At 39.9% G+C, this 117,332-nt stretch overlaps 8 protein-coding genes across 17 annotated transcripts; 4 read left to right on the forward strand and 4 right to left on the reverse strand.

The window, feature by feature from the left end:
• Positions 1-37,248: 37,248 nt before the first annotated feature.
• LOC149932932 (uncharacterized) lies at positions 37,249-39,171 on the reverse strand. The gene is made up of 4 exons (XM_090157202.1): positions 39,157-39,171; positions 38,964-39,068; positions 37,612-38,889; positions 37,249-37,543 (listed from the first exon to the last, which is right to left on the reverse strand). Exons 1-4 carry the CDS (start codon positions 39,169-39,171, stop codon positions 37,304-37,306), a joined length of 1,638 nt encoding a protein of 545 aa, XP_090013328.1. The 3' UTR covers positions 37,249-37,303.
• Positions 39,172-41,721: 2,550 nt separating this feature from the next.
• Positions 41,722-55,086, forward strand: LOC149932933 (uncharacterized). 3 transcript variants are annotated; one of them, XM_090155312.1, is made up of 6 exons: positions 41,722-41,869; positions 47,891-48,184; positions 48,687-49,339; positions 51,161-51,300; positions 52,058-52,540; positions 52,610-55,086. In XM_090155312.1, exons 2-6 carry the CDS (start codon positions 48,074-48,076, stop codon positions 54,013-54,015), a joined length of 2,793 nt encoding a protein of 930 aa, XP_090011438.1. In that variant the 5' UTR covers positions 41,722-41,869; positions 47,891-48,073; the 3' UTR covers positions 54,016-55,086. The 3 variants fall into 3 exon arrangements, with proteins under 3 accessions (XP_090011438.1, XP_090011437.1, XP_090011439.1); XM_090155311.1 differs by lacking the exon at positions 41,722-41,869 and adding an exon at positions 44,643-45,005; XM_090155313.1 differs by lacking the exon at positions 41,722-41,869 and adding an exon at positions 46,911-47,076.
• A 2,523-nt stretch (positions 55,087-57,609) lies between these two features.
• On the forward strand, positions 57,610-71,859 carry LOC149932934 (rhodopsin, GQ-coupled). Of its 4 annotated transcripts, none has more exons than XM_090155726.1 (8): positions 57,610-58,155; positions 59,503-59,828; positions 68,973-69,158; positions 69,228-69,584; positions 69,656-69,890; positions 70,385-70,430; positions 71,078-71,436; positions 71,509-71,859. In XM_090155726.1, exons 1-8 carry the CDS (start codon positions 57,783-57,785, stop codon positions 71,769-71,771), a joined length of 2,145 nt encoding a protein of 714 aa, XP_090011852.1. In that variant the 5' UTR covers positions 57,610-57,782; the 3' UTR covers positions 71,772-71,859. The 4 variants fall into 4 exon arrangements, with proteins under 4 accessions (XP_090011852.1, XP_090011853.1, XP_090011854.1 ...); XM_090155727.1 differs by having other exon boundaries at positions 70,391-70,430; XM_090155728.1 differs by lacking the exon at positions 70,385-70,430 and having other exon boundaries at positions 69,656-69,905; positions 71,509-71,717.
• Positions 71,860-71,958: 99 nt separating this feature from the next.
• On the reverse strand, positions 71,959-73,622 carry LOC149932935 (putative serine/threonine-protein kinase DDB_G0280133). 2 transcript variants are annotated; one of them, XM_090157530.1, is made up of 4 exons: positions 73,408-73,622; positions 73,287-73,336; positions 72,968-73,180; positions 71,959-72,904 (listed from the first exon to the last, which is right to left on the reverse strand). In XM_090157530.1, exons 3-4 carry the CDS (start codon positions 73,174-73,176, stop codon positions 72,139-72,141), a joined length of 975 nt encoding a protein of 324 aa, XP_090013656.1. In that variant the 5' UTR covers positions 73,177-73,180; positions 73,287-73,336; positions 73,408-73,622; the 3' UTR covers positions 71,959-72,138. The 2 variants fall into 2 exon arrangements, with proteins under 2 accessions (XP_090013656.1, XP_090013655.1); XM_090157529.1 differs by having other exon boundaries at positions 73,287-73,621.
• A 32-nt stretch (positions 73,623-73,654) lies between these two features.
• LOC149932936 (NADP-dependent malic enzyme-like) lies at positions 73,655-78,525 on the forward strand. 2 transcript variants are annotated; one of them, XM_090157528.1, is made up of 13 exons: positions 73,655-73,775; positions 74,893-75,011; positions 75,174-75,305; positions 76,008-76,166; positions 76,226-76,426; positions 76,488-76,753; positions 76,809-76,918; positions 76,986-77,083; positions 77,151-77,264; positions 77,331-77,442; positions 77,515-77,657; positions 77,723-77,893; positions 77,951-78,525. In XM_090157528.1, the coding sequence occupies exons 2-13, from the start codon at positions 74,901-74,903 to the stop codon at positions 78,143-78,145; spliced, it is 1,812 nt and encodes a 603-aa protein (XP_090013654.1). In that variant the 5' UTR covers positions 73,655-73,775; positions 74,893-74,900; the 3' UTR covers positions 78,146-78,525. The 2 variants fall into 2 exon arrangements, with proteins under 2 accessions (XP_090013654.1, XP_090013653.1); XM_090157527.1 differs by having other exon boundaries at positions 73,656-73,775; positions 74,893-75,305.
• Positions 78,526-88,628: 10,103 nt separating this feature from the next.
• On the forward strand, positions 88,629-97,464 carry Gapvd1 (GTPase activating protein and VPS9 domains 1). Of its 3 annotated transcripts, none has more exons than XM_090155284.1 (26): positions 88,629-88,760; positions 89,009-89,108; positions 89,175-89,325; positions 89,389-90,177; positions 90,231-90,455; positions 90,647-90,778; positions 90,842-91,082; positions 91,145-91,495; positions 91,574-91,706; positions 91,775-91,941; positions 92,005-92,105; positions 92,169-92,409; positions 92,476-92,745; positions 92,819-92,942; positions 93,012-93,166; positions 93,252-93,946; positions 94,010-94,226; positions 94,301-94,446; positions 94,513-94,808; positions 94,872-95,006; positions 95,077-95,200; positions 95,270-95,336; positions 95,407-95,521; positions 95,583-95,655; positions 95,720-95,785; positions 96,430-97,464. In XM_090155284.1, the coding sequence occupies exons 3-26, from the start codon at positions 89,185-89,187 to the stop codon at positions 96,694-96,696; spliced, it is 5,271 nt and encodes a 1,756-aa protein (XP_090011410.1). In that variant the 5' UTR covers positions 88,629-88,760; positions 89,009-89,108; positions 89,175-89,184; the 3' UTR covers positions 96,697-97,464. The 3 variants fall into 3 exon arrangements, with proteins under 3 accessions (XP_090011410.1, XP_090011411.1, XP_090011412.1); XM_090155285.1 differs by having other exon boundaries at positions 89,197-89,325; XM_090155286.1 differs by lacking the exon at positions 88,629-88,760 and having other exon boundaries at positions 88,915-89,108; positions 89,197-89,325.
• A 163-nt stretch (positions 97,465-97,627) lies between these two features.
• sdk (sidekick cell adhesion molecule) lies at positions 97,628-108,661 on the reverse strand. The gene is made up of 24 exons (XM_090155283.1): positions 108,081-108,661; positions 107,735-108,007; positions 107,270-107,660; positions 106,716-107,200; positions 106,369-106,644; positions 106,025-106,306; positions 105,813-105,956; positions 105,514-105,744; positions 105,143-105,448; positions 104,749-105,075; positions 104,375-104,665; positions 103,932-104,308; positions 103,605-103,866; positions 103,241-103,540; positions 102,725-103,015; positions 102,354-102,656; positions 101,850-102,289; positions 101,603-101,786; positions 100,968-101,105; positions 100,610-100,888; positions 100,374-100,544; positions 100,171-100,314; positions 99,047-99,318; positions 97,628-98,687 (listed from the first exon to the last, which is right to left on the reverse strand). The coding sequence occupies exons 1-24, from the start codon at positions 108,523-108,525 to the stop codon at positions 98,442-98,444; spliced, it is 6,858 nt and encodes a 2,285-aa protein (XP_090011409.1). The 5' UTR covers positions 108,526-108,661; the 3' UTR covers positions 97,628-98,441.
• A 664-nt stretch (positions 108,662-109,325) lies between these two features.
• On the reverse strand, positions 109,326-111,362 carry LOC149932939 (transmembrane protein 130). The gene is made up of 7 exons (XM_090155287.1): positions 111,108-111,362; positions 110,749-111,042; positions 110,387-110,680; positions 110,242-110,326; positions 109,970-110,178; positions 109,762-109,883; positions 109,326-109,702 (listed from the first exon to the last, which is right to left on the reverse strand). The coding sequence occupies exons 1-7, from the start codon at positions 111,211-111,213 to the stop codon at positions 109,472-109,474; spliced, it is 1,341 nt and encodes a 446-aa protein (XP_090011413.1). The 5' UTR covers positions 111,214-111,362; the 3' UTR covers positions 109,326-109,471.
• Between the last annotated feature and the right edge of the window lie 5,970 nt (positions 111,363-117,332).

Below are 117,332 nucleotides of genomic sequence, written 5' to 3' on the forward strand. Positions count from 1 at the left end.
TTTTTAAATGTAATCTCTGGACTCGTTTTTTCACGTTTTAATAGATTAAATAGGATATACTAAATATCAGTTGATGGTTTTTATTGAATTAAAAAAACAAAATTAACAGGATGGCAAGCTTGCCAAAATATACCTCTCCTCGGAAGAATTTGCCTCAAATAAATAAAACCAACGTAACCACATTAATGAAAATGTATCACACAGGCCCAGACTGGCCCCGATCTGACCGGCGATTGGGAAGAAAAAATTTGGGAAAAATTTGGCATTAATGGGAAATGAGGCCAACACGATTGCATAGCCGGTGGGGCCAACTACTAGCCAGTCCGGCCCTGGTATCACACATTTAAAGCCGATAAGAAAACACGTAAAATAAATTACGAAGTCACGAGTTAAGTAAGCTAAACAAAACAAGAAGCAAAAATCTTACCTAAACGACAGCTCGTATATCAATAAACGTTAAACCAACGCCACCACATTAATACAACTATGAGGCTCTTTCCATGAGCGCACCCAGAGCGACCTTTCGGTGTCGACGCATCTGAACGGTCATGGAAACGGGTTAGTGCGATAAAAGTGGTCGACATTCTTGGCACGACAAAAGAGGTGTTCCGGGGAGGAAATATCGCTCCTTTTTGTTTCTTGGAAACGGTCATCGCATCGTTCTCACTACAATTTGGGTGTTTCTCTCCTTAATCCTTCTATACTCGGTGTGCCTCTTAGCCAATTTCCGAATTGAAAAACAACTGGTAAATCTAGTGCTTCTAATTTCTATCGAACAGATCAATCCGTTATCTTTTTCTCACATGATCAGGTACAATCTGAATTATATATCCAAACTGCTTCACTAATTTCACCGTCAAATTTACATTTATATGAACGTATAAATTTGTGGCGTAAGCGTAAGTCAAATTAGTTTGGGTGAAAGTCGAGTTTCACTTAATCCACCGCATTGGGCTAGAAAGAAGATATCAGGATAAATGCTTCAAAGTGCCAGTTAGTAGCACTACAAATGGAGCGATCTACTCATCAGTGGGGGTTCGATTCGACAATGAAAACCCGCGGTGATATCGCGTCGCGTAATTTTCATGACCGTTCAGATGCGTCGACACCGAAAGGTCACTCTGGGTGCGCTCATGGAAAGAGCCTCTTAGTCTTCATAATTTCATTCTATTCGTAAAAAAACCACATTAGGCCTTCATAATTTCATTCGTAAAAAAACCAGATTAGGCCTTCATAATTTCATTCGTAAAAAAATTCAAGACTTTATTAACTATTATGCTTACGATGAGTGTCTTATTTGCAGTATAGCTAAGGAGTTATCGTTGGTTCTGTGGTAGAGCGCTCAACTGCCTAACTGAACGGCCCGGGTTCAAAACCTGGGTGGCGCATTTGTTTTTAATCAATAGAGAAATCGCTAAATTATAATTTCTTCGATGCAATAATTTAAATCTTACACGAAATCTGGTTCTATATCAATTAAACCAAAATTTCATACTCTATTTAATACGCTTCCGATAAAGCTGAAGGTCTAATTTTCGATGAAGCGTAAAGCCGCGTTCGCAAAGACATTTTATTGAGCAGATTTCTAAAGTAAAAGGGGGAAGAGCATTGCGCTTTCGCCGGGGTGATCCGACTTCAGCCTTTCTCTTTCTCCTCCTGCACAAGGTCCGCAGTTCACAAATACTTCCTTTAGTCGGGATAACACAGTTTTATTTGTGGCAGCCATGGCGCACCTAAACCACGAGGTAAACAAAGTATTTCGTTCCATCGAACCTCGGACTTCACTCTCTCTCGAGACAACCGGTGTTGGTGTATCACATGACCGACACGACGTCATAACCGCTTCTCTATTTGCTAAAACTGGCCAGTGATTTTCAGCCGAAGGTCGAAATATCAAACTGGAGAAGATACGGGTTGACCGCCGATTTCCCTCTCGTCTTGAGAAGTTTTATCTCCCCTTTCGACTTTCGGCGGGTTTGTGAACCGCCGATTTCTAACTTCGTCTTCTACCATTCGCTTTCAACTTCAGCTATTTACCATTTTTAACGTCTTTGTGAACGCGTCTTAATGAGTGTCGGTGGTTCTGTGGTAGAACGTCCGCCTGTCAAGCATGCGGTCTCGGGTTCGAAACCCGCCCGATGCGATCGCAAATTGATACTAAGACGAATACCGTGAACAATTGGTGGAAACCCTGCCATTGGACGTTGAGAGGTTGCCATAACACTCAGCACTCGGTCCGTCCCAAAAGTCAATAAGAAGGAGTTGGAAAAAACACACACATGACAACCGGCGAGAAAAAAAACCAACCAACCAAACTCAACGCAATCGCAAGTTTATCTGTTAACGCTTACCGTCCTTTAAACTGCTAAAACGGTTATTCGACTGCGTACGCAGTGAGCTAAGAAACTGCGTACGTAGTAGTGATTACCCTTTGCCCCGAAAATGCGAACGCGTTCGCAGGCCTGACAGACAGACCCACAGACAGACACACAGACGCGGTGGTTGTATAACCCCTCCTAGGGTACAAAGTCCCCTCGGAGAGGAAAAAATTACTAAAATATAAAGCGCAAAAACTTACGTAACAGTATCAACCGCGTTAGATTGCCATTTTGAAATTTTAAGATCACGTGGTACAAACGACCTTGCAAGACTCCCTCGGAGTCTCTCGAGCTGATTGATACGCGGGGAGAAATAAAATGCACTGTGGAAGGGTATCGAAAACCTGTCCTCTTAATTTACTGCCCATGGTGAAACTCATCATCCACAAACATTCTTAACTAAAGATATTAATTTTCACTCTTTGGTATGGAAATATCTGATAAACACTAATCGTGAGGTTGTTTATTGTAATGGTTTTTGGTGATAATATGAGGTGTTACTTTTCTTACTAAACGTTGTAATTAAATTATCTGTGTGATTGTTATATTGCGGTTATTACATTAATAACAGCGCTAATGGCTTTCACCATTTAAGCCTAGGACATCATTTCAAACCGAACTCAATAATTATAATTACCAAACAGTTATGAGCCAGATGTGCATTACATTTTTAAATATTTTTATTAATATTTACTTTATTTATTAACATACATTTTCTTCACTTAAAAACCCATCTTAATTTGTAAACGAGTGGCACCCGACTGGACCCACGCCATTATGGCCCAAAGAGAGAAAAGCAATGCGCAAGAGGCAGCCGACGTAGCTCTGGCCTAAGGATTCTGTATTTAATACCACCACGGCCAACTTTGATCTCGCGCTATACACTCTTTTTCGTGGTCTTTTCGGCCCATCTTTTTGGCCGCCCGCTAGTCGGCCATTACCTGGAACCACCGGTGGGGGGTCTTGGCTCGGGTCTTTGGTCCCAGGATATGGGGGTAAACTCAAGATGAACGCGCCCAGCAAAATTCCCAAAAAAAAAGAGTGTATAGCGCCCCACCCATTCGCCCAAATTCCGCGAATTTTTTATATGGGCTTCAATGCAAAAACTATTCTAAAAATAATATTCCGCTAGGGGCGCTCAACTCATACAGATATCTTTTGCTCGTAGGTTAACGTAGAAACTTCAACGAATGGGTTGGCCGCTATAGCGCGAGATCAAAGTTGGCCGGGATACCACAGAGCAGACGCCAGAAGATGTTAGACCGGCGCTCGTTTACCGGGCAGTCGCGGGTTTTATTCCCGCCGCTTAAACCACGGCCAACTTTGATCACGGGCTGTTCGCGCTACAGCGGCCAACACATTCGCCGAAATTCCGCGAGCAAGGATTTTCCCCCTATAAACTGTACTATAACGTGTAGGAGTTCAGCGCCACGCTCGGTTTTTATATTGGCTTCAATGTAAAAACTATTCTAAAAATAATAATCCGCTAGGGGCGCTCACGTCATACACATCATTTGCTCATAGGTTAACACAGAAACGTCAACGAATGAGATGACCGCTGTAGCGCGAGAGATGCGCGAGAGATCAAAGCTGGCCGTGCTTAAACCAGGTCACTTTCTATTCTTTTAATATATAGATTCCTGGGCGCAGCATGGAGTTCAAATAGCTAGACTGGTGTAGAAATAGCTACTTAAGTTCATTTTAAAATAAAAGGACTGAAAATAAGTAGCAAAAACCAAATGTCATTAATAGAAATTAGGTAGTCAAAATTTTGCATAAGAATAAATAAATAAAATTTAGCTGAAAGCGAAACGAAACTGAAACGTGGATTACTGACTAAAAATCAACCGTTGGAAAAAGTTAAGAAAAATTACATTAATTTCCAATGAATATTTATAGTCAAATCGACTATTGAAAACTGGTGAATGTTTTCATTAAATAGCAACGTTGAAGGAGGCTGAATAAAAAAAGATTTTAGTTGCTAAGAGCCCACGATAGGATTAAAGGTACGTGACAGAGAAAGTAACCATTTGCTAGATTGGAAACGACAAAGCCAAATAAAGAAAAATAACAAAATAATCTCCATAAACCACCAAAATTCCGAGTCGAAAATATAAAATCCCATTTAGTTGGCCACTATAAAAGTACACAAAACGTGCCTCGCCTACTCTTAAAAATTTTTAAAGAGAGGAAAAAAATCCATAATAGTAAATAAAAGAAGACTCGTAGGAGACTTAAAATGAAAATTCTTAGGAACCCAAAAAAAGAAGGAAGGTTCGATCAACTTGTTTTCTTAGGAGACGTTTTTATCTCAATGGAGAAGCCGATAAAGATTGACGCTAGACGTACCGCGAAGTTCCTTAACCTTAGCCATTCGTGACGATCCTTTCGCGAGATAGAAAGTTCGAGCCCCCTAATGTAAAGCGAACGCGGAGGCTTCGTAATTGCAGTTTATAGTATCCGTATACGTAACCCTTAATGCTTTTTCGGAGCCATCTTTTATTTTACGAGATACATCGGATATAGAGGGTCGATGCGAAGGCCGCTAGCTCTATCCCACTTTAAATTACCCGATTTTAGAATAATACCAGTATACCCCTTCCATATAATTCGACGAAATTTCATTAAGGAAAAAGAAAAATAAAACCGACGAAACTTAATTAAAAGTTTGGTAGCGTCGATAGGAAAATAGAGACTGGCGGGGTTCGAAAGCGTAGCGGGCCGCAATGCGTCGTCGGTCAGCGCTCTGGGAGAGGCGCTTTGGATTTGTTTTTGAAATACGCGAGAAGAATGGGAGATATAGCGCGGCACCCGGTGATTGCCGATACACGCGGGAGGGCTATAGTCGGCCTTCTCAATCTTCTCGGGCTTGTCTTCTTTAATATAGACTCCAAAGCCGGCGGCGGCGGCTATAAAAGCGGCAGAAAGGATTGTTTGGGATTGCGGGGGAAAGACGATAACGCTGATCCGCGGATTAAGCGCGAAAGGGAGGCTAAAGCGACGGCCATTCGGTCGGACGTAAAAGTCGGACGAGGGATTCGGACCGAGAATAAATACGAAGCGCGGCAGCGTAGCCAACGTGCGGGGGCGCCGCGACTCTCGGGTTTTCTCGGCAATTTCCCGCACGTCGCCCTGTTTTGACAAATTGAGTCGAGCGAACGAACCGCTCGAATCTAACGAGTAAACAAAGATCGAATGATGAGCCATTCCCGCGCTAAGCTTACCGAGTGCTAAGGCCCGAGACGAGGAATTAGGTGCGGTCTGTTTTGGGAAGAGCCCTTTGGTTCTCCATCTCAATCTCCCTGGCCTAGCTCCGATCCGATTCTTTCTCTCGGAGAAGCTCTCTCTCTCTATCCCTCTATCCGCTCCAAGAAGGAACTTGATGAGCTGAAATAAAACGGTCCAAACCCTTTTCGATGACTCTCCATACGATCATCATTGTGTTACTCCGATCTCCCGGGCCACCCCGCCGTACCACCAAAAGAAAGAAATGAGATTAAGGGCGAATGGGAATTTACTTCCGCGGCAGTTACCTTAGCCGTTGGCAGCGTAGCGGGGTTGGATGGCGTCATTTGGACCATCGGGTTTGGTAAGCGGAATAAAGGAGATGCTGCCAAGAAAATTGAGCGATACGCCCGCGGGACATACTTTTAGGGTATATAGTCTGCTATCGTACCCATACTCTGTTAGTCTTAAAATGACTGTGGTGGCCTGTAAGTAAATTGTAACAATTTCCAGACAGACGTACAATCTGTTAACCGTACACTGTATGTACAATTCAAACACGACTAATTTTCAAGTTATTGCTTTATTTTTTTTAAACTATTTGGTTTAGTTCCCCCTAGGAGCAAGAAACACAAGGATAACGCAGCTATAGCCTTTAAATACGCTAACGCGGTGCTGTGTACAAATTTCATTAGACGAACCTTTAAGCTGCACGTTTTACGGAAAGGGGGAAGACAATTTCCGAATTTTCCCCTTCCGCCGGCAGCAGGTGCTAAAGCGTCTAACCAATGAAAAATGTACACGAGAAAATCCACGACTTTTGACGGGTTGCGTTCTCCTTGTGTGGGGTGCTGGGTTTGTTGCTCCTAGCTTCCACTGACCAGGAAGAAACCGTCGTTAAACGAAATAACGCGATCCAAAAAATAGTCATTAAGAGCTAATATTTAATTAACGTTAAATTAGATTACAATTGGCTTTGGCCTTCGATGCTTCCAAAAAGGAAATAAAAAAAACAATTTTTAGGTCTGTCAAATAATTTCGGATTAAGTGCAAGATTGATACTGGTAGCGGGGAGGAAGGAACGAGAATAATTAGGGTCGTGGGTGGGCTATTTCGGAATCGAGCTGGAATACTCTCTGGACGGGGTCCGATATAAGAAAAGGGCAAATGGGGGGAGCAAAGGGGGAGGACGAGTATTAATTCTTGCTATAACGCGACCCTGGGGACGCGTCTCTCCGAAAACACGATTAAAATAATATTAACGGAAACAAACTTTTTCCGGAGAACGCAACGCGAGACAAACCGAGAGAAGAACAGCCGGAGAAAAAAGAGAGTTTGGGAGAGTTAACGAAAGAGGGAGACACCAAATTAACAGGGGACTCATTAACCCAAAAAGAATAGAGACGGTGGACCACAGGGAGAGAAACACACTGAGAGGCAATTAAAACTTATTCGCATTAAGGAGATAAGTAGTTGCTAACGGGTTTTAATAAAGCCTACGAAATTAGCCCTCACACTAAACGCGGCCTTCGCGTAAGACGGACGAAAACCGTTTCGTCGAAACGTCAATATTTGGAAGAAAATATCTTTGGTTAAAGGCGAGATTAATCGCAAAAATAAAACTATCTTGGCAATGTAAATATTGTAAGGCTACTGTCGAAGGTAAGGTCTGCTTTAAAGGGACGTTAACCCTTTTCCGCGTATATTCGGAAGCGGAAAACAAGAGCGCGATTGTTATAGAATGAACAAGTGTCGGGAATGGAAGGGAGTCCGAACCAGCGAAACGAACACGCGGAGAAAGAGAGGATGAGAAGCTATGAATTTAAAGAGGTCTTTTGTAAAACAAAACCTAACAAATGGAAATGAGTGGGGCTGCAATACTTGCGGTAAAGAGTGAAGGGGACGTCCTTTTTAAAAGCCGCGGCTAAGGATCGCTCCAATGGCTTAAAATAAAGCCCTTCCCTTTAGCTTCACCCCCACCCTGGTCGTAAAGCGCATTGTACGTGGACCCCCTCCTCAGTACGCGATCCCTTTCATTTTTATTGCGGAGTCGTTAACCCCTTTGGTTTCGGCTTTCCCGTTGAGCTCGTTATGGTGGTCCGACACGAAGTGTGTATGGTTTCCCGCGGACATACGGACGTATGTCGTACGTACGAGCCAACGCTAAGTCCAGCGGCGTCATCGGCTACCGGGTGACGACTAAAAGGGATACAGCCCGATCGACGCGTTATTCCAACAAACATCGCCGTCCATTGCCATTTTAAAACTCTCCTTTTCGTACGCACGCTTACCAGTAAGAAAGGCTGGACGGATAAGTTAAGTAGATGAGGAATTAGGGAACGGCTGGCTGGAAAGGTGTAGTTTGACTCAAACGTAACTTAACACGGTTGGTATTATCAGCGGCGGCCAGTCAAGGGCCAAGGGGGCGAGGGAGGAAACCCGGCCTGTACTTTTATTTCGCGTTCTTTTGGAAGACTCTTTAGCGGCCTCTCGCGCTTCGGACCCTCGTTGCCGCTCTCTCCAGTCCAATCAATTTGAATAATTCCATTAGAATTGCAAATCCCTCTTTCTGCGAGAGCGACCAGAGCGCGATACGTACGTACAAGCTTAGCGGCTCATTCTCGCTATTTTTAGAAAGGGTGGCGAAAGTGGCTTTACCCCCGATAGAGGGTGCGCCCGGTTCGACCCAACGTAGAAGGGAAGACTTTTAACTGAAGGGTGTTCGTTCAGTTAACAAACTCTTTAAAAATTTAAATATTTAGCGTGAACTTATTTTACGGGTTAAAAATGGCCAACTGGATTTCGCGTCCTAGTTCCAGAAGCGCGTAAGAACGGATGTTAAGTCGGGTAATGTAGCCAACGACTAAAACGAAGGATTGAAGTTTTAAGCTTGGTTTCCACTAGCGCACGTCATAAAGTAATTTTCCTTACGCGCGTCAAAACGTTTGTACGTACCAAAGTTGACTAACGCGCCGTTTCGCGGCCTAGTGCAAACCAAGCTTAACAATAATCTAACGCGTACAATCTAAACAAAGGCTATTAAAATTCCCTCCGCGCTTCCGCACTTGGCGGATTTTCTTACGACGCGACAAGCCGTACAAAGGTCGCGTTCGTAACATTTCGCCTGATTTTGATTTGGGTCGCGAGAGCGCTCCGCGGCACTCCCCCGCTAGGAGAGAGAGCCCGCGCTAATACGGGCTATTTAAACCTTCGCGAAGGCATAAGGCAATATATTTGAAACACGTCCGACCTCGCTGTAGTAAATACGAGAAAACAGCTTTACAAACGGGGAGGAGCGTTGCCGGGGTAATCCTCGAGAATACTTGTAAGTGTACCAGTTTCCAACGACACGAATACGCGATTAAACATAGATCAAGTTAGTTTTAAATCTCTCCAAAATAGCTCCTCGGCGTACCTATTAATACGACGCCGGGACGAGACAAACTAAAACGAATAAAATAATGTTAAAAGGCGCGTTTGCTCGTAACAGAGCGCGGGGGGTGGGACTTTTATATTAAACGTGACACCGTGATCCGCCCTGCTGGACAAAGAGTACAAAAGTTTAACGTTACGTAACGCCCTCCGTCGGCGAAGAACCGCGATAAATCTTGAATACCCCCGAAAAGGCGAAAAAAGAGAGCGATTTCATTTTTCTTTTGAAGCAAAACTCGATTCCGCGGACACGCGTTATTGGTCAAACGGTCCGAACACGCGTACACCTTCTAGATTCGCCTCCGACACGTACGGAGGGGGAATTCATATCGCTTAAAAGGTTCTAATTTTTACACGTACCGCCTTTAATTCGAACACTTTCTGGTGTTAGAAGGCTCCGTCTAACATTAAAGACGAAGCCAAAGGAGCCGGGTGAAGGCTGCTCGGCGATATAGCGAAGCCAGTCGCCATGGTAGGATATACGGCGTAAAACGGGCAGGCAATATTCATTAAAAACCCGCGGCGTTTTAATAGCATTACGAAAATTACCCCTTTGTATTGTAAGTTAAAACACGCCAGTTACTATTAAAGGCGATAAATTGGGGCCATTTTCGTCCGTGGCCATCGCTTATAAGGGTCATTACGGCTTGTTTAAAAAGGGGGATGAACTCAACCCGAAAAACACCCCCCTCCCTTTTTAGAAAATAAACCGCGTAAACAAATTTGAGTATAAAGGGCGACCGCGCGCCGTCTAAACTAATATTTTCTCCGGACGTTTCTCCCTTTTTCCCTCCTTCTCGTCGCAAAGAGAATAGCAGGGGCGAAGTTAGTCGCGCCGCCGAAGCCGCCGTCTCCGAGATTAATAGACTTAATATGATGTATTATACAAAATGGCCTCGCTCGTTTATCACCCGTTCAAAACTCGGAGCAAAAGTTGTATGATAGACTCGAGGGAGCCGAATTGTAAGAGAGAAAGAGCGCCAGAGGTAAAGCCCGCTGATTTTTCTTAGAAAGGCCGCCAGAGGTCGCCGCGTTGACGGCACTTTCCTCCTTCACTCGGAATTGCTACGCCGCTATTAACGGCTAAAGGGAACTCGCGCGAAAATAATATAATCTTACCGACATTTCAATCAAACGGCTGTCAACGCAGACTTGACCCGAACAGCCACCTTTGACTACAACAGCGGGTAATTTGTATCACAAATCCAGACGCTTTGCACTTCGGAGCGGATGACGATATACAACAATAACACGGAAAGAATATCTCACTGAGTCGATGTTGTTCTTTCATTATCACCGCTCATTTTCTTTCCCTTTGTTCTCTATCTCTCTTTCTCCTGGTTTTTCCATTGTTGTCCTACAACTCTTCCCCCCCTCCCTCTTTTAACGACAAAACGTCTCGAGAAAAGCCAACCTTTAAGTCATTTTACGACTACTTGGTTCGCCGGTTGCATTCCTAAACTCTATCTGATAATATAAAAGTTTTGGATAACAACTCGTAAAAAGTTTCTTTTTATTCGGACCCCATTATTTTTAAAGCCTTCGTCGTAGAAGCTCACTTTTATCGCGTATAAGGGATACGTTTGGAATGTTAAGAATTACTTTCGACTAGATTCGAAAAGGCTAAATCGCTTAATGTTAAAAACGAATAACCGATCCGGCCTATTTTTGGTCTACTAGCGCCTGTAGAAGTGTTCCGTCCGTCTAGCTTCGAAGTTTTGCCAAGTCAGCCGACTTCCAGTTGGATAAGATTTTACCCGATTGTTTAGCCGATACACGGAAAAAGGTACAGTTTGTTTATTTTACCAATAGGTCACGTTTTACGAAGATATTAGGTAAAAGTCTCCTATAATAAAAGACGGGCAGCCGTCTACTTAAAATAGCTTTTTAATCAAAAGGACCCCCGAGTAAAGAGCGCTCGCGCGAAACATCTTTTCAACCTTTTTTTCCCGAAAGGCGTATTTGCCGCGAAAACTTTATTAAAGCTCGAATTTTCGCCGAAACTTACATAGTTAAAGGTATAAAGCCGGGTTCACACGGAAACAATTTTCTCGCGCTATAAAAGGCGTAGTGAAAATCGGGGAAATGGCTTCCTTCTGAACAAGGCTTAAAGAAGGATTCGAGTATTGGCGAACGCTTAACGACACGCGCGAATACAAAATGAAAGACGTCCGAATTCATTTTCGAGGTTGCGCGGGAATTCTGGAAAAAAGCAATTAACCGCAAAAAAAAGAAGGTTCGCTTTTTGATTACGGAGCGTGGAGGAAGAGACGAGCGATAGGATTGAGCATTTCACGTCGATTCAATTTAGCCAAACGGTTCGAACGGAAAATGATACCGCGGATCGGGCTTTTTTTGGAACCCTTTTTGGTCAAAGGGACACGCATCGCGTTGGCGGGGGGTAGAACGGGTGTCGGGGGTTGAAGAGGGGTAACTTGGTAACTTCATAAACCTAGATAAAAGATAGCTGACTGGCGGAGGAGAAGAAAGAGATGGAAAGCTCGCTTCGCGGATTACGAGGGGATTAAGTTGCGCTGCAGCGACAAGTCCGCCTCGTCGGGATTAAAAAGGACAATCGCGCTACATTGGCCGCATTAGGGAAGAACATGAAGGACTTCATCAAGCCCCCCACTGCCTATCCTGCCCTCCCCTTCCCTCTACTTTATACTCTCGACCGATGAGTCACGACAATCTATCGCCGCCTTTCGCGACTTATTAACGTCTCTCTCTTTACCTTCCGTATCGGTTTGTTCCCGGTATAAAGGCGGGTTTTCACTTGGGCAAAAACGCGACAGAGGTGAATGTCGACGCAAAAAATACCCGTTAGGTCTAATACAAATTTTACGCGTCGAAATTCGCCGTCGTGCCATTTTGGTCCTAGTGAAAACCAGCCTTTAAGCGTAATACTGCGGCTGTAAAGTAATGGATTTGCAGCGGGAGACAATATAGGTTAACGCGACTTCATTTTCCCGTATAACGCCCCCCCCCCCCTAACCTTGACTCTCAGCCCCGCAGGTTTCTCTCCTCCAATCTTTTATTCCGAGCGATTCCGACACGTTCCACTCTCTCCCTCCCGCGAACGGGGAACGTCCTATCGACGAAAATAGACAAGGCCAATTGCATTTGCCTGATTTGTCCAAGTGCGGAGAGATTTAACGCGCTCCCTTCAAGCGAAGCTGCCTCGAAAAAAATAATAATTTTCCCCCGCCACGGTGACACACGCGGACTGGAGTACATCTCGGAGCGAAAGAGAGTGGCCAGCGGCGATACTTTTTATACTCTTCAATCTCTCTGACAATATATTTAGCAGACCGTTCACAGACTTCGCGAAGAGAAGCTACGTCCCCGAAGAGTCTGTTGGCCTCAGGCCTCACGCCAAAAAAATTGTCATGTCTGATGCTCACTTTTTTTCGAAAAAGAACAGACGGAATTAGACGATATTTTCCGTGGTTGAACTATAATAATTTGATTCGGTTGACAAAAAATAATAATACCACTTCTAAACATTATTTTAATTTATTTAAAAAGAGACCACGAAGCCATTTGAGCCAGATATTTGATAATGGAAAGAATTAAAATTAATAACAAATTAAAGCATAATAAGAAAGATGTACTAGTGGTTATATACAGGGTGTTTCAAAAGGTTATGCAAAAATTTTAAGGAGTTGTAGGGGGTGAGTTGAAAAGTATGCCTGTTTTTTTCCTATTTTTCTACGATGAGTTAAAAGAGTGCCAGTGAGCTTCAAAGTGTGGCCTACTAACCCCGGGAAGTAGGCTGCAACAAGCGCAAAAAAAGCAGCAAGGACTTTAAATACTGTTTAAGTTTACTTTTTACGCTGGTTACCTCGATTTGTTTACAAAGTCAATTTTTACCTATCACACAAACCCAAACCTTAATGTTCGTGTTTCCCTGCTGCTTGGTTTTCCGCTTGTCACATCCTACTTCCAGGGGCTAGTAGGCCATACTTTGAAGCTCTCTGGCGCTCTTTTAACACCTTCAAATTTGTGCATAAACCTTTGAAACACCCTGTATAAATTATCTAGCTTACAAAAAATAATAACACAAATATTATTTTAATTTACTTAAATCAAAAATCACGAACTATTTTAGGCTTTTTCGTCGTCAGATATTGACTATAGGAAAGGATAAGAATTAATAACATATTAACAACAAATTAGTACGTTAGAAAAAAGACGCGTTAATATATATTGTACAAATTACCGCTAACAGAAATCTTCCCAGACGAACATACTGGGATGTGGATAATTGAAAATGGCTCTTGTCGTGACATTCGATCCGCGTTGAATCTATGACTAACAATTTTCATCCCTACCAGACTGGGCTCAGTCCATCAAAATCGACGAGTTCATCGGAGGGCATAAAAAATTACTCATACCCTCAAAGTGCCTTAGTCAATTCGGTACATTTGGATGGTCACCACTCGATACGATACACTGTATATCCCCGGGGGCGTTTAATAATCAGTTAGTCTTCGAGATAAGAGAAGAATTGTGGAGGGGGTCCCCGGAGAGGGATGGAACGGTACACGTTGACGCGAGATTATTTCGGCGTTCTTTCAATTTGCGCCTGGTCTTTGATCCGTACTTCGAGCCTAATTACGGGCCCCGGTCCCTTAAGTAATTTTGACGCTTTTGACCTTTTTCCCTCTCTTCATCAAAAACTTTTTAGTTCCTCGCTAAATAGCGAGAGCGGCCGCGTGTTGTTTCGGCGATAAAGGCGCCCCCCTCCCCTAGATGGCGCTGCTCGGACCGGCCATTCTCCACCCACTCCCCTCATCACGGTTTCCAGCTTCCGTAAAAATCCTTTTTCAACAATTAACGCTCAACGCGCGGAGGGGGGCTGTAGCGGAAAAGAAGCCGAGATGATACGGAGCGCGCCATTTACGCATCCCCGCGTCATCTCTTCGCTCCTTTCATCCCTTATTTCGCCTCTAATGGCGATAAAGAACTCCCCCCCAACTGAGCTAACGCGCAAAAATTAGGCCCGTGATAGTAAAGAACCAACCGTGGCGGATAGAAACAAAGGAGAAGAAACGATCCACGGATTTGACCGTTTCGGCTACCCTTCTTCCCGGCTAATAATAGAGACAACCGTAACGACGGATTTTCACCGGATAATCATTCGTAACGTTTCGTAGTCGCGTTCCATACGGTGGCGCCCTAATGGACTAAAACTAGTTATGGCAAATATAAAAGGAAACTTTGACGACGTTAGTTCCGTGCGAACGAAACCCATTATCCAAGTGGAAATAAATAAAATCGATACGCGGCCTCGCTTTAAAAAGGCAAAGGCCGCCAAATCGTATTGTAGAAATGGGAGTCGCCTCCGCTACCTTAAATGAAGAAACAACAACGTTATCCGTTATTACACGAAGGCCTATCTCCGTCTTGTATTTCATTTCCTGACCACCAGGGGTATTTGAGGCGGGGCGGGCCGATATTGAAGACATCATGCCACGAAGAGCGAGGGAGGGCCGACCCCGGAAAAAAGATATCGGCGGAAGGACATGCCACCGCGAGGAAGAGGAGCGGGATGATGTTGCGGAGAACTTAACGGCGTAAAAGAGTCCCACGAACGGGCGCAGTTAGTGCGCGGTATCTTTACCGGGGAGGAGAGAGGGCGGAGGACGGCGGAAAATCTCGTAATTGAGTCTTCGGAAGCAATGGAGCGATCCCCTGGCGGCCAAAATCCGAAATAGAAAAGAGGGAGAAACTGGGCAAAGAGGCTTTCGTCTAATAGAATTCGACTCTCTCTCATCCTCCTCTCGCACCTCCATCAGTCTTCCTCTTTTAGCAGCAGCCACGGATTAACTTTTTAATCCCCTGCCTACCCGCAATCCTGAGGCCAGCCCTACACCCACTTTCTACGGAACTTAGGGTGTCTATGTACACTGGGACTGTATATAAAACCGGAGTCTTCTCTGGTTTAAATCTTTAAAAAATATCGTATCGCCATGGCGATATAGTGCACGCCCTTCAGACGAGTTAAGCGGACATATTACTCCACGCGTACGAACGGAGACTTTACCCCCGCTAACGGGCGATAGAAGAGAAACTGTGCTTTAATTCCGTCGGTATATACGGGGAAGTATCCGCGATACAGGGGCAGTCCGTCACGCGTTTTTTCAGCCGAGCTAAAAGGATTTAACAAGAGTAAAGCCATCTTCGGCACTGGCTCCCTTTATTTTCCGTAGCTGGAGGCCAATAAATATCTCCATACACGAAACGTGGGTATCACTCGTTTCAATTATCTCTGAGCTTCTTTACAGGCAAGAATCTGTACCGAGTTCATACGCGTACTGCAGAGAGAAAAAAATTGCGGAAGAAAACGGATTATTTTTATCAATCTCGTTAGGCCTCTATAGAATATAAGCGTAGGTATATTATAAGCCATTGGATTTGCCATAATCTTTACGGCCGCGCGAATTTACAAGTATCGCGTTTGTGATATTTCCAACGACTTATCCTACAGCGTCGTACGGACAAACTCATCTTTCTTGCCGCGGATGCTGGGCTTAGGAGGATCAGGCGAAAGTATAGAGTATTTAAGTAGATTTTAGGGACATATATCTACGGGTGTAATCCGGTCCAAGGCTTAAGGCTTTCGTTGGATAGTAAATTTGAAATATACTGAATATTAAATAAAAAAATAATAATTTAGAAATTACCTAACACTTTAAAACTTTATATACAATTTTTAAAATTCAGCGTTTAAATATTTTAGACATTGTCTAAAATATTATTAAATATTGCTTAAAGATAATTCAACTTTACGATCAAACATTTATACGTTATTATCTATCGAGAAATCGTACAAATAGACTGCCGATAATACTCTCTAAAGCGTATTTAAATTAGAAATGGTAACTGACAGCTTTAAGCAAAAATCCGAGTCAAAAAATAGCAATTTTGAAAATGACAGAAAAACATCCTAATCCGCGATCATGAAAAATTCAAAACAGAACTATCAAATTAAACTACGTATTCCTTCGCGAAGAAAATAATAATCTAGATCTGGGAGTGGGAGCGTATTAAACAGACTCTCCAGACGAGAAGGAGAAAAGCAATTTGCCCGCTATTTGCTATTCACGAAACTAGAAAGAAAAAAATGAAGAGAACGAGAGAGAGAAATTGCTTTCTTTCGAGCGTCCTCCTCCTCGTCTCTCTCACTTGGAAAAGTCGACATTCAACAACAAAATTTGAAAAGATTAAAAAACAGTTGAGGGCTCGCTCTCACTCTTCTTCACTGGAGAGTATTTGTCCACCCGCGCTTTCGACAATTTCCCCCCACGCCGTCCCCCCTGTTCCCCCTTCGATGGCGTACCCCCTTTCAATGGCGGGCCCGGGCGACGAACGAAGCGAACGAAGAGTAGCGTGAGGGCCGTCATTTTTCGGTCGGTCGGTAATCGAATTCTTCGGTGGACCGAACCGATTCAAGATGCGGAGAAGATAGGAACCGGAGTCCCGGAGTCGAGTGTAGCAACGGGCCAGGGTCTATCTTCGCGTTGCGATCGGAAGAGGGGGGGGGGGCAAAAACGAATGGCAAAACAGAAGAGCGGCTCTGATGGGGAGAGAAAACTTAGCGGCAGATGAAAATGAATTTGGAACTTCCATCGCTAATCGGATTGCATTTAATGTCGAGTGCTGGATAACCGAGTAGTACAGTCGAACGCGTGCCGTCTGGGTTTGGTCTATTCGCGGATCATCTAGCCCATCTCTAGTCCGTACTGGCCACCCTCCGAGCCTTCCACGCCGCTAACAAAGTACTCCGAAACGGTTTCGTTTGTTTCTAAGAGTGGAAAGCCTAGCCGTCCCAACTAGAGTTTATAGCGACGGATTTCGGATAAAAACGGCCCGAGCCTCTCTCTCTCTCTCCCGATTCACTCTCTCCTATATCCTCCTCCTTCTTTCCATTAAATCCCTTACAATACAAATTAGGAACGTTTGGAAGCATGAGGTCGCAGCTAGGCTTTCTGGCGACCGAGCCTCCATTGGCGTTTCAAGTCCCTCTCTTCGCTCTCTCTCTCTCTCTCTCTCTCTCTCTCTCTCTCTCTCTCTCTCTCTCTCTCTCTCTCTCTCTCTCTCTCTCTCTCTCTCTCTCTCTCTCTCTCTCTATTCTGCTCTTCACTCGCTCTCTCTCTCTCTCTTGGCTCCTCGTGTGCAAGCTCCTTTCCCATACTGCCAACGCACGCGCCTCTTTCCACATGAATACCAAGCGGGGATCCGCTCTAAAGATCACCCCTGTAGAAGTGTTCCAACAGCGAAACACCAGTGAGCAGGGATAAGTTCCCTACCAGGGGCTAGTCTCTTTTTGACCAACGAAGTATAACCGCGAAAATATAGTGAAAAATCCGAGGCAAAATCAAGAATACCGTCTGTGATTTGGCAGATAAAACCAAAAATGACTCTATGTAATTTTCAAAATTGGATTCAACTGGAATCTAATTTTAAGACAATTTTGTTTGGGATCGGCCCAATTTTGGAATCAAAATTTATTTAATAATTTTCGTAAGGAGAGTGAGTTACTACATCACGTTATACTGTCTAGCTTACGTTGGTTTTCGTATGGTACGGGTTATTTACATAAATTTCATCGCATGAACAGCAGACAAAACACCCTATTAAAAAAGCTTACCAATTTAACTAGAAAATATCTCCGTTTTCAACAGAAAGCTTAAACATTATAGAATACAAAATACGAGGATAATAACAATATGTAAGAAAACCTAAATTCAACCGCTTAAAACTGCAAAAAAAGAACATTTTAACCTTATTCCAAAAACGCTTTATATCACCAACTAAAATGAGTATATTATACGACCCATAAAGTTGGTATATAGAGGTCAGACTAGCCACTATTGCAATGTTCAAAGAATTGTACACGCCGTTGTCCAGGAAGAAACTCGCTTCCAGGGTAATAGTTTTTAGTTTACCAAGTTTGCAGCAAAATCGCGAATAAATTGAGGGATCAAAATGTCGCATTTAGAACGAGGGGGGGGGGATAAAATAGGCTTGGCCGTAAAATAAGGCCGATATAAAGGATTTGAGAAGAAATTGCGCAATATAAATTTCTGAGAGAACGACCCCCCTCCTCCATTTTCTTTTTTTATATCTCATTCCCTTTATAAAGGTTTTTCCCAAAGCTAACGTATTTTCCCGTTCGGATGGTTTTCCTTCAATTCTCTCTCCCTTTCGGCGTTCGCTCTTTCGGGCAGTCGCCGGAACCCCTCCCAATCCACCACCGCGCCCTCCTAACGCAACCGTACATTCTTTTTTTCCCTTAGCTCCAGCCGATCCCACAATTCGTTGCGAATATACAAAAGGCGCGCTGACGTTGGCAAATATGAAGTCGAGCAAAAGCTGCATAATCGCCCGTTCGTCAATTAGAAACCCATTTTCGATTGCGGCCGACGAAGAGGGCCAGGCTCGGTTGAGAGAATGTTGGATCCAGTAATTATACGCTCTCCCGTCTCGACCCCACCGAAAGAAACTACCCTAGCTCTTCGCGCTCCTCCCGTATAATGGTACGAACGAAGATTAGCGGATATTAGGGTAGAACGAAGGGAACGGGGTAAAGACTACGCCTGCTAGATAATTGGAAAGAATTTGATAACGTAGTATACCCAAACATTCCCCTTCCCTCTTTTAATGTAAAAAAATCACGTAATCCTATGAACTGCCCCCGCTCTGTCTTATAGCCAGTGGAGGGGTTTTCATTTCACGGTAATATAGACATTTTTGTCAAGATGAAATTAAAAGAACGACCGCACCGATCAATTCCGAACTGACTGGCTTTATGCTAAACAGCCTAATTGAAATTTAATGGCAATTTCTTAAACCCGAACAATAACCCGTCTGGAAAAACTACCGGATTCCGTCAACCCCGACGGAGTACGGTTAGCGTAGTTGTATAAGGATGGAGTCGCCATCTAGTGGACAGGCGTGGAAATTAAAATAAAAAATAATAGTCTTATTCGCAAACCCTTTAAAATTTAGCGCGCTACTCGCGAGGCCGTGCGGAGGCCCTGGGGCAAATTACTGAAATTTCCAAGGGAAGAGGTGCTGGTAAAGGTCAAGGTGCCGGGCCCCTAAAAATAATGCTTCCGGGCCCTTTTTCCGTCGGGCCCCGGGGATTTTGACCCCGCGTCGAAATGAAAATAAAAATAATAGTCTTATTAGCAAACCTCCTGGTCAAAGGGTTTTCCCCGAGCTCTTCGGTTTACCCTTACCATAAAAATCTGTCGGGGTTAACGGTAATAGTGAATGTAGGGAGCTGTTGACTCGCGTGGCATGAAGGGCCTGCCACCACCCTCCTACGCATTGTAACCCGGCCGCCTGTTTAAGGCATTAAAAGTCGCTAGATGACTTGGGCCTAAGGTGGTGCCTAGCTGATTATTATTATTATTAACTTTTGGGGCGCTACCGGTTTGAAAATCCTAAATAACAGAAAACTTCTGTACTTTATGGACTACAAAAGAGATCAGCGTCAGCTAAATAGCCCGTAGGGTTGCGGAAATATCAGATTTTGGCGTCTCGCTGTTGTATCGGTATCATTATTCATTATTACCGAACGGCCAAAAAGATACAGCCACACTTTTGGCTCTCTTTTTTGTTTTGGAAATAAATAAGAGCGAAAAGAGGCGCGCGGAGGAAAAAGAGAAGATTCCGTTACCCAATCTATATCCATTTCTCTTTTTTGGATAGTGAAGAAAAACTGCATTAAGCCAATTACCGAGAAAGGGGTTATCTATCGTAATGAGTACACGTCCCGATTCGAGCGGAAAAGCGCCAGCCAAGAAAGAAGAGAAACTACCGCGCTTTGGAAGCCCCCTTTCCTTTATCCGCGGGTTTCCAGCCCAAAATAGCCGATTGAATCAGTGAAGCGAAACCGATTCATCTTCGTCGATTCCCATAGATGGCGCCAACTTCGCATCTTTTCCCGTTTCTTATAACTCAAAGACGATTTACGTGAAAAATGCGACGACCTTAAAAATGGGCTCGAGGTTGAAACTAGCGAGTATAGGGGGCGCTATACGCCAGTTATTACGATACGAGGAAACGGTAAAAACTAAATTGACAAAAATAGGCGCGAAAATAGGTGAGCTTAAGGGGAAGAATACGGTAAAAGCCTCTTTTTCGTTCAAGCTGAACGTTTCTGTTTTAACAATTACATAATAGAATTATCTTTTTCTTATTAGGCTGAACCTTCCTCTAGTGCTTAAAATAATTTTGATAATTATAATATTAATAGTTAACTTGTTTAGCTCCGGGGGTCCGAATTGAAACGTAATAACTTAATTATTTTTAAATTTAAAATTGTCAAAATTATTAATTATTATTATTTTCTACACTTAAATATTAATTTTATATGTTAAAATACAAAATTACAAGAGTTCAGCTTGAAATAGAGCGAAAGTAGACAATGGCCACTGTAGCCTTCCCCCTTAACCGAAACGCGAATCAAAAATATCCCTAATGATCGCGATTCTAAGAAACCAAAATCTGTTCCATATTTCCTATTAAATTCGGTTTCAAAGGAGGCGTTAAAAAAAGTCGAAAAAGATCTAAAAAAAGAAACGCGGTATAGCGTTTTATTTTTAGTCTAAAAACCGGGGTGGGAACATTAGGATAGAAATCTCTGGAGAAAATGATAAAAAAGCGCTTACCTTTCTTCGGAGGCCGATCCCGGATGCATCCATCGATTCGCTTTTCCCTAGATTCCGCCTTTTTACTTCTCCTTTTTCGCGACTAGCGTGGCAACGGCCGCTTTTCCGGAGGCAAGTGTCGCTATATTAAGAATGCTTCATTTGCTTCTGAGTCGACTTCCATTAAGGACGCGCCCACCAACGGATCACCATTCGCGACAGCCTATTTAAAACGAACATAAATTAATTTAACTTTTCCCCTCTCGAACTCGAAAGTTTTCTTTTTCATCTACAATGGGATTGTCTAATTTGCTGAATTTCTGGACGTCTGGACCGCTGAATTTTGAAGGATTCCTCCTACATAGAAGCTCGAGGGGTCGGACATTTACCAAAATCCCGTACACTTTTCTAAAATCGCAAAATCTTTTAACTCTCTCTATGGTAAATTAACATTGAAATCCCAAAATCACTTCAAAAAGTAATGATAAAATCGCCAAAATCTCTACGAAATCCCGGAATCCCGTACAAAATTATGGCAAGTGTCCGAGCCCTCGTAGAAGCTACTATCTTATAAACCGTCTGGACCAAATTGACTAATTTGCGTGCTGAATTTCTGGGCCGGAAATTCAGCACTTCAGAGAATTAGTAAATTTTGTCCAGACGGTTTGAAAATAAAGTAAAATATTCGGGTCCAGAAATTCAGCACTTCAGCAAATTAGTCAATTTGGTCTAGACGGTTTCAAAATTAAAGAAACTATTCGACAATAAAGTAAAATTTTCCGGTCCAGAAATTCAGCACTTCAGCAAATTAGTCAATTTGGTCCAGACGGTTTATAAGATAGTAGCTTCTATGTAGGAGGAATCCTTCAAAATTCAGCGGTCCAGACGTCCAGAAATTCCGCAAATTATACAATCCCGATATAAAGGACACTTGTTAAAACTCACGATAAAAAAATCAGTGATTTAAAGTTATCATATCTTAAGGAAATATAATAATATATAATCATAATAATCAGCTAAGCTAATACCCAAGGCACCAGCTTTAGGCCCAAGTTATCTAGTGACTTTTAATGCCAATTAATTCAGGTGGCCGGGTTATATCACGTATGAGGGTGATGATAAGCCCTTAATGTCACGCGAGCCCCCAGCTCCCTGCACTCGCTATCAAGTTTAAAAACGCGAAACTAAAGAACTCGGGGGAAAATTCCTTTAAAGGCCTAGGTTTTTTCTCCCCGTCCCCCTTTAAATTAACTTAGTGGAGCACAAATACCCTGGTGGTAGGCCAACCGCTGAACATGTTGGCCTAATTTAAATGGGGACAGGCAGAAGAAAACCTAGAAAATGATAAAATTGGCGAATAAGTAGATAAGTCCATAATGAAAAGGTATAATAAAGCTAAGCCCTAAATAAATTTGAAGAAATTTAAAAACTTACTAATAGCTCGTACCGGTAGTACTTCGAGCTAACAAAAAACGCGAAACTCGGACCAAATAGATCTGGCTATTTTATTTAATTTAATTTAATTATTCAATCGAAGATCTATTTGGTCCGAGTTTCGCGTTTTTTGTTAGCTCGAAGTACTATCGGTACGAGCTATTAGTAAGTTTTTTAATTTCTTCAAATTTATTTAGGGCTTAGCTTTATTATACCTTTTCATTATGGACTTAACTACTTATTCGCCAATTTTATAATTTTTTACTATGCAGTCCATAGGTGGTTCCTTTTAACTGAAGAAAACCTAGGCCTTTAACCAGTGCAAACTCAACGCGGAGTATTTTAGCGAAGTAAAATTTTATATAGAAAATAATAAAAGTTAATTAGATAAGGGTTAGATTCCAAAGTATAAAATTGTGGAAGAGTATCTCTAGTATCTTAAAATTATCAGCAATCTTTCCGAATTTTATAGAGAAGTCAAAATGTTTCGTAGAAGAAATTTTTAAATGTTAAAATTTATTAATTGAATTTAGGTAATATTATTAAAAATTATTTAATATTAACAGTAATTTGTAATAAATTTTTTGTCCGAGCAAGCGAAGAGTGTGTGGCTACTACTCGAAATATTTTCCACTATAAGACTGCTTAACAGGGTACCTGATGTAAATTCTTTGAAAATTTAAACATTGTTAAAGAAGCTTATTTGCAGTGAAGATGATTACATTTTGGTGGCAATTGTTGCTAATTTTGTTGTATTTTTAAGTTAATCCCTATATTCTTTGGGCAGTAAAAGAACCTAATAAAATGTAGAAATATTATATTATATGGTTTTCGATTCTGCGTCACTTATTAGTCACAATTAAGTGCTAAAAAGTCCAAAATTACACACAACAAATTACCAAAATTTGCGAAACAATCTCCAAAATTGCAAAAGTCTATAAAATCGCCCAAAAAAACCAAAATCACATACATATTCCAAAAACGCCCAAGCTACCCAAAATTCCACTAAAATCCAAAATTACCTAAAAAAACCACCCAATATCCCAAAAACACCAAATTTAAAAAGTTTACCAAAACTGCACATAATTAAAAAAGAAGGTAAAACCTAGAGGTGTGCAAATACCATTTTTTAGGGATCAAATCGAATATCAAATATTTTTTTTCAAGGCACGTCAAATACCAAATCGAATATTTATAACGTCAAATAATTGGGTAGAATATTTTTAGAGCAAAATTTTAAGCCAGTTAACTGATCAAATACCAAATAGTATTTCGAATACCAAATAATTCGACGTATTTGGTTTTGAAATTACCAAATAGTTTGCATATTTGTCAAAAAAATAAAAAAGTAATTGAAATCACTGTTAATTTTACTTACAATAGTAAAATACTAAACCAAATGTATAATTTATATTTGATTTTATTTAATAAATTTAAACTATAATACTAAACTTTTTCAAAGAAAACTTTTACAAAACAAAATTTAAAATACACATTTTTAAAGTTAAACTATCCCAGGTCCAAGTCAGCTAGCAACTTTTATTTTTTAGTAACTACTAACTACAATTAAAATCAAAGGATCTGCTATATTTTTCATGCTTTGCAAACACTTCATTAAAATCTCGAGTTTTTAAAACACGAAGGAGCAAATCTTTTATTACAAATAAAAAATAATATTTATTTTAATTTATAATAATTTTAAACCAATAATATATTGAACTCCAAAATTCAAAACCGAAAAATCCAAAAAGTTACTTAATTACTTCAACCTTTCTCCCAGTTATTAGTTTTGTTTTGAACTTGGTTTACGTTTTAGTTTTACTTTGCTATTCTAGAAAATTCCATAACAAAGAACACGCGAATAATCTAGCCAATAGGCGCTAGAATAAACAGCTTCGCCTTTCGCTAAGACGTTTTAATACACACGGTATGAATAATGGACGTGCAAGTTACTCTTTATATGGTCCTTGCCGCTGTGGCCTAAAGAGAGGTGCCAGAAATAAGCACTAGTTCGGAAATTTCACAGCTTTCTCCTCTGATGGCCTTGAAACTCAACAAATTAGAAAAAGACCCGCGGTTATTCGATCAGTTTGCAAACTATTTGAAAATACCAAATACTGTTTTCCTATCTTTTCGAATATTCGACAATTTGATCAAGAAAAACGAATATTCGCGAACTTTCCAAGTGCTATTCGATTCGACGAATCGAATATTCGATTTGGTATTCGATCGAATTATTTGGTCTAACCAAATATTTTGCACACCCCTAACTTCAAAAACCGCATAAATTTTCCAAATTCCTTAAATTTAAAAAAAGACAAACTGCAACAACACCAAGTTTAAAAAGCCTGTCAAAACTGCACATAATTAAAAAAAAGAGACAAAACTGCAAAAAGTTTCAAATAAATCAGTAAAAGTTTAAAACGCCCAGATTCAATTTAATCTTATATTATTTATTATAATTGAGGGCCTTTGAAAGCTAATAAGAGTAAACATATTTCTAACTTTGATGTCCTATAATGGAGAACCGTGTCGTCCCTTCCCGCTCATAACACCCTGCACGAAGCTACGACCGCTATCTCGACCGAATTATTCGTCTCTTTTACTCAAAATAGCATTATCTTCGTACGGTGCTTTTAGAACGTCACGATTACAAATTTGAAATGTGAACGAGTCGTTTAAGTTAAACCGTAGCAATAAAACGAATGAATAAATCTGTTTTAACGCCTCCGTTCCAAGCCAAAGCGATTACGCGAAACTTGGTTGTTAACTTTCGACGGAGGCGGCTATTGGCAGGCGGGCAGCGAGGCGGCGAGGTAGACACGATGTAGCGCTTGGATTTAAATTTTCATTCGATATTATACGCGACAGTAAAAGGGTTCGGGAGGACCACCCAGACGCGGGAATGAGGAGGCTGAAAGAGAATTTATATCGCGCAACGGAAGGAATCTTCGAATGCGTAAACGCGTGACGCGAAAAGAGAAAATAGCGGAGGACGAGGCTGTTGGAAAAGATAGCGCGAGAGGCGACAGATGGCGCGCGGGTCGTCATTCGGCGGACAAGGGCGCAGCGCCTAAATTACTTATTACTATAGCGAGGATGGCCGGGAAGCTCGTATTTAGTCGGATCCGCACTGGCTTGGGTCTTATCGGAGACGCGAATCTGCCACACGCGGACGCTATCTCGATAGGAGGCCGCCACCGACCTCCCGTACGCCGTATCACCCCGGGCGATCGCGCTATAGCGACGGACGCCCAATAAGGCTAATTGCTAATTACATTTGGGTGATAAATTCATCGCCGTTTCTCTACGGCTCTCGCAGGAAGCGCGTCCCTTTTGCGCCGCCCTCCGCGCCTCCCGTCCACCGCTCTTTCGGACACTCTCGGACCGCGCTTTCTACGAAGGTTAGAACAAACTAAGATAGAACTAACGATTCATCCCGTTACCGTTACGTCGACCAATAGGTCAAAGTGTTAAATCACGGCGGGCCGGCTCGAGATATCGGATTCCCGAATCTTCTCCGGACGCGTCGCTTTTACCTTTTCTCGCGACTTTGTCGCCACTACTCGTTGACCCTTTCTTCGGGAGTATTTAGGACGCGCGAGACTAAGTAAGTACGAGTATCTCCTTATTAAGGCTTAAACAGTCTGCCGGGCTTCGTCGAATATATCCGAGTGTCTGACCCCGGCCTTTGACTTTCCCATTTCGCTCAACGGGCTACGAGCGAGCCATAATTGTTCAACTTTGACCTAATAGGAATACAATACGTATATATCACGGGGGAAGGTCCATCTACCCTTTATAATCTACCCCGAATAATTCATTAATTATTGAACGATTCCGTATCGATTTGCTCGGAAGGTTATTCAACTAATAAGCCTCGTACGACGAACCACGAAGCAAATTTATAACGGCAGCCTCGGCCTTAATCCTTGCCTCATTTCGCTATCAACTTGCGAATTAAAACGTCAAATATTAGGATGGATTAATGAAAATAAGCGCCATATTGATAAGAATAAAGAATCATAGTTACCAGGTTTTTGCATTAACTTTGCGATATACAGGGTGTTTCAAAAGGTTATACAAAAATTTGAAGGAGTTGTAGGGGGTGAGTTGAGAAGTATGTCTGTTTTTTCCCACTTTTCTACGATGAGTTAAAGAGCGCCAGAAAGCTTCAAAGTGTGGCCTACTAGCCCCTGGAAGTAGGCTGCAACGAGCGCAAAACCAAGCGCTAAACTAAATCCAGCTACTCCAAGATTCCGTTAAACCTAATGGAAGAAATATTAAATTTATAATCCCTATAACTACTAGGTGGGTAAATTTATTCGAATTTCTTTAAATCAAAGCCTAAGATAGTATTAAATATCGCAGGCATTGTTTATATCCACGGCTTTCATTTAAGCCACATTTAAAGCAATTTCCTTTTAGCGCTCTTAGATAGCGCTCAGCCGCTCACAATGGAAACTCATTTAGAAGTGGGAGAGTGTTCTGAGAACGTAAATAGACTTCCGCACTAGTAGGTCAGTCGCTTTAATAGGAAATAGAGTATAGAGAGCTCTACGAAAACTATCTTTATCTAGGTATATTGGTAGCTCGCTTTTCCACTCATCCGTCGCCCTTAGGACCGCGACGAGGTGACTAGCGCCTCAACGCCTGTCTGCCTATAATTACTGGCATTACCCAAACTAAACAACGTGAAAAAGAGAGACCACGACGATATTTACCGGATAGTTATTCTCTTCTTAATCAATTACGCGGCCAGACCTTCATTAGTACTACCAAGTGAGATTCGGGAATACGTACCAAAGTTTCGGGGAGAGGGTGGTGTATAGGGACCCACTAACAACGCGTTGTTCGCGCTTAATTATAGGGCAAAGAATGGATATTTATTCCAGTCGGGCCTTGCCTTCTCGACGAATTATCCAGGCCAACAAGTCTACTGAGAGCCGAGACCGAGAATTTATCATTAAGAGATAGCCCTATCCGATCCGAGTCTCTGACCAGGCAAAAGTTATAATACTCCACGACACTCTATAAAGTTTACGCCGGGATGAATAAAACATTAATTAGAAAAGTTACTTCCATTTTCAAAATACTGGCGACTCTGGCTCAGCGTAATTATTATCTAGGGCCCGCGGCTTACGTACTACGATAGAGGCTTAAACCAAAACACCCACTTCCTCCCGCCCTCTGGAGATGCCCTCTGGAGATACCACCAAATAAAAGCGTTAAAAAAATATGCTTTTGCATTTAGACACCGGTTGGATCTATTACGCAAATTTTCTATTAAAGTTATTAAAAGATCTAAATTGTTCTATAGTTCTTTTAATAAATATTAAAACTCTTTTCGTAGTTTAACGGATAAGCGAAATTTAACTCATTTTTGACACCACTTAATAATACGTCGTTGATTTTGGCACGAACACGACAAAATTTACAAAGCGATATTCTACGGTAACAAGTCCCGCGATAGTTAGTCCACGCATAGATATATGAAATAGTATATATCCACAATTCTACGAGGAACTGATACGGAAGTGACAAATTGCAGACAACGCGTATTTTCTGGATGCGCTACGTTTTAGCGCCATCTTTCCACCAAAAGCAAAAGAAATGACACGTGACTTCAACTCCACGTTACGCTAGGGCTATCAACATTATTAGGCCTAATCTATCGCGATCTTTTTTCCAAATACTAATTTTGGTCACCGATAGATGGCCCTATTACCTGGCGCAATCAGAAAATATGGGTCTTCTGATAGCTGTCTCTTCCCTGTTTTTCCCACTGGCCCGTATGCAGCGTAAGGTATCTTTGCTATTTCATATATCTATGGGTCCACGTCCAAAGCTAGGAGCAACAAACACAACACCCCACACACGGAGAACGCAACCCGTCAAAAGTCGTGCATTTTCTTGCGTACATTTTTCATTGGTTAGACGCTTTAGCACCTGCTGCCGTCGGAAGGGGAAAATTCGGAAATTGTCTTCCCCACGCCCGTAAAACATTCAGCGTAAAGGCTCGTCCAATGAAATTTGTACACAACACCGCCTTAGCGTGTTTAAAGGCTCGCTGCGTTCTCCTTGTGTTTGTTGCTCCTAGATCCAAAGTAAATTCGTCAATACCATTCCACGTCGAAAAATACCTCTTTTAAAAAATCCAATAGATGGCGATTACAGCATTGAAAAAAAATCATTTTTTGTTAAAATCCGATAGATGGCGATTCCTAATCATCAAAGACGGGACATTTAGTAGTAATCACTTCGAGCTTCTATCAGTTACTGAATCGAACGTAGTTTTTAAACGCGAACTATACACCTTATTTGGTTGTTCAATCGAGGGTAAGAAGAAGGTAAAGTCAATAACTATAGCCCTTATCTGTATACTCTCAATTAATAGTTCCTTATAGACAGTTTAAGATGGGAGTCGGGAGGAAAGAAAGGCAGAAAGAGAAAAAAAACGCGGCGAGAAAAGTGCTTTTGCCTTTAGCTCAATCAGCGACTAATTACGCCAATGGATCTCACTAACTACAAAGTCGCGTGTTAACTTTGAAACTCGCCGAACCTGGCTTTTTCCTCTTTCTTTCTTTTCGTGGGAGCACCGGTTTAATCAGTCTTCCCGTGTTCTTTCAACAATCGGAAATAAAGCCACTTCCCTTCGCGTTGTAAGACACAGAAAATCCGAAAAGGCCCACGATGATACTACTGTAGTTAAATCGATCAAAAATTATCTGGCCGCGGTCATTAATAACCGATAATTCCTTATCTGATCGAATACATTCGCGTGATATAATTATTCCTTCTAGCCAGCGCAGATTTTACCCTTTTTACGGAATACGGAGGGTACGCGTGTAAAGTCGACTTTTACCGGGACGCGTGTGTTCGGTGGCTGGAACGCCTTTACAGGGGTTTGACCTATTTTGGTCTAATCGCTTAAAAAATAAAAAGTCGAATTTTGGTTTTCTCGTATTGGACAAAAATATCCTCATTATGAACCGTTAAGGGTGAAAAACAGGTCGTTAAGCCTCGGTTTAAGCGAAAAATGAGGGGAATAGTCGATGGTTTGTTACAAAGTACGTAGCTCTAGTAGATCGCGATATCACGTAGTCACGCTATACACGTCCCAAAGAACCATTACGAGGGCCAATAAGAAGCTATACGACGAAACAAGGAAACTAACTTAAACCGTTTTTAAAAACAAACTGCTTTTTTTTTATCCGCTTCGCTATCTCCGTGTCTGAGTGCCGCCGCGACTATATTCCCGCCGCCGCCGAGAGATGTCGCTTTCGGAGCTCATCCATTTTACTTTGCCATCGCGCTAACTTGATAGCAACTTGGCCCGGACGATGGAAGGGAGCTTCGTTAGGCTGCGATCCTTAACACGCTATGTTCGAGCGGACAACAAGTTTTTTTTTCCGCTTCTACGCTCGCTCGCTTTGGTTTCTCCTTTTTGCGTCGAATTTTTTTCCCGCCAAACCTCGAGAGAGAAGATTCGGCGGAGAGAAGCAAAAATCCATCTTCGCGCCAAAACTCCGCTCTTTCTCCGTGCCGGGAAATAGCTGACACTCGCGACACAGTCGGGGATTTGGGTACAGTTTACGCCTATCTACCGCTCTCTATCGCTTGTTAGATATCCCTTAGAGACAATAGGGATTGCGCAATAGTTACGGAATAAAGAGTATAAAAGGACAAAGAAGTTCGAGGCAGAAAAAAGTTTGGCAGGGAGGAGAGAGAGGCGTGGAATAAGTAAAACCATTTTTCATGTTTGTGTCGTTCGGCGCGCGTTACGAAGGAAGGATGCTCTAGTAAATTTGCCTTGGCGGATGGCCCGGATGCCAGCAGTGAAGGACCGAGTCTTAACGGCGGATTAAGTAGGGACCGGATCATTCCTTCAACGACTCCGCCTGTTATTGTTGTTGTTGTTACTTGCCGGAAACTTGTAGCGTCGAAAGCGGAAGGCAAAGGAACAACTTATCCTACACGCAATGTCAAAGGCATTAAAAACGAAATTTCTCTGTTTTGGAATCAGCCTAGAAGACGTGTTGATATTCGTATCACGATGATTCTGCTAAATGTTTTGGCGATATTAAAACGATCATTTCTAATAGTTTATAAATACGGTTATAGTTTTCCTTTAGAGGATTATATGGGATATCCGAAAATGTCTGTCGTCAACCTCTATCGAGTGGTTGAATGTTTTTATCCATATTATCACCGATTTTGAGGCGCATAGCAACAAGCCATAAACGAAAGAAGATGACCTACAAAACATTTATTCCGCAAAAACCTTTTCTTTTGACGGCGTACGCCATCTAGCGGGGAAATATAAAATCTCTTAATTGGAAACTTTTCTAAGACTATTTTTTGTAAAATTTTAATTATATTGTTTCGTTTATTAATTACAGCAAAGTGGCGTATAAAACTCTATAAGGATATAAAAGTTTGATCTTCCAATGTGAAACTAAATAAAAAAAGTTTTCATTCCAGGATTAGTCTAATATTGTTTGCAATTTTAAATAAAGCGGAATTTTCGCCTAATTTTTTAGAATCTGAAAGTAAAACTAAACCTCTAGACTAGTTTAAACTGATTAACAATGTAACACTATTAATGTTTTGTAGTATGTTTACTGTTATTAGACATTTTATGTTGATAAAAAGTTAAAAACATTAAAAACCCTTAAAAAGTAACTTATGTTACAATTTTTTATTTTTCCGATTTGCGGAAAATTTTCCGCATTTTATTTTTCCGGAAAATTAACAACTCTATAAAGTTAATAAACATTCAGAGTGCCCTATATGTGAGCAGTCCATTGCAACTTATAGTGAAATTCTTCACCAATTATTGCATGGCGGTCGCTATTCAGCAGACATCTTTTACGTTATAACTCTATAAAGTTAAAACATTGCCAAGATCTCGAGGATACTGAAAATCGATATGGAGAGAAATTGGAAAATACGTGTTGGGGTTACAAAATTAATTTTAATACGATAATAATAGGGCTTTCTATAAATAAGCTACGCTTGGTGAACTAATTTTTGTATTGCTCATTCATCACGAAATACGTTGAAGTTCAGTTCAGTTCGTGTGCCTCGTCGAATTTACTCTTTTGTCCAGGGCATTTCGTAGTAAAACGTCATCGATACGCCACCCGTGTCGCAGCAGCAACATCAAAACCAGAAGGCCAATGTTGCTTTATAGAAAGGCCTACGTTTTAAACAATTTATGTATATATACATTTTTTTCTTTTTCAAAAACTAATGCAAAAGCATTTAACTTTGTAAATATTATTTATATTAATTAAAAAATGTGCTGTACTAGTGTATTTCATTCATTTTATCACGATTACAAACACGCACATTGCAAAAAATAGTGGTACCTATTTGATTTGTATATTGTTAGCTCAGAAATTATAATTTCATAATTACCTCGGATCCTACTCAACAGTTTTCTGAGAGAGCGCAAAAAGAAGACACTATTTATTTTTAATTAATTATTTTTATAGATTAAAACAATTTTGGTATTGACAACAGGATAAAATGTTAAAGGTTATATCAAGTATAAATTTATTTCTACTTAGGGATAATAATTGTGCTGGAGCGAATTTGCCTGAGAGGGGGAAGTAAAAACGTTACCGGCCTGAGCTTCAATCACGTGGAAGACGAAAGCTTTAGATTTGATTTGATTTTTATCAGGGGAAGTACCCTAAAAATAGTCGATAATTAATACTGTGGAAAATAAATTGAAAGGGGAGAACAGATGGCGAGTTTCTCTGAAACTGACAATTCTTATACAAATTACCCGTATAAATTTTATACAATTTAATTCCTTTTGTAATTTTTATTGAATGTTCAATCCTCATAAAGATAAAAATAAAATTTATCAAAGCCTAAGTCACATTAATGAAATACCTGACCTCACCTAAAACAATAAAAAAAAAATCTAAATAATCTGACTTGCTAATAATCTAAAAATTTAATTAAATACTACTAAGAATTTCGAGTTTTCAAGCAAAATGTTCTTTTTCCAAGAAATGTTAAATATTAGAATTCAATCATAAAATGAAACGCGTATCATATTAAATATTTATTAGTTTTACTTTGCTATAATATTCCAATAACCTTTTCAATGCGGTTAACTTGATTTGTAAACAACTCTAGGATAGATACTTAAATATTATATTTCTGCAAAAATATCTAGTTTTATCGAGTTTTATTCATTGCATTTTTCGTCCCTTTTAAAAAAAAATAATTCTGTGTGATTTAAATTTGTAACAACACATTTTATTTTATTTATTTAATATAAATTTAAATATTTTATTATTATAATATAAACTATATCGATCCCATTTCATTTGAAAGGTAGTTCGATTAGTATTTGTTCCGTCTATCTAACTATGTCAGTGCTTTAATTCGCTACCAATATCAAATTGGGCAATCGGGGGCCCATAAAGTTGGGTCTTTGTTATCTTCGAAACCATTAGGGCCAAAATTATAAATGATACATCAATCTATAGGCAAAGTCGAGCAATCCTCAGTTGTTACTCAACTTCAGATAGAGCCATAAAAGTATAATAATTACTTTATGAGATATCAAATATTAGCTGTCCCTTCAAATTTGATATATGACATGGAGTGGGGCACGTGTCCATATTCCACCCTTGGCTACGCCACTGTAACGGAGTACACGTCAGTTTCGGACCATAGAAGGGCTGTGCCATCTTACTTTCTTCTGGACCTAAAATGAATTTAGGTCACGTCTTTAAGTCGTTCTGACTAGTTAGTTAGTTAGTACATCTTAAAAATTACGGTTTAAATGAGTACTGAACAATGTAATTTAAATTTCTTAAATTCCTCGAAGCGGACTCTTTAACTGCGGCTCTATTTTGTTGTGGCGTATATGTAGAACAAAGAAAAAAAAGCGAGCTAATTGATAACTTCATTATCGGTTCCATTGAGGCGGGAAAGTTTCAAAGGCCCGGGCTGGAAAACGGTGCTTCTGACTTTTACAAATTTCCTCCTTTTGTCCGCTGCGAGTGAAAGTACAAATTGTAAATTAACTTCCGCTATGTTTCGGCTCACCAATTGCTTTTACACGGAGCATCTCCGTTTTGGTTACGCGTGGCTAAGCTTATAGCTGTTTAGGATTCGAAATTCTTCCTAATTATTCGCAGCCCCCGCCCACGCTGTTACCTTTCGGGATAATGTAACTTCATTGCCGATATTCTTTACTTCGAGTCTTATTCGAATAACGCGAATATCCCAGAAACCGAATAGAAAATAGAGCGATTTAACTAAATTGTTTTTAGGGCAAAATTGGGTAAATTCGCTTGGGCAAAACGGAGAAGAGAGGCGCCAAAAAGGGCACCGCAATTTGTTCCTAAAACCCGAACGAAAATAATAAAACAAAAGAAAAACTTTTAATTGGACTTTTCAAAAATTTCTAGACCGTGCCTTCTGCTTTCAAGTACGGACCAGACTCGCTCGTTCTTGAAGGAACGCGAAAAAAATTAAACGAATAAAAAAGTGAGCGAGATCGGAAATATCTTTCAATTTAAAAGACATTAACATTAAGCGAGAAACGAATTAAACAAGATTGATAAGCTATAAAGAAGGTTTCACGCTAACAAACTTCTAAAGTACACAAATTTAATTAAATTTTTTGATGAAAAATAGCATTACGTTGATGATTTTATTGATAATAACTGAACTACCGTGTAAAATCAGTATACGAAATAGGATTTGGGAATGGTGCCAGGATTTCAGGAAATATAGGCTCAAAAGTGAACCATGTTTCAGTCTTAATTCTAGAAATTTTAGAGACGGTAAATGGCCTGGCTTTGGGAACCAGGGCCGTCGAGAGCTGGTCCGGGTCCGGGTAAAATATAAGTTCTGGGCCCCAAGAGAGCCGTTACTACACGAGATATAGCTATAGTTTTTCGGAGAAAAGCCTCGTTTGTTTAAAACATGGACCCCCTAGGCTGCGCGGAATTTGTACCAGTTCCCGCCCTCTCTTGCGGGGCTTGTTAGGGCCCCACAAATTAACAAAAGGGAGCTATTTCGTGACCCTTTAAATTTTATTTGTGGGCCCCAAGTAAAATGAAAACGGGCCCGTATATGGGAGCGCCAGGGGATGCTCAGCACCCTAAATGAATACTTGAGCATCCCCAACCCGACCGACCCCAAAAAAAATTGATTACCTGTATTTTTAAAATACATTCATAGTTTAAAAAATAACATAATAAATCCAATTTCGGTATATTTACTAATTTCGGGAGTGGGAGTTAAAAATTACGATTTTAAGTATCTAGGCATTGGCACCCCCAAAAAATTGAGTGCCCCCGAGTTTAATCGGCTGGTTACGGGCCGGAATGCAAGGTAGGTTATAGGCCGCGTAATCTTCCCGTGGCGTCAGCACTTGACATCAACGTCAACGTAGGAGCGGCCGTAAAATAGGCGAATGCAATACCTCGTGACATCGTTAACTGAAGAGCGCGGGTGAAATGGAACGGCTCAAGAAGAACGAGAAAAAGAGAAACGAAGTAATTCGACCCAGATCTTCTGCCAGTCGTCGCTTCACTCTGCGTGACACTTGCTTATTCGGGGCGAACAATTTGAACTGGCCGCGGGTACTTTCCCTAAAAACTAGCATTATCCCTTCTCGCTTTTTAAATCGCGACCCTCCCTCCGCTGACGTCGAGAAAGTAGACCTCTTTGGAATCAGAAAATAACAACGGAACGAGAGCTCACGGATGAGCGGATCGCCGAGAAGCGCCGAAGTGGGCGGACCCAGAAATTCCCTGGCCATGACGCCGGCCATTTATAAAAGAGCGATGCTCGCGTTGAAATACAACATTCCGACACAATAGACGGTCATGGCAAGAATCGGCTCTCTTCGAACGGTAAGCTTCGACTAAAGCTGGTTTCACACTCGACGGAAAATTAGCAGCGTAAAGTTGAACGTTAGCGGTATATCGAATGGGAATCAATTTTCAGCTCGTCGTTTATTATCGTCTTTCCGGCACATTTTCCGTCGAGTGTGAAACCAGCTTTAAGCTTTTTACCAAAAGAGTTTCGCTTATTGCGCCTGTGTGAAATGTTCTTCCATTCACGGTATTAGGTGGGATTGGTAGCAACCGTAGCCATCCTAGGCGCCATCGTTTTATTGTCAACAGGGGCCAATGGACAAGAACTTCAAGCGGATGAATCGGGACATCACGGAGGTGGAGGCGGCGGCGGCGGCGGTGGAGGAGGAGGCGGTGGTGGAGGAGGACATCATCACGGGCAATACTTTCAGTTTGTGTTTTTACAATTAATTCCTACATAGAGAGCGGACGCTAACTAAATCCTTTCCAGATACGCCAAAGTTCCTGGTAAGCACCATTACGAATTCGGATACAAGAAGGGCAACCCTCATCACCACCGAGAGAGGTACGAAACCAGACACGGACCCCATTTCAGAACGAAGGTCAAGTGGGGCGATCACAAGGGAGGTCACGGCGAGCACTACTGGGAATACAACCACGATGACCATCACAAGCACGAAGGACACGGAAAACACCGTTAAGGACTAGAGCAAAATATATTGAAATTCTAGACTTTTTAATACTTTTCAAAGACATTTTTGATTTAAGAACGCGTCAAAATCATCCGCGGTATTTTAAAAGCGCCTTTTTGATTTTTCAACATTCTATTCTTCCGCTATTTCCGCGGGAACTTTTCAACTTTTGATATTATTTTTGCGTGGCCCTTTGGAATCTTTTCGCGAAATGGATTCCATTCGAAAATCGAGAACTTTGGAAAGATGAAAAAAAATATCAATACTTATATATATATATATAAAATGCGCGAACCAAACTTTGTTGTTGCTCCAAAAAAAATGTTGAATTCGGAGTGTAGGTACGATTTTTTTTAATCCCCTTCTATTTCTTGCGCTTTTATACCAAAAATAAAAAAAAAACCGTGAAAACCAACAGAAAGTGGCCCTTTTCCGCGAACCTTTATCGCCAAGAAATAAATAAAAAAAACCCAAGATCGAAAAACTAAAAAAAAAAAAAGTTTGGGAAATTGTTGAAAGAATAAATGATATATTACAAGCGTTGAAACTGGAAGTATTAAATTTAATGGATGGTGTGAAATATTAGAAATTAGAGGGTTAAGGGAAATGTCTAAATAAAACAGCGATAGGGTTATTATCGTACTAAATACGAAAACCATGTTTTCGCCAACTGTCCTTATAGGTCATTAGCTCTAGCGTTTTATACTTATTGCTCATTTCGGAAATCGATTTGGCGGCTAACGAAAGCGTGAACGACCCAAATTTCGTGTGTCGCGAAACAGTAAGTCCGCGCGACTTAACTCTCGCAACAGTCACGCTAGACTGAACAGCGGAGAAAGCTCAAAACAATAATGATATCAAGAAGGGCGGGGCCAGGGGGGGTTAGAAGGTTTCAATCTCGAAGGGGGTCGCCAAAAGATGACGGGGGAGGAAGCATTGGTATAATTACGGCATCTAGGGGCTGAAAAACTGCGCAGCCCCATTAATAATGGAAGTTTCTGTTATCGATCCAGAAATAATATATCGGGATGACGGGCAGACATTTTCAGAGAGTCGAAGGCGGGATTATTATTTTTCTACAAGAGAGAGAGAGAGAGAGAGAGAGAGAGAGAGAGAGAGAGAGAGAGAGAGAGAGAGAGAAATTGTACGATACCAATTGGGCGATTGGGGGGGCCTGATGACTCTTTGGACCGGAACACGGAAATGGAAAACTCAACGAGCGTGATCCAGATTGGCTTCTACATTTTTAGGCACTGGATAAAGAAAAATATTTTATTTTGATCTTTTTTTTTAAATGGAAGAGCTCTCTTTTCATTTTAATGAAAAGATTATGTGGGATTTCGTTTTTATTTGGTTAGGAGCAAAGTGAATTTATTTGGACTAGCTTTATCAGTCGTTGAGGGAGTTTTAAGAACCAATCTTGGACCAGAACGCCTAGTCCGATCGCTACAATATTCGCCTCATTAAAGAACTCATTTTTTTTTAAATAAGTCAAACGATACAAAATGTAAAAGCAATTTTATTACGAAAATTCAAAGTTATATAACATTATTAACACGCGTTTATTTTTTCAAAATAATGAATTTAAAATGAGAGAATGGCGAAGAGAGAGGCGATTAATTTCGGGGTTCGTCGTTGGAAACGGGCTTCCTGGGCGACTCGTAGCGGAGATCTTCGGTGTTATAAAGTCTATTGAGTGTCCTGCGCATGGAGCGGTTATTTCCACGCTGCTGAGGGTAGTGCGGGTAGACCGGCTGTGGCGGAAGGCCCACAAAGCCCGCTTCGTCGGAACCCTTCGCTCGAGCGTCGTTAGAATTAAGCTTGGAAATGTCGGGATTCTGCGTTCTCAAACGGCGCTACTTCAAGAAAAATCGCGGGCAACGTTAATTTTAAACAAAAACTATTATCGTAAACGTTGTCCTACCTGGCGATAGCCGTAAGGAATCCTTTGCAGATTGGGTAAAGGTGGAACTTGAGCGGCCACGTTGGCGTTAGCGGGTCCGGCTTGAGCGGCTACATTTTGAGTGGGAGCTACCAACAAAGGAGCTTCGAGACTGCTTTGTCCCTGTCCACCTCGATTGGCGCCGTCGTAGTATCCGCGCAGGTTGTAAGGATTTTGAGCGGCTTGAGAATTTTGTGTGGCGTGAGGATTTTGGGACGCGTAGGGATTGGGAGAGACGCTGGGGTGGTTGTCCGAGTAGCCGCCTCGGTTGTAATCGCGCGAATTATAATGTCTGCCTTGATTCGAGTGGTGTCGTCCTCCGTCGTACAGGGACGGATGTGAGCTATGATGGCTGCCGTAACCTGGATTATGGTACTGGCTGGGGTACGTCGTGTGGTAAGGGTCCGCGTACGGGTACGCGCCTCCAGTTACGGGGTAGTTGTTATAGCCGTAAGGAGTTCTACCGTAACCGTAATCCGTCCTGGGGTAATAAGGGCTGTTGTAATGGGACACCCCGGGGTAAACGGCCGAACCTGGTCCGTATAGAGAATAAGGGTTATGAATACCACCGCCGTGAAGACCACCTCCGTAAAGAGCGCCTCCGTGAAGACCGCCACCGTGAAGACCGCCACCGTGAAGACCGCCACCGTGAAGACCGCCTCCGTGAAGACCACTTCCGTAAAGACCGCCACCGTGAAGACCGCCACCGTGAAGACCGCCTCCGTAAAGAGCGCCACCGTGAAGACCGCCACCGTGAAGACCGCCACCGCGAAGACCACCACCGTACAGATAGGGATTACCGACTCCACCTAGACCAGCACCCAACAAATACGGGTTACCTACACCTACACCTACACCCGCTCCCGGAATTTGGTAAGGTGTACCCAACCCCTGCAACAAATACGGGCTATTCAATCCGTTCATCAACTGGTAAGGATTTACTCCGTTTAATAAATAGGGATTAGCAACGCCTCGTCCGTACAGAGCGTTTGACGGGTAAATACCGCCCGAATACAAGGAGGTAGCGGGGTAACCCTGTCCGACGGGCAACAAGGGGTTGGGCAACGCCAGCGATTGAGACGGTAACATGGCCCCCGCGTAGTTGGTTCTTCCCGCTTGATTTTGACCATTATTGTACAGTTGACTTCCGGACGGATATTCCGAGACGTACAAGTCTCTGGAGGTGGCTCTGGAACGCTCGGTTCCGTCGCTGTTTAATCGGATGTTGTCATTTTCAGTGGCTGCGACTTCGGGATTTATCTGACCAATTTAGACGGCTATTGATTTAGCGGCGCTCTTAAAAAGATTTAACTATAAAATGATAGCTACAATACCTCATCTTGACTGGATTTCGCCGACGATTCTTCCGATGCGCCATTAATTCTAGAGCATATTAAGAGGATAGTACAGCAAAATAGCGCCCATCGCGATGCACTTCCCTAAATGTCAAAAACCACAATCAGAAATCGCCGGAGCAATAATGCACTCGTCAATGAAAGAGATGAAACCCGGAGAAAAGACGCTTACCTGACGCTTTGGCATCGTCGAGGATGTGGAGAAAGGATGGAAAGGCGACTAAAAGTGGAGAGGTTCAACTCTACGACTGAAATGTGTACGCGGGGGAGACGTTGTTTTTATACTGGGGGTCAATTGCTATCTTATTAAGAGGAGGGGGTGTTTTTCAGCGAGCCAAACCAACGAAAGGGGAGAGTGGCTTTAAATTGCGAAAAAGACTAAGATTTCCGTTTCCCGCGTCTTAAAGAACAATGATCGGGCGCGCCCTTCTCACTCCGGTAGCGACCCTTGCGAAATACCACGGTTAAACTCGCCCCTAAGAGACATTGCAGTTTTGTTTATAGGTTTCCTTTTCCAATTATAAAATAATAACGCTAACCTAACACTATTTACACTAACGAGCGAACCGCTATACCGAGAAACCAGATAATTGCTTTAGTAACGGTATCGGACGCGCTTTAAATACGCGGACACAAACTCATTCATTATCGTGATATTAATACATCTTGACAGGGTGACTAGCTTCGCGACGAACAAACGATGTTTTAAACATATGGAATGTTTAATCGATTAGCGTGTTGAAAATGATTGATCCATACACGTGAAAAATCACGGTATTAGATTTTTGAAGGGCCGGGAATCGAAACAATTTAAAGTCCCGGACATGATGCGAAAGTATCTTTAAAACGGTATTTATAACGACGAAAAATGAAAACAATTTAAAAGTATTTAGGTAAATGTTGTCGCGTTATTTTGAAAACTGTCACCCTGTAGGTATTGTATATTTGTAACCACAATCTACAACACTGTTGTTATAAAACCAAGTTGACGACGCCACGCTAGAATGAACTCTCCTAACTTACGAATAGTTTCGCGCTTATTACCAACGAAATAGGCCTCACTATTTTAAGTTAACGGCGAGTTAAAATCTAAGTAATAGGTTTTAACGTAATTGCCCATAGGTACTATAACAACTCGAAAATACTTTCAATTTTCTCCAGTTAATTAAAGAGCGAATGAGATATTTCAAACGCTTTTTTTTCTTATTTCCGTATGTACACTTTGCCAACAGCCTTGACACTTCCCGGTTAAAGTACAGCGCCATTGTTTAACGAGCTCTGAATGAACAAAACGAGGGCCAATACTGTCACGCGTCGTGCGAAACCGAGGGAGGGGGTAGAAAACAACGATGAAATGGAATGCTGTAGAAAGAGGGGGCACGCGGGGGGGTGAGATAGTCCCCGAATCAAGGCTAATTAAGGGTCTGCAAATGCGATTAGGAAACGTTGAATTAACAGCCGTCGCGATAAGACACTATGATTGCCTTCGCCGCGACCGAGCGCCTGCCCAGCCTAGGTAGAACGCCCAGATTTCCCAAACACAAAGAGAGGACCCAGTTTTGGAGGTCTTTGTTTTACGTTTCTATGGCAGACTGAGCTCGTGGCGCGAGCGAGGAATTTTCTTCCGATGTATTGCAAAAATTAGGTCTCGAGGGCGCACTTCCAATACAACCGGCAATTAATTCTTAATAGTAAAGTCAAATTTAGCAAGGTGGAAAGGATACACCCTTTATGGTCGAGATTTTGTAGGAAATGGCCCAATTTGATGCCCCTTTAAGTTAGCTTCACACTGGCCACGGACATTTTAGGCCCGTGAAAGTTATCTTCTCCCCTACGCTCTACAAATAGAACTACGTTCATCTTAAGACCTTTTCACACGAACCAACTTTTCTAATCAAAATGCTGAGTCAGCAAAAATGGATCAGTGATCCATTTTTTTCTCGCGTACTTTTTTGGTGGATCAACTCATCGAACTTTTATTCACACGAACCAACTAGTTGACTCAACTCAAGTTGGCTCATCTAGTTGGATCAAAAAGTTGGCTCGTGTGAAAAGGCCTTTAGTCACTTCATTCAAAGTTAACATAAACCTCGTACCCTAGATTCGAAATAACTCAATAGCGTTTACCCACTTCCTGCCAGAACTCAGAAAAAATTTGCATCATGGTAACCAGTTAAGACCACGGCCAACTTTGATGAGCGTCATCAAAGCTCTTAGGACAATATAGCGAGTGATGGAGGCTGATTTTCCGGAAGTGGGTAAACGCTACGTTACAACACTGTCAATCAGAAAGCTCTCAGAATTCGAATCTAGGGTACGGAGTTTTATATTATCTCTGCTTTATCCATCGACAAATAACAATTTGTCGATGCTTTATCTAAACCTCAATAAACCAGGAATGAAAAACCAGTAGCAAATCAATTTTCAAGTAGATCGTAATAGCTAAAATAACGCAACTTATGGACCGCAATCAAACGTAAGTACTCCGAGATATTTTTATCTCATAGCGTGACTTTTCAAAATAAGACGTCCTTGCGAAATTGCGAATGGAAGCTAAGAAGCGTTTAATAAAATCCGGGAAATTTTATTTCGCGATGCAGTGGCGCCATCGGTGACGGAGAAGCGAAGCAAAAATCGTCGATAAGGAAACGACAGCCAGATGTCGCCAGCTCCATTGACGTCAATGGTATTTTTACCAATTGGAATGGAGTCGATATAGATTCCAAAATGGCGATATAGGGGAAGATTCCGAGTTATTCTAGTCGGAAATTACAGTATTTTGATCGCCTTTCCCATTTAAATGATCTCGAAATGGTCAAAGTGGACTTCTAGGGATATTGGCCGATCGCGACAGCCAGCCAAAACGTCAGTCATACCGAGATTAGGTGAGTGTTTTAGCGAGAAAAGGCCTGGCAACAGGACCCTCGCCATCATTCTATATTGAACGGGGTTGGGCCTCTGCCATTCGCTTAGCAGCTTCCACCGCTTGTAAGAAAGGCGCGATAAATTTTGTAGAACACTGACCGTTTAATCGCCCGTCGGTATTTTTATTATTTAATCACCTAATTTCGAATTTCATTTAAAAACCTAACGCCCTAAATTTAAAATACCGACCGTATATAAATAACTTTCCATTTATACGGGTGTCGGTAATTTTTATAAGCCTACATCGCGGTTACATAAACCATCGCGTATTAATCCTAATTAACGGTTTACTAGTCTTTCCCGCCCCCGCGAAAAGGCGCTCGCCTCAAAGAGAGATGACCCTTTGAAGTAGAGACGGATGAAGAAAGCGATTGTTACGAGGTGTAGGGATGATAATAACTCCAATTGTTAAAAAAAAGTCCTGTTGGCAAAGTACAATATCTCTTCAGTATGAGAATCGGGAGATTTCTCGAGCTCAAATCCCTTATTATTTCTCACGACGGGGGAGGGAGACGGGCCGCCAAATCACGAAAGAAGGGGGGAGCGAGACTAGAGATATTCCAAGGTACATCCTGGTGCGTAGACCAACCCATTATGAGCAACGGAGAGACCACTTGGAACCCTCTGGTTCTATCCAAAGATCCTGTTCTGATCCCCCACTTTAAGCGTGCACTTGCTACAACTTTTTTTTTTTCATTTTTTAATATTTCTTTTTTACCTAGCCCCTCTCCGCACGCGCAATTTTTGGGCAGTTTCCTCCGCGCCAGCTTTTCGAAGCCAGTGTCCGGGATCTTTCTTTGAAGGTCCCCCCCCCCCCCCTCGCGAGCGTTAATAGGCCTACCTTTAAAAAAAGTCGAGACCCCCTCCGTCTTGATTCGTGCCTTTTGCCAGCCCCGTATACCTGCCTCCCCCCCCGGCCCGTCCTGTAGTACAAGAAGAGCATTTGAGGCCAACTTTATTCTTCTCTAATAGAGCGGGATATTAAGCGCTGACAATTTAGTTTATACTTGGAAAGCGGATAGACTTTACCGTCCTCTTTACCGTCGCTTAAACTTCCAGATAAGCCCCTGGATGTAAGAAAAAGAGAAAATAAAGAGTCCCTGTTTTGGGTGATCACGGACAAGTTCTCGTTATTCGTTACGAGAAAAAGGATATCCTCCAACACTCGCTGCGAGAAAAAAAAGTAGAACTGATAATTGCGAATCGTCGCTTCCCGCAATCTAGATCACGAGAGTGCCAGTTTTATTTCCCTTTTTGCTTTCCTAAATATCCCGTACATTCAATTTCTCGGTAAAGAAATTAGACGTAATGGAATTTTACACAAATGCGTGACGTAGCTTTGGCTATGGCCGCCATGATGGTATTCTTTTTTTCTTTTTCAATAAGAAAAAGTACGGGTGACGTATTATCTACGTCACGCTGCCAAATCAGGGTTGCCACACGTCAGGGAAATCAGGGAAAAGTCACGGAATTTAAAAATGGGCCTAAAAAGTCAGGGAATTTTAAGAATTGGTAAAAATTCAGGGAAAAGTCAGGGAATTCAATTTTATCTTGGCACTTTTTGAAGGTAATTCAACTCTAGATCTATGACAAATTCCACGATTATCATTTATTTCCTTGAATGTTTGCCTAATTTTTTCAACATTGCAATAACCTTTTTACTGAAATATAAGTTCATCTAAATTTATTAACTTCTGATAAAAGTAAAATATAAAAGAAAATTTTTGGCCTTAATAAGTCAGGGAAAAATCTGTTAAAATGGTCAGGGAAAACTGGGAATAGTCAGGGAATTTGAATCTGAAAATTTTGTGGCAACCCTGCAAATCCCTATTGCGAAATGGGCACGCGTAAATTCGTTTATTTCCACTGACAATTATCCATCGTTCGTGAACCATCCACTTTCAGATATCCACTTATACAATTACGAATTAGAAATATCCGTAAATGATTTATCTCCTTATCAAAACCCGCGCTCTAAATTAGTAAAGTTTGCTAAACGGATAAAGTTGGAATGGAAATTAGGCAACGAAATCCGTGTTCAAACCTAATAATGTCAACGCCATAATTAATATTATCCGTAAATCACGACGAACTAAACAATGCCTCCCTCCCCGACTTCGAGCGTGGCTATCTCGGCTCGGCGCTAGATAATGGACACTTCCTACATATGGACGGACTATAATATAGTATCATACATCAGACTCCTCTGGCGTTGCGTTATTAAAAGCGCTAGATCGTCTATATATAAAAAAAAAAAACAGAGATGGGACGTATATATAGGGGAGAAAGGTCCGGTCCGGCTCTTACTAGCTAATTACGTCGAGGCTACCTAAATAGGTAAAGTCCACGTTCGCGCGAAGGCATCGTCGATTCCAGTTTATCTCCATTCTCGGGCAGGTAGAGTCTATCTCCGTATCTTAACTCGCAAACCCCTTATAAGACACATCCGCTTTCTTATATATAGAAAGCCCGCATTAGCAGCCCCCCTTCTCTCTCTCCCTTCGCTCGTCATGACTCGAAGCACCCCTCCAATTCAGCGTGCCGGATCTTGGTGAGAAAAAGACTCTAGCCACGGCGAGAGCGAGGTTGAAATCTTGTTTTCTTCCCAATATATATATTTTTTTCGCCGCCACGAATTTCGTTTCCCCCTCTCGCCGCCTCCCTCCCTCCCATCGGTTTAAAAAAAAACCCCCAAAGAAATCCTCATCATAGTTGTACATTTTCGGTCAGTCATTGATGCTTTTTCCAACGACGGAATAATAATAAAAAATCGAGAGAGAGAGAAGCTCGCTCGTGTTTATCGGCGCGTTTCCCAGGCTTTTCATTCGTTGGATATCTGCCGTAAACTATACAGTCTGGTGGCTCGGAACCCGCGGACAGATTTACAAGGAGCTTTTGTTTACCTAACGCGCCGAGTGTCGGACCCGCGTCATGCCTGGATATACTAAAAGCGGAGTGTTCTGAAAATACGTCCGAGTCAAATTTATAATTTCCATGGCCACTCTGTCCTTGGGTGACCAAAATCAGACCATTTTGACCACCGTCCATCGCGTACCCGTAGTCACTTTACCATGGGTCAACAACAACAAAAATACGGTAAGGATTTTATATCCGTAATCGCTCTTTTTAAAATATAATATTTTACAATGTATAATTTATTAACTTCCTCTTTTTGCGTAATTTTAATTTCTACGTTGTGAAATATATTTAAGGTTTATTTTAACCGTAAATAATATTTCTCTTTTTTAAAACGCCCAAAATGTTTCACCCTGTAAATTTACTTTTAATTTTACGAAATAAATAAATACTTGGATACCATCCAAAATGGAATTTATACCGTCGCAATTATTCGTAAATTACACCGTACGGTAAATTTTAATATATTCTCTTTTTTAAGAGATTCCCCCACCCTCACCACGAAATATTTTTACCAAAAATCTATGACGATTTTTATAAACAACGTAAGAATAAAAATAATATTGCATTTTTGGTCCAAATACCGGTAACCGTTACGGTCGTGGAAATAGCGACGATGTCGCCAAGCTCGCGTTTTCTCCCCTACGTCATATCCTGTTCCACATCCGTTTTTTTTTTTCTTTTTGGAATTAAAAATCCTCCCCCGCCCCAAATTTACGTAGATATATACCCCCCTCCTCTCCCGTATTCCAAATCCACTAGGAAAATATTTTTTTTTTCTGTACGTAATTTCTATATTATTTCTGGTCGACATTCCGATCTGTGCCCCCCTCCCCCCGGGTTCTTTTCCTCACTAATAAAATATTCATCAATAGGAATAAGTTAAAAAATTTCGCCACCGCAGCAACGGCGCGTCGAAGAGCAGTAAATCTCGAAAATAAACCCGTTTCGTGAACTACTTTATAATGCAATAAGAAGCGCGAAGAAATGTCAACTCTCCGGGAGAGTACTACGGTAGATATATATATATAACGTTTCTGCTTATCAGGAGGGACCGCGTGTACTGTCACTTTAATTTGATTTATCTTTCAAAATAACTAAAAAAAAAGTTGCGTAAATTCTGATGGTTGCGCAATTGTTACAGGGCCCCCAGAGGTCCTATAATTCCTATAAAATCCTATATTTTCAAAAATGTCCTTTAACATCCTTTATTTTTATTAAAATCCCGTAATTTCGATATTTTGCCAATTTCAAATCATGCCACTGTTAAATTGCTAGATTTAGCTATAGGATAAATTCCTATACAAAGTCACTCTAGTCTATACTTTTGTTATTGTTAACATGGTTAGCTACTAGCATATTTTTGTGATGAAATGGTTCAATAGTTTATATTTTTCAAGTGAAAATCAAAGATTTATTTCACTTAATATAGATTTTGTTTTTTTAAATGCATATACAGTTAGTAAATGAAATAGCATATTTAGTCCTAAAAAAACCTATAATTTGAAAAAAAGTCCTATATTTTTAGAAATATAATCCTATTTTTCCTATAAAAAATTTTAAGATTTGAGTGGGGGCCCGGTTGTTATATTTTTTGGTCGCTATTGAAGGAACTATAAACGAATTTTTAAACGCGTTAGGAATTTAAAATATTTGAAATTCTTCATATTGGAAATTGCGTTATTTAAATAAACTACAATCCGCGTCATAAATAAATTTCCCAATTTATGTAAATTTTTATTCATTGAAGAATTTATTTAATAACGGCCGATAAATTGTAAACAACTTTCTTTAAAAATTGGAATGACTAAATCGGGGAAATTACATTTTTAACGAAAATTTTCCTTAATTAAGATTTTCCAAAGGCGTTAGAAGGGTTGGCATTGGAAAGAGTTTAGGCGATGAAGCGTTGAAATTGGGTTTAGTATTTTCCGAAGGGGGCTATACACTCCATTTATTAAACAGAATTTTTCTCTCTATTCCATATAATACGAGTATAAGTTGAAAAAGTGAAAAAATTCCGTTCTTCGCGTGAATAATATTTTTCCTGTTATTTTCAAGGTTTTCGATCCGGGTTTAAAATTTTCTCACTTTTTTTTTACTTCGAGAAATCCTCGTTTTCCTGGCGCTCACGATTCACGGTGCCAGTTAAAGGCCGAGCGTATTTAATCAGATATACCTATTTTTGCCGGATTTCCCTTCCTACGATTTGTCAAGAAGGAAGAAAAAAAATAGCGAAGGGTTTCTTAAGGTAAACTTTTAATTTCGAGGAAAAAGAAACCGCTATTTATATTAAAAAGACGCGAGAGAGACTCGGAACGAAATCCGCTTTCCTAATTTATGTGAAGCCCAGTTCACACTATACAATTAGTTAGGCCACTTAATTGTAAGCAAGAAAATTGTACAGTGTGAACAGAAAAATTGTAACCATTGTTCCAACTTTTTCTGTTCACACTGTACAATTTTCTTGCTTACAATTAGTTGGTTTCAATTAAGTGGCCCAATTAATTGTATAGTGTGAACTGGGCTTCATTTGTGTATTTACTAAAACCAAGAATGTATTTATTTATATTTAATAAGAATGATTATGTTGCGACAATCGCCGGGCACGTTGAACGCCTTTCCCCCGTCTCGCGCGGGGGGAAAGACAAAACGTCACCGGCGTTTGATTTCCATCGCGTTAGGTGACGTAAATTTGAAGCAGCCAATGAAATACCGGGACTATTCGTTTTATTTTAAGCGGAGGAGCGTACTGGGGGGACCAATGGGTGGATTGAGAGAAAGGCTAAAAACCGTCTCGACATAGACATTCTCCCTAGGTATAAATAAATACATTCTTGCTAAAACGCAATGAACTGGATTTTAAGGCCTAACCCTGGAAAAATCGACGTAGACTTTTAGCAGCGCGGGTTTCGAACCCGACTGAATAAATGAAATCTTTGACCCTGGCGGGTAATTTTCGTTCAAAGCGCGTGAGCCAAAGATTGAAAAGGCTTGAATAAACGCCGTTTCAGTAAGAGGTCGAACGAGTCGGATTAAAGAAAACCTTTTTTAAATCGTTTCAGATAAATCAAGATTGTCAGCGCAGCGCCAATGAGTCGGGCGCGCGGGGAAGCATCCGGGACGAGAGCGGCGGAGGCGCTCCGGGCAGGGTGCGGGTCACCCGGAATGGCCTGGAGTCCAGAGCCGAAGTTCCCTTAAAGTACTTGGCACGCGCCAGACTCGTGGCCAGGACGCGCCAGCCCACCATGAGTCGCAAACCCCCGCTCAGCAAGCAACAGCGACAGGATGACCACCGCGCGGACGACGCGGCCACCGAGGCCGAAGCGGTCAAACAGAGGAGGCTTCTCGAATCTCAGGTGACCTTTCTTTCATTTACCTCCGAAAGCGGACTGACGACGTTTTAGGGGCGTAGTACCCTCGTGGCCCCGCTAGCACCGACGTAGGGGTGCTGCCGCCGGGAGTTCATAACTCAAGGTCGTTCGATCGCATCCAATCAATCGCTACCCCCTCGTGGATTTGCCCTTGGTTTACGAACCGTGGTCCTCCTTAGTATAGCATCCGGCCTCCAAAACACAAATTGGTCACGGCCCTGTGGAATTTGGCCTACCTGCCCACGTGGCCAATGGGGAACAGAATCTACCACGCTCCTTTTTTAAGGTAGTTTGTGTATAAAATTAGGGTAGATTCAAAATAGACCAAAACTCCACTAAGAGTGTTCTACGACTAGTTAATTTACGGGACTATTTCCTATTTCCAATTTCCACACGCGGGTTATAATACATCTTGACAAACCTTTATCTAAACACGCGTCAAAACCTGGATATTTATAACTAAACTTGTTTATTTTCAATGACGTAGGATTCCAGTTACGACTCGGACTACGAAAACTCGGAATGCCTCAGCCCTCGAACGGAAGAAGCCTGCCAGAAAGCCGCCCAACACCAGCTGAAAGAGCACCAGCACGGCGGAGGTGCCTCGAGCCAACTATACGCGGCGCACAGCGATGTCAGCCGCACCGTGTCCGACACGCTGGGGGCGGAGTTCGCGGAGTACGTCACCCAGCCGCCAGACTTTGACAAAATCCCCACCCTCCTGGAGCACGTCAAGTACCAGCCCGTTCTCAAGATCTCATCGACGCCCGAGGACGAGCTCGGCGTGGACGTCGAGAAATTCCTCGCCGACCCTTCCTACACCAGCCGGGTCGAATTCGGACTGCGCCTCGGCTACACGGAGCTCCAGGTGCAGATGGCCCTCTCCAAGCTGGGCTCGCAGGCCGCCCAGAACGAACTCCTGGCCGAGCTCATCCGACTGGGCACCAAGGGCGTCAAGGGGCCCCCGGGCGCCGGCCTCTCCGACCTGGCCTTCGCGGACGGCCAATCGCGAGCGGTGTACAGGACAGAATCTCTGGAACCGGCGGATTCTTTCAGCGTGGAGCTGAGGAAGGTCTTACCCGAACATCGCGACTCGGGCTTGAGGCACATCGTCATCGATGGCAGCAACGTCGCAATGAGGTACGAATCCTTATCGTCAGTCGTGTCCGGAACCATCAAGTAGCGGGTACCCTCTCTTAAATCGCATTCCCCAACTATGACGCGTCTCTGACGTCACCGTGACGATTAACCCGAGACATTAACCGCGAAAGGCATTCCGCCATTCGAGCGACTCCCGCGTCACCTCCCTCTGGAACTCATTTCGCCACCCTTCGTATTTAATCTAAGAAGAATGGTTTTCGCTCATTAAGCGCGTAGCAACGCGATATAGCGCCACTCCTCTCGCCAGTTAAAGCCCACACGATATTGCCTCGAAGGGACGCCACGAGAGGAGAAAAAATACGAAAGCAAAATGTTCCGACTTATTTAAGGCGCTCACCCTCTTTTCCAAAAAAAAATGCCTTTTCTGGTTAATTTCTCAAAGTTTGCAAAATTTCTCATCATGACTTTCTTCTTAAAAAAATATATAAAATGAGAAAAATCCGCGAGCGTGCATCGCGAAAATCGTGTACCGCAATTTATTTTCTTTCAAGGAGGGTCCCCGATAAAGAAAAAACAAATGAAGTTAAAAAAAAAACTTGTTGGCCCGTTCGCGCGCGCGGGGCTGTAGCCCAAGGTTCGTGGAGAAAATATGGCTGTAGCCGTGCCGCGTTTCGAAATTTCTATAAAATAGACAATCCGCCCGTTGCGCGCTGAGGCTGGGATACGAGTCGCGCATTCCCCGTCTAGTTTGCCCTGGCTTACCTATAGTCGGTCGAGACAAAGTCGACGATAATGGTTACGACTAGGTAAGGAGTAAAGTCTGCACCCCGAACTGGACAGCGATATCATCGGCGCCATAGCGGCCCGTATCGGGTAATAGACGTCCGCTTTTTAAAGGCCACGGAATCGTGACTTACGAGGAATGGGTCTTCCATAAAGGAACGAATCCGCGATGTCCGGCGCGCGGAATGGGCAACGACCATCTCCGTTTCGAAGTAACTCGAGCGGAGAGGCGGCGATTGGACCGAAAGTACTTAAAAAGACAGAAGGGGTATTACGTTTTGCCAGCCGGAGAAATCGTGTCTCGAGAAATAAAATAATCACAGTTTATCCCAACTAGAAATCACGACGTTTCGCTTTTTCTCCGACAACCCGAAACTAGCCCCGATATATTTTTTCTCGGTATCAAATAAATTGAAGCAATTTGAAGGAATATTTTATCGGAAGTTTTTCCAAATTTACCTAATTATTGGTTCGCGAAAAATATCTTTTTCCACGTTAAACGGAGCCGTAAATAAAGCTCTTTCGTACCGTAATAATAAAAGTCCTATTGGCGAGAAAAAGACGGTCTAATAAATAGTTTTTACCGCGGGTGTCGCGCTTGAGCTTAGCCTTTCCCGGCAGCTCGGTAATCGGAGAATTCGGGTTGCTGGCCTCGCGTATATCCTCGCGGGGGGGGCTAACAAGGAGGGGGGGGTGGAAACGGATCTCAATGGCCAATAAGGTGGAGGGAATCCTGTTTTCTTAAAATGGAAAGAATGAATAAAAGCCACGAAGTCGTGCGCGTTTTTTGTCTTTCGGGGAAGAATGGCCTTCACCTCCGGTTTGATCCTCCGCAGTCAATGATTCCCGCGCGTCCCTTACCAAAATTCTTCCGAGCGACGTCTATGGCGAGATCGCGCTTCGATTCGGGACCTACCTTTGTACGGGGTTTGTGGGAGTTAGTTCGGGAGCGCGCAGACTTGACTCCTCTATTCGCATTTGACTGAATTGTCTCTCTATCGAGGCAGACAGGGGGTGGAGATAGAGAGAGAGAGTATATGGTTAATTAACAAACACCCGTAATGTTTAATATTTCAGTCACGGCAACAAAGAAGTCTTTTCGTGTCGAGGCATCCGCCTCTGCGTCGATTGGTTTCGATCTCGGGGTCACCAGGAGATCACGGTTTTTGTGCCCAAATGGAGGAAGGAAGCCTCTCGACCCGACGCTCCTATCAAAGGTTTATTCTTTTACAACAAATATATCCGTATATAATATAAGTCTACGATAATATTCCGTAAGCGTGTCAGTTTGTCGAAATTCCTTACTTAAATCTACGGATGTGACGTGACGTAGAATTGGCGTCATACCGGTAACGACTTAAAATACGTCTCCAGGAACGCGCGCGCTATGACGCCTCGGCAGCTCGTTTTGGGCCTGATGACAATAAATCAGTGCCGTCTTTCCCATTGGGCAAAAAGGGCACTGCCCTAGGGCCCCAAAATTCTGGAGGGCCCCATTTTTCAAATTGTGAAATGCAAAAAAAAATATATTTAACATTGCTCGAAAGTCCTAAACTTCGTATTTAGTCGCGTCTATAGACAGGGTAAATCTAAAACGAATAAAGACTTTTGGTTGCTAGTATTTTTAAATTCAGAATAAGCTCTTCTTTAGTAACCTTTAGTAGGACAAGTGAAACTATTTGAACCGATAGTGGTAGATTAGAGCGACGATGGACTGGAGGCTAGAAACTTGGGTGGAGTTACAGGGGATCGCCCATAGCTTTGCCCAGGGGCCTCCAATTACGTAAAGACGGCCCTGCAATAAATAGTCCTGAAGTCCACCAAAATGTGTGGTTATTCTAGAAATATTTAACATACGAAAGGCGGAGAACTGGCACACTTACGCGAAAGATTATTATAAACTTACGATGTACGTGATTGCCGTTGAAGTATCAACTGTCGAAACTAAATCAATCTCTCTTTTCAATTTGGCAGACCAAGAGATTCTTCTTCAGTTGGAAAAAGAACGCTTATTGGTCTTCACGCCATCTCGGCACGTCGGAGGTCGACGTCTCATCTGCTACGACGATCGCTATATTTTGCGGCTGGCCGCGGAAGTGGACGGGATCGTGGTGTCCAACGACAATTACCGGGACCTCCTGAACGAAGCGCCCGAATTCAAGAAGGTGGTTGAGGAACGCCTGCTGATGTATTCCTTCGTCAATGACCGTTTCATGCCCCCCGACGACCCTCTGGGCCGACACGGACCGTCTCTCGACAACTTCCTCCGGACGCAACCCAAGCTGGCAGACTCTCTGCCCCCGCACTGCCCCTACGGAAAGAAATGCACCTACGGGAACAAGTGCAAGTACTATCACCCCGAAAGAGGAAGTTTGCCCCAAAAATCCGTCACCGAGAGGCTGGCGGAACAAGCCAAGATTCAGCTGCAAGAAGTCAAGGCCAGGGGTTTCCAACAAGGTTTGCAATATACTTTCGACGAAACAAGCCGGATACGTACGGAATTAACGGTACTTTTTGTCTTTGTAGGCGAGAAAATGAAGAGTTTGATGCCTCTCCAAGTGACGACGTCTTGCGAGTTGTCATCGGACGCTTCTAAATTGAAGAAGCTGCCGTTATCCAGGACACGGTCGCTGGTGAACCCGCTGTCTGCGTTTTCTTCGAACGAATCGACGGGTAGCGTTCCGTTGAGCGCGCCGGACCCCTCCTCCAGTCAACAACACCCGGGTGACCTCGGCTTTACCCTCCAGGGTAGCAACTGGGCCAATATGTCCTCCAAACTGCCCCATAACATTCCGGGAGCGAGAGCCGAACTATTTCTCGAACCAGATAGCGGGGGGCATCTCTCAGTGGCCAAAAGACTTTCGGACCCGGACAACGGTTTGTCCAAATCGGGTCAAGGTTTCGCCGGTCGGGGAAAACCGGCTTCCAATTTCCCTCAACACCCGGCGGTGACTTCGACGTCCGGGTTGCCGCAGGGTGGCGGCGCCGCAACCGAAGACGCTAATCAAAACCAGCGTAATCTCCATCGCAAATTGCAGAGACAATTGACGCTCAACCCCGCGTACGATCCCAGACTGTATCAAATGCACGGCTACGTCGGCGGGCCCGATCCGGGACTCAACAGGGCCGGTTCCGCCGACGCTTATCACGGCGTGGAGCAACAACCGTCGCCAACGTCTCAAAATGTTCAACAGCAACAAACGCCGCAACAAGCGCCTCAAAAACAGCACGCTCCCTTGGCCCGGATTCTTAGCGACAGTCGCGCCATGTCCGGGGCACCGGCTCACCTGGGAATATGGGACAATAAACTCTCCTTGCAACACCCCCACGTGACTCGCATCGCCAGCGCGCCGGATTCGAGCCGGCACTGGTCGTCGGCTTCCCCGGCCCGGTCGCCCGTCGAGCGGATGAAGCGCCTGAGCAGCACCTCGGACACTAGACTGAATTTGTCCTCTCCGCACGCGGGGGGCAACGTCGCCGGAAGCGCGCAAGGGGGCCCGCAGTCGCCCTTCCAGCAACAATATATGGGTGCCGCCGTCAACTACCAACCGTGGTTGCATCCTTCGATGTTCCCTCAGGGCCAACCTCCCTATCTGCAGGACAACCTACTTAGCTTGGTCGTGAGCGGCGGCCATTCTCATTTGATACCTCATCTCGGCCAACCCGTCAGACCGTCGAGCGTGCCACCCCCCGGCTGCTCCGTGGCGGGCGGCGGCGGTTCGCCAATTTCCTCTTCGCCCCTGGCCACCCCTCGAGCTCTCTCACCCGATCTCCACCAAGAAAACACCCGGAGGAAAATTTTGTTTCGTTTGTCCTCCATTTTCCCCGAAGAACAAGTCCAGCTGGTTATGGACAAGTACCCCGAAGAAACTGATCCTCAAAGACTGTGCGCGGCCATATTGGCAATGTTCCCCAAAGAGGAGAAAAAATGAGCTTCCGTTAGGGCTCTCTCTCTGGCAGTTTAGATTACGTCGTAGTAAGAGGCGACTCCCAAACTCCCGATTCCAGAAGGGTTCGTATCGCGACCTTTTGAAAGCAAGAAAAGCTTCCAAAAACCATGACGGATTACCCGCGAGGTGATTCGTCAATGGTAAACGGGAGATACTTCACCCTCTCCTTTGCCTATGACTGGACCGTCGGGTAGGCGCGCTAAATTTAAAACGGCAGTCGGGCTTCCCCTCCATCGAGTACCCAAATGAAAATGAACGTTCCTTTATTATAAGGGTAAAAAAGGCCCCTTACACTTCTTTCTGCCCCCACCCCAAGAAAAATAAAAAAATAATAATGATAACCCACCTTTATGGTAGTGTAAAAAAATAATTAATGTATGGTGTAATGAATTAAATATTGATGGGCAAAATTAGAGGCACTTTGTAATTAGATGAAGCGCACTCTCTTTCAGAAAACCAACAAGATATTATTCAATGTGATAAATTTAGGCGTATCTTTAAAACTGGCGCTGTATTATCGATGTAAAACAATATTAGCAATTATCAATTAAAAGTCGGGCCTCTCTAGTAACCTTCGCCCTAATTTATTAGTTCGTTATTTTGACAACATTTCCATCACTAACCTTATTAAAGTGCCGCTTCAACGAGAAAAAAACCTGACTCCCGGTTTCCGTAACCTAAAACAGATGTCGCCACCAACGCGAGAACGTCTCGACTTCTTTCCCCGTCCTAATCATATAGAAACCAATTTCGGTCTTACAGGTACGGCAAAAATGTCTATTCACTATATAGCTTAACCCTCAATAAAATGGCCATTTATTTTTAAGGTTTTTTTTATTTATGTAGTAAATTATTTTAGGCGAAATGACAAAAATAGCGCCGTAATGCGCTACTAAAACGCTAATTAGAGTTTATTTGAATTTTATTTTCAAATATTTTTCTCCAAATAAAAATATTTTAACGCTCAATTGTTAAGTTATGAATACTGTAATGTAATGTAAAGTGTACAATTTTTAATAATGGTATAATTTATAAAAGAAAAGCGAGCTCGAAGTAGCGTTCATTTTGTAAAATAAATTCTTAACAAACGGTGGACTATCGCTAGATTTTCTAACGTGTAAATACGTGCAGGGTGAATGAAGCAAGCTTGGTTTTTATATAAAAAGATTCCGAAAATATATGCATTCGCGCGGAAATAATTGAAGTTAAACCTAGTACAAAAATTACTCTCAAAGTTTACGTCGTACGAGGCGAATTATAAAAACATAATAATAGACTGCGAAACTAATCGGTATAATTACGATTTTAAGAATCATCTGATATTTGGGAAAACGTTTGAGAGCGGGTAAAGTTACTCTCTCCTAGAATAATAGCGTCGCGGTTAATCGAGATAATTGAGAGGTTAAGCGCGCGCTGGAAAACGTCTAGTAAAAACGTAGGAGTGTAGATTGTACGTCTTTCACTCCCTACGCGTTCTTATTCGTTTCCTAGCGCGTTCTTAACCTCTGTAATAGGGGCTAGAATTATAGCGTTAATTTCGAAATGGCCATTCGGGGTATTTTATCTCCAAAAGCATTCAAATATTTACATGAAATGGCAGAATAATGCTTCTGTTTTTAGAAGAATATTGTAAATTATAACGCTACCATTAACATTATATAAATATTCAATACTTAAATATATTTAAAACTTTTAAAAAACAAATCGAGGTTAATTAAATAAAGTAATTGGGAAAATGAAATTATCATATTTTACCTTCAACAAAAATCTGTAATTTTAAAAGCTTGAAACAAAAAAGTAAAAAAGTTTAAAATAAGTATGTTTGGTCTTAACAAATTGAAAAGGTGACTGAGAATGGTACTGACAAGTGGCGAAATACAAACGGGATAAAAATAAATAAGTTAATGTACATTTGTTATTAATATAAGAAATGTTTTTAAACCAATTTTTGTTGGTTTTTTAAATTCTTTTCGATTGTACTACCTTCGTGTATGTAAACTGTTACATCTCTAAATAATTATACAATACTATGTATTGAAGAAAAAATGTTTTATGGGATGTCATCCTCCCACCCCCTTATATTGATAAATAAGTCCCCAAAAAAACTCCTTTATATACACACGATACTGATAAATATATAAAGATAAATAAAAAAATCATGAATTTTGTGAATTTGTGAAAGAGTAGGAAGTTTAATTTTCCTTTTAAATAAAAACAATATGGTTTAGAAATTTTCGATTTCTTTCATTTTTAAAACCTTGAAGATGAGAAAATATTATTTTCCAGTTTAAAGGGTTGTAATTCATTCCACTTCACCGCGGGCGAAAGTGAAATCCAAATTATTTACATCGCGTCTATCAACACCGATTTTTATCGCCAAGGTCCTTCGCCATTAACGAGCAACTTAGGCTAGGCGCTCACAGTCTCACTGCTCTTCGTAACTTCTCCGTCCTAGCTTTCACAAGCCTTTGCTTCGTAACGGAGATAATGCCTTGTGGAAGGCAGGACGTATACGAAACGGAGAGCCAGTGGGCGCCTAGCCTTAGACGAGACCCTTCAATTTAAATATAAATTTTCAAACACTGGTGACGAATTATCTTTACAAATACGAAGCGGAATCTTAAGGATTTAAAACAAGTTGTCAAATGCGAATATAGTTCGTTGTTTCAACCGCCATCTACATTCGTGAAACCTAAAAATACCGTTATAATATTGTTAGTTAATTAAGTTTTAAATTACTATAGTTTAATTCTAAAATTACGCTTTTCAGTTTAACCGCCCGCTCCACTATATAGAGGGCTCCATTTTCCTAGCACAGACAGCGACGAAGCTATATGCTATGATTTGCTATCCCTCTATATACTGAGAGCCAGTTTGCAGATATCCAAGCGCCGCTGTACCTTTGGCAATGGTGTCAACCAATGGAAACATTCTAAATGTCGTTCATTTGGGCGTAAGAATGTGTTTCAAGGGAGGGGAGGGTTTGCGTTATAAAGCTCTTTTGATTTGAACCACGATGGCTCCTCGATTCTGTTCCGAAAGGGTTTTCAGCCCGTAACCCGACGCTCTTATTTTTCAGGATCACCAAAAGTGGCCAAGGCCTACAACTATAGGCGCAAAAATGTTTAAACAAGTGTTTATTTAAAAGAAATCAAGTACAGTAGAGAGTATAAGGAAGCGAAGCGAGACATTAAATGTAAAAACTGACGAAAAGGGCGGCCTGCGAAATGTCCGAGTTACAGCTCCGAGAGCCGCGCGCCTGTCACTGAGACACGATGAAAAAAAATCGCCGCTTTTCCGATATACTTTGCGCGGGAGGTCCCGGCAGGCACGCGCCGCCCGCCTCACCCCGTTCACTGTCGAGACTCGGCTTGACGCGGACTTTACTCTTTCCCGCAGCCTCGACATCGCTGTCAGGCAGAAACGCGCCTCTCCAGCTTCTCTATCCAACTCGTTCGGCCCCTCGCCTTTTCGCGAATCCCCGCTTTCATCCGCCGGATCAAAGACTGAGTTCTTCGGACGTGTGTCTCTCTCATCCAGCTTGCGGCCCGAGTCAGCGAGAGAGCGACACTTGTTGCTTTCACGATCGGACGCGTCAACGAACGATACCCCAAAAAGCCGCTCTTATCTCATCTCGGTTCCGTATGAATGATTGAATGGAATCTCTCGAGATGAGCGTTATCCTTGCACGGGGAACATTATCAATGGTAGCCAGTAATTAAACGGTATTTTTTTTTCATCGAGTAAGAATGGACTTCGAAGCGCTGTTACGTTTTTTGTGGGACCGTCCTTACGAAGAAGACGCCAGCGAAACGACCACTCAGTCGTATCTTTCGTCCACACCTTCGTCGGGTCTAGCGGGGCTAATCGATCAGGACTCGAACGGGCAGCGAACGACGGGCTTAATTGACGATTTCGATGACCAGTCACTAGTCAATTTTACCTCATCCTCGATTGAAAATGTCTTGGACCCCAGCAATTTTCTCTTCAATTTGTCGATCTTCGTGGCGGACCACGTGGCCAATACAACGTCCAATTTACAGCACCGGCAAGTACCGACCGCTACGAGCATTCCACCATTGATCAAAAATCCCATCTCATCCAGGCACGTCTCACTCACGGGTAAGAACTTTCTACCATATATAAGTATAGGCCTAAACCGGAAATCCGGGATCCTAGTGGAATCGTAAACGGCAAGACATACGGATTAATATAGCTTTGTAATTGGAGGCGGTTAAACGTAGCTTTGAATAAACAAAATCTTTCGTGAATTCGGAAAATGTAAGCGTCTTAATAGCGTCACGTCAACAGCAACCTGTCACGCAGTTCTTGTCACCTCAGAAACGGGTCAAACCTGACAAGTTCAGAGTGATCAGAACCATCAGGGGAAGACGCGTCGGTGATCCCAAAATAATTGTAAACTGTATTTGACTAGATCCCGTCGCGTCTCCCGCTTGCAAAACCAGAGACTTTAGAATGCGCGGTGAAATGTTAAACCCAGCTGCTTCTTTCAATCCCAAGAGCGCGTCAGCGAAAACCTACACGCGTATAAACAAACATAGCTTTTCAAAACTTTGAAAAACGCCGCTCCGCAAATTCTCCGAAAGAAAAACGGAAAAACAAGAATCGTAATTAACAATGACTACGCGTAAGTAGTGCCGTATTTCCGCCTAGGCCAACCTAGGCCGTGGCCTAGGGGCCCATCCTTGGAAGGGGCCCTCCAGTGACTGTATTCAAAGGCATAAATCTATAATATCAATCGTAATTTATATTGGAGAAATTCGGATTCCTAGGTAGAAGATTTGTTTTAAAATTACCAAACTTTCTGCCTGGCAGTCTACGGACGCAGCCTTAAATCGCAATGTTGCATAATTATCGCATATTTAGTCGACGATTGTTAAGAGCTTTTATTTAGTAATATAACCTTAGCCGGGAGTAGTGGCGTACTCCTGTAATCCCAAGCGTCTGGGTGGCAGAGTTTGTGGATGGCCGTGTGAGGACGACCGCCACGGGTGTCCCCACCCCTGTCCCCACGTATCCCCCCGTTGGCGTGGCCGTTACACATATCTCGCCCTGATTAATCAAATGGACGAGAGGACTGAATTGTTTCACACGTCACAATCGACTAAAAAAAATATATATATAACCTTAGAGCTCATACTTCTACGCTGAATCAGGGAAACTCAGGCATAGCCTAGTTCCAGGGATAAGAGTAAATGCAGCGCGTGAGAAGGGGGCCCAGACTCCTTATCTTCCTATGGGCCCAGGATCTCTAAGTCCAGCCCTGCGCGTAAGCGGCATAATAGTTCATATTCAACAGTACGGAATCGAATAATTATCTCCAGTAATAACAGCTCTCATAAGGTCTGAAATCTTTCAGACACATTCCCGGGGTCCCCGCTTATAGGCCGACCATCGCGAAGCGATAAAATTGTAATTTTCTAAACACCAGGTTGTTGTCTTTGGTAGGTCAAGTTTTTATCACAGTTTTCTACTTGCTGGGTATCGGTGGCAACGTGGGTGCCCTGGTGTTGCTAACTAGGGGCGAAACGGTTCGAAATCGTAAACAGACGTTGATGATCCGTTGCTTGGTCTGGCACGACCTTCTCGCCCTGGTTGGGTCTTTCGCTCTCATGTACACGCAGCTCTACCTGGCGCCCGAACTCGTGGCCACCCGTTGGTTCTGCGCTCTCAGGGTCCTCCTCAGGACATTCGGCCTGTCGTCCGGATGCGTGGCCATCGTCATGGCGGTCGAGAGGTGGTTGGCACTGACCAGGCCATTCCTATACCATAAGGTAAGAGATCTTTTTTCATTCCCCCTCGAGGTCTGGCGGTGTCCTCGGCGGAGGCAATTAGGTTAATCGGAAATGAAGCCCGCTCGGAATAATGGCGGGGGAAACGTCTAATGGCTTTTACATAAACAGCGAGCCTCGATTTCTAACACCGAATCACTCAATTAATTCCGAAAGTGAGAGGAAATAAAAGGATAGTCAAGAGAGAGAGAGAGAGAGCTGAGAGGGAACATTCTGATCTCCAGGGGATAAGTGAGCGGGTGCCGCTAATGAAGGGCAGACGCCGACGTTTCTTGATTTGGGTCGCCAACACTAAAACTAAGGAGCGGGACGTTATAGTTGTTTACGGAACTTTAAATTACTTAAACCACGCAAGGTCGTCATTGAGGAACTATGACTTTTCGGGTCAACCCTTAGTAATGCTTAGCTAAACGGAAACCTTAGTAGTTGGATCTCGAGGGACCAATATAATTCCAAAAATGTTGCGGGACATTATTATTAAAGACACGCGCGGTTATAAATCCCTTAAGTGCCTTTCAAAATAAGCCCGTATATAACTTTCTTTAGGCGAATTTCTTAGTAATCCCGAAGTAAACTATATACTTCAGGTGTTTGCAGGGAGTACTGATTCTTTAAACTTTGAGTGGCTTTCAAACCATTTTTCCACGCGGAACCCTTTTCTAACGAAAATCAGTTGAACCTCAACTTTCGGGGTGTTGTTGGGGGTATCGAAAATATTATTTTAAATGGCAACAGAATCATATGGAAATTATATCTATGGCCACAACTCCATGATTTAAAATATTTCAATTTATTTTTCCAGTAAACTGAACTAGAATAGACAAGCAACTAGATACACACACCAGCATCTCACCTCCTCTCAGGTTCTCACACTGCTCTCACATGGGTGAAACAACAGTGGCGGCGGCGGAACTTTGTACCCTCCTAGACATTCGACCAATTTGTACCCCCCCCCCCCCCAATACCCTTCCAAAACTTCATAACTAACATTTTGGAATATAATTTTTCAAGACCCTCAGAAATAATAATTATATTATACATAATATAATAATGTATTCATATAATTATATAAATTAAGAAAGTGATTTAATTAAATACTGAATTAGACTCGCTATTTGCAAAAAAAACTTTTCTATTGTCGTGTAAATTACTAGCCAATATGCCATACAAATACTTAATTTTATCGGAGCGCTGTGGGCTTCCCCGGATTTTTACTATCGTACCCCACTTAATATTTTCCTTCCGCCGCCACTGTAGAGCAACGGCCATCACTGGCCGCTTTCCACGTTAGATTTACTATCTTTACCTTCTTTATAACTATCTAACGTCAACATATGATGAAATTGTACATTTTGGCTTCGATATTGGCCAAAGTTAAATAATTATTTCCAAAAACGTCATGTTTTTACATTCCCTTTATTTTGGTTTTCTTACATCTAAACTCAAACTCACCTCCTCTCACCGCCCTAAACTAACTTTTTATCTGAACTCCTCTCATCGCATTTCGATAATTAAACTAACTACACTCACACTCCAAACACTTTGAAAAATCTTATTTCCTCTCACTCTCTTCTCCCTTAAATTCATAGCTGGGAAACTCATTTCACGCTCCTCTCCATTGGAATCTTAGAGCATCTCACCTCCTCTCAATTACGCTCACTGATCTCACGGTGAGAGGAGAGTGCCCATCACTGCTAAAGGGCTCGCGAAAAGCGGAATAAAATCTTAGACAAAACTAAAATTAAACTAATCAAAATATAAGATATTTTATACACGTCATAGAGTTAATAGTTTACTCGTATATTTTTAATTAATTCCGTAGAACCACCTCGTGGCCCACAGTATTAAGAGAAATGAGAAACCAAGTTTAACTATTATGACCTCCCCCTCCCCATCTGAACGTCGATGTCGACTTTTACGATTGAAGTATCATTTAACCTATCGTAAAAGCCGAAAAGGTAATAAAGCGGGAAGCTGTATACAATCGTATATAGGCGGCATCTGACGCAATATAAGGACGGAAAGACCAGCCAGAAACTCGAATATATACGATGAAAGGGTTTTCTATGGGTTCATCATTTTTGACCGTGTAGCCACCGCGGGTGGAGGTCAAAAACCCAATTGCCGTTCGAAGTCTAGCCACTAACTCCCATTGAAGTACACGCGACCATCCAACCCATTTGCTATCAATTTCAATAAAGCAACTCCTACGTCACTGAGACATTTTGTACCGCGTAAAATGCAATTTATCGAGCCATCTCTATTAATTAGCCCATCTTTCAGTACGTAAAATCCCGAAGATTTAATACGATGTTTGGAACTAATAGAAAAATGCCAAGTTAAACGTGGATACTAAATAAATTTTCCCCATAAAACTGGGAATACGACGCGGATAGGGGCGACCGTTCTTTCGTAAACTCGGAGACAGTTTGAAAAGACATTTTCATCGCTTCGAGATTGCCCTTCGTAGATGGAGCTTATCTTTAATAGAATAGCACCCGTCCTCCCTGCAAGGTGTAGTGGACGCGATGAAATCGTCGAGTAAGATTAAAATAGCCTTCGAGCCCACCTTCGCTACGTAGAGAAAACGGAGAAAGGGTGGGTCATCCGACCGAGAACAAATTCGAAGACGTGACACGGGGCAGGCCAGCGGGGGTTCTATCATCTCATTATTGCTCAGGAAAGGGAATGGAAAAGGGGGTGTCCGAAAGGAAATTTGACCTTTAGCCCTCGAAGAAAGGTTTCCTTAACAGTACACTGGCGTCCCTGCATGTGTCACACGATAAGCGATCGCGATTGATGACATTGACTAGGCAGGGCAGAAAAAACGATCAATAGAAATTTCCGATTGCGACATCATTCGCTGGCGGGGGTGGCCTATAGGTGTGGTGGCCGGGAAGCCTTCCTCCAGGCGTAGACCCCGGACGGATTATACACTCCCGCGGGAGATCTTCGATGGATTTAACGAGCAATTTGTTCTTCGCAAAAACCTAGTTTGAGGAGAGAGAGAGAGAGAGTTTATGTTTTGAGAAACTACTAGAAGCTTTCGTTCAGCCCTCGCGACTCTACGTCTTCAATTCAGCGAAATACATAAATCAGCCGAGACGTCATTATATTCGAAGAAAAGACTAAAAAATGTCCGCCTTGTTTCTCAGAAAGGCGACTCGGTCGTTAGCGGATATATTAAATTACTTCAACCGACGAAAATGAAACGCAAAACTCGCCAAATTTCGCTCAATGCCATCGCGGCTACCGCGTAAGGCGGGGTTTGGTTGATTATAATCCGTTTAAAATTCCTAAGAATCCGGAAGCAGCCTGGCATTCCTCCCTTCACCGATATCGAATAAGAAAATTGATCCGCGACCCGGGCCAAAGAGCACGATCTGTCGTAAAATAATACGTACGGCGAAAATTTGCGGGGTGCTTTAAAATGGTCGAGACCCTTTATTAGAGAACGTCAAACAAAGAGAAGGGAATGAAATATTTATCAAGTCACGTGGAAAGTACGCTAGCGTAGGTTTATATTTAGTTCGGCGCGGTTTGAGGTTTCGGAACGTCTCGAATGACAATTAGCGCGGTGATGGGAAGGGACAGGTCTCGATCCCGAATAGCTACGTTCCATCTTATGGTACGTGGCCCCCAAAAATGTCTTCAATTTTCTTCAAAATCGCGTATCAATTTGAAATTTTACGAAATTTTCGACGTATTTAGGCTGTTTGTTAGACGAGCGGTCTTGACAAAATATTTACAGAAAAACCCTTTCGCGAAAATGAAAAAGGAAAAATATGTCAGATTTCTTGGGAGGTCGAGATATCGCCTTCCTACGAATATTTAGGAGTTTGTTTGCATTACGCTTAAAGGAAGTATATTCGAAATAGAAAAAATTGGCGTAACTAGCGCCAGTTAACCCTAGGCTTTAGATAAACCTAGTGGCAGAATCGCGAAGTTAAGTAATTCAACGAATGTATTCATTTCAACCAAGAATATAATTACCCTTTCTACCAATGGCGCTAGAATGGGCGGTGCCTTTAGGCGTTTTACGTAATTACTTAAGCCAATCAGATTACAGGCGTTGGTCGTTCATTCGATCTATAAATATCGGAATTGCTCCTTTTAACCTGCCAAACAAATAAATTTTATAATCATAAATAAAGGTATCTGCTGTTATTATTTTTACTTATTTTCGTTCAATCGAAAAGATATATATTACAATTTTACATTGAAATTTCGCGCCTATAAACCTTGGCAATGAACCCTAGGGCCTAAAGAAGTTTCAAAACCTTGCCCATCAAAACAATTTTTGAGCGACGGCGATTGTCAACGTCGTTATAACGAATCCATTCCCTTCTAGCGACTGAAGGCAAACTACCTAATTAAGTTCGATATTCATGTTTTAAATTAATATATTCCTTGTAATTAACGATAAATATGAAAAATAGCCTTTAACCGCACTGCCGTGCAAAGCACAAAAGCATTAACGACCAAATTTTCGATTTACAGATTTTCGTTTTATTTCTCCTTATTTTATACGTTAAATTCAATTTTGAACTAATTTTCGAATTTAAAATTTTTGGTCTTAGAGAAATGACTTGTTGCAAAACGCATTATTTTACGTTTTTGCATTATTTTCAAACCAAAAACGCATTAATGTGTTTATTTTCTTTAAAAGTCAAATCAAAACGCATTTTTTCGCGTTTTAAGACATGGTTTTAATGATATTTCTGAAATATCGTTTGACCTGTAAATTGTTTAGTACCAGAATATAATTTGAGTTGAAAAATCCAAGTCTACTATATATAATCTTGAAAGAAGTAAGTTGGGGTATCTTAAGGCAAAGAAAGTTTGAATTTCGCGGGTTTTCTCCATATTTTGGTTTTGGTCGTTAATGCTTTTGTGCTTTGCACGGCAGCGCAGTGTTACTGTTGCCCAATTACGCGCAAACATTACGTTAGTTCGAAGAAATTACGATTTCATAATACGAACGAGACTTCCCACGAGATAAGCCTTTGGGCTTCTGTACGATATTATCGAATCGGTCTCTTCCTTTGACTGTAAATAGCTGAGCCGACAAAACGTATCCAAGAAAATATCAAAGGATAAAAGTTGGCTAGTGAAAGAGAGAGAAGCTGATGCGCGGATGTAAATAGAAACTGCAATTTTCACCCGAAGATAAAATAAAATCTATCACGTAGATGTCTTATTTCTCAGTCGCTACGGAACGTAAGATTAATCAGACCCTACTGTCATAGGCAGAAACGAAAAATAAAATTACATTTCAAATTACGAGGCTATCCTCTTAGCTAACGAAACAAAGTTTGTAGAAAAACGTTTGAGAAACTGTCGAGCCGATTTGGTTCGTCGTATATCCGAACGCGTCGCGGGGGATTCCTGGAAACAACAACAATATCGCATCGGGCTAGATATATTGTGGCGTTGGCTGAGACGCCCCGCTCGGAAATCATGCGGGGAAGGTCCCTGTCGTCGAGATATAGGCCAGGGTCACAGTAAGGGGCAGACCCGCGCGAACAACAATGGCGGCGCTAACCATTTACGGTCAAAATAAACATCGGCCCGCTCCCCTTTTTCTTCAGGCGCGTCAATTATCGTTTACAAACAAACCACTTGTCAAAGAAAACGTCCAATGTCGTACGACAGTGGGTCTCGCTTTCCGGGTCTCCAGGGAGGACGCCAGAAACGAAGACGTTAAATAAGAAAAGAGCAATTTATAAGTCTGTTTGACATAGCTGCCGTTGCCCGCCGAGTTTGTAATCGAAAAGTAACCAAGTAGTCCGTCTCTCAGCCCGATATACCCATCTTATTTGAACAGTTAACTCATGTGTGGTTATTTAGTAGCGTTTTCCATTTGACTGCTCTCGAGCGCTCTAGATCGCTCTGATAAACATTTTGTTTCATTTGCGTGCTCGGATCTGCTCCGATCAAGATTGGCGTGTTCCATTTCCTGATCTCGGGTGCACCGAGATCACCCAAAACCGATCTGCCGATTTCGACAGAGAAACGGAACGAGATCGTGATGGAGATCGGAGAAAATTTTTGCGTGTTCCTTTTAGCTTTTTTCACAAAATGGCAGACCAGGATTTAAAAATTAAACTTACTAGCACACTAAAAACAAACAAGATGGCACAATCACAATAGTAGCCTCTTCCTCCTAGCACTCTGGAGTTTACCACTTTGATTAAAAACCGCGGCTAAGCACTGGCAGAGGTAGATAGAGAGAACTATACCAATAGAATGACGCCTGAATTAACTTCATATCGGATGCTGTTGAAGAGAATTCGTTGATTCCCGGGGTCCTATAAGTCGTAATTCCCAATCGGGGCGCAAAATATCCCCCTTTGATTAAAAACCGCGACTCACCACTGGCATAGTTAGATAGAGAGAACTAATACCAATCGAATGACGCCTGAATTAAATTTATATCGAGTGCCGTTGAATAGCATTCGTCATTTCGCGGGGTCCTATACGGAGTTATAGCCTGTACTGTATCCTAGCTTACACTGTATCATTCACCTTCACCACCACCGCCTACATCAGCAACGAAAGTAACAGCCTCTTTCCTCTATACTAGAGGAAGAGGCTAAAAAAGCGCGGGAATTTTAGAAATCTTATATCTTTTTTAATTGTCTCGCGTAATATATTTTTTCGGGGTTGATTTTCTCTTTAAGCGACCCTTTGACCTATTTTAATTGTTAAGTATTTTCAATGACATAACGGATTAGTTATTAACTTATTACAATGAAATTAATTCGAATTTTCACGTTACAATTCTCCGAGATTATAGAGAAGGCGACCCTTTCCCCTTTTAGGAATAACGTCTACTATTCCTCCAAGCTTTGCCAAGCTCTTTCCCGCCTATCAGCGTACACCAGTAGAATATCAATCCGAATAAACAGCCCTGGCGTCGTGAATTTTAACCGAGATTTTAATGCCTAAAAAAGTAAGGATTTTGATACTTCTATGTCAAGGCCTGACTTATTTTATTCCGGAAACCATGTCCTATAGTGTCGTCTGACAACAAAGAAAATGGACGCGAACGTATGCGGAGCTTCTGCCGCGATAATAAAGATTATATGCCGGAAAATCCTTTTTGAAGAGCTATAAAAAAATTATACCAAAGGTCAACGATATCTTTATATACTTTACGGAAAATAATAAAGTAGAATAACCCTGGAAGTTAGCTTCTCCCATAAATCCATTTAAATAAGCGCGATTTTATCTCTTCCTTATTAAAGAACTTTATTGTCGGTAGGGCGGCTCCTCAATTCTGTATCGTAAACTTGAAATTCAATTTTAATTTTTCCAATGTACACATTGTAAATATTTTGTAGTTCATTGATAATTATCTCTTTCTCTTTTTTATATTATACTAGTTTTCACCTAGTTGAGTAAATTGGGGTTTAGAAAACGGAAACAACATGCACTTTACTTTAAATATGCAAATTAAATTATTTTTAAATAGTAAATAGTAATTTTTTTAAATTGCAAACGTTTAATAGTGCAAAATATCATATCTTGTAATATTAACATATATTTGTTTTCTTTGATTAGTGTAAGATGTAATTATGATAAAGCGTTTTTGTACACAATATTTGTAGTTTCTCCGTACGGAGTAAGTATGTACAGCTTATTTTCAGCTCCAACTCTTGAGCACGCCACTTAAAGCTGACCATGGGAAAAGCATGGGTTTTCTAAATTAATTCCCGCACCTTGCGCTTTATTAATTGTCATTGCGAAGCTAAGATTGTTTGGAAAGTGTAGGCGTTTAAAATCAAATGGCATATCGGTTGGTATAATGGGTATGCGTGGAATGAATACGGCCCGGGCACAGTGGCGGCTTAAGAAGGCTGGGTCCCCGGGGCGGCGGCAGTGTTTTGTGACACCCCCCAGGACCGTGTAGAAGTTTTCACGGGTCCGTCTTCTTCAAGTTTAATCGTTCTGATTTGCACCCCCCCCCCCCCCCGAGAGTCTCTCATATGGCACCCCCTGCTGCCCTGGTACCCGGGCAAAGGTGCCAACGTGACAAAGATAGAGAGGGGGGGGGCTGTGAAAAGAGAACGAACGTCAGCGAAAAGGGTCGAAGCATGGACACTGTATAGTGTCCATGGTCGAAGTTCGTGCCATGCAGCAGCTAAGTAAGGCAATTAGAGCCAGAGAGATAAACTCCCGTGTCACTGTATACCCGCGTCTCTTGACAGCGCGAGGTCAGGGGTTTCGGTCTTGCGGTCACCCGTTTTTTGTCCCGTGGTCAAAAACTACGAAGGTTAGCAACCTCAAGACGCCCCTAAAACCTGACGGCAGGGGCCACAATGCCACAGGTCAAATTTCGTGCGAATCGGACAATTATCTTGGGCGTGCAGAGAAGGTTAGCAATCTCAAGACGCCCCTAAAACCTGACGGCAGGGGCCACAATGCCACAGGTCAAATTTCGTGCGAATCGGACAATTATCTTGGGCGTGCAGAGAAGGTTAGCAATCTCAAGACGCCCCTAAAACCTGACGGCAGGGGCCACAATGCCACAGGTCAAATTTCGTGCGAATCGGACAATTATCTTGGGCGTGCAGAGAAGGTTAGCAATCTCAAGACGCCCCTAAAACCTGACGGCAGGGGCCACAATGCCACAGGTCAAATTTCGTGCGAATCGGACAATTATCTTGGGCGTGCATAGAAGGTAACAAACCAATATATATATATATATATATATATATATATATATATAAATCTGATGTTTGTATATATATATATATATATATATATATATATATATATATATATATATATATATATACAAACATCAGATTTTATTTATATAGATAGATAGATGTTTATCTCGCTATCAGAGAAAGTGTAGTTTTTGTTTCTATTTAATCCTGCTCGCGGATCCAGTAACTGTATTCCTCCCTGATTTAAAAGTGATTTGTACAAAACAAAATAGAGCAAATAAATATTCATTATGATAATATTGGCAAGCGCAAAAATCGGGATTCTCGTGTATTCGATACTAACGGGGTAAAATAATTTATTACTCATAAATGCAATGCTATCGGACGATCAATTTTACGTTGTCTAATTCATTCAAAGGCCAAGTAATGACGTACAGTTTATTTCCAGCACGTAACGCTAACGAGGATTCGTCGAGCCATATTTATGCTGTGGTTGGTGGTTTTGGTTCTGGTCTGTTTACCATTTTTCGGATTCGGCCTGTACTACAACGACGACTTCGTCAGAAACGTCCAGCAATCCTCGCCGCGTCTGAGCTCAGGTTCCCAACCGTCGTACGGAAACAGAATCGAAAGGGTACGTTCCATCCGGGTCGCGAATTCCCCAAGCAACTCCAACCTCAATTTTACAACTTTATCCGTATAGACGCCATGCATCCGTTATCGATTCGCTCGAAGACCGTGCCACGTAGCCTACGCCTACGTCCTGTTCTCCTTTGGAATGTTCCTATCCATTGTCATCGCGGGTTGCAATTTGGCCGTAGTCCGAGCATTGTGCCGCATGGGGAAGGATTGCCCGGCCAGACGAGCTTGCGCCACCACATCCGGAAGTAGCCGGCAGCTCTCGCACAGCGGAAGTTACCATAGCCAACAGCAGCAGAAAGAACCGAATGGCGGCAGCGGAGGGGGCGACTTTAACCACGCCACTAACGAAGAGATTTCTTTTGCCAAATTAATGATTATTCTCAGCGTCTTTTTCGTCACGGGTTGGGTCCCTCAAATGGTAATTACAAATTACCGCAAGATTAACCTAATAGTATTTTCACGATTATGGTTATTACGGTTCTGATTAAGGTGACGATAATAATGGCCCAAGCGAGTCCCCACAAAAAAGATCATCCTTTTTACCGGTTGGCGGATATTTTTTTGGCGTTGAACTTCGTTCTGGACCCCGTCGTTTACGTCTTATCGAGGAGGCCCCATCGAAGGAGTTTTCGACGAAGAGTGGTTCAACTAGTGTCTTGCGGTTGCTTCTATTGCTGTCCACGAAGTGACCTCAGAGACGGCTCTCTGAGGTCATCGACGCAAGGTAAAGTCAAAAAACGTAGGCTCGCCGTTTCGTATTCTTTCTTAGATTAAGCAGAGTATTTAAGACATTAGAGCGGTCAACAACAAACTCTATAGATAAAAATCCGTTTGAAATAGAAATTGGATTTTTTAGAGCTACTGGCCGAGAAGTTGTTGCATCACTCGTCCAAATTCTAATCCGGCAGCCCGGGACCCGGAAGGGTTTGTCACTGGTCTTCCTCTAATACCCGGCGATAGGTCTCCCGCGGCGCGAAAAACAGGATCAAGGGATATATTAAGCTCCAAATATTCGTCTCTATTTCATTACTTTCTCCCCATAGTACGGCCTACGGGAGAAACGATATAAATTCTCGGGCTAATTTATCGGGTTAACACTTAGACAGTCTGATAATAGTATTTCGTAGTTCCCAAATTAGAACTTTTACTTCATTTATATTAACATTGCCTTTTCTTTTTCTTTCTTTCCCGCTTACGTGTACCCTTTTCCTTTCAAAGCTACAGCTTTTGTCTACAAAACAAACTTCATCAGTTCCAACTATCGGTAGGTGCCGTAAAATAAAAGATTACGTATATCATGAATGTATTCCTTCTACCATGAATATCAAGTTGCCTTTGGTAATCGTTTTCTCAATCGCGGGGATGGGAGGGGCTTCTTTATTATGCCGTTGGTCACCCGCCGTCGCTCAAAAAATGTTTCCCACGCTTACCGCGAAAATTAATTCGTCAAATTTTAATACATTTCTTTTCTATTGAACAAAAATAGGTTAAAATATGAACATCAATTTGCAAATACCTTTATTTGTGATAATAAACTGATCTTCTAGAGTACAGGCATTTTTCTAAGGATTATAAGTAATTTTCTACGATTAAAATTCGCAATCCCGGAAATATTTTGTGGATCGAGTCAACGACAAATGCCTACCTCGGTGATTTTACGTAATCACCGACCATCCTGGCCCCAGATGGACGAGATGGTAGAAACGGTCATGATATAGTTCGATATTCATGGTAGAAATGTATACATTCTCGCGTATACTTCAAAGTATAGGTAACTCGGGGAAAGATGAATAGGTCGTGAAAGTTACGTGTTTAAAATTAAATAACGTCAAGCATGCCATCGGCGCGTTAGAAATGAAAGCAAAATGGTGTCATTCTCGATAACGCTGTCGTATCTTTTTCCTTTTCCAGTTTTCATGGCCCTAACAAAAAGCTGCAGCTTGGAGATCCCGGAGATGATGAGCTGGGCAGCGAGAGACGGTCCAGCAGCGGCGGCAGCCGGGTCAATTCCGGAGGAAGCGGAGGATCGGTTCGTCAATGCGGTGAGCATCTCTGCTGTTACCACGTTCAAGATCGATGTCTCTCGTCCGCGGCTAACGGAGCCGCGGCCAGTTGCGAGGTCAACGAACTCGACGAGATCGTCCAAAGTCCGGTCATCCTGGGACGACGGAAGTTCGGCCGCATTCGAGCGCCTCGACTTAACTTCTGCACCAGATCAACAACCCACGAGGGGTGCATCGTCTGCCAGGGATGTCCAACTTGCCCCAGAGGTATATCGCGAGAATCTCAATTTATAAAGCCTCCGAATCCATTTAGTTATTTTGTTGCTGGGCTTCTTACAGCTTGTCCAGGATGCTGTCATTTTGCATGCGGCAGTAGACGACACCAGCGGCCCCAGCCAACCCGTTACAGAATGAAATACCCGCCGGATGAGGGCCCCTTCCCCAGGCATTTGCGTAATTGTCATTCGGAAGGATGCGGTCAGCAGGTCGCCGCTGGTCATCATTGCGTCAGAAAGTATCAAAATACCTGTATAAATGACGATCGACCTGTCGTCAGCGATTTTGTTCTGGAAACGAGAAGTTCCCTCTATTTTCATATTTGAGCGACAAGCGTGAAGGGCAAATGTTAATATTGTTGAGGGTTTTAGCACACTATAAATTTGCGTTAGGATTTCAGGTACCAACACGTTGCTTAACCTTTCTGTCAATGACCTTTTTAAGTGTTTGTATTTTATTGTTTGTTAATAAAAATTATTTAAATGTATTCATGCCTGTTAAATAAGATAACGGTTTTTCAAAATGTGTGAAAACCAAATTTAATACCACTTAAAATTTAAGAACTTACGCATTTCAATAATGAGATCTTTTTTAAATAAAAGATACGATTTCCTTAATTTCCGTCAAAGTCTTTTTCCAGTGCTAGATATACAACATATTTACAAAACTTTGGGGAAATAAAAAGTTAAAGTTTCAAGTTTCATCAGGTTTGGGTGGGGAAACCGTGACATCGTCATCCTCAGTTTCACCTTTCGAGTTTTCGTGCAAAATAACATATTCGCGGGTGCTGTAACCAAATTTAACTACATCTTGCTCCATCAATTCAACGTAGCGTTTAGGTTCAACTTTGTTATTATTTACGAAAGTACCATTAGCGGATTCTAAATCGATAATATATGGCCTGACTCTTTTCCCGATGGTTCCATCGTCCCGATTGTAGTCTACCAACCTAAACTGCAAAACTGCGTGTTGTTTTGAGCAAGAGGGATGATCAGTTGGTATATCGCACACGGCTCTCTCTCGTCCCAGGAGGTAAGCACTTTGTCTATGGATGGGAATGAAAGGCAAGGATGTTTCCCCCTTGAAAGGGTACAGCCTCCAACGGCGTTTTGGCTTCCTAGCTTCTACAGGCTCATTATACTTTATCACGATACCGTTAAACGTGTTAGTGTCTTCAGCTAACTTTCCAGACAATCCAAAATTTGGTTTAGCCTTGGGCTCAGCCGGTTTATCCTCCTCCTTTTTCACTCTGTCCTCCGCTTTGCCCCACTCGTAGTTTTCATCTTTTTTCTTATCATTGGATCTGCGCCTTCTGGACCTATGATTATTTGGACTTCTTTCCCTGTTTCTGGACCTATTTTGGAAACTATTTCTTCGAGTCTGCTCATCGTCAGAAACAACCTCCCTTTTAATTCTCATAACAGGAGACCTTGACCTAGAACGTGACCTGTGTCTTTTTCTTTGCAATAATCAAGTAACAATTAGACAAATTAAGAAGCAAATTTTAAGTACACCGGACTACCTTTTATTGGGAACCTTTTCTCGTTCATTATTATGCTTTCTATGTTTATCATTAGTTTCTCTATCCCTTTCACTGCGATTATTACTTTGGCTGCTTGATCTATGTTTTGATTTAGAACTATGGTGTCTGTCAATGGATTCGAATTTTGTATCACTCTTTTTGTGTGATTCACGTGAGGAATGGTGTTTACCATGATGTCGATTCGACATATTTCTAAATGAAATAAAAGTTATCAAACAAGAGATCAAAACCATCAAATGAGTTTCAAAAAGTTGAACAAAGGCTTACACATTTCATAAATAAACAAACAAATACGTACCTTTATATTATACGATTCATCCAAATATATCAAAATTAAAGATTCTGGACCTATTTACGATTAATTTAAAGATTCTTAAACTTTTAAAATAAGAATTTACAATAATTATGAAATATACAACCTCAAGCGGGTAAGTCGTAAAACAAAAACACAACCTACAATCGCCATTGACAAAAATTCAAAGCCGATCAATACGCCTGCGCTGCGAAATGCGTACGGCTTTGAGAATATTATTTAGGTATTCTCAGCGGTCCATCTTTAGCTCCTTGGTGTCGAGTGGAGCGGCGGCGTATAGTCAACCGGAAGTGGGAAGGAGTCGGTTTCCTTTCTTCTCCATCCCCGAGAATAAGTTCCCCCCCAACTGCTTATCGGTGTCGACCGCCACCCGCGCCGGTAACGTATTGTGCCGAAGAGGATGATGATAATTTGACCAGCCCTTTTTAACTCAAGTTAATATATAACAATCATTCGCACACATTTTCTATTTAGGTAAAAATTATATTAAGCACTTCAATAAACGTAGTTAATCCTCGTTTGATTTAAATATGGTTTGAACGCCTTCCTCGTAGATATTTTTCCCTCCCCTTCACAACGTTTTTGTTTGCCTAGTATCCATAACACTATAGTGTCCGGCATATTTATGTGTAGTTGCGTTTTTTAAACATTTAGCATGCTTTCTTTACATTGAATTGCTTCTACAAACGCTTAACTATTAAAAACAGATTAACAAAAAATGCTATTTCCATGGTGTTTAAAACAGGCTTTTAGTTAAGCCTTGTGAGAAGCATTGTAATGCATTGTAATAAATGATATTCCTTCGGGATTAGCTGGGAACGGTAAATTTAGAACCTTTGGGGTCATACGCGTGAGCTTCGGATTCATTGCCAAAAATTTAATGGGCAAGAAATAACAGAACTGCATAGTATTAAATAACGTGTTGATTTAAACACAAAACATTGTAGTCTTCTTAGTAAATTATAAACGGTAGTTGTAAACCATTACGGTTATTGCATTTTTGGCTCCATATTTATCCTATATGCCTAAATTACTACGCTTAAACGCGTAACAAATAACACGTACGACGTACAAACAGAGAAAATATAGCGAAAGAGGGTGCATTACCGAAGGAAATGAGAAATAACGTTACATTTAATAATTAATTTTTGCAAAATTAGGCTACCACTCTTCGGTATGAAAAGAAGGGAACAAATTTGGTCCCATATTATTATCAACCCATGTTAAACCGCCAAGCAGTTGTAAAAGAACCCCCGTAATAAACGTTTAGAAGGTCGTGTTGCAAATGAAAGAGCGACTAAAAAAACTCGTTCATTTTCTTTCAATAGAAAAAGAGCCTAAAATAGACCTGAGACTTTAACCGCGAACCTTGAATTCATACAAACTAAACACGAAATTCTAGCGAACATTTCATGGGCAATTTCAGTTCCAAACACGTGGTGTTTTAAAAGGTTGCGCGCTAAATGTATTTTGGCCTATTTTATAATATTTTGGCCTATTACCAAAATTACGAGGAAAAATAATTCCACGTGTATTTAATATATGAGAAATATTCACGCAATATTATTTAAATTTTGGTTTTTTTTTTCAGGAGAGAAAATGTCCGTGATAAACAACATGAAGCCTTTATCTTTGCGATCCCTCCATCTGCACGAGACTCGCCTATTGTATTATTCAAAAAACAAATCTAACAATAGGATCGTCTGTCATGTAAGGGCCTTTACTTTTTTGAGGGGGCAAACACTATGTTTGCGTCACAAACTGGATATTTTTTATCGCTATGCTACCAGTTATCGGTGTGGTAATTATAGTTCCGGCCCTTTAACGGTATTTCCCCAACTTTCCCCCACTCTCTCTCAAAAAATTTCCCAGAACGGACTTATGAAAATGGGAAGCAACAGTAGTAAAAGCGCTACTATCTCATCGTTCTCTCACAAAGATCAACGACAACAAGTGGCATCCGCGATGGCTTCAGCGTACTTTCGAGAACCTAAAAACAACCAAGTAAATATTCCCTTCTTTTAATTTATTCGAGAATTTTATTTAATTCTTCAAGCGATTAAAAATTTATTAGATGTGTTTTAATATAAATTATATTACTAGAAATGACTTAGTTTTATAATTTATCTTCAATTAATGATTTTTATTTAATAAATATATCCTTTATATTATGAAAATTAAATCGGAAAATAGTAATTTTTCTTACTCATCCTGGGCATATTATTTGAACGTTTTCATTTAATTTATCATTTAAAACTGATATATTTAAGAAGTGTTAGATGTTGTAAAAAAATTAAGAAAAATATTTTTGTATCTTTGTTAATTACTTTGGGCCTAAAGGTTATATTTTCAAAAAAATATTATTATTTCTAAATCCAGTTTCTAAGTAGGCTAATATTTCTGTACAGATTAGACTTCTGGAAATCAAGTTTTCTCTATACATCAACTTTGAAATATAGGGCATTTTCCTTGAATGTTAAAATTTTACAGGTGTATTGTGAGAAACACCCCCCATTAAGTTATTTAAAAAAATTATTAAGTATTGGTAATGGGGAAAAAGAAAGTTATCACTCAGGCCGAAAATGGTTTAATGACAAGCACACTTGTCTTTAAATATTTCTGAATCTTCTGAACAATAAATACATTTTTGTTCTAAACATAACTAGTATAAGATAAGTGAACAAAAATGCATTTATCTTTTTTTAGGGGCTGACATTGACTTTAAAAGATAGAGATTCGCTTGGATTAAGGGGGCTCCTACCACCGGCGGTTAGGACCTTAGAAGAACAAATCGAGGCTGTTATTAAGAATATAGACAGATTTGAAGATGATCTATCAAAATATTTACATCTTCGGCATTTACAGGTATATTACATTAATGACATTTAAATTATAATAAAAGTAAAAAAAAATTTGAACTTCAGGATCATGACGAACATTTGTTTTATTGCGTCATGGGAAAATATACAGAAAAGTTGATGCCCATTGTCTATACCCCAACTGTGGGGCAAGCTTGCATTGACTATAGTCTGCTATACTTTAGACCAAGAGGTTTATTTATATCGATTGAGGATAAAGGAAAAATCTATGATATTTTAGGCAACTGGGCTGAAAAGGATATAAAAGTATGTGTTTACAATTTTTCATTATGGATTGATTGATTAATTAATTTTATATTTTTATAAGGCCATTGTTGTTACTGATGGCGAGAGGATATTAGGTCTTGGAGACCAAGGAGCTAATGGAATGGGAATTCCTGTTGGAAAATTGGCACTATACACTGCCTTAGTTGGTTTCCCTCCCCACCTAACTCTACCCATCACCTTGGACACTGGAACAAATAACAAAGATCACAGGGCGGACCAATTCTACATTGGATTGAAAAAAGACAGAGTTAGAGGAATTGCCTATGACGAATTCATAGATGAGTTCATTACAGCTGTCATTAAAAGGTTAATAGACTTTCCTTGATGATTTCATTTAATAACTTCCTTATAATACATTCAGGTTTGGAAGGTCTTGTTTGGTTCAATTTGAAGATTTTGGCAATCAAAATGCATTTAGATTATTAGAGAAATATAAGACTAAGTGTTGCACTTTCAATGATGATATACAAGGTAAACCTTTTACGAGGGTTTCAGATAGAAGAGTATAAACTTAAACCTAATAAAACATTTCTAATAGGCACTGCGTCAGTAGCTGTTGCTGGAGTTTTTGCAAGTTTGAGAGTTACGGGCCAAAAACTTTCTCAAAACACATTCCTTTTTATTGGAGCTGGAGAAGTAATGTCAATATTTGAATTGGCATAGTATTAACCAGTTCCAACTAACACGAGATATAATTTTATAGGCTGCTTTGGGAACAGCTGATCTACTAGTAATGGCCATGATGGAGGAAGGCTTGAGTAGCGAGGAGGCACATAATAAAATTTGGCTCGCTGACTCCCGGGGCCTTATCTTAAAAGTTAGTACAAATAAATCAAATCTCTATCTTAAAAAGAAGAGGGTCAGCATTTTCTTTTCTTTGAAGGGACGCCCTGAAGGAAATATTGATGAACACAAGGAAAAATACGCTAAAGATCACAGTCCAGTCAGGGACATTGATAAAATGGTAGAACTTGTGAAACCCACCACCATAATTGGTAGATGTCCAAATTTTTTTTTTTTTTTTAAATCTTTCTAATAATCTAGCTAAAAAAAATTTAATTTTGAAGGTGTGTCGGCTCAAGGAGGGTTGTTTACCCCTCGTGTACTTAATTTAATGGCAGAATACAGCGATAGACCCTTAATTTTTGCATTGAGCAATCCTACTTCCAAAGCCGAATGTACCGCTGAAGCGGCTTATACCCATACTAAGGTATAATTTAACTTTCATTTTCAAATAACTTTCTGAAAATAAAATTAATGAACTACCTTTAACAGGGCCGATGTATTTTTGCCAGTGGTAGTCCCTTTGACCCTGTGACTTACGAAGGAAAAACCTTTTACCCAGGACAAGGAAATAACGCTTATATATTTCCGGGAGTTGGATTGGCTGTTATGGCTTGTGGTGTTCAAACTATACCCGACCAAGTCTTCCTAATAGCTGCGAGAGTAGGTTTCGAATTGTCACACAAATTTTTGAAACTCCATAATGAATTTATTTGCTAGGATTTGGCAGAGCAAGTAAACCAAGGTGATTTGGAAGAAGGACGCGTGTACCCACCACTCTCTGATATCTATGAAGTATCGGTCAAGATAGCCAAAAAGTTGTCGCAGTATTTCTTTTCCCAGGGGCTCGCTACTGTTCCAGAACCCAAGGATTTAGATAAGTTCCTCTACGATTCCCAATATAGGCCTTTCTAAAGTACTATGTTAAGGTTTTAAAATGTTTAATCCTGTTTGCCAGATAGCTCTGTGTATAAATAATGAGCTACATTTATTCTTAAGGAGAATGTAAAATTGACGCAATATCGAGGAAAGGGAAAAAAACTATTTTTAAAATCCTATGTACTTTAGTCTCTTATCATTGAACAAAAACCCCTTTTATCCATTAAAGTTCTAAATTAATCTATATTAATATTTCAGTTATTTATTAAAAATTGTTTGAAATATTGTATTCTATTTTTAGTTGTATTTGTTAAAAGTTTAGATCTGTTCCAAAATGTTTTTTGTATAAATTTATATTTACTGTTTTGTTTTTTTGCATGGTGGCCATTAAATACATAATCTATACGTATAAACCATTATTTGGCTCGTAATTTGTGTTCAGTGTACTAAATAGAAATATTTTTTGCGAGTTTGTTGCTATATTAGGTCAACAACCAACTTGTAAAATTTAAATATTGTGAAGTATTATTAAAGGTGTTAATTACTATGGATTTCATAATTAACAAAGTATTTGGCAGTAGCCAAAAAGACTTCAAAAGTTTTTCCATTTTCAAATTGCGCTTTGTTATAGTATCAACTTTCATAGTTGTCACCATAATAATCAAATAATAATCAGCTAGGCTAATACCCAAGGCACCACCTTAGGCCTAAGTCATCATGCGACTTTTGAAGTCATTAATTCGGTGGCCAGGTTACAATGCGTAGGAGGGTGGTGGCAAGCCCTGCATGCCACACGTTCGAGCCAACAGCTCGCTACACTTACTATTACCGTTAACCTCAACAAGTTTATGTGGAAGGGGAAACCCCTTAAACCAGTGGGGAGAGGACTTGCAAACTCAACACAGTATGAGTTGTTCCGAGTTTTCACCCAGTGCCAGTTGGGTAAAAGTTTATCCCTGTGGTCAAGTAACATTGGTGAGGTCACTATGTTTATTCTTGGGATGTGTCATTTTAAGTTTTAGAATGTTCTTGGCATAATAATTTTTGATTGGTGTACCCCAGGACGCTAGACTATTTCAGCTAGGAAGAACAAACACAAGTAGAATGCAGCTAGTCATTAAACACGCTAACGCAGAATTGTGTACAAATTTCATTGGACGAACCTTTACGCTGAACGTTTTACGGAAAGGGGAATCAATTTCCGAATATTCCCCTTCCGCCGGCAGCAGGCGCTAAAGGGTCTAACCAATGAGAAATATACACAGGAATATGCACTGATTTGACCCAGCGATGCCAGACGTACGATAATTATCGTACACGTACGCGAATTTCGTTTCAGGTACGATGTACGATGTAAAATGTATTATCGTACGCGAAAGTACGATAATTTTGTCTATATTTTACAAAATAATTTTTACACTGTTACAACACCACGTATGATAAAAATCGTGTTTCTTCTGCCGTTGCCGTTATTTTCTACGCGCGCAGTGAAGGATGGAGCCTGGAGGGGAAAATTCCATACCTCTATAGTGAACTATTTCCCCCATCTAGAAGCCGACTGCCGAAGAACTCCCAGAATATCTAGCGCTTTAGCTGACCCCTATGAAACGGTAATGTACGTTTATTTCCGAAACGTGGCGCCACTTACACGCGCCTACCGGCTACCAAAGGCTTATGGGTAATGTTTTGGCTTACACATCGCCTCGCCAAATTTCCCCACTTCCGTGCTTGGATCTTTACCCGGACTATTTTATTTGAGCAACGGTAAGGACCAATTTTACATTCATCATATATAACTTCATAGAAGCCGTTTAAGAAGTAAAACATTTATTTAGATAATTATACCAATAAGATAAACGGTATATTACTAGTTATTTCAACAATAACATTAAAATATACACTTGCAATGCAACGTTAGAACTTAGGAGGCTTCTAGTGCCGGCTTTAGTTTTCGCTAGGCCACAAATGCAAGTTACCTTGAGACGTAGAAACTAGAAAGTTTAAAATACAGTGTATTTTATCACACCAAAAATAAAACATTATATACAATGTTTTTTAAATTTATGTTGTACTTGTTTTTACTCAATATAACTTGTAAAAAATAGCTTTCCAAACCGCCCCTTCAAAGTCACATGTAGAATTTTTGGTGTAATGTTTTTAACCATGAAATTAATTATTCATTTGAAATGTCTAAAAGCGTGTAACTTCCCTTTGTCTGTTTCTATAGACATTTTAAGCTATGAATAATTGTACCGTTTTTACACGATCCGATTAGTTGGGCGAATGAAAAATATAAAAATTTCACCCCAAATGTCGCACCAAAAATTTCGCACCTACTTATTTTCAATTTTTTTTTGTATAATTTCACTGGTCGTGAGTTTGAAACTTTCATAGAAATCTGGTCTAGAGGGAATCGAAACTCCAGTTCTATTAAATCTAATTTTCGAGAGGGAACCTCTTATAAAAATTTTCCGTAATTTTTACTTGGCATGAGGTCGTCAGAGAACGTAGCGATTACTTTTTCTTAATGAAAAAGAATACAGTCATGATAGTCCTGCATGGGCAAACCTATGGAGTGGCGTCAACGTGGCCATCTTCTTTGAGCACTTATAGAGCACCAATTGAAACTCCTGATGGTGCCTTTCCTTTTAACAATGTTGAACGTCGACCACATATTATAGGTTAATTTAAAGCCCAGTTCACACTATAAAATTAATTGGGACACTTTCGAATAGGCCAAACTTAAAGGGCTCCACCGGCGTTTGAATTTCGTCAGTTTCCCGCGAATTACGGACATAGGGAAGCTTCGACACGTCGTCTGCCACCTGATTTTCAGGGTGAATTTTTCAAACACTGGTGGGTGCCTGCACCAGTGCGAGAAATAAGGCACTATCACAGGCCAATCGCCCTGGTGACCACTTAATTAATTCGAAGTTTTTTCCCTTTTTTAGTTCATTAAAAAATGCTATATTAATCCCTAAAATTGTTTGGTCTTTGCTTCTATGCTGTGTGCTTGGCCTTGTGTCAATTGTGTGTATGGGTGGGTGACTAGGGGAGTCTGTCTCCTCTACATTATAGAAGAAGCAAATTTTGCAGTTAGAAAAAAGAAATATAAACCGTCTTTCTCTCAGTAGGCTTGTTCGGGTCGGGTCTGCAGCACATATTGTCAAGAATAGGTAATTTGACCATAAATTATGAAAGCCTGATTTTGCAAGGTTAAAAGTGGTAAGTGGCCAGTTTTTCAATTAAACTACCTAGGGTAACTGGCCACAGGTCCAGTTTAAAAAAAATCGATATTTATCACCGTGGCCTGCACGATTTTACTACGCATACGCCCTCGTTTAGCTACAGTAAGAGGTAGCATATAAGCAGACGTTACTGACAATCAAAGTTTTAAAACTTTCGCGAAAATATATGAAAATATATTTTTTTCCGTTGAAATTACTTACTTTATTATTACAATACAATAAAGAAAAGCATTGACTACCCGATATACGCATTTTCCATTCTAGCAGATGCTACACACCCAAGATGTGATATGAAACCTTCAGCGCCGCAGCGCCACCTAGAACCGTTTCGGTTGCGAGCTACGCGATATACCTAGTGTACGATAATTTTTCATTATGTACGATATCTTTACAAAGTTCGTACGATAATTCATTTTAATGCTTCTGGCAACGCTGATTTGACCATAGACAATGACGGGTTGCGTTCTCCTTGTGTAGGGTGCTGTGTTTGTTGCTCTTAGGTTTCAGCAACTTCTGTAAACGTTCGCGTTTATGAATTTTCGTGAGTTACTCCCTTTGAGAGCATTTTAGAGTTTCAGTATTATTTTTAATAATAATGATATTATGGAGGAACAACGAATTTAATATTTCTACCAACATATTCAACCGAAGTTTGAGCTAATTTGCGCTGGTTACGTTAAAAACCAGTCGAAACGCGTGTTAGTAACCGATTTTTTTGATTTAGGTAAAATTTTAGCTTTAACGAAAAATAATAGGTTTAGCCAGCGCTATCAAAAGCGTAGGGAAATCGTACAGAGAGAGTTCGTACCCTACACGAAACTAACTATTGGCCCCATTTTCTCCACTCGAGGGGGCGTGAAAAACGTAACATTTTGTGTTAGGTTTCGAGGGAGGGAGCGTGCAAAACAGGCTACAAAATCACGAGGGGCTAACCACTTCCTTAAAATCTGTACACCGATTACGGGAGTACAAAAACGAGTACAGCCTTTTGTAGTGCTAAATCTGTAATCAGTTACATAATCATTTTAGTACAGTTAAAGCTACAGGCTTGTACACCGATTACGGCAAGTGATCTGCCCCTTGCAAAATCACACTACTAGGGTATCAAGTTGCCTCTGCCAGTTGAAGGGAAAACCTTTAGTATTCCTACAACGTCCAAAGGGTTCCAATAATGACCGCTTTTCACATTTTCGGCGCGGCTTAGTGGTTTGTTGCGGAGGTAAATCCCTAAAATTGTTGGGGTCGTCCAATTAGAACGCGTTGGAGGTTACTCTGGTTATATTATCTTTAAGTATTTTCTAGAATGATAATAACCTGTTTAATTCCGAAGTAAAACAGAATCAACAAAGTGGAAGTATTCCCATTTTCATTAGTTAAATAGGGTATGAATTGCATAATGAGAATTATTAGATTATTCGCGACCGAAACGAGTTTAGGTGGCACTGCGGGCTATCCATCTTGGTAGGGCCTATGATCTAGTGTCTCCTATTGCCAAATAAGATAAAAATTCGTAAATCTGGGCGTCGTAATCGCTGTGTTACTATGAAGAAAACACAAAACAGTGTAAAATTACTGTAAAATTCAAATATGAATCTTTTATATGTTCTATTTCAGTCACCATAGTCCTAGCTCTAATACGACTAATGGGCCGGGTACCATACGCAACTGTAGGCTGCCAAACGCTATATGCAGGCCTACTGTCTGATAATTAATTAATTAATTTAACTCACAAAATAAATATAAAGTGAAGCTTTATTGAGTTAATAACAATAAAAACGTGACTACGTGATGGGCGCCAACTATAGTGAATTTCTCAATCCGCAGAAACACTTTCTGATGCCCCCGTAAGAATCTTAACTACCTTACAATTTATATACATAACAGCTACTAATATTGTTTCGATGGCTTAGCTATTTGTTTAGCTAGCATGAAAATGCATTTCATTCTGATCAGATCTTGACTTGTAGTTCGATACTAAAATCCTATCAAATTCAACGTGTAGATAATGTACTTCATATTTGCGTTACGGTGTTACTAATTTCATCTAGACGACAACAGAAATGTTTACATATGTAAGGACAAGATGTCACGGACATTTAAGTACACGCAATCCCTCCGGTGTATTAAATATATTTTGAGTATTAAATTTAAATATGAAATTATTTTCAATCATCTTGTACATTAACTTAATAAACGTACTATAATACCCCAATTTTGTCAAAAATGAGCGTTTTCTCAACCACCCTGTATATTAAAAACAATATCTCAATCACAAAACTAAGTCACTAATCATCTAGGAGCAACAAACACAAGGAGAACGCAGCTAGCCTTTAAACACACTAACGCAGTGTTGTGTACAAATTTCATTGGACGAACCTTTACGCCGAACATTTTACAATTTCCGAATTTCCCCCTTCCGGCGGCAGCAGGCACTAAAGCGTCTAACCAATGAAAATTGTACGCAAGAAAATCCACGACTTTTGATGGGTTGCGTTCTCCTTGTGTGGGGTGCTATGTTTGTTGCTCTTAGCTAATCATTAACACCCAAAAAAGAAAATTTTAACTCAAAGAAAAATCCATGACAACGCTTTATTAATCACCATGTCCATTAATAATGAACAATATTTCATTATTAAATTAATAAGCACACTAAAACAACAACTTCATAACCTTCTCCAGATCGGCAGGGTCAGAATCCTTCAGTGCGGCCTAAAGAACGAGCTGTTCCTCAATGGTGAAAATACGTGCAGTCATACAGTAAAAACACTAAGAACTCTACATCACCTTCTCCAGATCGCTCGTCCATTCACGTTTGGTAGGGCAACCAGTTTCCAGCTTTTTTAAGTGCCTCCTCGCCAAAAACCTCATTTGTTCCTATAACCAACTCTAATCAAATGTGGCCTTCCCTTGTCCAACCACCTACTGTGCCCAGTGTTCCTAACAGAGTACAACCCCAGTCTACGTGCAATTTCTACTCTTCAAGTGGACTTCTTTCATCCTGGGGTAATGTGCCTGCAAAAATTCTAATTGTTTATTATTATAATCGTCACTTACTATCAGTGACGGCGATCCCGTGGGGGCTCTGGGGCTCGAGCCCCCATAGGGAAAAACAAACGAGGGCAGAGCCCCCACAGAAATAAGATCGAGGAAAACTAGCAATCAGGGAAAAATTTATAATCTCACTGCCTTTATTTGGGTCCGAATTTGTTTTTTTTACAGAAGTTATTTTGAGATTGCAGATGCGAGTAGCATTAAGATGATATAACAGTAAAATTGATTTCAATAGATTCGTCCAAACATAAAATCGCCCCGTCGTGTACCGTATTTTAGCTAAAATACCTTCGTAAAGTATGTGGCTTAATTATCTAGCCATGTACACAGATATTTTTATAAAAATATCGACTTTTATTATCAATGTATTCATTGACGGATGAGATATAAGAAAGAACACTTTAAAAAAAATAGATATAGTAATAAAAATTTAGAGCTGTACATTTTCTTGCTTAAGTTTTAAGTATATGCATTTTTGGATGAAAAAATAATGGCCCGTGCCGCCACAGAAATATTTTCCGATCGCCGCCGCTGCTTACTATGCGCTTTCTTTTCATCAGTTAATGATTTTTGTGTAAAAGTAATTTTTAGCTTTTAATTGTCGTTTCAATTACCCGTTATTTGACTGGACCTCCCTCTCTCAAGGCCCTAAAACTTGTCAATATACAAAATCTTTTTTAGAATGTTCAATTGAGAACGCAGGCATGATGGCCTATACCAGAATGATAATGATCTCGATTGAGTTTTCTCATCTGATCAATATATTTTTAGTGACCCTGAGCTCAGTTGCTTGAGGCTGTTGACAGGAGTGACCATCGAATGTTCTTTTTAAATTACAATTGCAGGGAACTCCCCATATACGGTCTTTATCCCCATTGCAAGCCCAACTTCTTTAGGGGCGATTATGACTCGTTTAATCAGTTCCTTTCCGCTATAGACTGGTCTCTGATGGTCCTGGAATTTACGGACATCTCGGGGTCATAGTAAGCGTTCCGTCGACTGGTTGGAGCCTGACGGATCATTTTGTCCCTTAGCGTAAGAATTCACGCGCTCCTAGGCCCAACCCTTGTACCATACGTTGTAGAGAGTGTAAATCCACTTGCAAATCCAATCTCCTTCGGGACAAGAAGCGCTGTGTACCACATATTGTTTTGGAGGAGTTACTGGAAAAATTTCGAAGCGCACGTAATGCTTATACTTCCCACTAGCTGTCGTAATATTCGTAGGAAATATGAGAAATATCACACTACCCAAAGTAGTGCCAATACTAAATCTTTTTGAGCTCATATCAATCAGTCTCGTTTTGCCAGAGTTGGTATTACTGAACTTAAAAAATCTGGCGGTACATTCACCACTTCAGCTTCAGAAGCATCTGCTGTCCTTAATTATTATTTTTTGCTTCTACAGTTAATAACCAATTAGTATCAGTACCATCTGCTTACAATATGTCCGTCTCTTGTTAAAATAATACATCCGTACCTTATCGCAATTTACTTTGTAAGCCCGACGATGTTTTTCGCTTACTCAGTAAACTTAAAGGTTCTAAATCCCCTGGCCCGGATGGAGTTTATCCTTTCCTCCTTAAGTCTCTTGCGTTAACGTTCCCTCTTTAAATATTAATTTTTCGTTCTTTACCCCATTCTCGCTCTTTTTTATATTACCATTAACAGTAACAGATCCTGGAACTGTGCCTGCCCATAAGTCGGTTTCAGCTTTGTAGGCCCATTATGATTAAATAAATAAAAAAAAGCTTACTATAACAATCTAAAAGGAATTTTTACCAAAAGCAGCACTTTATCAAACAACCTAGTTCATTAACAACGAACGCAATCACCTTGTCATTTATCAAGTGAAAAATAAATTTTATCAATAGTCATCATGTTCATTGGTATTATAAAAAAAACCTGGTATAAGAAATTTGCAACTTAAAAAAAACTTCGAAAGTTGCCAATATATCATAGCCAAAATCTGTATAGCAATAACCAAAATATCATAACGTGCGGTGCCCTAAAAAGCATCCAACGGCCTGTGTAGAAGACGCGAGAGTTTCGTTTGTCCGACTTCTCATTTGCCCGACCATAAATTACACGTTACGCCGACTGTCCATTTGGCTGACTTACCAGTCATAATCAATTGATAGACTGATTAATAAAGCGTGGTCATGGGTTATTCTTCGATTTAAAATTACTCTTTGGTTGTTAATGCTTAGTGGGTTAGTTATGTTAAACGTCAGGGTGATTGAGATAATGTTTTTAATATACAGTGTGGTTATGTTGTTATAGTGCGCTTATTAATTTAATGTACAGGATGATTTAAATGTTGTTTATAATCGATGGGCAGGGTGATATATAAAGCGTGATCATTTGTTTTAGGTGCGTTATTTCTTTTAATCTACAGTGTGATTGAAATATTTTTATAATTGATGGACAGGGTGATTAATTAAGCGTAGTCATGGGCTTTTCTTTGAGTTAAAAATACTCTTTGGTTGTTAATGCTTAGTGAGTTAATTATGTTAAACGACCAAATTCCTCTTGGTTTATTAATTTAGTGTATAAGATGATTGAAAATTGGTTCAAAATATATTTAATACAATGGGGGGATTGTGTGTACTCAAATGACATCTTGTTTAGTTCTCGAACCCGATCTCGAATTACTCTTTTCGAACGAGATCGTCCTCGATTAAGATGTGGTATTCTGCAACTCATTCGATTTGAGTTCGATACCGGAGATGTCGATAAAAGGATAGAAGTTTAGGATTGTTAGTTGACCAAGAAATCGATGATTTTGGAAACGATTGAGAGGGAACTCATTCTGCAATTCTTACTCGTATGTGTGACTGTATGTAAGTAAATTGGATAACATAATATAATTATGACTTACGTACACAAAAAGTAATAAAATTATATTAAATAACCGCTGTATTTATATTTAGGAAAGATAATATTCGAATTATTATTATTATTATTTAATTAATTTTAAGAAATAACCTTGCAACAACTAAAATGTTTACAATCACAAAACGTATTAAATTAATAAATAAAATAATTTCGTTAAGTAAATTAAGTGACTCCACGTGATTTATAGTTAATTGAATATCGGTAAATAACCTAGTTTTATTAATTACAGATTGATCTTAATTGTAGCTTGGTATGCTAATTGTAATTTACGAAGAAAATATTTCGTTATCATTACATAAATAATGTTTTAATTTTGTAACTTTTTAAATACTGGTTTAACTTGTTTTCGAATTGCTGATACCAGCTGATATTTTTGTATTGTTTTGATGGACTTTAAAACGCTCTTTCATTACGAATGATATAAACGTAATCATCCATATTCGATAATTAACTTAAACTTGCAGGTTTAAAATCACTGAATTATTAATTAATTTAATACCAATTGTGTTTTAACACTCGAATAAGGTTAATTTACATTTCACATTAAGCCGTGCTTAAAAATATCAAATTATTTATTTCGCAATGCAAATTAATAATTTGTAGATGGACTGAAATAACCACCGCAGTCGTATTTTTCATTAAATAAGGCAATAACGCGAAACGCGAATGATTTCGCTAATTGAACGTTTTTTTCTCGAAATCGAAGTAGACAGATCCAGCCCTTTGGAGATCGACTTCGTCACTTCGATATCTTTTTGAAAATTGAGGAATAACATTCGTCAAAAAAGTTCGAGAATACCAATTTTGCTTTTTTTCGACATCTCCGTTCGAGATCGAGAGGAATGGCGATCGACATCTCGTTCTCGAAGCTTACAAAATAGGCGCTTCAATAAATGCCGCTCTCTTTTTCTTTTATCTCCTACGCGCATGCGCGAGGCACTGAATAAAATAGTCTCGTGTTTATGTTAGTTTTATTTGTAAGACTAAATTTGATTGCACGTGCGCATTTTTTTCTTTAGGGAGGCGCGTGTGAAATTGAACGAGCCCTGCTACCGCTATATTTAAATATTAAGCAGCGCCTTCTTTAAAATATATAACACTTTAACGTAATGTGTAGCTCTCTGTATTACTACTTCTACGAAATCGCTGCTTCAGGTGAAAATAGTAAACACAAATTCTTTAAGATGGTGTGTAAAAAAAACCGTTTTATGATGCACTATCGCCATCTAGGATTGATTTAAATAATAGCAAAAAATTATATAAACTAGATGTCACTTTCATACGGAAGCTTTTCGGGTGTGCATTATAAAAAAAATACTCTATGTAGCTTTATAAAAATTAAATTTTCTGTTTAAAACTACAACTTTTAACAGGTATAATAATAAAAATAATTTTAGCGAACCAAAAATTAAGAAATACTTTAAAAAATATTTGGAAAAAGATATTACAGACTGGGTAATTATACAAAAATAAATCCAGCTTGTCTACGTTAAAAGGGGTGGGAAAACCGTGTCTAATTTACATAATAACTCGCAGTTTCTACTTTAGGATGCTTGAACTTTTTATGTAGGGTTAAGGTTAACTGCTTAAATATATATTTTATTTTTATTTGACGTTAAAAAATATAATAATTTATATTTGGAGAAAGTTGGTTTTGAATTGCACAAATTCTTTATTGAAAATTGCGGAAATTGTTTTTGCAGACGTCTCAAGGAGTTTAGGCGAAAAGCCTTAGGGAAATGATTTGCTTAGGGAAAGTCTTTGATTTTTGATGGGCAACAATTTACAAATAGGCATTTAATGGTAAATTACCTTGAGAAAGTCATACTTTTTCAATAAATTTTCAATTAATTTGTATATTATAATAAGGTCTTGTTTCATGGTGATGAAGGAAATTCAATTAGAGATGGGCTCGAGAAACAGTTCTAAAATGGATCTTTTGGAATTAGCTCGTCATTTGAGACAAGAACACCTTTTTGTCACTTCAGAAAGGCAACAAATACAGTTATTAAATGACAAGGTATGTAAAATATGGCCTTTTTTGCTTTGTATTAATTTTAAGCAATAATATGTAACATATCAGGTTTTGAAAGCGGTGGAAAATCTTTTTCACATTTCTTGGATTGCTAAGCACCAGAGAATTAACTTGAACAGTTTGATTTTGGCACAACCCTTATCAAATCCTGTTTCATGTTGTCAAAAAGCCAATGCTCTTGAACAAGTTTTGTTCATTGACTCGTACAAACACTTAAATGTCCATGACGCTGTATATGCAGAGTTCTTGCAGCAGCTGAGAGAAGATCCCAAATTATTGGCTACTTGTTTAGTAGCTGGTGAAAAAATCAACTTAGAATCTATGCAAGTGAATGTGCCAGTTATAATGTCCGCAATATATGGAAATTGTATTCTTCCCGAAGATGAAGTCTTTGTGCTAAAACTCTTGAGGGAACTCTTACTGCTCCAATTATCTACAAGTGATAATCCGAGACGTCTCCTGTGCCATGGATCATGCGCATTCAGCCAAGTTTATAAACCATTTTCCGAGGGCCTCTTTAGCGCCAAGCTTTTTTTAACAGCTTCACTTCACGACGCAATTATGCACCTTTTAATGGAAGATGATCTGTTTCTGGACATTGACCCTGGGAAAGCCGTGGTGAGATTCCACCCTACTGAACGTCTTAGGCATTTTGGAAGAGAAGGAACGCCAGAATACGCAGCCAATCTCCAAAAATATAGGAATCGGACCATCAGCAGGCTTGTCAAACTTACCAACAGATTTATAGAAGGGATTCGTAGTAACATCTACTGCTTTCCTCAGAGCTTATCTTGGCTAGTTAGGCAACTTTACGGATGTGTCATGAAGGCCAAAAAAGTATATTTCAGTCTCAAATAGTTTGAAACCATTTTAATTTATTTTCTTCTCAGGTGGAAGTGAGACAAGTTGGGGCTATGTGCTCCGATTTGGTTTTTGCATTTTTCATCTGTCCAGCAATTGTTAATCCTGAGCCTTACGGTATCACTGACGCTCCAATAAGTGACATAGCAAGCTTCAATTTAATGCAAGTTGCTCAAATCCTGCAAGTTTTGGCCATGTCCAAATGGGAGGAAATTAATCAAAAGCTAATGGATTTATACGGGAAATTTGAAAAGGTAATTAGTGTGCCATCTAGGAGCAACAAACACAGCACCCCCCTTTCCGTAAAACGTTCAGCGTCCAATGAAATTTGTACACAGCACTGCGTTAGCGTGTTTAAAGGCTAGTTGCGTTCTCATTGTGTTTGTTGCTCCTAGGTGCCATTGTCTTTTAAGATGAGTGAAATTGACTCATTTTTATTTATCAGGATTGCATGTCTTCCATTCTGGATTTGATACTAGAAGGTAGCTCTGATGAATCTCCAGAAGCTATGGTTTCCCAGCTTTGTGAACTGAACCGTTATGCTGTTATGATAACAGAATCTGAATTAGTTGGACTTGTAAATTTACTTCAAAATAGCTTTATAGAGAAGGAATTTTAACAAGTGCGTTCTCTAATTTAGGTTTCATTCCTGTCTTCCATCCAAACGGAGTGCCAAGATGAAAATTTGCAAAAAACCCTGGCTAGCTTACTATCTAATTTACCATCAAACGCTGTTGGCAAACCAAAACCTGACTCAAATTTGTCAAATCGAGCTATATCACCATCTAGACAGTCAGAAAGTATCTCCCCTCAAGTTTCGAATCTGCCAAATAACAGTAGCTCCTCCTTGGAATCAACCAAAAAGAATATCTTAGGAAAAGGTGACTTGATGGTGGTATTTGGAGATGATACTTAAGTGATTATAACCTCCAAAATTTGTTAGTGAGCAGGAAAAACTTAAGGGCGACATTATCTCACTTGCCACAGCTGCCACTGCCAGAAAGTCATTATGAAAATCAAGATCACGATGATTCAAACGCTGGGTCTTCGTCATCCACAGCGCCACAACCATTAGAAGATGTTTTAGTTATTCCTTTATCCAACGCAGACTTTGACTGTCCTGGAATGCTCAGTGAAGAGAAGGTTTTGAGTTTGGAGCTGCAACAGAAACAAAGTAGAGTGAGGATGAATTTGGATAGTTTGGTTCAAGAGGAAGTGGAAAGCATTGCCAGTGGCCCTGAAACAGTTGAGAAAAGAACCAGATTCTCACTTTCACAAGATCAAGAGTCAATTGGTCAGCCAATTATTTAAAAATAAAAATTAGTTTTTTTACACGGACATTTCATCTGTTAAAGGTCAATTATCATTCCAGGTACTAGTGATAATTTGGAAGCTATATCAGAAGCAGCCTCCAATCATTCAGTCGCTTCCTCTCTGGATTTGGAAAACGAAAACGAAGAGAATGAGAATGATAACTTGTCAGATATGGTTTCAGCAAATGTGAGGTATGTAGCGTCCCAGTTGGTTTGTGATACTCTCCTATGAAACAGTTTATATTTTTAATATTGTATAGCGGCCGTGGTACTCCTAATGTTTCTGGACGCGATACGCCATCTTCCCAAATGGAAGGTGATGAACAACCTCAAAGACAGCTAGATTTCCCAGTGGTCACAAGAAAACAAAATAGAGCCGACATTGAAGACAAATTTGGAAAATTTGAAATTCAGCCAATGATTGAAGGTTGTTATATCCTGTTTTTGTTTCAGAACTTTTTGAGCTTTCATATAATTTTTTGTATTGTAGGTGATGAAACAAAGTCTATGGTCAGTGATACTTGGAGTACTGATGTGTTAGCTAGCGACTCTGAGACTGTTGAACAATCAGACATACTTTTACAATTACAAGTACTATATCAATTGCTATACATTTTTTTGGCAATATAACTGAGACAGGCAATTTTTCTAAAGAACTTTCAACCTCCTGGATTAATGGATACCTCTGAAACTGCTAGTCAGAGTGATGCCTGGAGCACTGATGTTATTACATCAGACACAGAAAGGTTGCAAGAACTCGACACTGATGACACGGCTAGTGTTGCCAGGTCTGATGATACCACACGCTCGGAAATAGAGGAGGCCGTTGGTGGAGGAATAGAGGCCCCACGTTCTGAACCCATTGATTTTCTTGAAAGTTCAAATTTAATGAATGGTAGCTTACTCAATACCATATTTTGGTATACGGAAGTATTTGATGTTTATTCAGTTTCTATTTCAGTTGTATCACCAGCATTCCTGAATCAAAGTTCCGCTCACTCTTTTGGTCTTCTACCAAGTGATAGAAGAGGTTCCCAGGGAGGTGATGGCCCCATATCTGCCTTTGATGTATTTAGAGGAAACATCCTTGATAATTCCAGAGACTCTCTGGGTAGAAGGTTATCTCCGGGGTTACAGAGAGACTCAGATGTTGGATCTGCTTTCAGAGAAGTTGTTCCTGGAAATTCTCTTTTGGTGGATTTACAGTTTACTTCATCTCCAGCAAAAGAAAGCAAGCAATGTTCTTTTATTTGAATTGTTAGGACAGGCTTGTACTAAAAGAGTCTATTTTTCTTTATTATCAGGGTCACAACATAAGCCAAGCCTTCAAAATATGGCCAGGAAGGAACAAACTAATGATCAACTTGAAAACAGACCCTTATATAATCCCTTATCAATCGAAGTGGAACACAGTCCCAATGCAGAAATGTACAACTTTACCTCAAATAACAGTCTGCGCCTTAATACTGACATTCCTTATGTAACACAATTTTCTAGAAATTCTAGCCCATCAGTCAACGATGACCTGACGCCAACAGGTAACAGTCCGAGTGGAATTGTATCCCACACTCACCTTGAACCCTCTCCACTAGTAACCAATGGAGTTATTAACCGAAATAGTCAAGATACCATCCTTAGCATGCAAAGTCTTGGTATATTAACACAATTTCTTATTTTTTTTGTAACCTAATAAAACATCATACTAAAAGTTTTGATCATTGACCATCTTTACCACAGGCAGACTAAGTTTGGCAGTTAGAGAATTAACAGATTCTGGAGACCAAGATTGTGCGGCATTCTTGTTAGATACTCTTCAAGAAAATAACAATTCAACTCCGTCAGTTGCTGGAGTGGGAGATGTTTCGTCAATCAGACAACGTTCGAGCATTGCTGAACTTCTCTCCCTAGACTTCACCAAGACGCTTAACTTGAATGAAAACCAAGCAACAGGCGATTCTATGAGAGCATCAGCCTCTGGAAATAGTTTGTTAGAATTTGAGAGAGAAGTTTTGGGCTCTGATAAACAAGTTTCAAGACCCGATGATGGGAATGTCTTTGAAGATAATCTTGATGCTCTGATAAATGGCAGCACCAATTTGAACATCCAAAAAGGGGACCATCAACTCTCCAAAAGAAGCCCTCGAGAGTTGCAAGTTGGTTTGGAAGAGCATAGAACCAGGCTCAGCTCAGCCAGTGTATCCAGTTCTAGTAGCAGCTGCAGCGGAAGTGTGGATGCCTATTCGAGGGACGCTGGGTCGGATATAACCAGTGACAATATTCCAGTAACATCCAACACTGCTCCTGATGACACGGTGTTAAGAGTTAAAGAAAGAAGGGAACCAGTAGATAAACTCATTCAAACAAGTGGAGCTTTCACTGGAGCAATTCCAAAGTCAATTAGCTTTGATAAATCTGCTGATAAGTCTTACAGGGTAAAACTAAAAATAAACTTCACTCACATTATTGAGACTTAAAACCTTTTTCTCTTGGATAAGGAATATGATGATAAAAGTGCTAATGATCCACAGAGGAAAAGTTTCTTCAAGCTAACAAATTTCAGGTTTACGTTTAAAGGTCGCAATCGCAAACCAAGACTTGGGGAAAGGCATTCTGCAGGACCTAGTGATGGCCATTCTACAGAGATAACCAAAAATAGGAGGCATTTCCGTCATTTACAACAATCTTACTCAGAAGAAACGAATTCTCATCCAGGTAACATAACTTTATAGGCATTATCTTCAAGGGTGGTCTTGATGGTGGAAAGAATTACTATCTTTACACTGTAGAAACAAGCGATGAAATTTTGGCAAAATATCGAAGAAAACCTTCATTGGGTTCAGTCAATGATAGATCAAATATATCAAATTCAGTGCCTGGCAAAGAACAAGTGAATAACGTTGTAGATAACTTGGTAAATGAAGATGATTCGCAGGTATGCTGTACCTCAATTACATCTTTATCCTATGGATTATTAATACGTTGTTTTGCAAAATTACAGGTATTTGAACCAGCCAACAATGAAAGTTCATTTGTTTTCAATGATGCCAAGAGAAAGCTCAGAATGGTCTTGGGATCGGCTGATGTTCAAACCTTGCCTTGGTTGACTGCTTCAGGGTCACTTTCTGCAATAGCCAGTGGACAAAACCGAAATTCTTCTGGTTTAAAGCAACGAGATAACGATTTAGTTGCCTTTCTCAAGGTATTGTTAGCTGAGGCTATCAATTTGCAACAAAGACCTTTGGTTGCTCATCTGCACGAAGCTTTACGGTGTGTTAGAATGTTTGATGAAGTAGGGTAAGTACTTTCCTTGTGGTTTTCAATTTTTGCAGTATCGTTAAATGCTTTGATAATTTTCAGCTGTCAAAAACTCCTCAAGTCACTCAAAGTTGATTACAGAAGAAGAGCTCCGTACATATCCTATTTAGTCCGATGTAGACAAGGTCTACTTTCCACTCTAGCTCATTTAGAGACATTACAAGTTAGGATTCATAGGTATATTTCTTCATTACTTTTCAACTCTCTAGAAGAAATGTTTTGCATGTGTTATTTTTATTTCTTAAAGGGATAAGGATGTTTGTTCGAAGTACCTCATCACCCTCTTTGTTAGAAAGTTTCTCGAAAACAGGGAGAGAAACATTGAGCTTTTCCTAAGAAAATTTCAGTCCCTCACAGTGGTTGATGAAATGGTAAAAAGATCAACTCTTTCCCTCCGATTAGTTGGTATTATAATATTCACATATGTAACATGATTACAGGCTCAATTAGTTGAGAAGTTTTTGACTTTTTTGTATAATGCCATGGAATTGGACCCACTTTGGCAAAGTAAATAGAACACAACAATACAAATACAGTTACATAAGATATAAATGAAACTGTTCGCGTTTGTATTTAGTTGCCAGTCAAGCTCAATTTGAACAGGCTCAGACTGTTATAGAGAGAACTATCATGAGTCAAATATACCTAAGAGCTCTTTACCCAAATGGAGACGGGGATGCTTTAAGGGACCAGTAAGTTCGCTCAAAATGACCTTTGCTCCTTTTAAGCTTTTTACCTAATTTAAAATTTCAGAGTGTTTTATCAACATATTCAAAAATTGTCAACTGTTATCACAGTGGATCATAAAGACCTTGTTATACCAAAAGTAAGTATAATTTCTTACTCAAAATTCCATTAATTGTATTATGATCATGGTCAAACTATACTAGATTTATCACCACGAGTACCCCTGGCCTTCAGCACAAGCAGAAATAACAGCTATAAATGCGTATAAGGTAAAATAACCAAGTTATTGTGTAATATCAGGATTATTTTAGGAGGTTAGAATATGCAAGCCCATAAGTCAGATCAATGGTATCAAAACAATAAGAATTCTACATGGGAATGAGATATTCTCAAGCTATCTTCATTTTGATTGGCCAAAGAATGAAATCTACCTGAGAGGGAGTCCTACCTTCCCCCTTTTTTATAATTATTGCATGCCAGTCCAAATTGTTCACAGAAACCTGCAACACGAGGGAAGTAATTTAAACTTAGAAAATCAGTGAAACTCAAATATTTATGTAAATTAGGGAACACCAAAAGTTGTATGGATTGTGAATGTTTTGACAAATGCCTATAATAGAGAAAAACAATTTCCAATGGGAGCGAGAACCCTTCTCTTGTTTAAAGACGTAGGTGCTCTTCCACCTGGATTACTAAAACTAATGGTCCTCCAAATGTTTTATGTACCCTAAATTAAATATAGTAACCATACCGACTGCCCATAATTCAAAATAAATAAATAATAAGAATATTTTATGTTAAAAAAGAAACCCCATTTATGTCTAAGGTTGAACAGATTTTTCTATTATGGGTATATCACCTCCCAAAATAAAATAACTAGTAATATTGTTAATTAAATTCGATGTCTCTCTAGACTCCAAGGGACAAGATTCAGTGTATTCTGAGGTGCTGCAGCACCATCATGAACCTATTAAACATGGCCAACCACAAATCTGTACCAGCAGCTGATGATTTCATGCCAGTATTAGTATTTGTACTAATTAAAGCCAATCCTCCCTCCCTACTCTCAGCAAAAGAGTACATTACAACGTTTTATGAAAAACAGTTGGAAGGAGAAGATGCCTATTGGTGGACCCAATTTGTTTCAGCCATTGAATTCATTAAAACAATGGATTATTAAATTACCAATATAAGACTAAAATATACTAGTAAATAAAAGTTGGGTTCTTGAGTGATAAGAATCTCAAATGAGCTTTATATCATTCCCTGTTTCATTGTTGGCTTTTGAATAATGTTTAATTTCCAATTTTAAGTTAAATCCTTATTATTAATTCTTGTGTAATTTTGTGTGTTAATTTTAAATTAATACAATAAGGCTGGTAAGAAAAAGGTATTTTCAAAATTATATAAAATTGTTAATAATGAAAATGTATTTATTTTAATGATGTAATAAGAGAAACCTTTAACTGCAATGGGTATAATTTATCAACTAAATATATTTTGAAAGATCATCAGAAAAAGGGTTTAAAAGTTCAAATCCAGATAAGCTACTTCACAATCTAGTCATAGGGGCTTTAGATACTGGTATATTTAAATTGCATTTCTCATTACATCATTTGCAAAAATCATGTAATTAATTTAATATTGGTCTGATAAAATATTTTGGTATAAAAAAATGTATTTTTGATTGACATTTTTTGTAGAGATTTTAAAATTGGTTATGGACTAAATACTCCTGTTAGGTTATTCTGTGGAAAAAATATAAGGTTGGATTGGCTAACTCATAAGCCAGTTATTTTTGTGGCCTTAGTAGCGCTCTGTTAACAGAAACGCAATCAAATTGTGATAAATTACAAACCACATTTCCTTATTTTACAAATCTTTCTTTGTTATAATTTTGTAGTAAGTGCTTGAACTTGTTAGCAGTTATTAAATTCAACTAAAAACATTCTATATTATCTGGTTTTTCACTGCATGCTTTGGTTCGTAGGTATATATTTGGATTTCATTAAATCACAAAAATACTTTTATTGATACATCATTACGATGTTTACGAGACAAACCTTACAAGTATGAATTATGAAAACTTTATAAAAAGAGTATATTTTGGTGTAATTATGAGAGAAATTACACAAAAATTATGAACTAATACGTGTATACCCTAAATAACTAAAATATAGTTTAAATTGCCCTATAGTAATGTACAAATGTACCAGTAATTGTAATAGGCTTAGTGACTCTTTAATGTCATGATGTAAGCTCCTGAGCTCCAACATTTCGAACTATAAAAATTTTACCTTTTAAGAACAAAGTTTCCTCTATGGACGGAAAATATTTACCCTGTCAGAAGTTTTAGGGAAATGTGTTATAAAGCTTGTGAATAAAGGCACATTGTTTTCAGTGAAAGTTAAAACCTTTTTTACATAATGTACTAAGCTAACCAGATAAATGAAATTTGCAAACTAGAGGTTTTTCTTAATAGCCTGAACACCGGAAATATAAGGGTTAATAAAAATTTAACTTCTGATAAAATTGATATGCCTTTTAAAAATGCAGACACAATAGTGGTATTTAAATACAAATTAACATAATTGGTATGTTTATATAAACTATTTACATAGCTAATCCAGAGTTTATATTAAATAGCCGCCCTTAAAAGAACCAATTGTTAAAGCTTTGAGCTTTTCAATGGGTTATTAACTAATTTTTAAAATATAACTTTAACTTTACAAAAATAGTAAAGGTGTCCATATAAAATTGCCAAAAATAAATGGAATGATATACTTATGATGGTATATCGTAAGTGGTATAGTGTATTATATGTAACCACGGTAATTTTAGTTTTGGTTTTCTGCGAATAGCTAAATATAAGGAGATCATAAGGCTCAAATCCTCTAAGGATTAAGATGTGTATACATAGTAGGCCTAAACAAAAGAAGAGAAACCAGGCAAGGGTGCTCTTGACCCAGCGAGGTTGTTCATAATTATTTTGCCACCGTTTAAAGAGACAGCCAAAGAGCCCTCTGGCTCACTGTCTGTGTAGCTGGGAGGCTTTACGTGAGGCCTTTGCCTTTTCCAAGACTGGCGGAATGTGTCATTGACATTGGCATAATGATTCACAAATGAGTGAGGTTCGGATTTGGTGTCACTCTCACGGTCACTGTCAGTAGCCTAATTTAAAAAAAAACTGTTAATAAATCACAGAACACAAAATCTTCCAGAGTACAAAATATGCAAAAGCCAAACTAGGTATTATGGCTTACACAAAAAAAAGAATGCAAAAATAAGGGAACTGCAGTTACTTCCTAATCGAGTAATATTCAAATGCTAAATCAGCAGGAAAATTGCCAACTTAAATTTTTGGAAAAAGGGTCAGTGTGCAATAGACCATTCTATAAGATAACATGGCCTTGTTTAAATGTTCATGGCTTACTTTACTTTTAAAATGCTTCTATTATTTATCCCACCAAAAGATCATATTAATTCATTTATAAGTTTTGACTGGGAAAACTTGGCTCATAAATTATTACCTGAGAGTCTGTGGAGCTGATTTCGGAAGGCTTTTCAGTCAGGCTACTGCTATCACAGTTATCATCATAGCCTTTAGCATCTTCTTCATCAGAATAAGTAACACTGGCTGGGCTTGGTCGGGGAGGAGGCTTGGCAATGACTGAGTTTCCTCCTTTCCTAGAGAGAGTATTCTTGCAGAGAGTTCCTCTTTTGGACTGACGTAGTTCAAATGTGGCAAAACCACCATCATCCATACTAATTCGATCGTCTTGTATACTTTTGGCAGCTTCTTCTGTTTATTAAAAATAATTTTTTTTTAATTTATGAGGGGAAGAGAAAATATTTTCCAAGGATATAACTATAGTTATGAAGATGTTGCCACTGAATATTGTGATCATTGTGATTGATCGTAGACAAATGGCACTATGTTGTTCTAGCTACGAGTATTAAAGTTATTTATTTATTAGCAAAATATCACAGCTGAGAAATTAAAACTCTTACTTCAGACCAACAGTGGCTTTATTTTTTTTGCATAGAAAATTTAATTTTAAAAGGGCACCAATTTATAATAAAACAAGTCTACCCAGCCGAAATATTAGTTAATGGGCATCGCTATCGAGATAAAATTTTATACCTTATATGTGGTCTCCAAGAAATAAATTTCCCAAATTTAAAGGCCCCCAGAGGGGCTCTTTCGAAAAAGGGGTGCCAAATCCCTCTTATTAGTTTAAAATGACAGGACTGAGTTTGAACAGTAGAGATGATCCAGATAAATATCATTAGAAAGGAACGAAAATTAATTAATAGTTCTGGGAAATAGTTATTAGAATGCGTAAAAAATCACTAAAACTTCAGGAGGGGTAAAATTAAAAGCTCTGCCAATTTGTAATTAAATAGTTTAAGCTGACGAATCTTGGCTCTGCAGGTAGCGGAATAGCCTTATAAGCATTTTGAAAAAAAGGAATGATGTTGATGTGAAGCACTGATAAAAAGTTATGAAAGGTGTTGCAAAGTAGGACTACTACTACTAATAATTCCACTACTACACTTCTATCAATATATATATAATTCGATGTGGAACTAAAAATTGACGGGTTCAAGGTTGATACTATTGACAATTCCCCTTTAAAATCATTTAACTTACGTTTGTATTTGTAGGCTTTGCTTTTGACACAAAGAATGGCAATAACCAAAATAATGATAATGACAGTGGCTGAAGCCAACATGACTAAGAACCAAACTTCTCTGTAGAAAGGAAGTTTCGGCCTGTATTCTAAGTACATTTTACCTTAAAAAGGAAGATATTATTAGCAAAATGGCAAATAATGGCAGATAATCTATCCTTACTTGGTGTGGCAACTGGTTGATGTACTGTAGCCGGTAGACTAATTCCAAATTTATTTTTACTAAAAAGTCTGAACTGATAATGCTTCGATGGAAGCAAGTTCTGAAAACTTATAGTATAAGATTGTTGGGGACCTTGATTCAAGTTTGCCAAGGCCAGCCACTCAGAATCTTCTACCAATTATTACCAGTTATTAGACGAAAATGTTTTGAGGCATAAAATGAAATTAAGTGCGTACCAGAGTCTTGAGCTTCAATTAAGTATCCCATAAGTGGAGCAGAACCTGACAATCCATTCACCCAATGCAAAGTAGCTGAGGTATGAGTAGTTTGAATTTGTACTTCTTGAGGGGTTCCAGGAGAGCCAGACTGGGGACCAGTGGTACAGGTAGCAGTAGATGGAGGTCCAAAACCAATAGTTTCGGCACAAACAATAAATTTGTATGGTACCATTTCCCTAAGCCCTTTGATCGACAGGTAAGGTTCTGTAACTTTCTCTTGGATATGTTTACTCAAATCTGCAAAGAAATGTAACCCATTGTTAATCTAGAATTGATAAATTATGCTTTGAATGATGAAGACGTTTTTGTATCATACTTGAGTCATTGACAGCAGTTTCATACGTGATTTGATAACCTCGGATCCTGCCATTTGGGTTCTTCGGTGGAGTCCATGATATGTTCAACGATGTCATAGTCACATCTGAAAAAACAATTGCTCCTGGCGCACCTGGCACTGTTAAAATAAGAGGGCAATGTACATATCGTCTACGTTGGAACAACAATAATAATAATAATAAGCAGCTAGGCTAATACCCAAGGCACCACCTTAGGCCTAAGTCATCAAGCGACTTTTAATAAAAATAATTAGCTAGGCTAATACGCAAGGCACCACCTTAGGCCCAAGTCATCTAGCGACTTATTATGCCAATAATTCAGGTGGCCGATGCGTAGGAGGGTGGTGGCAAGCCCTGCATACCACGTGAGCCAACAGCTCCCTACACTAACTATTTATTACCGTTAACCTCAACAAGTTTTCAGAACCTGGGGAAAACCCCTTAAACCGTGGGGAGAGAACTTGCAAACTCAACGCAGAAGGAGTTGTTCCTAGTTTTCACCCAGTGCCGCAAGCTGGGATCGAACCCGGCTCCTCTTGCTGAGAGGCGAAAGTGCTAACCCCTCCGCCACCCCACCATATTATCATATAGATTCTTAACTACTCTGATTACTTACAATCTTCCATAGTTTTGACAAACTGCGGCTGACTACGAGGTCCATCACCAGCAGGGTTGAAAGCTAAAATCTGAACTCTGTAATCTCTAAACTTTGACAAATCCATTAGAATGTAGCTTGAAGTGTGAACTGGAACAACTACAAGTTCTTCGGGGGTTCCCTTTATCTCAGATTGGTAACAAATCTATTAAAAGACGTAACTAATTACCAAAATCCTGCAATAAGTAGTACTTTAAATATATTTTACTTTATAGCCAGATAAATCTCCATTCTGTTGATTTTCAAGAGGCGGTTTCCAAGTGACTTTTATTTCGGTTGAACTTAAAGACATTGTCCTAACTTCCCGAGGCGATCCTGTGGGAACCGCTTCTCCCACATATACAGAGACTGGTAAACTTGGTGGTCCATCTCCTTGGCCATTATAGGCAATTACTTTAATCTCGTACATTTTGTCTTGTTCCAGATTTTCAAGGGACACAGAAGTTGAATTTAGCCCAGGTATTCGCTTGCTTGGACAGTCCGTACTTTGAGGGACAGCATAAGCCGATATCAGACAATATTCAACTCTGTAGCCAGGGTTATGTGTATCTCCATTCCAAAGTTCCAGTGGAATAACCTTCCATTCGACAGTAACCGATGTAGTTGTATAAGGAGTCACCGTTACCTTTTGAGGTCTTGCTCCAGGAGCTGAAAACGTTCAATGAAGAAATGAAAACTTACTTCTTTAAAATAAAAATCTTATATGTTTTACCAGCTGATAAAGTGAAAGTTTCGTTTGAAGATGGACTCCATCCACTTGCACCAATGTCATTGGTGGCTTGAAGTCTGAATTTGTAGCTTGTAAATGGTTTGATATTAGTAACGGTGTATGTGTTAGCCGTGGGGTCAACTTTATCTTGCAAGGTTTTCCAATGATTGTCTTCTTCAGATATTTGTACAGTGTAGAACCTTAGAGGTGCAAAGCCATCACTGCCAGGTGTCCATGAGAATGTTATTTGTGTGGCTTGAATTTGGGAGAGGCTAACTCTAGGTGCAGATGGAGACTGAGGCGCCTCTGCAAATTAAAAATCAGCATTAATTTAACCCCATAGTATCACACTGATAAGACTCAACAATAATAACCCCGTTTATTAGTAGTGAAAACTACAGCGCTAGCTGGCTGTCCCCATCCTTCTCGAGTTTGTGCAGTCACCGTGAACACGTAATACGTTTCAGGTTTTAGATTGAATGCTTTCAGGGTTCTATCTGTTGGCTGTAGCTCTTTAGATATAAGTTTGGCTCCAGTCTGATTATGGCCGTAAGAGACCAAATAAGCCAGTATTTCACCATTTGGTTCAGTTGGAACGTCCCAAATAATTCGGGCCGTTGTTGTTGAAACATCAGGAAAGGAAACATTTGATGGCATTCCAGGAACTAATTGAATAAAACGGCTTTATTATTAAATGTGTAAAAAAAAAGTGCAATAAATGTACGACTAGTCTGAAACCCATAAAACCCATAGATCAAGGGCTTATAGGCAACCAAGACCTCACTTTTAATTTCAGCACTTCTTCACCGGACAAATATTTATAATAAATATTTCTGGATATTATCTCGAAGTTGGTGCTCATATGAACATAGAACCATAAAAAAACATACCATCTTCGAATGTTGTGACAGATAGAGGGGGGACGCTAAGATTTCCATCTCCTATTCTAGTGTATCCCAAAGCTTGAATAGTATATGCAGTGTATTTTTTTAATTCAATCAGTGTAGCGATGAAAGTTGCATTTCCTTCTATGGTTTTTGTTTGAAAGGGAACAGTTTTGGCACCATAGAGAATCTTGTAGCCTTCCAGTATTCCATTTCTATGTTCTGCAGGTATTTCTGACCATTTCACCACAATAGTGGTTGAGGAAGTGCTGTCGGCTACAACATTACTTGGTCCAACAGCTGGCACTATATAACAAAAAAAAACATCATTTGAGTTAAGTCATACATTCAGTTAAAAAGGTTTATGTACCTGACTCCCTTGTTCTCTCGGTGGCAGTTGAGCTTGGGGAGCTAATTCCTACATCATTAAAAGCCTGAACGAATACTTCATATTCCAGGAATTCCTCCAATTCTTGAAGCACAAAGCTATTGGCATTGTGGTCTTCCAAAATTCGCCATTGATAAACTTTTGAAATATTCTTTAGTAAGTTCAGTTGTGAAATATTATGAGTCGGAGAAAATGATATGTTATAGCCCCTGGGAATTCCGTACCACTCAAACTGTTGTAAGGGCTAAATGAAAATGAAAAATTTATTTACGAAAGACACAAGAGATTATAAAAGTAAAATAAACTTACAGTCCACCTGACTCTGAGAGCTGTTGCGTTTACAGCTCTAGCAGTGACATTATACGGAGCATGAGAAGGAGGAGCTTGAATAGTTTGAAAATATTTTGTTGGCTCAGAGGGAGCACTAGAACCAACTACATTGGTAGCAAGCAGGCGAAGACGATACTCGGTAAATGGTATAAGGTTTTCTACAACCAAATTGGTGGCATCAGGATCCGACACTTCATCCACCACAAACCAACTGGATTCGTTTCTACGCTTGATACTGGCTTCAATAGTCCATTTTGTAATTGAGGAGTTGCCATCAAACCCCGGAGTGAACTGCAGAACCACAGAGTGGGTGTTAATATTGGAAACAGCCAATCTAGTGGGAGCCCCAGGAAGAACTGGTTAAATAAAAATATAAATTATTAATAAAAAGTTCAAAACATTAAATATATTTTCTTTCTAACCTGGTGGAATTCCAGACTGAATAGTAGCTGACCTGGCTGGCCCAGCACCAATTGCCGTTCTTGCATAAATTTGAAAACTGTAGGCTGTTATTGGAAGCAGAGAGGATGCCACAAAAGCCAGTGTGTTTGCGGAAAAGTTCTTTGTGACAATGTCATTTGGTGACTCTTTCGCAAAGTAAGATAAGGTGTATCCCAAAATAATTCCATTCGTGTGAATTGGAGATGTCCAAAACACTTTCACTGAAGTATCCAATATGTCTTCAAATTTCAGAGAGCCAACTTCATCAGGCACTATGTAACAGTAAACAAACTTGTTACTAAAGAATCAAAACATGGAAACAACCTTTCTAGCAATGGAATATAAAAGTGCTTACAATCTTGGTCAGTGATAATCTCAACGTAATCGCTTCTCGGTCCATCTCCCTCACTTGTGAAACAAACGACCGATATGTTGTACCAAGCGTATTTCATCAAATTCGTAATTGTGGAGTTCTGTTCTGCTGATGGATCAACTAAACTCGGAGGAACTGAGACTCTTTGAGCTAAAGCACTAGGTTGCCCAGTAACACCTCTCCAGGTTTCCACTTTGTACCCTTGATTAATGCCATTGATCTTTTGCTGATTGGGAGGGGTCCACCAAACTTTGACAGCGGTTGAATTAATTGTAATAGCTCTGACGTTAGTTGGTTCTGCCTCAGGTACTAAACAAAAACAAAATTGAAATTAAAATTGGGACCAAAAAACCATTTAATTTGATGCAAATTATACCTCCTTCTTTGGATCTGATACGAATAGGTTCACTGTATGTTCCAACTCCTTTTTTATTGAAAGCAGCCACTTGAATTTCATACGTTTTCCATGTGATTAAGTCTTGTAAAAGTATGTTGTGATGGGCTTCATTCGTGACATTTTCATATGCCCAAGGAGAAGTTAGATATCCAGCAAGTTTGTACCTAACAACATATCCGAGCAAATCTCCATTTCTATCATCTTCCGCTGGAGGTTGCCACTGTAGCATAATTGAGGTGGAAGTTCTTGCTGCACCAATTACACCTTGAGGTGGACTACTTGGAGCTAAAAACAAGATTTTTATGATTCACTGGCACAAACTAAGACTTACGAGGTGCCAAAAATCTTACGTTCCGAGGGAAGAACAATCAAATTGGTTGGCTGAGAGGGGTTTCCTTCACCTACACCATTCACAGCACTGACTCGAAAACGATAATTAGAAGCAGCCTTTAGGTCTTTGACAATAACAGATCTTTGGTCAACTGATATATTGGATACTGCGGTCACCCACGGAGCCAATGGATCAATTGGTTGGTTTAACGAGTCACTAACACCAGATTGAGATTCTTCAGGAACACCAACTATTCAAACATAAATTATAATTTACAAAGACTTCTTATTAACAAGTCTAATTGACTGGAAAAATTACCCAATAATGGAATGTTTTGCATCTGAACTATATACATTGTTAAAGGGCTGTTGCCATCAAATGCTTTGGACCAGCTGACTTTGACAGCTTTTGGTGAAGTGTTCAAGATTTCAGCTTGAACACTTGAAGGAGGAAATGGAAGTTCTATAAAGGACATAATTAAGGTTAATATACGCTACACATATTTGAATAATAATGCTTATAATTATTACCAAGAACATCAAGCCTAGCTGATCGAGTTTCATTTCCCCCAGGTGAGATTACTTGGCATGTATAGACACCAACATCAGTGCTTCTTGCGAAAGAAACACTAAGAGTTCCATCTTGCAGGGTTTGAAACCTTCCCCCACTTTGATCTCCAACTCTTTTTCCCTCAAAATACCATGAAACTTCATAAGGAACTAAGGGATCGTTTGACACCTTACACTGAAGTTCTGCGGTAGAACCAAGAATGACTTTAGTGTCAGCTGGTGGGCGGACTATTTGAGTTCGAACTGGAAGGAAGATTGTTAAAACATTAAAATTGGAATTAAAGGAACTTAAGGGATTATTATACCTAAAACTGTTAAATAAGCTGAGCCAGAAACAGTGCCTGCACTGTTACTCCTCGAACAACTGTAGAACCCAGCATCTCTTGGTTCCACGGATTGTAACACCAAAGCACCATTATCCAAAATTTGCGCACGACCTGCACTATGAACAGGTAATGTCCCATTTATAGTCCAAGAAATGGATGGTTTAGGTGAGCCAGAGACTTCACATGGTATTTGAGCGTCTTTCCCATCCAAAACTGTGAAGTTCATTGGTGGATTTAACAGATATGGTGGGGACACTATAGATCAAATGAGAATTTTAAATTAGATTGTAAAAAATCAAATATATTATAAGTCTAAATAATCCTACTTTTAACATGTAACCAAGTATTAGCGGTTGCTTCTCCAGCAGTATTCTCCACCAAACACTGGAATATACCCGAATCTTCAGATTTCAAATTTGATATCTTCAAGGAACCATTTTCAAGTCGTTGATATCTGTCTATGGGGTCATTGCCAACAACTAAAGAGTTCCTAAACCATGTTACAGTTGGTGTAGGGTGACCGTCAACTTTACAATTCAGAATAACATCGTGACCTAGTTCAGATACAGTTTCCGACTCTGGTCCCTCAATAATAGCAGGCTTGACATTGATCGAAACGTAAGCTTCAGCGGTTACAACTCTTTCGGGATGGCTGCGTAAATAAGCTCTACACTGATAAAAACCAGAGTAAGAGGGTTTTACATCCAGTAGATCCAATAATTGGTTGGAAATGTAAGAGTAGTGAGGAATTCCAGCTTGTGATATATTGATCCCATCTTTGCTCCAATCAATTTTCAAATCATTGAGAGGTCTATGACAAAGAAGCAATTTTAGATATGGGTCATTTGACGGTTTGGTCAAATTTTCAAACACTAGTTACCTTGCATTGACAATACACTCAAGCATGGCTTGAGAATGTTGTTGGAATGTTGAGTTACGAGGTGGAACTACTATAACTGGGTTGTCCGAATCTTCCAAATTACCATCTTCCACCACAATTTCAGCAAATCCACCTTTCTCTTCCCGACCCAGTTGAGTATTTGAAAAGACCAGCTTGTAAATACCAGCATCTCTTTTCTCCGCACTCAGAATAACTAAGGCATTTTGAGTCGTCTTAATGTACTTTCTCTCAGGTAAACTGCCTGAGCCTAATTTTTCCCAATTGGCGGTGGCTTTAGGAACACTACTGATGGCTGGGGGTTGAACTAAAGCAGCGTGACCTTCTTTTACAACTAGAGTCACATTGTTAATTTCCTCCAAAGGATGAATATCTTTGAAATGTAAATTTTTTTAATAGAAAATAATCTAACATTGCATTTTGTGTAGTGAAGTATAATGCACTTACAAGCTACTGTTAATTCCGTCTTTTCACTGACAATAGCACCAGCTACATTTTTGGCTACGCATTGGTATGCACCAGAGCTTTCAGAAGTTATGTTAGTTATTCGTAACTGAGCATTTTTGCCAAATTCTCCCAGGGGTTTTCCGTCTTTGAGCCACTGATACTGCGGTGTAGGAGAGCCAAGTGCATTACAGAGGAGTATTTTATTTTGGCCTTGTTCTACTATCCCACCGGAAAATGATGGTTGCTTCAGAAACCGTGGAGCTGCTGGTATATCTAAAACAAAAATAGTTTTAGCAAAATTTTAAACGTCAAAATCCAGTAAAATATTTTAAAAAGTATCAATTACCTGTAGCGGAACACTGAAGAATAATGATTAGAAATACACAAATGAACATGATGAAATTGAAAGGAGAACACGTTGTGTACCACTTTGGAGACCTTTTCCTACTTTTTCGATTCTTTATAATGGGTTTATTATTTGCTTTGCAACCTTTTTTGAAGGTTTCTTTGGTTCTTGACGTTGTACCATAGTTTGTAAGCTCAAAGGTACCAAATCTAGCATTTTTGTTCATTAATAGCGTGAGTAAAGTCCAATAATAGATAAAAACATCTCTCAATGTAGGCAAAATAGTATTTATAACATTCTGTTTGCCTGAATTGCAGCTACTTATTCCTTCCTGATTGTTCGTTTTTTTGAATAAGATTTGGTAATTATTTACCAACTGTTCTTTGAGTGGAATATCAACTATGTCCAACAATGGCTCATTTCTAAAAAATCGTTGACCCGACATCACGCTTTCCAAAAGTAATACAGTTCAATAAAACTTTCTTTCTTCATGTTTGTTTACTTTGGCATTACTTTTTTTCACTTTTTGATAATAAGTTTTACGATCCGCGATTTAAGCCTTGGCTTAGGAACTACATATTTACATCGTTCAAAATGGAATATAAAATTTACAAAAATACCTTTAAAGTTATATTTTATAAGACCGTAACCATATTACAAATCATATCACAATATATTTGTTAAAACTTGTTAATTTAGTTTAAACTAGGCAAAAAAATAAAAGTACGATGACGTCCCCTCCTTTCAATTTCCGACATGATGCACGGCTTTTGAAATTTTTTAAAACGAAAGACGCATTTTTATTAGCCAAGGTATCTTGTTAGTGAATAAAAGGCACGCAAACCTGTCACGGACAGCACATTTTTAGCCAAGTAATTCTTTCTTCAGCTTATAAGAGAGATCATGCCCCACCCCTTTGTGGTTGCATGCTGATGCAGATAATTATTTTTAGAATATATAAGGAACGCATTCACGCTTCATTTAATTATAAGGCAATTTTACGTGTTCCTTGGTATAATGAAAACTTTCTAGCAGTAAAACCAACGTATTTTTGTATTTTGTTCAAATATTATGTTACAATAATTGTTATAAAAATGTATAACATTTTACACTGTCATTGTATAAGAATATTCTAGTTTACTAGAAGAGTTTGAAACATAATTACCAAAGAAAACAAACTCAAAAACAATACATTATTTTACAAAACTCCAATATTTCTGATTGTACGAACAAAATGCAATACTTAAGAAAACATTATGACAAGTTTAAGGAATACTGGATATCAATTTATGTTATTAGTGGATTTTAGAAATAAGCTGGTACATGTAACAGCTTCTCTATCACAATCTTAATTTGGCATACATATAAAGTCATAAAATTAAACTTAATTGTTAGGCTGCTGTGCCATAATTATTTGTTATCAATTTTGTTCTGCCATTACTACTCTTACTATAGGCACTGCCACTGTCATCCTGGTCCTTATTTACACTCTCAGTATCATCTATCATCTCGTGCGAAGGTTGTTTTAAATTTTCCAATGCCGCTTTGAAAGAGTCCTTCACTCTTTCCATAAATGTTTTTTCACTAAGTTCAGTTGGTTGGTGGAAATCAAAATCCGCAACCTAAATAAAAGTGACAATTAGCGGTTATTCACTAATATTATAAGTGGGACTATAGTTACCTCTATAACGTATGCCCTCCGTTGATGTATATGATACGATATACCAATCACAATTATCAACATGCCAATTATGCTACAAGCTATAGGAACAATGACAGTTGACAACTGAGGGCGTGTTGAAACTGTAAAATAGTACAGTATTTTTATTTAAAGATGAAGAAAAATCTTAAGGAAAAGATTTAAAATTATTAAGAAAATACATGCGTACCATCGTATACTTCTAAATTTATAGTACGCTGAATCAACCCTAAATTATTTCCAATCAGAGTACCTATGCTGTATTTTCCAGCCAATGGGAAATAATGTTGGAAGTGGAACGAGCACTGAGAATAAGTAATAGGGTCACAACTCATGTTTTGTATTGTTGCGCTAGACACATCTGATCCAAATATTTGCCAGCAATATTTAAATGGTCCACTTCAATTAAATAATATATATTTGAAACCACCTTATATCAGTAACAAAATACAAATATTCTACCTTCCATTGCAGTTTATATCTAGAGCTACAACTTCTCCTTTTTTAAGGTAAACATTCCCAGTAATGTTGATATTATTAACAGCACCTAAATTAAAAATACCGATAATTTTTTAATTTTTTTGACTTAGTAAGATGCATTGCTTACGTAAGGCAAAAACTTTTTTATCACTTAGTCCCCAAAGAGTTTCTTTTCCAGAAGGGCCTATATTAGTAGAGATTGCTGTGACAGATATTGTCATAGGGCCTTCACTTGTAACATTATAGAGCAATGGGTTGGTGAAACTCGTATCCTTTCCAATGCGCCACAAATAATCCATATCTGAATTATTAAAATATCCACTAGGATCGTGAATAATGTATGTGATATTAACGGTGGTATTCACTGCTACGAATTTGTCAAGTACCAAATTTGACACATTAATTTTACCATTTATTGTATCTGAAATATAAAACTTATCAGGGAAGCATTTTCAATTACAAGATTTATACTATGCGGTTTATATTTACCAGTTAAATTAAATTTTGTAGTATTTGTTGCTACAGGGAATATTTTAAAACTTTCTATGTCGTACACTTTTACTTCCATTTTATGAATACCTTTTGTATATTTTTTAGGGTTCATATTGATAACAAATGTATCATTTATGCCAGACACAGTTTTACCGATTTCTCTATCTTCATATTTAAAATAGTACTCATATTTTTTGGAAGGGTCACCCCCTATTAGCGCAGCATTAATAGTAAGATTAGTGTACATAACGGTAGGGCCATCATTTGTAATATTTAAAGTGACTGATGACACTATTTAAAAAAGAATTCAATTCATCAGAAGATAAATAAAAAAGTAAAAGAATGAAATAAAATACCTAAGCTTGGTAGGAATAATAAGTAAGCACATATTCCAATAAAAATATATCTATTTGGAAACTGACCAAAATTGATCAATTCTTTTGCAAAAGCAGCAAAACACATATTTCCAAGTCTTAAATATTATAAATTACCTTCCCTAAATGTTTTCACTCTTTATATCATTAACTTTACTTATCGGTTAGTTCTCAAAAAACATAACTATTTAATATTTTACGATATATCATCAATAAATGGTAATTTTATGATAAATTTCCATTTTTTCGATATGATCCCAAGTTTCAAGACTTTCCAGTATTGGTATAATGCACAGAGATATAAATTTAGTAGAGGCACCATTGAATATGGCGAAGGTGACGGCGAGTGCGAGTAGCAACTCCCTTTTCACCAATGTTGCGATCTGAGATAGGCGGTTTACGTGGCGCTATCTACGCGCGGTAAAAAGAACTACAGTCTTTATTTGTATTTTGAAATCTCCGCCTAATACTAGTTACTCTGCTAATCGATAGGTGGCGCCAGAAAAATCCTGCCCATCTTCTCTTCTCATACATGCGCCGGGGGATATTAAATTTCCCGGTCAAAAAAAGGGCGCCTTTACACGGTCATCTACCCTCTACTTATTTTCTATCTCTATGCACAGAGCAGACGAATCTAATCTTAACGTTATCTTATTGGCCAATATTTGGTTACGTAATCTCATGATATCACGTACAGTCGTACCTTGGAGGAATAAAACAAGAGCTGCGAACGCCGAATAGGCGATATTATAAAGTCAGATATGCTTGCTCAACTTGTTAAAATGGGATAACGAAATAGTACAGTTAAAGCCTACGGATGAATTCATAGGCTCTTTGGTGGGAAAGCTAATGGAAGCATATTGGAAGGTGACCTTTCCCATCAAAACAAGAAGGCCACGTTACTTTATTATATCGCCTATTCGATTTCGTCAGTGACCGTGAACTCGCGCGAGACGGAGGGGTTCAAACGCGACTAGCGCCAACTGCATACGGAATTTTGCAACTATTCTTATCTTGGAGGAGGGAAGTATTCTGGAGTGGAAAAGTCGGGCGCCACCTGCGGCTTTGTAAAATTCCCATAATGCTCTTTTTGGTCGGACGTCATCAAGCCAGAATGATGGCAGATAAAGCTGACGTCCGACCAAAAACCGGGGTAGTCTGTGTAATTCTAACAGCAATAGGCGGGAAAGGACGTTATTATTACCGCTATGGGATTTTCCACTCCAGAATACTTCCCTGCTCCAAGTTCTCATATCATTGTTTTCGCGTCGTCTGGTTTGTTTTGAAACATTTCTAAATTCTTTGCGCCTTTTTCCAAAATGACTCGTACTTGTTTGGAGGAATAAAACCAACCAGACGACGCGAAAAAAATGCTATAAAATGAGAAACAAAGAGGATTATTTTCGCTTGTTCTGGGATTTCGGGGTAGGATAAGAAAAGTAACCCTATGACGTCATTATACTCCGATTCTGGTGGCGAATAGTTCGAGTTGGGGTAAAAAAGTTTTCCCAAAATGGCTGCCTATGGCCATTTTATCAGATTAGCATGCAGACAATTTTATGAGGAGTACAAAAAGTAGCCATAAAATCCTGGAACAGATGAATAGTTTATGCTCTAGAATAATTATCAGCCCCGGAACAGGCAAATAGTTTGTTTTAGGGTTAAAAGGGTACACCTTTAGTCTGAGCAAAGAGTATAAAAACTACGTAACCTAGAGATATAATGACGGTCGAAAGCAGTAAAGGAAGTTGTAGCGACCGGGGGGAAGGCACTCAGTGAATTTGCGCTTCAAATTTCGGTACCGCAGCGCCACTACGGCAGTATTTAGTACAATAAATAATAAAACCGGAGAAAAATGGCAGTTACGGTGTTGCGGAGGTGCTAAATTTGGCATTTTGGATATTTAATTGTCTAATATCTGTCAATTCAAAAAAAGTGACAGTAATTGGTTACTGTTTCGTGATTTTTTTAGTTAGAATTTGTGGATTCGTTGTTTCGGTGTTTATTTTCAAAAAGTGAAGAATAAGTCGTTTGTTCTCTAACGTTGCCAAGTCCTAAAGCTAACCAATTCCTTAAGGAATTTTCCAGAATGTTGAACTAAATCAAAATGATTGCCACTTAAAACTGCCGTAGTGGCGCTGCGGTACCGATATTTGAAGTGCAAATTCACTGAGTGACTTCCCCCCCGGTTGCTACAACTTCCTTTACTGCTTTCGACCGTCATTATATCTCTAGGGTACGTAGTTTTTATACTCTTTGGTCTGAGAACAGGTTAAAACTAATCACCTCACCCTCTCCTGCTCAAAAAACCCAAAACAGGCGAAAAAAACCACCTAATATTATCGGAACCACTTATTCGATAAATTTTAATTTTTTTTAAAAAAGATCCATGGAGAAATTATAAGAATAAAATTTAAACGGAGGAAAAACATGGATTTTCAAAACAAAAGTTTATTTAAAAACTTATTCGATTTTGAAACCGGATCCAGTTTTGGAAAGGTAACAATTCCGTGCGTCGATCGGTGTTTGTCACGTGCAAGTGTCGACGTTTCGGTTTATTATTCCTCGGTCGAATACTTATTCAATATTTAAAATAGCAGAAAGTTTCTCCGTCATTTAAACTTTCCAAAAAGGTATCATTCGACTTTCTGAACGGTTTTTGATACATTTGAAAAACGAAGTGTCCAGAAACAAAGAGGATTATTTTCGCTTGATCTATGGAATTCTCTACCAGCTGATGTTCTCTCTTGTGGCACTCGTTCTGCTATCCGACGCTCTGTTCGCGAGATTGTGCGTCCTAAACTTGACCAACTAGCTTAACTTTTATTTTACTCCCCTTTTACGTTTTCCCCAACTATACCATTTATACTATTATCTGTGACTTCTGTTTTACTCTAGTCTCAAATGACCCTTTTAACTCGTTGTACCGTATGCACCCCTTTTATTTGTATTTTGTAAGTTTTTGTTGTTTAATTAATAACCTGTAACTATTTTGATGTACTGTACGACCACATATAAGCTAACACTAGCTTAGTGACCGATTTATTTATTATATAAATAAATAAATACGCCAGTCTTTTGTTCTGGAATTTCGGGGTAGGGTAAGAAGAGTAACCCTATGACGTCATTATACTCAGATTCTGGTGGCGAATAGTTCGAGTTGGGGTAAAAATGTTTTCCCAAAATGGCTGCCTATGGCCATTTTATCAAAGATAATCTAGACTAAGCATGGACAGTAAATTAAGAGGACAGGTTTTCGATACCCTTCCACAGTGCATTTTATTTCTCTCCGCGTATCAATCAGCTCTAGAGACTCCGAGGGAGTCTTGCAAGGTCGTTTGTACCACGTGATCTTAAAATTTCAAAATTGCAATCTAATACGGTTGATATTGTTACGTAATTTTTTGCGTTTTATATTTTAGTAATTTTTAATTTTGGTTTTTTAATTCAATAAAAACTATCAACTGATATTTAGTATATCATATTTAATCTATAAAAACGTGAAAGAATACCTTTTGCCGTAAAAATGTACTTCGTGTTTATCTTTTTTCTTTTTTCGAACAGTATCGTCCACTCTGTTAGCGATACTTGTTTTTTTTAAATAACCTTGGACGACTCCCTTAGTGTGATTGGTTTACGGGGGCTAAAAACCAGGCTTTTTACCAATCCTCTAAAATCTACTATCCATGGACTAAGCTACGTACCCTAGATTGGAAATGCGGCGAGATTCCTACGGTATGGCACGCCAAACAGGACAAAATTCGACTTCGCTCTCTCTCAGTCTCAGAATGCGAAAACATCGAAAAACAGCCCTCACTCGGACATCGTTCACCCTCTCTCTGTCTTTCTGGATTTTCTTCGAATGAAAACGCACGAACAAGTGTTTGATACACTGGGGGTTTATTTAGTTGGAAATGTAGTTACTAATAAGTAGTGCTCGGACTTTTTTTATTCACGAATAAATACTTTTAGCCTTAATTTAAATAGTAATATTTCAAGATGAAATAGCTGAATAAAAGAAAGTGGATACACCTAAGACTTAATAAAAACAATTATTTATTTGAATAAGTAGAATGAGTAGTAGATTAACGAAATCGTTGGTTACATAACAAGTTTATTTCTTCAATACGATGAGGAAAAAAATATCGCAATTTATGATAATGAATAAATAATTCCGAGCACTACTAAAAGGTTGTGGTTTCACATGTTTTAACCTAGGTTTTACCGACACTTTTTAAATTAAAAAATAAATGTAAGCAGAAATATAAAGATATAAACAATACATTTAATTGTTGACGTGATTAAATTAGTAAATTTTGCGAATAGGTTTTTGTAATCGTACGCGAACATTGCAATGTTTAAATTTTTAATTTTTATTTAAAATAAGCCGCGGAAAAGGGGCGGTAACCTGGTAAATTCCCAGTGACGTAAACTACAGATAAGAACTCGAAAGGGCTCAGTTAACTTGCCCTCCCCCCAAACGCTGTGTTCAAAAATTAACAAGTTGATTGAAAGGCACCCATTATACACCATTTTGCACCATCCGTAAACCATTACGCACCCCCCATGGTGTTCAGTAAGAAATTGCAATCTCAAAGGGGGGCCAACTTTATCCTAAAACTTGTTAACCAATCAAACGCACCCATAACGCACCATTATGCACCACAGTCGAATCATTACGCACCCTTATCCCTATAGCATTGCATCAAATATTAATTGGGGGGGGGGGGGGGCTAGGTTAACCCCAGCCCCCCCCCCCCTTTCACCGTCTGTTTTCTAAAATTTAGGATAGATCAAAATGTAAAAATTGAGTTATTTCCTTAACTAGTATGGTGCGTAACGATTCGACTGTGGTACATAATGGTGCGTAATGGGTGCGTTTGAATGGCACCATTTACGATGCCAATGGTGAATGGGGGGGCTGGGGTTAACCTAGCCCCCACTTTTTAATCGACTGTGGTGCATAATGGTGCGTTTGATTGGTTAACAAGTTTTAGGGAAAAATGGAAGTGGGGGTGGGGCTCGGATAAAGTTGCCCCCCCTTTGAAATTGAAATTTCTTACTGAACACCATGGGTGCGTAATGGTTTACTGGTGGTGCAAAATGGGTGCCTTTCAATCAACTTGTTAATTTTTGAACACAGCGTTTGGGGGGGGGGCAAGTTAACTGAGCCACTCGAAAGTAGGATTGGGCTCATTTGAAGAAGTTAGTGCTTAGTGGAACCTAATTCTGAATATAGCTTATTTTAGTAATGGCCAACGAAAGAATTATTCTCCTTCTTAGGATTGAGTTTTGTGTTCGTTGACGTATTAATTTTCCTAAGCTAATAAATTGGGAAATTAATAAAGCTAAAGCAGTTTTTAGCATTAAACTGGGATCGATTTGCTTGGAGTTTACAGTAATCACGCGCTACTGCAAAATTAAACGACCGGCCAGCTGCCCTTATCCGAAGGAAGTCGAGAGAGTAGTAAGAACTTTCCAAGTGTAGAGGTTTCTGGGGTGTGAAACCCGTTTGAAAGTAAAGAGTGGACTTCCATGAAAACGTCCAAATACGAGTTTCTTAAAAAGCTCCCCGCTGAGAACAAAATCGGGATATCCTCAAATCCGCATTTCCTACCTTCATGAAAACATAGTCATATTGCGATCACATCGTACACCCTCTCTCTGTCTTCGTGTTTGACCAAGGGGAGCGCATTCGCGTTTTTGCCCGGCGTTCCTTTTGAGAAACCTCGCTAGCTCTCTTTCTACAGAGCGAGTGACGTAGCTGGTTGACGGTTTTCCCGTAGACACAGAGGGTAGGGTGTCTTATAAGTACCGTGTAGTTTGTCTATCATGGGTCAAAAATCTTTGCAAAAATAAGGTGAAATTGTATAACCTTGGGAGAATGTGAAATAATATAAATAAGTTGGAATTATTTTTTGGTTTTTCAATTATTGTGGTCGGACGTGGTCAGAAGAAAGAACTATATTTTTTAATAAAACTTTTATTAAAATAAAATATAGGAAAATTTTTGTATTTAAAAGGCACATTCATTAAAAAGGCACAATTTGAAATTCATTAAAAAAGGCACATTTTGTTCCGTTTAAATCTGTCAACTGAACAAAAAGGCAGCGTATTTTTAAAACTAACTACTTAATTTTTTAGTTTTCTTATCATTTTCCGGTCTTGGGCCTCAGTAATAGTTTTTGAATTTAAATATTTAATTCT

Source organism: Leiobunum rupestre, chromosome 8 (genome assembly GCF_980474605.1).
Source record: "Leiobunum rupestre chromosome 8, qqLeiRupe1.1.hap1, whole genome shotgun sequence".
NCBI classification, from domain to species: Eukaryota; Metazoa; Arthropoda; class Arachnida; order Opiliones; family Sclerosomatidae; genus Leiobunum; species Leiobunum rupestre.

Coding starts and splice junctions, on each gene's coding strand:
- LOC149932936 (XM_090157527.1), top strand. CDS start 74,901: ATGTCCGTGATAAACAACATGAAGCCTTTATCTTTGCGATCCCTCCAT. Junction 77,084..77,150: donor TTTTTATTGGAGCTGGAGAA/GTAATGTCAATA, acceptor ATAATTTTATAG/GCTGCTTTGGGAACAGCTGA. Junction 77,658..77,722: donor CGGCTTATACCCATACTAAG/GTATAATTTAAC, acceptor TACCTTTAACAG/GGCCGATGTATTTTTGCCAG.
- Gapvd1 (XM_090155284.1), top strand. CDS start 89,185: ATGGTGATGAAGGAAATTCAATTAGAGATGGGCTCGAGAAACAGTTCT. Junction 92,746..92,818: donor TTCATCTCCAGCAAAAGAAA/GCAAGCAATGTT, acceptor CTTTATTATCAG/GGTCACAACATAAGCCAAGC. Junction 95,786..96,429: donor CAGCTATAAATGCGTATAAG/GTAAAATAACCA, acceptor ATGTCTCTCTAG/ACTCCAAGGGACAAGATTCA.
- LOC149932932 (XM_090157202.1), bottom strand. Junction 38,890..38,963: donor CGAAATCCAGTCAAGATGAG/GTATTGTAGCTA, acceptor TAAATTGGTCAG/ATAAATCCCGAAGTCGCAGC. Junction 37,544..37,611: donor TTCCTTACGGCTATCGCCAG/GTAGGACAACGT, acceptor TTCTTGAAGTAG/CGCCGTTTGAGAACGCAGAA.
- sdk (XM_090155283.1), bottom strand. CDS start 108,525: ATGTCGGGTCAACGATTTTTTAGAAATGAGCCATTGTTGGACATAGTT. Junction 105,449..105,513: donor GATTGTTCTTCCCTCGGAAC/GTAAGATTTTTG, acceptor TCTTGTTTTTAG/CTCCAAGTAGTCCACCTCAA. Junction 104,666..104,748: donor GATTATCACTGACCAAGATT/GTAAGCACTTTT, acceptor ACTGTTACATAG/TGCCTGATGAAGTTGGCTCT.
- LOC149932939 (XM_090155287.1), bottom strand. CDS start 111,213: ATGTGTTTTGCTGCTTTTGCAAAAGAATTGATCAATTTTGGTCAGTTT. Junction 110,681..110,748: donor TACAAAATTTAATTTAACTG/GTAAATATAAAC, acceptor TTTATATTTCAG/ATACAATAAATGGTAAAATT. Junction 110,179..110,241: donor GATATAAACTGCAATGGAAG/GTAGAATATTTG, acceptor ATTTAATTGAAG/TGGACCATTTAAATATTGCT.
- LOC149932935 (XM_090157530.1), bottom strand. CDS start 73,176: ATGTCGAATCGACATCATGGTAAACACCATTCCTCACGTGAATCACAC. Junction 72,905..72,967: donor GAAAAGGTTCCCAATAAAAG/GTAGTCCGGTGT, acceptor ATTATTGCAAAG/AAAAAGACACAGGTCACGTT.
- LOC149932933 (XM_090155311.1), top strand. CDS start 44,904: ATGGCCACTCTGTCCTTGGGTGACCAAAATCAGACCATTTTGACCACC. Junction 48,185..48,686: donor GGAGGCTTCTCGAATCTCAG/GTGACCTTTCTT, acceptor TCAATGACGTAG/GATTCCAGTTACGACTCGGA. Junction 51,301..52,057: donor ACCCGACGCTCCTATCAAAG/GTTTATTCTTTT, acceptor TCAATTTGGCAG/ACCAAGAGATTCTTCTTCAG.
- LOC149932934 (XM_090155726.1), top strand. CDS start 57,783: ATGGACTTCGAAGCGCTGTTACGTTTTTTGTGGGACCGTCCTTACGAA. Junction 59,829..68,972: donor GGCCATTCCTATACCATAAG/GTAAGAGATCTT, acceptor GTTTATTTCCAG/CACGTAACGCTAACGAGGAT. Junction 70,431..71,077: donor TTCATCAGTTCCAACTATCG/GTAGGTGCCGTA, acceptor TTCCTTTTCCAG/TTTTCATGGCCCTAACAAAA.